This window comes from Periplaneta americana, chromosome 8, assembly GCF_040183065.1.
Source record: "Periplaneta americana isolate PAMFEO1 chromosome 8, P.americana_PAMFEO1_priV1, whole genome shotgun sequence".
Lineage (NCBI taxonomy): Eukaryota > Metazoa > Arthropoda > Insecta > Blattodea > Blattidae > Periplaneta > Periplaneta americana.
In genome coordinates this window covers 176,837,726-176,981,904 of record NC_091124.1, presented here as the reverse complement: position 1 = coordinate 176,981,904, position 144,179 = coordinate 176,837,726, and the positions used below count along the sequence as shown (strand labels likewise).

General features: G+C 36.3%; 2 protein-coding genes across 2 annotated transcripts in view; both read left to right on the top strand.

Annotated features, from left to right (window-relative positions):
- Positions 1-25,917: 25,917 nt before the first annotated feature.
- LOC138704263 (uncharacterized) lies at positions 25,918-129,543 on the top strand. The gene is made up of 12 exons (XM_069832135.1): positions 25,918-26,652; positions 34,579-34,852; positions 37,133-37,245; positions 41,406-41,627; positions 52,402-52,665; positions 59,109-59,290; positions 99,034-99,556; positions 104,922-105,195; positions 109,277-109,440; positions 115,855-116,133; positions 123,813-124,076; positions 128,645-129,543. Exons 1-12 carry the CDS (start codon positions 26,127-26,129, stop codon positions 128,812-128,814), a joined length of 3,255 nt encoding a protein of 1,084 aa, XP_069688236.1. The 5' UTR covers positions 25,918-26,126; the 3' UTR covers positions 128,815-129,543.
- A 12,997-nt stretch (positions 129,544-142,540) lies between these two features.
- LOC138705267 (cytochrome P450 6j1-like) overlaps positions 142,541-144,179 on the top strand; it is an 80,652-nt gene continuing 79,013 nt past the window's right edge. Inside the window, exon 1 of the mRNA XM_069834102.1 lies at positions 142,541-143,157. Coding sequence (XP_069690203.1) covers positions 142,638-143,157 — 520 coding nt within the window. The 5' untranslated portion in view covers positions 142,541-142,637. The remainder of the gene's footprint in view (positions 143,158-144,179) is intronic.

The following is a 144,179-nucleotide window of genomic DNA, read 5'->3' as shown; positions in this document are numbered from 1 at the left end:
CTCCATAAACTGCAGGTTTATTATGAAATTATTATTAACTGGGGAAGCTAAGCTTTTTAGCTTACATTGACGCTACGCCACTGCTAAACAACCACATGACTCTACATTCATACAAGTCTATTAATGCATTAATAATGTTATTTCTCTGTTTCAGGGTCATCACGTTATTGGCTGCATGGATGCTTTGTATTCTTTGTAAATAATTATTATGTATTTCAATGTTTCAGTACTTTAAATAATGATTAAAAGACAACCTCCCTCCTCAACATATTCATGACCCCATTGTAGCCAATTGGCTTGTCGTCAGCACGACACCTCATCCTGCTCTAGGTTTTTCCGTGGTTTCCCTTGAGTAATAAGACAAATGTCGGGATGAGCCCTAAAAGAAATGAGCCACTGACCACTCCACTTTCCTTCCCCCACTCTTTCTCTCCTACTATCACAAAGAACTTGCTAATTTCTTAGATAACCTATACTATGATAATAAGGGAAAATAATTATACTGTAAGATCACAGGGCTAACGGCTTCGAAGCTGGTTACCTGGTTCTAATGAAGTGCACTGGAAGCAATTTAAAACGTGGGGGCATGAGATAGTTACTCTGCTTGCCATAAAAATTCACTTCATCATATCCCCAAGGTAAAAAAACATAATAACATTCTATAGTTTCAGTCCTGAATTGTTCGTATAACGTGTGTAGCTGAGGTTTTATTCTTCTGGGTGATTTTTCACGTTATACGTTAGTTTCTGCAAATTTTCGGCAAGTGTTTATTATCACTTTTGTGAGTTATGTAGTATATCTTTAGGGATAATTTGTTCTATTGAATTTCGAATCGACTTCTCCACAATTACACAATTTTTTCTACGCGATTCCTAATTGTGATAATCTGCCTTGGACACATCTTTTGTTTAAGTGTACTGCAACCATCATTTATAGCCGGACCATCGGATCTGTGCCCCCGTAAGATATGCGAACTGAACCCTAATTCCTTCTCAGCCTCGGTAATTCATTTCTCTCCCTGCATTCCTATCTCTCTCTTTTCTATCTCTCTCCCTTTCTCTCCCCGATTACTCACAATTTTGACCTTCTTGCGGGACAGTTTACACTATTTGCACTTGCAGTCCAGTGTTGTCAACTCAACATGAATACTGTAGCACGGAGTGGCGAAAGAAATATTATTAAGGAAGTACGTAATAGCATTTTGCGATGAAGAGAAACAAACAGGTCAGTATCTGTTTCCTATAAATCAGGCAACGAAAAGAGCAACTGATATCACAGGTGAGGCTTATTTTATTTCTATTGATTATGTATTAAAATTACTTACTTAACTAATACTAATAATACAACATTTTATGTAATTTATATAGACAGATCAGGACTCCTAATAAAGAAAATCAGGAGAGAGGGAGTCTGTGCAGGAGATGAAAAGCCAGAATCACCAGAGAAGAACAGACCAAGGGAACCTTTAATTATTGTAGATGATATGAACCGATGTATTTTAAGAAGAGAGATACAAGAATTTTATACCGTTCAGAAAGAAGTTTCAACATTGAAGATATTACTGAAGCTTGCGAGAGAAGTAATAATTTCCAAGGTTGGAGACAAAAACTACGGAAAGTGATTCGAGACATGGGATTTAGGTTTAAAAATGTAGAAATACAAGATGTACTTTGGTTGAAAGAAATAATATTGTAGCATGGAGGACCAGTTATTTATGACACCGTTTGACGGAAGTTTGGCAACATCCCTATTCGGCAAGTTTCGTGGCCTGCTGTTTAACGTGGTGGGAGGAAAGCGGGTGGAATGGAGTGAGTACAGGCGTTAGCTTTTCCAAGAACGACGACAGCGCTGAAGGGGCACAGATCCGATGGTCCGACAATATTTTAGTTAAGACATTGGCATTCTTGATATCAATGCTAGGAGCGGTTGCTGGGTAACAGTTCTTTGTGTGTGTGTGTCAAAGGTAATGAGAGAAGCAAATAGGCGAACAGATAAGATACAAAAATATTGATTTTTAGGAACGTAAGTAAATGACTGAAAGACTGATGTGAAATTGTTTTACAGACAGTTTAATGTCCGCGGAATGTTGTACAGTTACCAAACAATTATTATTATTGTTAATGTTCTGTAGTGATATTGGTCATGTTGTGATTTGGTTATGTCTACATCATTTAAGAAACCAATTTTTTTTTTCGAAACAAATAATACTTATTTCTTCTCGGAGAGGAAATTATGCAAGGATTTCTTTTGTGAACTTTGGAAACTCATATATCTTTACTTTTTATTTTCATTTCATTTATAGTATTTCATGGATTTTATACCCGCATTGTAGAAGAAGTCTAAAGTAATACAAATATTATACGTTACATAGTAAGTACATTAATTCAATTTACAAGCGTAAACAATTTATTACTTGAGCAGTAGGTATGAGCGTGGGGAAAATTAGTTAATTTTGTTCTGAACCTCTTCTCTTGGTCCTTCAAAGATCTAATTAGACAGTGCATTAAAGAAGAGACAGCAGAGAGAGAATGGAATACTATAACGACACACTTCTCATTCTATTACTGAACTGTAGCTACTGCAGACGAAGCTAAGTAATATTACAAAATAAATGTGTGCTGTATATCTTGGTTTGTTTCTCATTTCTTACATTCCTTTTCCACAGAAAATAAATGTTTTCCAACCTAGTAAAACAACTTAACGTTGAGAACTTGGCAAGAACTCTGGCAATTGGAACATACTACTACAATTTAAAAAAAAATAGAATTGAGCGCAGTGGGAGTATAGTTGTAAGTATTTCGATATCCATAAAGTAAGTACCTATGTTTCTTTTTGTGGGCGCCGTACCCGTGCGCTCCGCTGCACCCGTTAGAAATAAATAAGTAATTACATAATTAAAATAGGACATTTGATCCAGGGAACATTCGTGTTTGATATAAGGATAAATCGTTTATTATGTTACTTAATTTAAATTGTATTTGCATAATTAAAATGCGATCATTTTGATCCAGAGACCACTCATTTGGTCATAAAAATTATTTTAGGAAATACAGGAAACGAATGTACAGAATAGCCTATCAAGTTTTCTGTGCATAAGATGCTATTTTAATCTTACCTGTCCTCGATTCACTCAGAAGTTACTGTAATAACATTATAGCATTATGTCCATCTAGAGAAACTACACTTTCCAATGGTGAATTAGTAATTAATTATACAAATCGGTTAATTTAGCTTCCGATTCATACAAACACAGAAACATTCTCTGTAGGCTATCTTTCATAGCTTTCGATTGTTGCTGTCCAAGGCCCCTTATAGACGAAGTAATTTATTTTTTAATTCATTACACGGCCTTAGATGGCAGTTATTTTAAGTTTAAAACTCATTTATCTCATTAAATATCAGTCCTATCAAACTTTTTCAAGGAATAAAACTTATCGGAAATTATTTTTAAAGAAACTTTTGTTAAGTAACATTTTTCACAAAAATCAATAATAAGCGAGATATTTCGATTTATTTAATTTAGGCCCCCTTATAACCTCCTTTTAAATAATGTATTTTGAATGCCATATAGCCTAAAATCTAAGTTACAACGAACTTAATTTATATTCCAATTTTCATCGATATCCGTTCAGCCATTATCGCGTGAAAAGGTAACAAACATACAGACAGACATACATACAAACAAAAATTTCGAAAAAGCGATTTTCGGTTTCAGGACGGTTAATTATATATGTTAGGATCAATTATTTTTGGAAAATCGAAAATTACCAGAAACATTTTGGCTACAGATTTATTATTAGCATAGATATATTTAATTAATTTAACTTGCATTTGCACAATTTTAATGTAGCCTATGTTCTTCTCCTGGTTATGAAGGTTAAATGTGCAAAATTTGGCACATATCGGTCAAAGCGTGTAGATTTGTATAGAGAACATACACACCCACCCACATACATACATACATACATACATACATACATACATACATACATACATGCATACATGCATACAGACCCACATTCAATTTTATATATTAAGATAATAATAGTAAATGTTTGTGAAAACAATAATCACGTATGCCAGAACAATGAAATAGTTTGCAGTCACTCAGAATCCAAGCCGTTTTAAAAGCCATGTTTGTACCTTGCTGTGTAATGACTATGAGCAAACTGTAACATTAGCTGTTGAAGGAACTACATTTTTGTTGTATGTAGCCTAACAGTGAGTGCTTCTATTTCGCAGGGAAGGATCCCGAACACCAAATACTACGTGCATCTGTTAAACAGGGGGCCAACTGCAGCGGCCAAAAAGGTAGATGGGGCTTATGTGGATATTATTTATATTCTATTATTATTATTATTATTATTATTATTATTTTGTTCTTCCTGTAGCTGCTCTACCATACAGGGTGATTCACGAGAATTTACCGCCCCTTACGGAGCTTATTTGCGTAGACTTCTGAGCAAAAAATGTCATATAAACTTTGTCCTAATCTCAATATTTTCATAATTACACTAATTTAAAGTTGTTTGTAAAATATCATTATTCTTGAGTTTTAAGGGTAAAAGAATATTAGAGATAAAGAATGAACTATTCAGGGGTATCATTTCTTTATTTAGCTAGTATTCTGAAGCTAAAAATGTGTTGTGAATCCCATAGTTGCTTCGTACAGATTTCTTTTTCGATTTTTAACAACTACAGAATTACATTTTCTTACGCATTTATCACATCAATTGTTACAAATCACGCCGCTCTTGTAAATTCTTCAAGACTGTGCATTAGGATGCGTAATTATCTGCAAAGAATCGACTTCCTAAAGTCGTATGATTTGTAACAATTTTTGTGATAATTTCATAAGAATGATGTCATTTTTAGTTAAAAATTGAAAAACAAAATCTGTGCAAACAACTGGCAACACATTTTTAGCTTGAGAACATTAGCTAATTAAAGAAATTATACTTCTCAATAGTTCATTCTCTATTTGTACTATTCTTTTACCCTTAAAACCGAAGGAAAAATATAGTTCACAAACAACTTCAAATTAGTGTAACTTTTAAAATATTGAGATTAGGACAAATGTTTATATGACATTTTTTGCTTAGAAAGTCTTCGAAAATAAGTTCCTAAGTGACGGTAAATCCTCATGAATCACCCTGTATACTCGTATATCAAACATGGTCATTATATTTTTATTGACTGTACCAGTACAATTATGCAGGCCTGATTCTAATTCATGTCAACAATAATAGTACATTATGCAACGAGCCTATAATGATAGTAATTACCATTATAGGCGAGTTTCATACGACTTTTTATGCTCGACCATATTTCTAACTTGAAATTACCGGTATTCAGATGTATAAATTTTATTTGTATCTGACAAGATCGGAAGTGACCTTGTTCTAGGTCGTGAATTGTGAGATGTGCGCAGACGCGAAAGTATTGATTTTTTCCGAGGAACAATATTGTCATTGACCTTGTGTAGGCCTATTCCCGTTAAACGTGGTATAACTTTGATTATTGAATTCGACATTGAAAAACGAGATGACAAATTGAATTTATTTGAATATTATTTACAATTAACGCTAATTATTATAGTAACAGAACATAACCTTCTGCGACAGTATTGGATTTCAGCCTCCGTGACTTTTCGCTAATTCTCTTTCGATTGCATATCCGAGAATAATCGATATTGCGGTTTTATAACGGTACAAAGCTGACTTCTCATTGGCTAAACACATGCAAGCTGAGTTATCATTGGCTGAAGACCTGTACTTTAATGACTAGGTGTACTTTAATGACATGCATTAAAGGACTGCTACCAGGTGTATAATTAGTACATTTCGGCATGGTCGAGCATAAAATATATTAAATACCGATTTTCGATATAGGCTATAGTGAAGATTAGAAATACTGAATCGAATTTTCAAACCTAATGAAGTTAAGAAAAGAAGACTAACGTACATAACACCATAGAGATTCCAGCTTTGCTTTATGGTAGCAAATTTAGACTCTTCGAAAACAATATTTAACAAAATTAAATATTAAAGGGGAAAAAATCTGGAAAAATGTTGTTACGCCATAAGAGAAATAGATAATAGTCGAATACATCAAATAGAGGATAGGCTTATGTAAAGCTTAGCCCTATTGTTTTGAAATATGAAGCTCTCTAGAGTAAAAGAATGAAACTTATTGTAACCAATTCTTCTAGGAGAAGTGGAAGAAAATTCTATTATTGATAAAAAGATCCTGAAACGTATGAAAATAACAGAATTGATAACAATATCATTATATTCAGGAAGTATTGAAGTACATCAGGCTTTAATAATAATAATAATAATAATAATAATAATAATAATAATAATAATAATAATAATAATAATATTTAGAAAAATTAGTTATTTTGAAAGGACTTCAAGTGAGAAATTTCTGTGTCTATAATATACAAGTCTTGTCTTGTGCAAATAAAGATTTCAGGTATAACTCCCTGTAAAGTTGATTTGAATAATTTCGAGGGAAAAATTGTTCCGGAGCCGGGTATCGAACCCGGGACCTTTGGTTTAACGTACCAACGCTCTACCACTGAGCCAGGGAGTTATACCTGAAATCTTGATTTGCATAATACACGTCACTGTTCGTTAACAGAAAACCACAATTTAAGTCACACGGAGTTAGTGTGCACTCGAAGTTGGTTGCTTGACGGTTGTCAGCCCACTTTGAGGTCTGTGGATATAGAGGGAAAAATTGGATCAGTGTCGGTTAGAGTTCCCGAGTAGCTCAGTGGTAGAGCGTTGGTACGTTAAACCAAAGTTCCCGGGTTCGATACCCGGCTCCGGAACAATTTTCCCTCGAAATTATTCAAGTCTTGTCTTGATTAACAATTTTTCGTTTGTTTCTGGCGCCCTATCAAATGTAGCTCTACTCGTGGATTGTCACGTCTAAAAAGCTTAAAAACTTAGTTCTCACGTTACCTGTTGGCCGCGGTCTGTAACCAGCGAGTTGGAGGATCCAAGTGTTTACGTAAATCAGAGCAATAAAATCTCTTTATTGTGTTTATGTATATATTAGGAAAATACTGTCTTACCGTGTAAAGGCAATGAAAGTTTAAAACAAACACACCTTTCAACCTGAATTTAAAACTTAAGGATATTATGAAGATGAGGAAGGGACTATGTAAGACACGAATAATGTCAGAAGGTCGAGAACCTCAGTGAACATTATAAAGTATTCACTCTTATATTCCTTTGGGTTGCTCTTACAATAAGAAGTAGCTTAATGGTGTTGTGGTAGAGGCTGTACTCACAATCCTGAAGTATACAAAACATACATGCTACCTGTAACTATTGTGTAAAGTTTCATAAAAATCTATTAAATAGGAGGAAAGTTACTAATTTTGTCTAATTGCGCCCCCTATAAGGGGTAGGTCCTCATTATCCTCAAGTCGCCCTGTGCTGCCAATCGTGCTATCATCCAGTGTCACCAATCCTGAAGTCTCCCTGTGCTGCCAATCGTGCTATCAACCTGTGTCACCAATCCTGAAGTCGCCCTGTGCTGCCAATCGTGCTATCAACCTGTGTCACCAATCCTGAAGTCGCCCTGTGCTGCCAATCGTGCTATCATCCAGTGTCACCAATCCTGAAGTCTCTCTGTGCTGCCAATCGTGCTATCAACCTGTGTCACCAATCCCGAAGTAGCCCTGTGCTGCCAATCGTGCTATCAACCTGTGTCACCAATCCTGAAGTCGCCCTGTGCTGCCAATCGTGCTATCAACCTGTGTCACCAATCCTGAAGTCGCCCTGTGCTGCCAATCGTGCTATCAACCTGTGTCACCAATCCTGAAGTCTCCCTGTGCTGCCAATCGTGCTATCATCCAGTGTCACCAATCCTGAAGTCGCCCTGTGCTGCCAATCGTGCTATCAACCTGTGTCACCAATCCCGAAGTCGCCCTGTGCTGCCAATCGTGCTATCAACCTGTGTCACCAATCCTGAAGTCTCCCTGTGCTGCCAATCGTGCTATCATCCAGTGTCACCAATCCTGAAGTCGCCCTGTGCTGCCAATCGTGCTATCAACCTGTGTCACCAATCCCGAAGTCGCCCTGTGCTGCCAATCGTGCTATCAACCTGTGTCGCCAATCCCGAAGTCGCCCTGTGCTGCCAATCGTGCTATCAACCTGTGTCACCAATCCTGAAGTCGCCCTGTGCTGCCAATCGTGCTATCAACCTGTGTCACCAATCCTGAAGTCGCCCTGTGCTGCCAATCGTGCTATCAACCTGTGTCACCAATCCTGAAGTCGCCCTGTGCTGCCAATCGTGCTATCAACCTGTGTCACCAATCCTGAAGTCGCCCTGTGCTGCCAATCGTGCTATCATCCAGTGTCGCCAATCCCGAAGTCTCCCTGTGCTGCCAATCGTGCTATCAACCTGTGTCGCCAATCCCGAAGTCGCCCTGTGCTGCCAATCGTGCTATCAACCTGTGTCACCAATCCTGAAGTCGCCCTGTGCTGCCAATCGTGCTATCAGCCTGTGTCACCAATCCTGAAGTCGCCCTGTGCTGCCAATCGTGCTATCATCCAGTGTCGCCAATCCCGAAGTCTCCCTGTGCTGCCAATCGTGCTATCAACCTGTGTCACCAATCCTGAAGTCGCCCTGTGCTGCCAATCGTGCTATCAACCTGTGTCACCAATCCTGAAGTCTCCCTGTGCTGCCAATCGTGCTATCAACCTGTGTCACCAATCCTGAAGTCGCCCTGTGCTGCCAATCGTGCTATCAACCTGTGTCACCAATCCTGAAGTCACCCTGTGCTGCCAATCGTGCTATCAACCTGTGTCACCAATCCTGAAGTCGCCCTGTGCTACCAATCGTGCTATCAACCTGTGTCACCAATCCTGAAGTCGCCCTGTGCTGCCAATCGTGCTATCATCCAGTGTCACCAATCCTGAAGTCTCCCTGTGCTGCCAATCGTGCTATCATCCAGTGTCACCAATCCTGAAGTCGCCCTGTGCTGCCAATCGTGCTATCAACCTGTGTCACCAATCCTGAAGTCGCCCTGTGCTGCCAATCGTGCTATCAACCTGTGTCACCAATCCTGAAGTCTCCCTGTGCTGCCAATCGTGCTATCAACCTGTGTCACCAATCCTGAAGTCTCCCTGTGCTGCCAATCGTGCTATCATCCAGTGTCACCAATCCTGAAGTCGCCCTGTGCTGCCAATCGTGCTATCAACCTGTGTCACCAATCCTGAAGTCGCCCTGTGCTGCCAATCGTGCTATCGTCCTGTGTCACCAATCCTGAAGTCGCCCTGTGCTGCCAATCGTGCTATCAACCTGTGTCACCAATCCTGAAGTCGCCCTGTGCTGCCAATCGTGCTATCAACCTGTGTCACCAATCCTGATGTCGCCCTGTGCTGCCAATGGTGCTATCGTCCTGTGTCACCAATCCTGAAGTCGCCCTGTGCTGCCAAGTTTTTTCCTAACATGTACACCCACCAGTTTGTAGATATACACTTCTGTGTTCATTAATAAAGTCTGATAAAGTTTTTGTATTGATTTGCAGCATATAATAAATAAAACCCATTGCAAGCCACAATATACTAAAATAATGGGGAGTCTGTGGTAAGTCCAGTTCAAAAAGGATCCGCATATTCGTGTTCGGGTTTCTTGCCTCATGCACATTTTTTAGCTGTTGCTGAACCCATAACCAAATACCACTTGTAAGTTCTGAACATCTTGTTAGTCTGTGCCTAATTGTATCAATATTCCCACATGTTTTGTACTGTGGAGTTGGAACAATGAGACACATGTACTTTCTTCCGTCATAATTAGGCCTATCCCATTAATCAGCGCATATGACTCCCATTTCCAGTTTGATGGTATATGATGTATTTTAAAATATGACCAAATCTTCGACCAGTTCTTATTAGGAAATATACATTATACATTCGGTAACAACCTCACTTTGTCTTGTAAATAGCTGTAGATCAGTTTAGTTGTTATTTGTTCTGGTGCAATATTTGTGTCTTCCAAAAATTTGTTGGCGTCAGTGGTGAGTTTTTTCAAAAACCTAGTCATACTGGGTGCATGCAATGAAGCAACATAGATATGAACAGTAAAGTGTCTATACTGTGGTCAAAGCGTAATATCTATATATATAATTTGAACTGGTAATGGAAATAACGGGAAAACGGCTGAACGGATTTTAATAAATGACCCCTAATTTTGAAGCTTGGAACCCAAAGTTTTTCGGAAAAGTAGTAGTTTCCAGTGAAATGTCAATTTTCCTACATAATTTTTCTATTTTCCAAAATCCATCTGTTGTCAGTTTTGAGAACTAATAGTTTCTCATATTCGAACAAAGCAATAAAATAAACATTATCAAGTAGGATGAAAGAGTAATGGAACGGAGAAAAATTCTCTCCGGCGCCGGGACCTGAACCCGGGTTTTCAGTTCTACGTGCTGTTGCTTTATCCACTAAGCCACACCGGATACAACTCCGACGCCGGTTAGAATCGTCTCAGATTAAGCTCCAACTCTTGGGTTCCCTCTAGTGGCCGCCCTCTGCACTACGTCATAGATGTCTATGAACGCAGGACCGAAGTCCACACATGTGCTGAGGTGCACTCGATATGAGTGACTAGTTGGCCGGGATCCGACGGAATAAGCGCCGTCTTAAATCACGAAGTGATTTACGCATATCATATATATTATTTTAATGTACCGAAGTACATATGATATTTCCATGCAGATATTCTGCGTCATCATACGATGAAAGAGTAATGGAACGGAGAAAAATTCTCTCCGGCGCCGGTACCTGAACCCGGGTTTTCAGTTCTACGTGCTGATGCTTTATCCACTAAGCCACACCGGATACAACTCCGACGCCGGTTAGAATCGTCTCAGATTAAGCTCCAACTCTTGGGTTCCCTCTAGTGGCCGCCCTCTGCACTTCGTCATAGATGTCTATGAACGCAGGACCGAAGTCCACACATGTGCTGAGGTGCACTCGATAGTCACTCATTTCACGTGATAATGGCTGAACGGATTTCTATGAAAATTGGAATATAAATTAAGTTCGTTGTAACTTAGATTTTAGGCTCTATGGCATTCAAAATACATTATTTAAAAGGAGGATTATAAGGGGGCCTGAATTAAATAAATCGAAATATCTCGCTTATTATTGATTTTTGTGAAAAATGTTACATAACAAAAGTTTCTTTAAAAATAATTTCCGATAAGTTTTATTCCTTGAAAAAGTTTGATAGGACTGATATTTAATGAGATAAATGAGTTTTAAAATTAAAATAACTGCCATCTAAGGCCGTGTAATGAATTAAAAAACAAATGACTTCGTCTATAAGGGGCCTTGGACAGCAACAATCGAAAGCTATGAAAGATGGCCTACGGAGAATGTTTCTGCGTTTCTATGAAGTAATATCGGAAGCTAAATTAACCGATTTGTATAATTAATTATTAATTCACCATTGGAAAGTGTAGTTTCTCTAGATGGACATAATGCTATAATGTTATCACAGTAACTTCTGAGTGAATCGAGAACAGGTAAGATTATATTCGTTTCCTGTATTTCCTAAACTAATTTTTATGACCAAATGAGTGGTCTCTGGATCAAAATGATCGCATTTTAATTTTTAATTCAATTTAAATTAAGTAACATAATAAACGATTTATCCTTCTATCAAACACGAATGTTCCCTGGATCAAATGTCCTATTTTAATTATATAATTACTTTATATTTATTTCTAACGGGTGCAGCGGAGCGCACGGGTACGGCTAGTTATATAATAAGCTCCCAAGTCAATATTATAAATTACCAATCAATAGCTTCAAAGCTAGATTTTACAATTGGTTATTAAATAATCCTTTTTATTCTGTTGCTGAGATTTTCAACACAAATTTGTATGAAATTGTATTTTAATAAATACGTTTAATTGCAATTTAGTTAGTTTTCTTTATTTTGCAATTAATTTTATGTGAATTTTCAGAAAAGTCTATATATACCGTATATTCAAAGCAAACTCACACCACCAACTCAACAATAAATAACCAAAACCCAATATTTTGGCAAAAGATTGTCACAATAATCTGCATAAGGATTTACGACAGGTCATGAAACATACACTACGATATACATTGGAAAGATGTACATCACTAAAATATGGAAAGATGAATTAAAATATGTAATACAACATTTTAATTGCAAATCTTCACATGTATAATATAACATGATATATAGTCAGTTCAATTTTATATTTAACCCTATTTCTAGCCTCACAACATTATCTTATTATTAATCCAGCCCACATGTGAAGACTTGCAAACGCATTTCCACTGTACATTATATGTACACTTTTAAATGTTGGCATTAGGGGCACCTATATTTGAATATTAGAATATTAATGTGTTTATAATTATATTATTTTAACAGATTTTATCCCCGTATGCCATTAAACATATATTGTATGTGTAGAGAATGTAGAGAGTAATGATATTGCAAAATTGATTGTTCGTATCTGAAGATGTTGACACTGTTCAACGAAAACGTTTATACGTCTTGTAACTTATAATATAAAGGTTAATACCTAAAACATACACAACAGTAAAGTCAATGACTGAAACAATAAACTTTCAATATAGTTTTCTTTAATTTAAAAGTTTCAAATTATTTCATGTTTTCATTGTATTATTTAAATTTTACTGTTTCTTTTATTAGTGTTTTTTAAAAATGTATTTATATCTTTTTCAATGTATTCTGACGAAGCCTAAAACTGTATGTCTAATGGCCAAATAAATTGAATTGAATTGAATTGAACCTTTTTAGGTTTACACGCGTCATATAGCCTTTTGTAGATTTTATAAGATTAATATATTTTACTGCGGGATACATTAAACTAACAATTGTGTTAACATATTGAAGATATGTGGCAAGAAACAAGGTTAAATCCTAAGAATCCGAACTCTGATGATAATAATTTGAACATCTGTCGTCACCTGACAAAAAGGATCAAATTGCGTGTTTGCGTCTAATTTGTGTCATTATATAACCAAGTTCACAGAATTACTACATGAAACGTGTCAGTCGTAGCATATCTATTAGTGCTAATACGGGCATCTTACTAACAACTCAGGTTACTTAGCAACAAGTGAATGGCATATCACTGTAAAAACGACACATGATCCACAACTTGAAAAACCACGCAAATGTAGTCGTACCTAAAGTACAATGTTCAGAAATGAGAGAAAACCTGATGAAATGAAAGTGAACCATGTTTAAAATTGCAATTTTCAGAATCTCTGGGTAGGATATCAGTTTCACATCAAAAGGTCATTCAAAAGTCACACGACCACAAATATTACAAAAAAATGCAGGCTCTAAATTTATAGAATTCTATAAGAAAATGAACTCACAATTGGACAACAATTACAAGGTAAAACAACAAGACTTATTAGAACTTAAATATATGATAAAAGTATAAAAAAGGTTACTAATAATATTTTTCAAACCAGTTTTATCAAAGTATGAAAAAAAAAAACAAAAAAAAATTCTGCAGTTACCAATTTGGTAACCATAACATTGTTATGGTCTCTCTGACATCTTTAATATTTTTCCTGCATGTAATAAACACTTATTTCTGAAAAGTAGACTACTCTCAGACATGTAGAGTTGTTTATTTTAATACAATTAATTTTTTTATTTGTCCTGTATAAAATATATTAAAATTTACATAATGTTTTGTTACCTAATTTTTCTATTTTCAAAGAAATGGGCATTATTGTAATCTACCTTTTGCACAAATGCATGTTAAATCAGTGTGCAAAATTTCAGAATTCTATCTCTAATGATTGTGGAGTTATGAAATAATATGTGTGAAAAATTTTCAAATTTTTTAAAATTTAATTTAAAGTAAGAAGTGAATTCTAAAAAATATTATTAGTACTTTCTATACTTTTATCAGATATTTAAGTTCTAATAATTTTTATTCAATTGTGAGTTCATTTCCTTATAAAATTTTGGAAATTTAGAACCTGCATTTTCTGACAATATTTGTGGTCGTTCACGCATATATACCCTTAAACTTTAAAGCGTTATACATATTATAATATTTATGGTAAAAAATTGTGTTGCATGGGATTTTTCATTTGTTGCTTTTTGCATTTCGACAGTTACAATTTTGTTGATTAAAATATTAGTAATTTTATTAGTACTGCTACAAGAATTTTGAAGTTTCAAGTACACTTCTTCCTTTTATTCCTTAACAGTGGATTTAACACATGCGATTGCAGAATTTAATATGAAAATGACCCCCAGGTTTCAATTCAACAAGACTTTCATGATTTGAAAACCACTGCATCGTGTGACTTCACTTTGCAATTAATCATAGGCCTATTTCTTCGAAGATAACAATGGACTAACAGAGACTGTTACAATAAAATATGGAGAACGCTACTACAGTATGCTACAGAACTTCGTCAGATCTAGAGTGAAGAATCGCGACCTGGAAAACATAATCTTCATGCAAAATGGCGCACCGCCCTATATTTACATGCTTGCAAAACAATTAATTACACAATTAATTTGGTGATAATGTCATCAATAGACACTTTCAAACTACATATATGGCCTCCATGATCTCCAGATCTTAATTCGGTCGACTTTTGGTTGTGAGTTTACCTTAAAAAAAAAATTTTCGTGGCACATCCAACAACTGAAAAACGCTATCCCGCAATAAATTGGGACCATTCCAAGACATTGTCTGCAAAATGCTGTGCATAAAGTCTAAAAAAAACAATGTTAGTTATTAAACAAGAAATTGCTGGACATATTCCCATTCTTTTGTGAAGTCCAAACCCATTGTTAGTCCAATGCAGTGATTTGTTGTTGCTGCTGTTTTTCTACCTCAAATTGGCCCTACTTATTATAATATTTTATAACGCATTAAAATTTGAAGTGGCTTTCGAATGACCTGATACTTCAGGTTCGTTGATTCAGACCTACCAAATTTACATATTATTTAATTTTTTAATCCGCCACCAACAGAAGCAAGCTACCAATTACAGGTGGCTTACATTGATACATATACAAAATGCATAATAAGAAAAAACAAAACAAACAACACAAACGAAATAAAGAAAATACATACCGGTAATAGATGCCAGAATATAATATTGCAGTTAATACAATGCCAAATTTCAATATAATAATGCAAAATTATTTTAAAACTAGAGTAAAAACATTATAATACATTTCTTCATAATTTAAATATCTAAGGAAATACAATTCTTTTTAATATTGTATGAAATTTTTTAACTGTTAAACTAAAAACTAATTGAGAATCACAGTTTAAAGACAGAGAGTTGTAAGTATTACACATAACAAACAATGGAGAGTTCTTGAAGAAAACAGTTCTAGGAATTAGAATAACAAAAGGTTGCCTATGACGTAATTCTTTTCTTTTTACATTAAACTGAAGGAATTTAAGAAAATCACAGTTATTCAATATACCGTTAACAGTCTTATAGAGTAAAATTTGACATTCATTAATCGTCTAATTTTTTAAGTTTTATAATGAAATTGAAAAAGTAACTGATTATATGAAATTTGCTTGTCATAAGACGACACGTGAGGTTTTTTTTTTAAATATAAATAACGTAAAAATCTTTTGTGCGAGATCGTGCGTATTTGCTTGTTTTCCGCACAGAAATAATACGCAGTAAGTGTGAAATACCACATTCAGTATTCCCAACGTAACACACATAACAATGTCCCTCTTCTTACCGCTTAAGCGCGATATTCATTTTACTGCTTTAGGCTTTTAACATATTATTTTTAGAGACGTTTAACATAGTAATAATTATAAATTGGGAACTTACCACTGCAATTTCACCTAAATTGCAATGTTAATTATTGTTTTTAAATATTTGCAAAAATTAAGTAAAGTCTACTACTCCAAGAAACTTCTTGCATTCCTGATACAAGTAACATTAAGGAAGCCGTGAAAAAATCAACAAGATTCCAGATGCCGATGTTATTACTGCAATATGTTAAATAAATAATATTGTTAAAATATTAAAATGAAAAATAAATCATTACATAACCTTACCGTTTGTTTTAAGTTCGCATTTATAGACTGGGGGAAAAAAAGACAGACGTATATCACGGCCTGCTGGAGTATAATAAACACAGAAAACTTTTATAGCAACAATGTTGAAGAAAGATATTTTGGTGTTCCGAAGTTGCCGTCATTAAACAGAAACCAACATGGAGATTTCATTGCAACTAATTAGAAATTCGTCTTTCAGATATGTAATAAACGATCTTCGCACAAAATAATGTACGATACACAAGCTGTATGTTTGTTTTCATGTTCTCGGAAATTAAAAAAGCTCAACTACGTTTCTCTTTTTCAATCTTTTCCTCGACCATGAAAACGTCAACATACCGCTCTTGTAACGTATATTACTATTCTGTATCCTTTCTATTTGCATCTGATGGGACTGAAACTGAGGTGACCATATTACAGACGCATACTCTAGCTTGCTCCTAACTAGAGTTTTGCATAGAGTATCAATAGTATTTATATTTTTTTATTCTTTTGTATTTCTGATTATAAATCCTAATTTTTATTTAAATGCATCAATTACCAGAGAGCTTGCCTTAAATATTAGCAGATAGCAGCTAGCATGGTGGCTACTACAGTTAAGTTATTTACAGTAAATTAATGTCATCGAAACTGAAGAAAATGTTTTCCCGCTTGAGACCTCTCTCCTCACGTGCACTCCACTCTTATCGGCTAGGCAACACTACATTATTTCACTAGTTATTTAAGGATGCTGTATCAACTGCGAGGTCATGTAAAGTCGGTGGACTTGTTGATATCGAAATGGTATTTTGGAGAGAAGAAAATCCAACTTCAAGAGGGATTTGAATTCAGTTTCGAGTGCAGCCTAAGATTACGAATCCAGCTGGATTACGCCAATGGTCGATCACAGATGTCAGTCAGATGTTAATACTGATCGAAGAACCTGCGAATGCAATCAGTGCACAGTGTTGTGGAAATGAGATATGCCTACACTCTGTAACATCGAATTTTAAATCGTTAGGTATTTGTCGATAAAGTATTCCAGAAGATTTACAGGGAGTTCTCAGATTCTTCTGTACCTGATAGAACAATCAAATCCGTGCAGACAAGTTTAAGGGAAACTCGGCAAATTTGGCAATATGGGAAATTTGGCACTATTCTTGTATTTCTTTTATTGCCAAATTTCCTCCAGAGTTTTAAGAAGTTCAATGACATCTTCATAGAGTGCAACATCTGAGTGTACTTTTAGTTTTCGTTTCATTCGAATCCGCGCATTATAGTGGCAGATATTGTTACTAATAGAAAGAAGTGTTGAATACTTCCTGTTGACGTGGTGGTTGTGTGGATGTGCGTAAACAAAGACGGAAAGAAAGTGTTGTTCATTACGTTTGTTTGTGCATTATATATCAAAATGCTCAGATTCCATATTATAAGGTAAGCCATTTATATAATTAATATTTTCTGTTAACAACTCATCAGGCCTTAGCTCGTTTTATGTTCTTCTTAGCAAAAAATGTCTTCTACAGGGTAGTGTGAATTAGCTATTTTCCTTTATAATGATATATTGCTGTTCTCTTTGAACAAGAATATGTACTCGATGGTAAAATTTAAGAGTAGGGACGTGTGAGGGATTTTTACAGTCTTCAATTCAGCACTGTGTGTGGTGTGTTGCAGATATGCCAAGGGAACGAGGACATTATTCTGAAAAATATTCCAAAGATGATTTGCGGGCTGCGGTTGGGAGTGTTTTGAAAAATAGATGGTCGACTTATTGGGCTTCTAAGAAGTACAATGTACCCTCTAACAACTTAAAGAGGTTTCTGCATGCATCCTCAGGACCCGAAGACGTTGTCATTCCCAAGAAAGGAAGACCCCTAGCTCTAACCGTTGAGGAAGAGCAAAAACAGGTGACATATGTAATCGAAATGCAAGAACTGGGGTTTGGGCCATCGGCAAAAGAAATTGGAAGACAACCCTTCAATATAATTAATAAGAGTGGTCGGAAAAATCCATTCAATTCTTACTTTTTTAATTTTGTTTTGTGTTTATGATGTTTAGTGACTTCTTGTCACTATAAATTAAGTCTTATAAACCTTGCACCACTGTTTTATTTTGAAAAATTTACTTTTTATTCCTATTGCCTAATTACCCCTGTACTATTGCCAATTTATCCTGATGAAGTACCAAATCTGGAAACATGTCATTTGTTATTTATTAGTGTGTTATGTGTAAAGTAATTTAGATTTGTAGAATTTTCTTTCAGAGGTTTATTGGGATTTAATGTTTAAACACATTCCATAATAGAGGAATATTTAATTTCAGAATATGTAACTAGAAACTGTGTCAAAATACAAATATTGCCAAATTATACGAGTCTCCCCTATGTTCTACAAAAATCATCTATATGAGCTATAAATCTCTCGCCAGTGTTCATTTATCTTATCTTTCTCCTTAGGGGGTTTCATAATAGAGCAATTGATTTGAAGTATAGAAGGATCTGCGTCTGCTTTATCCGTTGATGAAATAAAGCAATAGTACTATTGCCATACACCATTAGAGATCTCCATGAGGGAACATCTTTGAAAGCAATCAAATGTAATATGATTTAAAAAAGAGGCGCGCGATAGAGTCGCGGTTAAGGGGTTACATACACCTTCGAGTGTAAAATAAAATGATTTTTCGTTTTTCTTACATTAATTTAACAGCTTTATATCTATGAAATGATTTTAAAGTTATCTACAAAACTGACCAAGCCATGAATTAATAGTACATTATGCAACGAGCCTATAATGAAGATAATTAAGAAGTGAGTATGGATATTTATGAAACGAGCGCAAGCGAGTTTCATAATTTTCATACGAGCTTCTTAATTACCATTATAGGCGAGTTTCATACGACTTTTTATGCTCGACCATATTTCTAACTTGATATTATTAATTTTAATTGTATCTGACCTTCAGCAATGTTCCGTATGTTGTGAGATGTGCGCAGACGCGAAAGTATTGATTTTTTCCGAGGAACAGATGTTCACATTGACCTTGCTAGGCCATAAGAACCTACAGAGATAGCATTGAAATTAAATTAGACATTGAAAAACGAGATGACAAATTGAATTTATTTGAATATTATTTACAATTAACACTAATTATTATAGTAACAGAAAATAACCTTCTGCGACAGTATTGGATTTCCAGCCTCCGTGACTTTTCGCTAATTCTCTTTCGATTGCATATCCGAGAATAATCGATACTTGCGGTTTTATAACGGTAGAAAGCTGACCTGTCATTGGCTGAACAGTTGTAACCTGAGTCGTCATTGGCTGAAAGACCTGACCTTTAAGGAGTAGGTGTAATTTAATGACATGCATTAAAGGTCTGCTACCAGGTGTATAATTACTACATTTCGGCATGGTCGAGCATAAAATATTCTTCCATTCAACTAGCCAGGAATTTAAGTTCATCGCTCATTTCCTCAAAACTATATTTTCCGTATTTTAGAGAAAATATCAGATGAAAGACACCTGGGAAGTACATGGTTTAATGATCGGAGCGAGGGGCACCATCCCACGATCAACTGTAAACACTATCAAAACATTTGGAATCCATGACATCATTTCTAAAATAATTACTTCTAGCATTAAAGGGTCTGTGGCGATTCTGAAAAATCATTTATACGGAATATCATAATCCACCCCCCTCTCTTTCTATCCGTTAGTGTGTGATTGTTACAATATATGTACAAATTTATCATTTCTTAAATTTAAGCTCCTAGTTCACATTTCAATTTGACTCATCTATTTTACTGTAATCGTTATAATTCTTATATGTATGTTATTCTGTGTTTTTGGCAACCCAGGATGCCTGGGCAGACTATTTCTTGGAAATAAATTGTATATATTTTTCACAATATTTAGATAACGGCATTAAATTTGGCATTATTCTTTTTCTTAGCAAGATCAACACATTTGTAGCTCAATATTTATCTCATCTTTAACAAAAATATAAAAAGCATTTTCAATTAAAAATTCTTAAAAACGTAAATAATTAAAGAAAAAGTATTTATTCCTCTTGCAGTGAAAATATTCTGAGCTAGGACTTGTTAATTTGAATGTTACCTTTAAAGTAGAAAGGAACGAAGAAAGAAAGAAAGAAAGAAAGAAAGAAAGAAATGAATTACTGAAAACATTAAACATTTTGAGGGAAATTTTTTAAACAGTTTGGTATAGATCGCAAATAATAATAATAATAATAATAATAATAATAATAATAATAATAATAATAATAATAATAACAATAATAAAATTTCATTTTATGTAGGCATTTTTTTAGATTGAAGAGTAATTTTCAAACACTAAGCATAATGATATAACATTTCACTAAAATAGGGCTTAAGTATATCGTGGCCTTGGATTGAGAAGATTCGAACTAACAAAATTGTCAAAAACGTGTTTTTTTATCATTTTGTAATCACTCTTCATAATACTGTCTAGCTCATAAATACATTTCAGCACCATTTGGTGAAAAATGAACGAACTAGCAATGTGACAGAGTTCTATTTGATGACGACTTTTGAAAATATTTATTTTGACAAAGTTCTAACTGCAAGCTGCACAATTCCAGGAATTTAATTCGTGTTATGCACAGCTAAGCATGATATCATATTTTATTAGTAATTTTAATGTCATATTGATAATATAAGAGTAATGTGTTCAGATTATTGTTAATAGAAAACAAATATCAGTATACCTGTACTTTTTTTTCTATAAGAAACAGTTACCAGAATAATGAAAGTGTGATATCAAAGTTCTGACGATGTGTTCCGTGATGACTACCCTGATGATTACAGTTCTCATACTTCATATGATAATGAAGATTATGAAGAAACAACCCCAAGAACGTAATTATTATATGTAATGAAATGAACCTAACCTCAGCCGTAACATGTGATCTACAATGCAATTTGTGAAGTTCAATAAGCTATTACAAATTAAGACTCTGCATTGAAGAATTTATAATTTTACAGTGAATTTCTTTTCAAAGAATATGATTTCTTTACCATTAAATTGTCTGCTTACCGTTATATGCCTGAAATAAAACAAAATAGAGGTCTAAATGTGAAGAAAAGAGAGTAAAGTTTACCACAAAGTTAATTAAAATTGAAGTGTTTTCTTAATGAAGAGGAAGGAAAGGACAAACAGGCAGCGTTTGAAAAGAAGACTTGTCTTCAGTAATACATTTTCAACATCTCAGCGAATTTCTTCAATTTGGTGACGTACTGTTTCACAGAGTTATAATGCCAACAATAGCATTTCGATGGACAAAAATTTACACAATGAAGAAAGTTTTGCATATATAGGACAGCCAAACAATACGTGTGATGATTTTTTTATTCAAGCCCTTCATTTTCCACTTAGCCATTTTTTTTTCACGTGTTATAACATTTACAAATCCCCATTACTTGAAATATACATTTTTTTATTCGTCAATAATAAATTTGATGACTAACTTCACTTCCAAGAAACTACTTCTTAAAACAACATTTTTAATTGTGTAATTATTTGTTTAATTTAAAAATATATTATAAACAACATAAAATATATAAATACATTTATGCTCGACCATGCCGAAATGTAGTAATTATACACCTGGTAGCAGATCTTTAATGCACGTCATTAAAGTACACCTACTCATTAAAGGTCAGGTCTTTCAGCCAATGACGACTCAGGTTACAACTGTTCAGCCAATGACAGATCAGCTTTCTACCGTTATAAAACCGCAAGTATCGATTATTCTCGGATATGCAATCGAAAGAGAATTAGCGAAAAGTCACGGAGGCTGGAAATCCAATACTGTCGAAGAAGGTTATTTTCTGTTACTATAATAATTAGTGTTAATTGTAAATAATATTCAAATAAATTCAATTTGTCATCTCGTTTTTCAATGTCTAATTTAATTTCAATGCTATCTCTGTAGGTTCTTATGGCCTAGCAAGGTCAATGTGGACATCTGTTCCTCGGAAAAAATCAATACTTTCGCGTCTGCGCACATCTCACAACATACGGGACATTGCTAAAAAATTAATAATATGAAGTTAGAAATATGGTCGAGCATAAAAAGTCGTATGAAACTCGCCTATAATGGTAATTAAGAAGCTCGTATGAAAATTATGAAACTCGCTTGCGCTCGTTTCATAAATATCCTTACTCGCTTCTTAATTACCTTCATTATAGGCTCGTTGCATAATGTACTATTAAATAATACAAGCGAAATTGAAATTATAATAGGCCTAATAACAAAGAAATATATATGTAACTATTACAGTAATTTCAGAAATATCCAAGAAAATACACTAAAAAAGAAGATACGGAAAGTATAGTCTAATCTGCATTCATGGAAATGCAACAGGCTATTCGAAGGAGACACCCTCCATATGTAACATCAAGTAAGATTGGCCTTTCATGAAGACTGTTATAACAGAGATCTGATTGTTTTCACGAAATATAATTTTAATTTCTGTAATTTATTTAATGCCAATTGTTATTTAATTATAAATTAAAAGAGAACAGTTTTTTTCAAAGTTTAAATGTTTTATGTAATGAACAATACATGTTTTAAGTAATGAATAAAAATAGTTTGACAAAGTTCTGTCAGAACTTAGAACCTTGTCTGACCCTGAAAATTCATTATGGAAGACCATACTTCTAACTGCAAAATTAAATATTGTAAATGAAATAAATAAGTAGTCAAAATAGGCTATGAAAGTATGTAATTATAAGTTTAATGCTTTAAGATGCCATACGTAACATTTCATAAGTATAAGAAACTAAATGTTCATCTATACTAATAATAAATCTGTAGCCGAAATTTTTCTGGTAATTTTCGATTTTCCAAAAATAATTGGTCCTAACATATATAACTAACCGCCCTGAAACCGAAAATCGCTTTTTTGAAATTTTTGTTTGTATGTCTGTCTGTCTGTCTGAATGTTTGTTACCTTTTCACGCGATAATGGTTGAACCGATTTATATGAAAATTGGAATATAAATTAAGTTCGTTGTAACTTAGAATTTAGGCTATATGTAATTCAAAATATTTCATTTAAAAGGGGGGTTATAAGGAGGTTTGAATTAAATAAATCGAAATATCTCCCTTATTATTAATTTTCATGAAAAATACACTCAGGGACAAATAAAACCGGACACTTTAATATTTGTTGGTATTTTGCAAAACATTATCTTCTCATACAATATTGTGGTAGCCATCTGTTGTTATGGAGACGTGTATACATTGTTGATTTTTTTTTGTTTGATAAACAAGCCATTACAACCAAATACTCCAATTTTGCTTTCGGAGTCTCAGCTATAACAATTTTGTCTCGACCATTTTGTGCTTCATCATCGTTATCATTCGTTATTTCTTTATTTTTACATTTTCTGAGTTTAAGTGGGGTTGTAACATTTGTCTTAAAAAAAGATGCGACCTGAAGATGTGGCTCGAGCTGCAGCCCTTTACGATGATGGACGCAGTGTACGTTACATTGCAAATGTTATGAATATGGCTAGAAGCACAACCCATGATACCATAAAACGGTATAGAGAGACCCTAGAATATACCAGAAGACCAGGTTCGAGTCGTCCAAGAGCTACAAATCCAAATGAAGACATGTATATGGTGTTGAGAGTTCTTAGGGAGCGCAACCTGCCAGCTACTAGTGTAGCCCAGCAATTTGTTAACATGCATGGACGCCCAATTTCGGCCTAAACAGTTAGAAGGAGGTTGAAAGCAAGTGGACTGATATCAAGTAGACCTGCAACTGGTCCCAGACTTCTCAGGATGCATCGAGTTGAACGACTGCGTTTTGCAAATCATCACAGGGATTGGAGAAATGGACAGTGGAGCTGTGTTCTGTTCACCGATGAGTCCCGTTTCAATCTGTGCTCACCTGATGGACGTGAAAGTGTTTCGAGAAGGAGGGGAGAACGATTTTCACAGTGTTGCATTTCCGAAAATGTGCCGTATGGAGGTGGTGGAGTGATGGTTTGGGCAGGCGTGTGTACGGATGCTCGTACAGAGTTGGCTTTTGTTGAAAATGGAAGACTAACAGCTGATAGGTATATAAATGAATGTTTGGCTGATCATGTTGTGCCATTTGGCCAATTTGTAGGCGATAATTTTGTTTTAATGCATGATAATGCACGGCCGCATTTTGCCCATGCGGTCGGAGATTATCTCCAAGAAGTGGGAATCCATGTTCTTCCATGGCCAGCAAGGAGTCCAGACATGAACCCAATTAAATACGTGTGGGGAATGCTGGGACGGCGTGTTAAGAATAGACGGCCGAGACCAGAATCGTTACAAGAGTTGAGGCGAGCACTTGGCGAAGAATGGGAATTTATTCCTCAAGAAGACATTGCTAACCAAATTGAGAGCATGCCAAGACGTATGGATGCAGTTATTCAAGCCAGAGGGGGTAATACCCGTTACTAAAAAAAGTTTTTAATGTTTAAGGCGCCATAAAATGAAAAAAACCGTTAGACCAAACGATGCCATAGTTATACGCCCTTTGTAATTTTTTTGTAAATTTTCTCATCAGAGATTTTTTTTTCAAATGTTGTCGTATAAGCTGCTAAATGAAACATTATTTTGTTTAAATGGGTTTTGTTTCATTTTGAAATAATTGGCAACAAAATACAAGCAAATATAGAAGTGTCCGGTTTTTTTTGTCCCTGAGTGTATTACACAACGAAAGTTTCTTTAAAAATAATTTCCGATAAGTTTTTTTCCACGCACAATTTTGATAGGACTGATATTTAATGAGATAAATGAGTTTCAAAATTACAATAACGACACCATCTAAGGCGGTGTAATGAAATAAAAAACAAATGACTTCGTGTATAAGGGGCCTTGGACAACAACAATTGAAAGCTATGAAACATAGCCTACAGAGAATGTTTCTGCGTTTCTATGAAGTAATATCGGAAGCTAAATTAACTGATTTGTATAATTAATTATTAATTCACCATTGGAAAGTGTACTTTCTCTAGATGGACATAATGCTATGATGTTATTACAGTAACGTTTGAGTCAATCGAGGACAGGTAAGATTAAAATAGCTTCTTATGCACAGAAAACTTGATAGGCTATTCTGTACATTCGTTTCCTGTATTTCCTAAAATAATTTTTATGACCAAATGAGTGGTCTCTGGATCAAAATGATCGCATTTTAATTTCTTAATTCAATTTAAATTAAGTAACATAATAAACGATTTATCCTTCTATCAAACGCGAATCTTCCCTGGATCAAATGTCCTATTTTAATTATGTAATTACTTTATATTTATTTCTAACAGGTGCAGCGGAGCGCACGGGTACGGCTAGTATTACAATAAATTGAAACTTTGAAGCTCTGTATCTCAAAAGTATGGAAAAAGCAGTTAGAACCTTGCCAAACCAAGGCCACGATATGGAAGAATTAAATTTATAAAACATATATTTTTAATGGTGGAAGGTGTATGTAATCCCATAAGTCATGAAAAATAAAATAAATAATAGGTAGTTCAATATGGTTGTGTATTGGAATAAACGAAAACAAATTTTGCATAAAATACGACTTACAAAAAGTTTTAATTACTGAAGCTAAATCGTCCTAATTGTTTTTTTTTACAACATTCGAAAATGGTTTTAGGCTTATGTCATTTATGCACACACAGTAGCAAGAGTCTCATTAGGAGGCTTGTCTTCAGAACAATAATTATCCGTAATAAGAACTTTTTAAGTTCCTTCGCATTTCTACTTCATTAATTTTCACTTTGCACGTTCATAGTAAAGAGTTCAGTTCGAGTTGGGTCATTTAGGCGTCAGGAGCTACGTTATCACTACTTATATCACATAATTACAAAAATGATCATCTAGTGTCTAATATGTAAAAGTGGAATAAGTATTTCAGGGAGCAGTAAGACTACCGCTACTTTATACAAAATTTTCTGAAATAAGAGATACGATAACATTAGTAAAAATAATCATTTAGGTTACTCCCAATGATGACGCCGTCACTGGAATCACTGATACTCTACTTCATTGCATCTTGTACAATTTTCTTCGTTGCGTTGTACTTGTATTCCACGAGAAACTTCAACATCTGGAAGAAACGCGGGATCCCATACTTGAAACCTATCCCATTTGTGGGCACTCTTCTTGATCTGGTGTTGCTGAAGTTGGGTATCGGGCACTTTCTGCAGAGGATCTACAACGAGCATGGGGACAAACCTTACGTGGGCATGTTCTCTTTCGACCAGCCCAGTCTGCTGATACGGGACCTCAATCTCGTCAAGAGCATCCTTGTTAAGGACTCTCAGAACTTCATCAACCGTATGCCCGACATCAACGTTGATCTGGACCCCTTGTTCGCCTATACTATATTCACGCTCAAGGATCTGCGTTGGAGGCACGTTAGAGTGAATCTCACGCCCGTCTTCACGTCGGGCAAGATGAAGAAAATGTTCTATTTGGTTGAGAACTGCGGCAGGGAACTCCGTCACCATTTGGATAGAGCTACAGCCAACGGTGAGCACTTTTCTATGTTTTCACTCGTTAAACTGGCGAGCAGTCCGCTATTATACAGGGACATCATTTTATTTTTACTTCAATTTTTATTGTACCTGCGTTTTCTTTATGTACTTGACTCCCACCTATTTCACTAATGTCCTTGCTAACGTCAGTCACACAAACTTACGGCCGCTGTTGCTAGCAGTGAAATAAACAGTACAGAGTACAGTGTGTTTCAGAAATATGTTGCATTTTCTATAGAATAAGAAGCTTATATTATTGAAGTTTATTTTCACACAGGTATGGTGTGTAGCATAATTGAATTTATCTGTGTGGACTGAGCACAAGTGAAGATTAGAGTTACCGAAAGTACGGTACCCTATAATATGGTGCGGTACTTAACAGCATTATTTAAACAAGAGTTTTGTTTTACTGTTTGTAGGTATGAAGGACGATAATGGAAACTGGAATTACAAAATAACCGAATGTGAACAACAGTTTTTCTTTTCTTTTTTTTTCTTAACAATTTCCTGATTATATCATTACGGAATATATTCGTAGAAATGTCATTAATCTGGTAGATAAATTTAGAGCAACAGAGTGTACAGAAAGGAAGAAAAGTGTAAGATGGCCAACAAAGGTGACAGAAGATGCTGTAGAAGATGCTAGAGAAAGGATGCAGCGAGGTCGTAATAAGTCGGTGAAGAAGTTAGCTGTAGAAATTGGGGTTTCTTACGGAAGTGCTCACAAAATTCTCAGGAATAAATTAGGTTAGTAATATGCTGAATAAAGTAGACATTACATAATGTATATAACCGCCTGAAGACTTGAGTTTGTGAAAAAAAAATTGTTACTATTCTACTGTTTTTTGATAAAATACTGTAAAGTAATGACCAAACTGAAAATCATAATACTATATTTCTCTGTAACATAAATGAATACACTAGTTTTCTCTCCTCCTATAGCTAGTAAAATGATTTGTTTACATATTGCACTAGTAACTCCAAACTCCTGTAATGGAAGGGGGGGAACAGTGTTTCCGAGTATAGCCAGGTTAATGTTAAAAATGTTAGTAAAAATAAAGTGATGTCCGTGTAGATCGGTTGTCCTCAGTGGTCTAGTAGGCTATCTATCGTTCTTGCTTCAGACCTATACAGGGTGATTCAGACCACCCGTAAGTCATTTATTTCGGAAACTAGTGCGTTAAAATTTTCGAGACAAAAATATTTTTAACTAAAGCACATGTGAACTTTCACTTGAGCTTGATTTCATCAATTAATCTTAACAGGAAGTAGGGTCAGTGGCGTATCACTTTAAAATTTCAAATGTGAATAGTAGTCAAATATGGTACCATTTGATAGAGCTCTTCAAAACAAACAACTTTCAGAGGAAACGTTTTTATTAATTCCTACTCTTCCAATGAGAAAACGTACGAAAAAGCAATGAGTGATTCGGACCAACGTTAAGTCATTTATTTCGGAAACTAGTGCATTAAAATTTTCGAGACAAAAATATTTATCACTAAAGCACATGTGAACTTTCACTTGAGCTTGATTTCATCAATGAATCTTGACAGGAAGTAGGGTCAGTGGCGTATCACTTTAAAATTTCAAGTGGGAGTCCGGTTAAATTTGGTACTATTTGATAGAGCTCTTCAAAATAAAGAACTTTCATAGGAAACGTTTTTTATTAATTCCTACTCTTTCAATGAGAAAACGTACGAAAAGACAATGCCATCAATATTGAGAAATGTTAAAATACGAAAATGTAAACAAGACAATTAATGTTGACAGATGTTACTGAAAGACTGGACAATGCCATTAATTTTTACAAATGTTCAAACTGTCTGCCGTTCTGAGCAGCAAACATCCGTACTCTTGTTCTAACACTGTCAGTGACTCCTAACACTTCGGCCTGGTCAAGTGACTGGAAGGTCTCTCGTACGTTTTCTCATTGAAAGAGTAGGAATTAATAAAAACGTTTCCTATGAAAGTTGTTCGTTTTGAAGAGCTCTATCAAATAGTACCAAATTTGACCGGACTCTAATTTGAAATTTTAAAGTGATACGCCACTGACCCTACTTCCTGTTGAGATTGATGGATGAAATCAAGCTCAAGTGAAAGTTCACATGTGCTTTAGTTAAAAATATTTTTGACTCGAAAATTTTAATGCACTAGTTTCCGAAATAAATGACTTAGGGCCGATTGTATAAACCATTTAATCTTAGATCAGATTAAATTGATCCTTGTTTCAGCTGAACTTGGAATTTTGTGTTGTATAAAGTCTAATCTTAGATTAATTTGTCTCAAACTAAAGTCAACTTTGACTGAAGAAATTTCTCCGATTAAGTTAGATGATCCAAGTTCAGTTATTTCTTTTCTGTTTGAAATATACGAGTGACAGATTGTGCAAATAAAATATCCATTATTATTAATATTAATAGATATGTTAGGTACATTTATATATATTTCTTTCAATTTCTTGCCTTAATATACAAACATTCTTATATTTTAAAAGGCTCTATCGTGTTCAGCAGTATCAAATAACATAACCTATAATTATATTATGTTTATAACAACCATTAATTATTAATGGATATGATAGGTACATTCATAAATATTCAACTAACTGTATTACTAAACGAAAATTGTCGTTTTATAAAGCTTTATTATGCTTGGCAATATCAAACACCATAACATGATAACAACTTGGAGAACAGTCAACCTTCTTCTTATTGTCCGCCGTTATTTACATTGCACAAAAAAACCAGTGTCTCCAACAGAGTGTATTACGGAAAGTCGCCAAAAAGTAGTTATAAAGTCGCTAGATTTCTCAGTATCAACAAAGAAAGATTAAATTTTGTGAATATGGGTTGCTAAAAAGTTCACTAAATCCCTATTTAAGCAATATAAAAGTTAAAAGAAATTATTGTTGAAAAAGAGTTAAAATCGCTAGATTGGCAACACTGAACAAACCTGTATAACATGGTCCGCGCATTACGTATTTCACCTGTTTATGCGATGTTGCCATATCCTTTTCACGTGAACTTAGATTGCATTTGAACCAAGGTAATTTGATCGCAGAAAAGTTTTATACAATAGAAGAAGTGTCTGAACTCGGTTCACTTTTCGATCTTCGATCAAAGTTGATCTTTAGTCAGGGAATTTTATACAATCGGGCCTTGAAGGTGGTCCGAATCACCCATTGCTTTTTTTTACGTTTTCTCACTGAAAAAGTAGGAATTAATAAAAACGTTTCCTCTGAAAATTGTTTGTTTTGAAGAGCTCTATTAAATGGTACCTTATTTGACCACTACGCCCATTTGAAATTTTAAAGTGATACGTCACTGACCCTACTCCCTGTTAAGATTCATTGATGAAATCAAGCTCAAGTGAAAGTTCACATGTGCTTTAGTAATAAATATTTTTGTCTCGAAAATTTTAATGCACTACTTTCCGAAATAAATGACTGTTACGTGTGGTCTGAATCACCCTGTATATTGAAACTCGGCCTTAAGAAAAGAATCTTAGAAGAAAAATACCTAGATATTTCTTAATTTCTATTTCTTTCTCTGTTATCTTACTTTGTTATTAATTTCCATGTTTCATGCTTTTACTCTATGTACAAGGGTTGATCATTAAGTAAGGTTAACTCGGTAATAGTTTCTTGCATGCTAGAGGAAATTAATTTTTTTGCGTGTGAACACACTGTTGGTAATTTTAGGTTGAGTTTATGGAGACTGGAACAAGAAACACAGCTGAAAGGTAGGCTACTGCGCATCATTATAGACGATTAAATCGTCACTTATCTGACGAAGTGACGTAAGCGCCAAAACCAAAAATTTGGAGATACTTCGCCAGCACACTTCGTTGGACCATATCTATATTCTGACGAACTGGCGTACATCTATCTCTAATGGTTACTTGGCAGTGAACATCGTGTTATCGTCGTAAACGCCATTGCTCTTTCATTCTTTTTCAGACGAACTGGCGTATCAGACTCGCAAGTCGCTTACGTCTCTTCGTTAGGTATTACCATTTAAAAAATTGGTCGTTACGTCTATGTGTGCAGGGTATTGCTAGGCTCCCTATAATCCATGGATTGCCACGTGATGCCAACAATGAACATTTATTTATAAATTCGAGCAAACAAACTATTTCAACATTATTAAGCTGTCTGGAGTATGAAATTGGCACAAAAAGGAACAGATTGATTGGACTACAGTCAGAGAAGTCAGAGTGACCAAAGACGACCCTAACTGCGTTTTTGTAAAAACCAGTCATTTGGACGAACATTATGAGCAGCTATCTCTGAAATCACGGAATATTTCTGAAATTTTGAAGCTTCCTCTGCCTCTTCTTAATGTCACCTCTTCAAAGATTTCGGTTGAGAAGTACAACGATTTGCAGCAGCTATGCAAAGGGTCAACACCAATAATAAGAGATGTTGTTTATAAAACGTTCTACAAGGAACTCCCACATTAATTCTAGGGTACAATAATTATTATTAACCCATGAACATTTTCAATACTTGTTTGTGTTTCTTAAAATTGCTTGTAAACAAATAAATACATTAAATAATTTCAAGGGAAAAATTGTTCCGGGGCCGGGTATCGATCCCGGGACCTCTGTTGAACGTACCAGCGCTCTGCCAACTGAGCTACCCGGGAACTCCACCCGACACCGACTCAACTTTTCCCTTTATATCCACATAACTCGCGTGGGCTGACGAAACGCCAGAGACCCAGATCGAGTGCACACAATCTCTGTGTGGCTTGGAATTGTGGTTTTCTGTTAACGTACACAGTAACGTATAGATTATGCAAATCTAATCTTTCAGGTAAAGCTCCCTGTAAAGCCGATTTGAATAATTTCAAGGGAAAAATTGTTCCGGGGCTGGGTATCGATCCCGGGACCTCTGTTGAACGTACCAGCGCTCTGCCAACTGAGCTACCCGGGAACCCCACCCGACACCGTCTCAACTTTTCCCTTTATATCCACATCGAGTGCACACAATCTCTGTGATTGTGTGCACTCGATGTGGGTCTCTGGCGTTTCGTCAGCCCACGCGAGTTATGTGGATATAAAGGGAAAAGTTGAGACGGTGTCGGGTGGAGTTCCCGGGTAGCTCAGTTGGCAGAGCGCTGGTACGTTCAACAGAGGTCCCGGGATCGATACCCGGCCCCGGAACAATTTTTCCCTTGAAATTATTTAAATCGGCTTTACAGGGAGCTTTACCTGAAATATTAGTTTTGCAAATAAATAGGCCTACATTATTCATTAATTTTATGTAATTTAAAAAAATTCTTAATTTTGCTTTATTAAAATAAGTTTATAATCTTCTTTATTTCCTAGACTTTCAAATAATTATAATGTATAATAAAAATAAAAAATAAATAAAATTAGTAAAAAAATAAATAAAGAATAATACAACTCAAAGAATAGCATAAATTAGTATTATACGATCAGACATGTGTATGGCGTAAGTCCTTCCTATTATGAGTGAAATCTTTCGAACAGACGTATCTCCAATTAGGGCCTTCTTGGCCTATAAGGTATCAAAATTTTAGAGTTTGCCATTAGTCCTTATTAAGAGAAACAATAAACGGACTGAATCAATGTATTATCTTTGACGTGTCAATTTATTACTTTCAGTTGTAGGTCCGCATATAAATACACTTTTCTTTCAACTGCTCTCCTGTAAAATTACACATTTGTCGCTTACGCCACTTCGTCTTTTTAGCGACGAAATGAGGCAATTTGCAAGAAGAGCCCTATCTTCTATCCATAAATTTTAAACTTCTTCACGAAAATTATTCCAAACCTGACATTGCATAGCGAATACAGGGCGTTTTGCAGTAAGTTACTTTCGCTCGAATACTAAAACTTACATACCAAGAGCCTAGATCATATATGTAACAGATAACTCCTCGCTACGTTAAAATCGGCAGCACTTTGAAGAGAACAACCGCCAGGATCGCCACCCGTCCGCCGTAAACGAACAGGAGATGGCAGAACAGTCGCTAATGCAATTCAAATGGGAATTATGACGTGACTCCTTGTGTAACAACTAGATGGCAGTGTAGAAAACCTGACAAAAGTTGTTAACCTCAAAGCCTATAAGCCCGACATATCTGTTACATATATGATCTAGGCCAAGAGTAAAGACGTCTCACGCAATCCAAGACACTTCATAAATCCTCTGTCACATTTTGTGTTGTGTTTTCTGAGATTTTTTATCGTGTTATATAGAACTACATACTACAGATTTGTATATGCGTTTAAGTACATGCATGATATAGGACGAATAGACTGCAGAGAAACCGATAAAAGCAATACGACTCTCGACTGAGCCGCTCGCAGTCTGAAATTAAAATGTTCAGTGCACTTTTTTTATAAAAATAAAAATGCAAACTTTAACAGTTTCAAGAGGTCCTGACTAGACCACCTCCATTATCCCACCGTTTTGACTTACGTTAACAAGAGAAAAAATGCGTATAATACTGAGCATGACATCTCCATTATTTCACTGCTTCAATTTATGTTAACAGGAGGTGTAATACTGAGCATGACATCTCCATTATTTCACTGCTTTAATATATGTTAACAGGAGGTGTAATACTGAGCATGACATCTCCATTATTTCACTGCTTTAATTTATGTTAACAGGAGGTGTAATACTGAGCATGACATCTCCATTATTTCACTGCTTTAATATATGTTAACAGGAGGTGTAATACTGAGCATGACATCTCCATTATTTCACTGCTTTAATTTATGTTAACAGGAGGTGTAATACTGAGCATGACATCTCCATTATTCCACTGCTTTAATTTATGTTAACAGGAGGTGTAATACTGAGCATGACATCTCCATTATTTCACTGCTTTAATTTATGTTAACAGGAGGTGTAATACTGAGCATGGCATCTCCATTATTTCACTGCTTTAATTTATATTAACAGGAGGTGTAATTCGTGTAATACTGAGCATGACATCTCCATTATTTCACTGCTTTAATTTATGTTAACAGGAGGTGTAATACTGAGCATGACATCTCCATTATTTCACTGCTTTAATTTATGTTAACAGGAGATGTAATACTGAGCATGACATCTCCATTATTTCACTGCTTTAATTTATGTTAACAGGAGGTGTAATACTGAGGATGACATCTCCATTATTTCACTGCTTTAATTTATGTTAACAGGAGATGTAATACTGAGCATGGCATCTCCATTATTTCACTGCTTTAATTTATGTTAACAGGAGGTGTAATACTGAGCATGACATCTCCATTATTTCACTGCTTTAATTTATGTTAACAGGAGGTGTAATACTGAGGATGACATCTCCATTATTTCACTGCTTTAATTTATGTTAACAGGAGGTGTAATACTGAGCATGACATCTCCATTATTTCACTGCTTCAATTTATGTTAACAGGAGGTATAATACGTGTAATACTGAGCATGACATCTCCATTATTCCACTGCTTTAATTTATGTCAACAGGAGGTGTAATACGTGTAACAATGAGCATGACATCTCCAGTATTTCACTGATTTAATTTCTGTGGTGTTTGGGTAAAGGGAGATAAGTCATAAAAATGAGTTCGGGCATAAATTAAAATTAAACTTGGAACCCTTATTACAAATAATTTTCTACACAAATAAAACATATCAACTGCTTGTATTCTTTGATTTTTGCACACCCACTTGTATAATTTAACTTGTGTGTTAATCTGGGGAACAAAATCCACCTGGACAAAAAAATGACTTATACCCCTTTACCCGAGCACTACAGATTTATGTTAACAGGAGGTGTAATACGTGTAATACTGAGCATGACATCTCCAGTATTTCACTGCTTTAATTTATGTTAACAGGAGGTGTAATACTGAGCATGACATCTCCATTATTTCACTGCTTTAACTTATGTTAACAGGAGATGTAGTGTCAGTAAAGGACACAATGGCCAGGTATACGACGGACGTGATAGCATCCTGTGCGTTTGGCATCGAGAGCAATTCACTTAAGAATCCAGAAGCCGAGTTCCGGCGATACCTGAGACGAATTTTCGAGTTCTCGTTTCGCAAGGGCCTGGCGTCAGTGACGGCATTCTTTTCGCCAGCAGTGCAAAACTTCTTCAAGCTATACATCCTCGACGGAGAAACAACCGACTTCATCAGAAAGACTGTTTGGAGTACGGTGGAGTACAGGTGAGAAAGAACGGGATTTGATGGAGTACATATAAGATTTACCGGGAGAGTGAGCCTTCTACTATTTGCCACTCCATCTTAGAAATCTGCGTTTGATTCCACCATGAACTTCTGGATCCCAGTTAAGAATTATCCTCAACCCATTTTGGGCGTCTCCAGCCTCATAATAAACGGGCACACGAGTGAATTATGGTTCTTTATTTAACTGTCTGAAGACAGGCTGGAAACTGTGACACCAGTAAGACATTACTCATGAGGCAACTAAGCCAGGAGATAATGGAATAAGGCGTCCAGTTCTTTTCTCCCTTCATTTTATATATCCCTGACTAGTAACACATTTCCCTAATCAGACTTCAGATGTATACAAACTTTTGTCTATCCTCTGACACATGCCGTATCGTCAAGAGAAATGTACTGCCTGATAATAGATGCACAGATACGGAATTAAAATTTGGATCGAGGCTTGATGAGAGTAAACCTGTATGTAGGCAACAATTTCACAGGATTGTCTACAAGTAGCATATATACAGGGGCTCTTGTTTGCTTCACATGCGCAGTGTGTTGTAAGCTAAACTTAAGGGAGCTCCAAATTTTATTTCCGTTTCTGTACATAGGCCTATCAGCCAGAACCTCAGTGAGATGGGATTTTAGTTAAGGGGGAGGTACACCAGCAAAAATTGAGTAAATTCATTTTTTTATATCTCAGCTACTATAAAAGCTAAATGATCAAAACGTATCATGCTTAATTCATATATCTACATTACACTTTATAAAACACTATTCAGAATATTTTTTTTATAGCCGCAAAGCACTTACATGATAAAATGTACAATTAATTAAATATCTGCACGATTCTTTTACTGGAATGATTTAAAGATCTACATCAACAACATAAACTAGGATCTTTTACCTCTTCCTTCAAGAAATATTTGTTTTCTCAATCGTTACATTCAATATTAGATTTTCTATAATTTTTACTAAGAAAAAAAATCCTGAAGAAATGGGTAAACGATTCTAGAGTATATTGTGAATGGGTTCATCAGGTAATCACATGCGGATTAATCCTGAGCCAGAATGACTCGCTTGTTAGCATCGGACCACCTATCATCTGTCGAACTGGAACAATCGTCGCATATAGGATGCATAATTGGTCACTGTGAGCCTAAGCGTATAGATCAGCCTTTTTCAAACTGTGTGCCGCGAGAAATTGAAAATATAAAGGTTTCCGTATCAAAAATTGGAAAAGTAAAAGTGAAAAGATTAGTAAAGAAAAGTGAGTCCACAAGAGTCAACGTACAGCAAATGCGACACAAGTCTGCATTCAGTAAGTACAGTGTATGTGTGAAAGTGGCAGAGAAGAGAATACCTGACGAGCAGCCAAGGTTGCCAGATCAGTAAAGTCAGAACATTGTACATACAGTAGAGCGTCTCGTTTAGGCACAGTGAAAACGTAAACAACGTGCAGGTAACGTGTGGGGGAGGACGAGCCGTACGATAAACACGAGGGATGCACAAAGTTTTAGTTACAACATTTATGGCGGAGCATTAATTGAAATTATATTTCTCCCCCACACGTTTCCTGCACTTTGTTTATGTTTTCACTGTGCCTAAACGAGACGCTCTACTGTACCTTAAAAATTATCGTAATTTACTTGTTTCTATAAAAAAAAATTACCCCTTCCCGGTTAGAAACCACTCGTTTAGATTACACGAGTGTGCAGCTGGATTTTAAATTACAAATTAGTGTGCAGCATGTTGGAAAAGGTTGAAAAATGCTGATATTGATCTATCTCGGGTCCGACCCTCGAAAAGCCGTCAGCCACTGCCGCCTATGGTTTCACATATGCGAACCTTCAGCAATGGATATAGGCTATTGTGAAGTGATAGGAATTTCATTTGAATACCAATAGGACATAATTCATAATAAAGTATTGCATAGATAGATCATCATCATCATTATCTATCTCAAGGAATGGGTCTTAGACTCGTTTAATTCTCACTCTCCTAGGAATTATAAACAAACACCAGTAGTGAGACATTCTAATTATGGAACAAGACCACTTCTTACAAAAGAACTTCGCCGGAAATCGAAACACGGCCTGCTAGTTATGTGGTTGGAATAAGCAACAAACCAAAATGAGGTATTGCATTAATAACAGAACTATTAAATTTACAAGTGCATATTCGTATAATAGTACAGAGAAGTATCATTTTAATATGTAGCTTGAATGTAATTTTTATGAGAATAAAAATAAACAACGTCTTTTCCTTCATTCACAGAGAGAAACACGGAGTTGTCCGCAAAGATTTTCTGGACTGTATGATCGAGTTGAGAAATAAGGGAAGGAGTGAAGTTTCCAATGGTTCAGTATCTGAAAACGATTCCAACATCAGTAAGTTTGATAAAAATACAAGCGCAATAAGTAAGGTATGTGATGCAAATATGGCCAATGCAGATAATATGACCACATTACTGTTCTACAGCTAATTGATATGATAAGCAAAAGTTAGTGCCAGTATGTCGAACCACGTGTTAGGAAGGTAGGCTACATAATCAAGGAGATTAGTTGATAATAGCAAAACTGCTTCCACAGGCTTTCTTTATTTGATTTGTGACAACGGATTAAGGCGGTGCTATTGGTAAGTTTGTCTTATACAGGGACATCATTTTATTTTCACTAACATTTTTAATATTAACCTGTCTATTTCTTTGGATTAAAGGTCTAGAACCGGAAACATCGCTTGCTACCCCTTCCAGGACTGGAGTTCGATGATACTGGCGTAAAATACAAATCACTTTACTAGGTATAGGAGGGAAGAAAAATAGTTCATCCATTTATGTAAATTAGGAAATATCGCAATTTTGAGTTTGATAATTTTCATTAGATTTTTGTTTAATCAAAATACAGTACTGTACTTAGTGTTTTTACTCACGAATTGAGCTTTCCATTCGGACGTATTAATTATGCAGTGTATATTGTACTGTTACAGCACATTAGCGTACAATATAGAGAATGAAGTTAAATTGAAAAATAATCATAATACGGATATTTAAACACATTTTTTAAAATGGTGGCCGTTCATTTCGATACAGGCTTCAGTTCTAATATGCATATTATCGCACTATAGACTATTGTACCTAATCCCAATTACCAGTTTCGTCCTTCGTAACTAGTAACTCATGTTGAAATAATTCTATACCTACTCTGTAAAAGAGTATCTTACGTACTGTACTGTAAATTCAATCTTCACTTCTGCCCGATCCGAAAAGATAAAATTACTCAGACATACTATCTACTGTCCGTTGAAGTGGTGTTGTCGCAGCATCGTAGAAAGGGGGGGAGGGAAATCACGTGACAGTTAATTACTTAACGAGACCCTTTTACTTAATTTGTTTTAAACAGTTGTATAATATTACGTAGACGTCCAATTCCTAACAGAAATTAATGTTTTGAGAGAAGAGCTAAGACATCCCAGCTACTAGACTTTACGGAGGGGCGAATAGAAGCAGGTGGAGGAAACCAGGATGCGACATAGGCAAACGGACGACAGTACCTGTGCGAAAATATTATTCAATATTGAAAGCTCTTTCGTCACTGGAAAACGTGAACATAATTCTGGAAAGTACTATACTCACTAACTCAGTACTTCATACGCGGCCTTGGCTCTGTGTGGAGAACGATTGTAAGTTTGCTAGTAGAGGGGGTGGGAGTGAAGTACACTAAAAAACTCGGATACAATAAAAATTGAAGTAAACATAAAATGATTTTCCTCTATTTTCTTTCAAGCAGTCAGTAATAATTATAGTTTCTATATAACATTTTACAACTAGTTCAATGTTCGTTACAGACATCCAATGCTTATTTAAAATGCATTCATATTGCACTCAAAAATAGCTGATTTTCAGGAGGTGCTGGTAATATGATCACATGGATATGCGGCTATATGGAATTTGTGGTGTGTACTGTACGTTCAAATAGTAAGAATAAAACTTGAATAATTTCGAGGGAAAAATTGTTCCGGGGCCGGGTATCGAACCTGGGACTTTTGGTTTAACGTACCAACGCTCTACCAACTGAGCTACCCAGGAACTCTACCAGACACCGATCCAATTTTTCCCTCTATTTCCACAGACCTCAAAGTGGGCTGACAAGCGTCAAGCTACCAACATTGAGTGCACACTAGGTTCGATACCCGGCCCCGGAACAATTTTTCCCTCGAAATTATTCAAATCAACTTTACAGGGAGTTATACCTGAAAGCTTGATTTGCATAATATACGTCACTGTTCGTTAACAGAAAACACAATTTAAGCCACACAGAGCTAGTGTGCACTCAATGTTGGTACTTGACGGTTGTCAGCCCACTTTGAGATCTGCGGATATAGAGGGAAAAATTGGATCGGTGTCTGGTAGAGTTCCTGGATAGCTCAGTTGGTAGAGCGTTGGTACGTTAAACCAAAGGTCCCAGGTTCGATACCCGGCCCCGGAACAATTTTTCCCTCGAAATTATTCAAATCAACTTTACAGGGAGTTATACCTGAAAGCTTGATTTGCAAGAATAAAACGTTACTAAAACCAATATCCAGTATAATTAATGAACTATATATTCACAAAAAGCAAAATAAACACATTCAACCAAAAACAAAAACAAACCTTTAAGTTATAACCATGTTTTTATTGTATTATCTAATCAAATTGGTATTGTAATTTATATTATAAAAAGTAATACCGGTAATAATAATAATAATAATAATAATAATAATAATAATAATAATAACAGGTTAATACTTGTAAATGAATGAATGAATGAGTGAATGAATGAATGAATGAATGAATTAATGAATGGATGAATGAATGAATGATACTAGGCCTGATAGACCATAGAGGGCCAAAGCCAACCAGTTGACTAGTGGCCTCAAGTCCATACGCCTCAGCAAGGTTAACGACCATCCAATCAGTACATGGGTAGTGTGTGGTTAGCACGATGATTCCCTCGGTTCGCGGAAACGGAGTTCGCTACTTATTGTAGCTCCCCAAATTTATCACGGTGCTGGGTAGACATTTGTTTCATACAATGACAGAAATTTCAAGAGAAAATTTCTTCCCTCACGAGGACTCCAACCAGCGCTTATTCCATAATGCGAGTTCACTCACGATGTCTCAGGCCACGACGCTACGGCGCAAGTTTTATTAAAATTTACAGATTGAATATTTAATTTTTGTAAATTGCAATTTTATTTTTTATTGAAATTACTAAAAGAAGTAGCTTTGAAATTGAAACTATTTTTGGCAAAAGTAAAATGAAAATTACGTGCAGTCAATTGACTGACTTACTAGTCAGGGTAACTATTTACGTATCTCTTCCTAATTTTATTTCAAGTGACAGGTAGAAAATAGAAAGACGTAGCATTTTGAAATATATATATATATATATATATATATATATATATATAGTAATATATATATATATATAGTAAAAATATGATAAAGAAATAATTATAAAGTGACTGAAAAAATATCTTTTATAGGTAAAAATTACACCAGTTACTGTAATAGTAATATGCGTTACAAGAGCGGTATGTTGAAGTTTTCATATTCGAGGAAAAGTATGAAAAAGCGAAACGCAGTTGAGCTTTTTTAATTTCCGAGAATTGAAAGAAAACATACCGCTCGTGTATCGTACATTATTTTGTGCGAAGATCGTTTATTACATACCTGAAAGAGGAATTTCTAATTAGTTGCAATGAAATCTCCATCTTGGTTTCTGTTCAATGACGGCAAATTTGCAAAACAAAAATATCTATCTTCAACATTGTTGCTTTAAAATGTTTTCTGTGTTTACTATACTCCAGCAGGCCGTGATATACCTCTGTCTTTTTTTCCCCCCAGTCTATAAATGCGAACTTAAAACAAACGGTTTCCTTAATGTTACATGCATCACGAATGCAGTAACTTTAGTGGAGTGTAGAGTTTACTTAATTTTTGCAAATATTTAAAAACAATAATTAACAGTGCAATTTAGGTGAAATTGCAGTGGTAAGTTTCCAATTTATAATTATTACTATATTGAACGTCTCTAAAAATAATATGTTAAAAGCCTAAAGCAGTAAAATCAATATGTCACTTAAGCGGTAAGAAGAGGGAAATTGTTATTTGTGTTAGGTTGGGAATACTGAATGTGGAATTTTAGACTTACCGCGGATTGGTTTTGTGCGGAAACCAAGCAAATACGCACGATCTCGCACAAATATATTATGATGAGTCATACCATAAGCCTACTAAACTTAATTGGGCTATATAATACAACCACAACTAATCAATTATTCTCATACCTATTGTTAGAGTCTTTTACATTACATGAAGTAGGCCTACGTTGTTATTTCTTGACAGCATAAGAAGTGTCACAAGAGATGGGCAACCAAAAGGTAAGGCAGGCCCACGGCGTATGTAAGAATAGGAATCTTTGAAGCTGGCGCGCAATCACGAACCTTATCGTAGAGAAGTGACCACTGCAGTAGTATTGGCAGACTGACATCCCTGTCTTTGCTTCAGAAATAGAGGGGGATCTCTTCGTGGCCCAGGCCTTCGCATTCCTGGCGGCGGGCTTCGAGACCTCGTCCACCACGATGGTCTTCGCGCTGTACGAGTTGGCCCTGCAGCCCGACCTGCAGCACAGACTGAGGACAGAGATCTCCCTGGTGTTGAGCCAGCATCAGGGCCAACTCACATACGAAGCCATTCAACAGATGACGTACCTCGACATGGTGGTCAGTGGTAAGTTGGATCACAATAGTTACAGTCCGGGTCACCGTTTTTGGCGTGTGAAAAAAGTAATGCGAACGTTAAGTGCGAGTGTTTTACATTTGCCGCAGTTAGTCTGAAAACTGTGTTTGACAATTGGCTGATGCGACGTGTATAGGAAGTGGTACCATTCTCAGCTGCACTAGCAACATGCTCACAAACTGGGCACTATATATCTAGGACACACGCCAAAAACGTTGGCGCCAGCAGTATCGGGAGTAACACATGTATATTGTATAAATTACTGTTGTCCACAGAAATCTTTCACTTTATTGAATTTCGTCTGAATCTGAATGAGGGGGAAATGGGAGGAAAAATATTAAAAGGTACGCAAAAATGTGTCCTTGCAAAGAACATCGGGGCTGAGAAAAATTTCATATGTCAGCTCCAAGCCTGTTGGCCACTCGTCTCACTACGAGTTCCGCCGTTCCACTGAAGGAACTCTAGAAAATGTTGAAGGGGAAGCCGAAAATGTACGTAACCTAATAGCTACCACATAAAAGGAGGGAGGGGTTAGGGGCAGCATCGGGAGAAGAAACGCCGATTATGTAAGCTTGCACATTTAAAGGAACGATTACCGAAAAGCAATGGTGGCGTTGCTGTCTGTTTTGACTTGTGTATGTAGGCACGCCAAGGGAGCGGGAGGTGCGAGCCGATGGAAGTACTGTCTCTTCTAAGAAGATGGGCAGATGAGGACATCGCTATGGAAATAAAGAACGTAGCGAGAGAAAAATTCGAAGCTAATTAAACGCACAACATATGTTTACGAATGAAATAATAATACCGTGCGATACAAGACACGTATTCACATGCAGTGGAACAAACTAGAGTCGTAATGTAACTATCACAACGCAAGACTGATTCTATCGATGTTATTTCTCTTTCGACTCTACTCTTTAATATCATTCAAGCTATCTCGTGACCCTTCCTGTCGCCCGCTCTTCCTTATCGCATTGTTTGATTCGCATTCCTTCCGTCGGCGTCGGTAATCCCCTGCTTGCGAGACCTTCGCAGTGCGAGTGGAAGACTAGTACACTCGCCCGTGTACCAAGGGTAATATGCGAAAGCCAAGCCAAGATTCCTATCTCGAAGACGTCTGTTTGGAAAAATAAAAAGCCAAAATGTTATGGGGAGTGGGATGTAGGTCCTTGGCCCATTTCTTTTAGGGCTCATCCCGACATATATCTAGCGCATTAGGAAAACCACAAGAAAATCTTAGGCAGGACGATTTTCTCAATTCAGGAGACTAGCTAATTGGCTCTTTGTTAAGTCAACTGAAGTATGACTCGATTGACGAAGAGGGATTAATTGAAAAGGGCAGATGTGATAATCAGAGACCGGAACTTTGGCAGAATGCCTTTTTAAATGTGTTAAATCTATTTTCATTTTGAAAGTAAAGCTGTACGAATAATAATAATAATAATAATAATAATAATAATAATAATAATAATTTATTTATTTATTTAATCTGGCAGAGCTAAGGCCAGTAGGCCTTCTCTTCCGCCCAGCCAAACTCTAATTCTAATTAAATACATTTGCTTACATAGTTATTACATTAGTATTAGTATTAGTATTTATTTATTTAACCTGGTAGAGATAAGACCGTCAGGCCTTCTCTGCCCCTCTACCAGGAGATTCCAACTACAATATCAAGAATAAAATTACAATTAGTATTAAATTTACCATTACAATTACAAATAATATTACAATTAGTATTAAATTTACAATTACAATAAAATCAAAGTACGAAAAGATTACCTGAATAATTAAAGCTAGATAATTTATCATAGAGAAACAAAGAATATTTTATATTTACTGAATTACAAATTAAATGTAGAATAACAAAATTGTATAGTGATGAAATTATTGAATATTGAAATATTTTGTGACAGATTAAAGAAACTATTTACAAGTAATAATTACTGACCAAGTGCCTAGTAAGTTTTCGTTTGAATTCATTAATACATTAATATCTAGATCATAAAACAATATGAAAGTAAATAATGAACATTGGATAACTAATGTTAGTGTGACAATAATAAACACTGGTAAGAAATAGTTATAATAATAATAATAATAATATTAATAATATTAATAATAATAATAATATTAATAATAATAATAATATTAATAATAATAATATTAGTAGGGTAATAATAATAATAATATTAGTAGGGTAATAATAATAATAATAATATTAGTAGGGTAATAATAATAATAATAATAATAATAATAATAATAACGAGATAATTTAGATATTTATCTGTGATATATATAACCATTAAACATTGAGAAACCTGAAACAGCTATTATTGTTGACAATAATTGTTAGAAAAATATCTCGTTAGCCTATTCTTAAATTGATTTGATGTCTGACAGTCCCTGACATTACTCGGTAGGGAATTCCAAAGTCGAGGAACAGCCACAGTGAAAGAAGATGAATATGAGGATGTTCGGTGGGAGGGAATGGATAATATTGAGGAGTGTTGTGATAGTGTGTCTAGGTTATGATGGGTGGATAAATTTTGAAAACGAGACGCAAGATAGACAGGAGTGGAGAAATGCAATATGTGAAAGAGAAGGGAAAGACAGTGGATTTTCCTACGATCTTCTAGACGGAGCCAGGACAACATTTCGAGGGATGGTGTTACGTGATCAGCCCGGCGAATATTGCAGACGAAACGGACGCACATATTATGAACACGTTGTAGTCTCTTCGCCAAAGTAACGCTTAGGTCAGTAAGCAGAATATCACCTTTGTGATTGAAACGTCACAGTTTTATGTTGCCATTTTCTGCCTTTTTTATATATAAATGTCAAATTTACAAAATAAATTATTTTTTTGTGCTTTATTTGATCATTTATCTATTATTTATTAATTTAGTATTAAAAATTGCATACAGGTATATTTTAATTTACTTCTATAACCGCTACAATGAAAGTGACTTCACCGAATGTATATTATCGTCTTTCAATCAGTTCATATTCTCTCTGGAACAATGAGTGCTGCCGTGCAAAAATGTATAAAAGTAGGCGTTTTAATTATCGCTTGTGTTTATTTGACAAGGCAACAATGAGTGCGGGTCTAACGTTATTTTTCTTTCACTTTTCATTGCGACGTTGTAGCTAGCTAAATATTTCATATCGCAACATATCAGTACAACCAAACACAAAAATGTACTTTCCAAGGCTACTGGAAAGAAGATTTCTTTGCGTCCAACAGTAATTGCAACATCGAGTCGAAAATCTCAATTTGCATTCGACTTATGTAAAGCTTTTCTTGCTGCCGAAATCCTTTTGCAGAAAGTGCAAGGTTGTGAGTCTAGTGCAAGGTTTTTGTAATTGCCTTTTATTGCGTATTTCAGCTATTTATAATGCCCTTTTGCCTGTCTATTTTAGCTATTCATGATGCCTTTTAGCCTGGCTATTTTAATGATTCATAATACCTAAACTTATAGTCTCTGGTGATTATTAATATAACGGTTTGAGTTAAGAACAAGGTCATTTCAGTAATGGTTGCGGTATTCTAGCGGCTTCATAAGGAGAGGAGTAATTCCTAAACCTGTTAAGTATGGCCGACGTGCAAAGTGTCATCCCTAACCCCCCTAGCCACCGTTACCTAATCTAACATAACCTAAACTAAACTTATGAATGACGCCGGTCTTTCTATACTCTTACATTACATTTATAAAGAACTGGTCATTCATCCCCAAACAGTGTCTGTCCTAATAGCTGTTCGGGTATTCGCTTAGTACTAGTTTTCGACTGCATTTCAAGATTTCTCTTAGCTCTGTAAAGACTATGTTTGTGTTTATGTTAAGTAAAACAGTGCATTCCTTCTGTTACTAATGATTATAGAGCTCGGATTTCATTACTCTACCCCAGGCATGTCAATTGATGCCCACAGGAGCAAGCGCGCGCTTTAGAGTCCGGGCGAGCCAGAGCGCTTTACAGCGGAAAGGAAAGAGACAGACGAAAGAGGTGGTATATGCCGCTTGATCGAGCTATATTCAGGGATGGACAGCACTGATTCAATGGATAAAGGGAAGAGAACTTATTAAAACTGTATCCATAGATTTGCCTAAGAAGTATAAGTGCATTATAAGAATGTAAGTTTTAATTTTAATGCTCATTTTTCACAAGTTTGATATTTTTATTCAAAAGAAATATTTTCTCAACTTTTCGTATAGAAAAGTGAAATTTTCAGGTATAGGCCTATTTATTTAGTAGCCTTACAGAATGTTTTCGTAACTCTAATATACCGTATATACGTATTACTGAAGATAGTGTATTGAAAATTTTGAAAATATTCGCATGGAAATTGTTTGTAAGGAAATGAATTAACAAAGCAACTACTGTTACATCATAAGCAAAAGATACGTGCCCATGTGTTGTAAAAATGTCAGCTCTACAGCTTCAGCACATTTCGAGAAAATAATTTAATATTCTGATGATAGGAAGTTGCTCACAAATATCACCTTAAAAGCATAATGCAATAAGAGTTTGTTATGTAATATTAGTTACACTTAAAACAGATACAGTACCTAGGTAACTTTGCTTTGTACTGTAATATTGTTTTGATTAGTTTATTGGTTACTTTTGTAAGGCTAAAGATACCATCAATATAAATTCCAACTTATCATGTCATAATCTCTTTCTTTGGAATATCACTTTCTTTATGAATGACGTGTTTCATCCACTTAATACAGTATAATATTATACCACTATGGAATTTAAGTGAATATTCCTTCTTAACTCTCTATTATGTTATTATGATTTAAAACACAAGTGCAATATTAAGAAATCAGTGTTAGTACTTTTGTTTTACAGACAATATAGATAATATTAAACAGAAAGAAGCCATATAAAAATAACGACATAAAATTTCACGTTCCGTTTGAAGTCTGTGCAACACTGTTTTCTTAATCCAATAGGTTGCTTATTCATATACACAACCCTTCCTCTTTCCATACTTAGCGCTTGCTTTGACATCACTGCTCTACCCGCTACTATTAGCTGCATATAAAATATATTGAAACTTGAAAAAAATATAAACATAACACATTCGCAATCAGTTTATGAGGTAGACCTATTGCTCGCTCCCTTATAGGTACAGTCAGGCGAAGAACCTTGTATGGCAATCAAAACTCAGCTTTATTTTGTGATAAATTTAATATTATTTTGCAGAAATTTCACGTACAACTTAACAGACAAAACCTAATAGTTTTTTAAAAGGTCGAAAAATATATAAATACACTTGAATGCATAGCAAAATTAGTAGGCGCACGTAATTAGTTCACTGACTTAAATAAAAATACTAAATAAATACAGAAATTAGATAATACACTTTTGTGTATAACAAAACAATAGTATTGAGTAGAATATTGGCAAATGTGACTATTCACCTTCGTTCTACCCCACCCACCTTCTATTTCTCCTTAAGCTCTAAACGTTCTTCGAAGGGTTGCTTCCGAAACAATTTTCACTCCTCCCTACGTAGCATAACCGAAAATATCTAAAGGCTCGTCTCCACTAATAAACACTTACCAACAACGTGTTAAATGTTAAACTGTTTACTGTTAACATCCCAACATGTTGATTGAACAATGCTAATTTCATTTAACACTTTGTCCACACTGTTAAACACGTTAAACTTGACTTTCTTTGCGCAGTTCAACATAAACAGTCTATGAGATTTTAATGTAGGTAGTGTCTTATTTTAAAACCTTGGACAATGGACTCAGATGATAATTTTGCTTTTGTAATTGCCTCTATTGCTTGTTACGAGGCCTTGAAAATGAAGAAAATGAGGATGTGGGTGCGGCAATATCTTAGTAAAAGTCACTATGCAGAAGACATTCTAAACGAGTTTAAAGTTCAAGATCGATTTGGATTCAAAACCTTTCTGAGAATATATATTATTATAATGTACCGAAGTACATATGATATTTCCATGCAGATATTCTGCGTCATAATACGATGAAAGAGTAATGGAACGGAGAAAAATTCTCTCCGGCGCCGGGATTTCAACCCGGGTTTTCAGCTCTACGTGCTGACGCTTTATCCACTAAGCCACACCGGATTCCACCCCGGCGTCGGAAGAATCGTCTCAGTTTTAAGTTCCAACTGTTGGGTTCCCTCTAGTAGCCGCCCTCTGCACTACGTCCGGTGTGGCTTAGTGGATAAAGCGTCAGCACGTAGAGCTGAAAACCCGGGTTCAAATCCCGGCGCCGGAGAGAATTTTTCTCCGTTCCATTACTCTTTCATCTTTCTGAGAATGTCAGAACACGATTTTAATAATACAGTGCCGCAAAAAATATTTCCTGTCATATCAAAGGAAGACACACAATTAAGAGCAGCCATTTCACCTCATTTAAAAAAATTACAGCGCAATTGATTGACTATCATAGGAGCTACGACATGATAAATGTTAAAGGAGTGGCTAATATCGTGTGATTCTTTCCGAACTTTTACGAATGTTAACATACGTCACCAAATACGACCATTACTGACGTCAACATAGCATTAACTTTTAGCGAACCACGAGAATACGAAAACTCTCTATTGTATTCTCGAGAACAGTTAAATAATAATTCCAGTTCTCTAAAACAGTCGGCCTTCTTTGGTTTGTCTCTGTATTATTTTGCAGCCATATCCCACAAACAAGGCTTTTCCATCAGTGCATTAATCAATTTTATTTTAACGATATTTTCTTTCGTCCACTCCACTACTTCGAACAACTTACAGCCAATACCAAGGATCGTATAAAGAGGTGCTCCTAGTTATGCGCCACAAAATCGAAAGTTAATGGCTATGGAAACTGTACGAAATTTGCCGAATTGTACCGATATTTCACGAGCAAATGAACTGATTTGACATGTTTTCCACTGCTGCTGGAAAACACGCCAACATGTTAACATACTCAGTTAACATGTTAAGTCAATTGAGACTTGAAATGTCCATATACATGTTAAATTCAACATGTTATATTTATCATGTTTCTGTTAAATGTTTAATAGTGGAGAAGAGCCTTAACGTTGAAATATATGCTATTGTTTATATATAAAACATCTTTGTATCTTCATTTATTTTAATCTTTGTGCGCAACAATCTAATTATTTCATTATACGACACATATGAACACCTTATTTCAGCCTGGGCATGAAGGGGAAGAGAAAGGAAAGAGAGCAGGGGCGTAGCGTCCATGGATGTGGGAGATGTGTTACATACCCTGCAATTTCCTTCAAGGTGACTCTGAATTATGAATTATAATATTGTAACATATAATCGTTTTCGGACCGATCAAGTTTTCCCTGAATGTCTGATTTTGAATTCGCACTATGTTTTAATCACCTTCAACAGAAGGCGCGACCATTAGTAAGAATTATACTGTATGGGCACGGCCCGCTTGATGTTTAAAAACACTTCGCAACGTCTCAACGACATCTGTCGTCAGCCCGAGGAAACTCGTGCGGTGAGCATGCTCGTAGACTCCATGGATGTACAGCGTTGTAATACATATTATCGTATACAGTAGTCATGCTTGTGTTGTAATATTATTTCCAGTGACTTATAAAGAATGATGAGTGAGTTATTTGTTCCAAAATGTTACTCTTTTCATTTGTGAACACTGAAGACTGTTTTGAAAGCTTAATTGTTTAGTGTTGAAATAAATTATTTAGGTTAAGATCGTTGTGTTACACGCTTATGGGCTCAAGATATGTACGCTGACAATATACATCCTAGAGGTCACGCAGTGAGTGAAAGGGAAATTGTTTTGTGTTCATTGTCGCAATGCATCAAATATGGAAACAAATTGTTGTATAATCGACAAGTTGAAGGTAAAGAGCTTCCAGACTTTAACGTTCTGTGAAAAAGAAGACGTAATTAAAGCAGGCCCTTCAAAACCAGTACTGAAAATCACTACGAACATAAAAAGTGTGTAAGACATTTTAATGTAAAGATTTATGAAAGTGAGTCGCGGCTGTGCGGTTCTTACAACTTTAAACAAACTGTTTTACTGGTCTTGTCTTCTCTTTCCTAATGAAAAGTCCGTTTGAAATATCAATGGCTATGAAGATTTAAATAATATTTATAAGGCAGCCAAGAAACATAACTATTTTTGTAACCATATAATATTTGAAAAAACGACTAAAAATGTTGGGGGAAACTCCAAGGAGAGCCACCGGCGTAACTCGGTCGGCTAAGGTGCTTGCTTGCCGATCCAAAGTTGCAATCGGGCGTGGGTTCGATTCCCGCTTGCGCTGATTACCTGGTTGGGATTTTTCCGAGGTTTTCCCCAACCGTAAGGTAAATGTCAGGCAATCTACGGCGAATCCTCGGCCTCATCTCGCCAAATATCATTTCACTATCACCAACTTCATCAACCCTAAATAACCTCGTAGTTGCTACAGCGTCGTTATATAACCAAGTAAAAAAAAACTCCAAGGATAATAAACGTGAGTTTATTAATTTTATATTTTACTGCATAGTCCTAAACTAAGTTTATTAAAACACTTTTCAGTGTGTCTATTATTTGTCGATGTTTTACTAGGTACGTAATATACTTGTAAATTTGTATTAGCAAGGAAGATATATGCAGTGTTTATACTACATGATACAATTGTATTCGGTATATACGCTATTCTGGATACAGATATGGGAAATTCCATTTTCAAACTATATTAACTGGGTTACATACCCCAGTCTGAAAACCAGGCTACGCCACTGAAAGAGAGAAACCCCCGCCTATATCTTTTTCGCTTACATCGCCTTAGAACAGGCCTGCACAAGGTTTGTGCTCCGAGCCGGCTCACAGCTCATGAGCGGAATGCAGATATTAGCTGCGCTCTGTATAGGCCTAAGGGTGGACTGGAAGAAGGGGTGATCTCGTACAAAATATACACAAAAGGAAGTACTATTACGAGTGTTTATGAAATGAATTCCCGTTCAGTGTTACAAAACTATCTTGGACTATTATTAATTAATAAAGAAATATTTTATTTCACAGAAATTCTATAGCTACTTAAATGTACAATATCATGTTGTTATATTTTTATTTATCAGTACATCAAAACGGGGTTTTATGCTGTTGGCAGCTGAAAGGAACAGTAACCTACTGATCGTAATGAAACATCAGTTACAGATGTTCGATGTCTGCCTTTATTAAAGTTGATTATAGAAAACAGTTGCTCACATATATAAATGTTGAGCCAAACATAGCAATCATTTCATAGCCAGCCTGTGTAGTCGTGGATATTATTGCTAATGTTTAGTCTTGTAAAACTCAACCAGGCTAGTAGTATTATTCAAACGATCTTTAGCTCTTAGGTCACATTGAAGATCAATAAGTTCGAGCTGCAAATCGTTAAATGTTAAATGTTATGTTCCGTCTTTAAGATTCCTTCATACTGTACTGTAGCAGTAGGTAAGCAACGTGAAACAGTTACTGAGAATAGGCCTACACACTGCACTCCACTAGATAGCTGGGTGGTCGTTTCCCTCTCCTCTACCTATAGCAAGTCTTTCTGACGTATATCTTCCTCTCCGTTTCTCGTGTTTGTGTAGGTATGCCTTAGAATCAAACGCAGAGTAAGACGCATCAGTGGTGGATTTTAGGCGCCCAGCGAGAGCCGAAAGTTCGTAAAAGCTATAATGCCTGTCTTATACAATCCGTCACTGAGCATAATTTACCTTCCTGTCTGTTAGTATCCGAACAAAACATTACTGTTTCAGCCGGGGAAGGTGAAGTGGGAAGTTAACAGGTAGACTGCAGTGACTCGATTGAGGTATTAGTGACCAGGCCTACCGCATTTGTATATAATCATACGAAAGATATATATAACTGAGCAGATTGAAGACGGAAATTGAATACAATAAAAATCTATTAGGTATTTTGTAATTAATTGCATGGTTAATTAGAAAATTAGGCTGGAAAATTCTGCGTAGTTTGACAACAGCGTGTCGCCGGCTCACGTACGAAAGCACACGCGCACTCGGTCTGAATAGCAGCGTTCTGTCTCTTAGTAACTGCGATAAGGTTGTCAGACTTCCTAATGGCAGGATGTAACGATACGTGTTAGGCCTAAATTTTTTATTTAATTTGCAAGAAAACCTTCTATTTTATTAAAATATCTACAAAGGTATAAATCAGCAATCATCAGCACAATGCGGGCTAGCGTCTCTTACCAGCGGATATGACATTGCACTAGCGTGCATCTGTGGCTCCTGACGGGTATGCTGTCTCCCTATACCTTCTGCACGACGGAGCATATTTTGTTACACTCCTTGCACTTTACCCATTTCAGCGAGTGCTGACGACCACTGGTATAAATCATTCCTTATCATTTTCTCTAATGATAAGAATAAGACTCAAAATCATGGGGATAGTTATGGAGTAAAGAGTGTTGAATATTTAGGAGATTTTTTTATGACAAGTGAGAAGAATATTAATTTGGGACTAATATGGTTTAAGAATTTTATTGTATGTACTCTACCCAAGGAATAACTGCACAGTTTTATTACTTCTACTCAGTAGCCTACATACAGTGCCTACATTTACTACAGCCGTCCTCAGAACTGTAACTTTCTAAATTAATAATTAATTACATTTTGGGTAGTTTCGGTTCATACTAATATAAAAGTAAAACTTCAGTTGAAACAGTGTTTGCATATTATTAAATGTAGCCATTGATACTGTATCTACGAAATGAAATTTGAAATATTTCGGTATTCCTTATTTTTGCAGAGACTCTTCGCAAATATCCAATTCTTCCATTCCTGGATCGAAAATGCCTCAAAGACTACGAACTGCCGTCGCCGTCCGGGAAGGGAACGGTAACCCTGCCAGCAGGGACCGGAGTCTTTATCCCGATAATGGCAATACAGAATGACCCGAAGTACTTTCCAGATCCAGAGATATTCGACCCGGAGCGCTTCACGGAAGAGAAGAAGAAGAGACGTCCCAGCTACACCTACCTTCCGTTCGGAGAAGGACCCCGCATCTGCCTCGGTGAGACAGAAATCTCGTCACAGATATAGTCTGGCAGGCGAGCGCCAGCTCTGAAACCACGCCGTATGAGGAAGTGGGGAGCGGGAGGACGTGACTCAGCAAGTACAGTCTAGAGTTCCACGCCGCATTCCTGCCGCGGTTTCAGAGCTGGCGCTAGACAAATAGCTTCACATGTAATACTGATGACAGACTACAGTACTAATCGCGATCAGGCCCGATCGCGATTACCGAAAATCTGATGACACAATATGTCACGCTTGGTCCCGTCTGGTCAAAAGCTGAATTACCATAGAGGAAAAAATTTTCTCTATGTACAGCTGTCAAAAAAAAAAGTGGCCGCACTCGTGAACAGCGAATATTTTCAAAGTCCACTTCGGGTCGCGGCGATGTTACACGATGCATGTGCTTGTACAAGCAGTTCCGGAACTATGAAAGTATTCCGTATCTGCACCTCGTAGACCAGCGGTAGAGTGCTTGTTTAATGATTCGAAGGTTGTGGGTTCGGGCCTTCTTCAAGTTTTCATTTTATTTTTTAATCTTTCTTTAGCGATGTAAATGATATTCAAATTATCATTTATATCCAGTTATCGTTCTTTATGGATATCACGTTATTTATATTTTGTTATCGTTCTTTAGAGATATGAATAAAATTCAGGTCATCATTTGTATTCTGTTATCGTATTATAACGATATGAATAATAATTATTATTGTATTTCCAATGGGGGTTAGCCCTATTTTACATATGTATGCTAGGGCTATAGTTTTATACACAAAAAAGATAAGCATAAAGAGAAATGGAAAAGAAAATTAAATTATCTTACGCGATGTAAACAAAACATAAACAATCCGTAAATTAGGCATTGCGATTGCAAAAGAAATATCAGGTATCAATTTGTAACATACAAAAACATTAACAACACACATACGTAACACTTCTATAACACAAAGATGCAGCTTTCCGTACCATAAATAATAAATTAATACACAAGAGTCACACAAACACAATCAAACTATAATTACGACATTGCGACGACATCAAGCATCCCATAACTGACTCACATACATAACAAATCAAGCATCCGTTACAACACATACACTTCAACATAGTAACCACACTTTTAAAAGTTACAAATTTGGCTCCAAGAAGAATAAATAGGACACTGTTACTAATTACTATTCTTCTACAATTTCTTAAATACTTACTTACTTACTTACAAATGGCTTTTAAGGAACCCGAAGGTTCATTGCCGCCCTCACATAAGCCCGCCAGCGGTCCCTATCCTGTGCAAGATTAATCCAGTCTCTATCATCATACCCCACCTCCCTCAAATCCATTTTAATATTATCCTCCCATCTACGTCTCGGCCTCCCTAAAGGTCTTTTTCCCTCCGGTCTCCCAACTAACACTCTATATGCATTTCTGGATTCGCCCATACGTGCTACATGCCCTGCCCATCTCAAACGTCTGGATTTCAAGTTCCTAATTATGTCAGGTGAAGAATACAATGCGTGCAGTTCTGTGTTGTGTAACTTTCTCCATTCTCCTGTAACTTCATCCCGCTTAGCCCCAAATATTTTCCTAAGCACCTTATTCTCAAACACCCTTAACCTATGTTCCTCTCTCAGAGTGAGAGTATTTCTTAAATACATCTGTAATAAATCTGTGAAATTCCGATATGAATAATATTCGCGTTTTTTATATTGTTATCGTTCTTTAGCGATTTAAATAATATTCAAGTTATCATTTATATTCTGTTATCGTTCTTTAGTGATACTGTATAAATAATATTCAAGTTATTTATATTGTAATCGTTCTTTAGCGATATAAATAACATAAATTTAATATTAGGTTTGGAAAAATCCAGTTGCATAATACTGGTATTAGTTTTTCTTTTTGTATTATTACATTATACTATCTTGAACCACAATAAAATGAAAAGGAGTAACGAGGAATTGAACCTGAGACGTTGACATCTAAATTCCGACGTTCGTCCGCTGAGCTACGAGGGCAAAAGTGTGGAAATATTTTCGGAAAAATTGGCCCAATCACACTCTAAGATCTTCTGATGATTCGTAGAAGCTAGTCCAGGATGCGGGGGGCAAAGGCTAATTGAGATTTCCCGGTCTCTGACCGGGTCAAACATCCTGATAGAATTAATATTTAACCCTTGCCGTGACTTTCGGTGAAGTCCGGAGGGCCCAATTAGTCAAATCCACTCTCCTCATCTCCACGCTTGGGCCCCTTGGAATTTTATAAGATGCGAAAGAGATAGTGGTGTGCGGAAAGCAACGGGATGTTACCGCATTTAGGCCTATCCTTCCCAAGAAAATTGCAAACATGAACAAAGGAAGCTTTTAATAGAAGAAGAAGGATCTTCTGCGGACCTCTGGAAAAAGAACTAAGGAAGAGACTAGTGAAGTGCTTTGTGTGGAGTGTGGCATTGTATGGGGAAAGAACATGGACATTACGACGAAATGAAGAGAAACGAATTGAAGCATTTGAAATGTGGATGTGGAGAAGAACGGTGCGTGTAAAGTGGACAGACAGAATAAGAAATAAAATTGTGTTTGAAAAAGTGAGTGAAGAAAGAATGATGCTGAAACTGATTAGAAAGAGAAAAAGGAATTGGTTGGGTCTCTGGTTGAAAAGAATAATAGACAACATTAGGATATGTGGATCATATGCGGAGACTAAGAGGAAGGCAGAAAATAGGAAAGATTGGAGATTGCTGGGTTTGCAATGTAAGACCTGCCCATGGACAGAACATTTATGTGTGTATGTTCAGAATGCCTGGAATATCGTGTCTCAGAACAGTCGCTATTTGCAAAGACTAGTCAATTCCATGCCCACTCGACTGCAAGATGATCGAGATAAGAGGAAGATAGACTAAATATTGAATTGTGGTTTTTTGTTTTGTTTTTTGAACGCTTAATTGTTTGAATGTTTTAAGGCCGACGCCAGTAAATTTGTTTTTGTTTATGCCACGAAAGATATTTTATTGAGAATAAAATCTTTTTTCTTTCCATTTGCAGCCACAATATCATAATGATAATGATAAAGTCATGGCATAATATATTAATGAACCTGATGTTAATTACTAAAATAATCATAAAAAAGAAAGGAGCCATTATGTCTAGTTTGTCTCTCTCAAAAACAGAACAAAAAAGGACATAAAAAGCACGAGGTTGTAGTCGAACGCAGGACCTCATGAATAAGAGGCCTGAACGCTACCATTATGCTATCGAATAACACACAGTATACTTCAATTATAACTGTAGATATCAGGCAACGTGGTCCAACAACATGTAACATCGCCTGTCTCCGAATTGTAGCGAAGATACCCGAAGGGAACTTTGATTCAGGAGAGCGGCCACTTTTTCTTTTGACAGCTGTACATACGTATATGTTTGTTTCCCTCCTGGACAACACCTAAAGTTCATACTTTTTTATGTTTGTTCATTGTTTTTTTTTTCTTTTGTTGTTTCTTGCAGCTTGATATGGGAATTTATTTGTTAAAATTGTTATATGCTTTACAATGTAAACTGATACAATTTATATCATTATTATTTATATTATTTTGAAAAGAGATTCTATAACCTATAAAATTTATATTATTTTGTAATAAAACATATTTTTAAAATCAACCGTAACCTCAACGATAGCGTCGTAATGGAGACTAAAATTGAAAATCTGAAAAGAAACCAGTTCCAGTTTGTAATCCATTATTTATTGAAATGAAACATTTTTAGCAGTCTTCTATTGCTATATATATGAATAAATCGTCTGTCATTTGTTAATATATTTCTTTTTATTTTTCTCACATCTGCATTAAATTTCTCCACTACGTCTAACAGTAGCCAAATTCATTTTCTAGCCATTCATTTTCGTTTCTGTTTCATATAATACAATGGAAGGGGTAAAAAAATTGAACAGCAGAAGCTATCACGACTTCCTAAATAATATAAATCAAGGTGATTCGAAACCAAAGATTACTAAAATGTTACTTTCGTCCACTGGGCCGTGCCTCAGCGCGATTATCTTGTTCTGGAAACAGGATTTAGCTCCTGATCGCGATCGGGACGGTGACACACTACAAACCGGATCGCGATTAGTGACTGTAGTCTGTCACCAGTATAAGGAAGATTTTGAGTTTAGCAACACTGTGTTAAGACTTAATTTTTCTGACGTTAAGGAACACCTAGGTTTCTTGCGCCTAAAAGATAATTCCCTAACGTCTGAGAAATTTCAAACATCTGAAATCAGTGCATCAACCTGGGTTAAAAACGCAGTAACCATAGGTTACGAAACCATTATTTAACAGTAACCGTGGTTAAAATGTAATTTTTGTGCACCATTCATAATCACCGGTTACTTAAAATGGTTGTAAAACCCATACCTGTTAACGTAATTCTCAATTACTCGCTGAATTTCTTGGTTTGGATTGAATTCTCTGTTCTACCACTGTACCACTGCATTCTGTTAAATATAATTGTATACAATTTTTTTTATGTAAGTTTTCATCGAAATCATCAGTTGTCTCTTTGTAATAATCTTCTTTTTCTTCTTCTTCTTCCCTTCAAGTATTTGGCCAAATGGCCTGTTACGATCTCACAGTTGAATTTTCAATCCAGCGCTTCTTTGGACGACCGAGAGATCTCTTCCCGTTTGGACGATAGTGGAGCATGACTTCTGGGATTCTATCTCTATGCATGCGATGCAGATGGTTTATCAAGTTGTTCTGATAATGTTTTACGTGATTAATTACAGATTCAAGTTGTAATTCTTCCATTACATCTTCATTGCGTTTGTGATCCCATTTCGTATATCCCGCTGTATATCTCATAAATTTCATTTCATTAGCCGTTATTCTGCTTTCGTCTTTCTTCCTCAATGTCCATGCCTCACTGCCGTAACAAAGTACAGGTCTCGCCAAGGTCTTGTATAGGCGAATTCTAGTATGGCTCTGTACTAGGGAAGGTTCATAATGTTCTATAACCTATCCTATCCAAATCCCATCCTCAACCTGCTTCTACAGATGAGGCTCTGGGGTTAGAGTATTGGCGGTATAACCACAACATTATATACAGAGGAAATGCTGTATAGGTGGGAACCCCACCAATTCTACCCATTCGGGCCGACAAACCGTTGGGCAGTAATTTCATAACTGCTTTCAAATCTCACAATAAGCCTCGAATGTAATAATTAGACTTCGTGGAATTGCCACGAGAATCGTAAGGTTTACTACGCTCGCGGTATAGACTGTATGAGAAGGGGGCGTGCAACGGATGGAGTATGCCTCTGATGTAAACACTGAGCAATATACTGCGGTTACAATAAAACCTGTATCCTGCATTCAAGAAATGTAATGAATGATCATTGAAGAAGGAAATGTCTAAACATGTAAATACACTATTATTTTGTAGTGAGACATATTAACTCTTAAAATTTAATGTAATATACTCACATCATCTTTGAATATGTGCATTGCAGTGAATAGTTACATACATTTTGAGCGACTGCAAAGTAAACTCCTCCGATCGTCACTCAAACAGTTTTTATTCTGGGAAATGTACGTTCAACAATACGAGAACGGAAAGTCACTACTTTTTAGTACACCAACTTTAGACGTCTTGTCGTAATCTGATAGTACATCATTTATAATACGAAGTTGTGAATAGGCAGAATTTTTAGCAATAACATTTCTCGACTTACATTTCACTTTTTTCTGAAATTAGTGAATTGTTATTTTAGATAACGGTTTGTGATACTTTACACAATATTAAGGGCGTCTGAGAGTTGTAGTTTGAACAATTCCAGCAGGGTGATGCTTTTGGACACGATTTTAAAATTAGAATCAATGAACAGAATATCTTCCAATAGCTGTTCAGAAGGCAATGATTTTACAGCTGCAACAGCGGAACTGTCTGTGCTATCCAATGTATCAATTACCTCCATTATTTTGCCGTAATGTTCTGCATAATTAACAGCATTCAACCACGTTCCCCAACGGGTCAAGACTGGCTGCGGGGGTAAGGGTATTCCAGGGGCAATTATTTGGAACAGCAACACTCTCATTGTAGTATGTTTGATTGAATTCTTGTCTGCACTGAACAAATGTTAAGCTTTGACTATTCTAACCACAGTAATGCAAAAACAAGTGCTTACATAGGTATACATTGGCTGTAGCTGCTCTATTTGAACCGGTCACAACTCTTAACATGAACTGCTTATACTACAAGACCGGGCGGTCGCTCACCTCTTCTATACTACCGTACATCGGCAAACTGATTGCATGCTGCGTATGGCAATTCAACGAAGTCTAGTGATAATCTTCGTTGTTTAAATAATGAATAGGCGATTGCATTTCGCTGCACAGCTAATTCAATTTACTGACGTCCACAGCTCATGGACTAATTCTAGTTTTACTCGACTGTTTCGCAGGAATGCGGTTTGCTTTGATATCCACCAAGACGGGCCTGATCCATGTTCTATCCCACTACGAGGTGGCACCCTGCAAGGACACCCCTGTGCCACTAGTGTTCGACAACAAGTCTTTCCTCCTTGCTCCGAGGGACGAGTTGCCTCTGTCCTTCACCAGGCGCAGATCTGACGTCACGTCTGGATAGAATTAATTATCTTAGCTCTTTAAACATGTAATATACATGTTGTAGACAGTTGCAATAAACGTGCACTTTACTATTTTAATGTGTTTATAAATTACTATAGACTTGACCAACCACAACAAACATGACCAAGAAAACAGTGCAGGCAAAGACGATAGCTTGACAATAACTTTAAGAAATACTTCATCAACCATGTTACTTTAATTCATGTAAGAGTACAAGTTTAAACAAAACAAAAAACTCTTTCTCTTACATTATTCCAGTCGTTATCAGACTTAAAACTTTATTTCTCACTGAACCGCAATTAACATGACAGCAAGTTAAATATTACAATACAGAAAAAAAAGAAAGCAAGTTACAGCGACTTATGTGTAATAAAAGAATATGGTGATAGCGTTAGACATTTGTTTCACTTATGCTTTCAAACCCATGTATTGTGGGTCCCTATCACCACGGCATGGCGCGTCCTCAGGTTGCGGATCGAGGAGACGGCCTCCAGATATGGAGGGTAGCTGTGAATGTATTGAATAAGCAGTCGTGGACAGCCGATTAGGGGTGGTCCTCCAGCTTGGGGGTTGGGCGAAGGGCTAACAATCCATCACCCTAAAAAACAGCTTGTTACGAAACCTTCAAATGAGCCTCGAAATGGGACTGATTCTCTGGCACGACCACAGCAGTTAAGAGAGAAGTTTTATATGATATTCTTATTGAATTTGGTATTCCCAAAAAACTAGTTCGATTAATTAAAATGTGTCTCAGTGAAACGTGCAGCAGAGTCCGTATAGGTCAGTTTCTATCAGATGCGTTTCCAATTCACTGCGGGCTAAAGCAAGGAGATGCACTATCACCTTTACTATTTAACTTTGCTCTACAGTATGCCATTAGGAAAGTCCAGGATAACAGAGAGGGTTTGGAATTGAACGGGTTACATCAGCTGCTTGTCTATGCGGATGACGTGAATATGTTAGGAGAAAATCCACAAACTATTAGGGGAAAACACGGGAATTTTACTTGAAGCAAGTAAAGAGATAGGTTTGGAAGTAAATCCCGAAAAGAGAAAGTATATGATTATGTCTCGTGACCAAAATATTGTACGAAATGGAAATATAAAAATAGGAAATTTATCCTTTGAAGAGGTGGAAAAATTCAAATATCTTGGAGCAACAGTAACAAATATAAATGATACTCGGGAGGTAATTAAACACAGAATAAATATGGGAAATGCCTGTTATTATTCGGTTGAGAAGCTTTTATCATCCAGTCTGCTGTCAAAAAATCTGAAAGTTAGAATTTATAAAACAGTTATATTACCGGTTGTTCTGTATGGTTGTGAAACTTGGACTCTCACTTTGAGAGAGGAACATAGATTGTGTTTGAGAATAAGGTGCTTAGGAAAATATTTGGGGCTAAGACGGATGAAGTTACAGGAGAATGGAGAAAGTTACACAACGCAGAACTGCACGCATTGTATTCTTCACCTGACATAATTAGGAACATTAAATCCAGACGTTTGAGATGGGCAGGGTATGTAGCACGTATGGGCGAATCCAGAAATGCATATAGTGTGTTAGCTGGGACGCCGGAGGGAAAAAGACCTTTGGGGAGGCCGAGACGTAGATGGGAGGATAATATTATAATGGATTTGAGGGAGGTGGGATATGATGATAGAGACTGGATTAATCTTGCACAGGATAGGGACCAATGGCGGACTGATGTGAGGACAGCAATGAACCTGCGGGTTTCTTAAAAGCCAGTAAGTAAGTAAGTGAGTAAGTAAGTAAGCAAGTAAGTAAGTAAGTAATTAAGTATGAATATTTAAACACATTTTTGAAAAGGTGGCCGTTCATTTCGATACAGGCTTCAGTTCTTTTGTGCATATTATCGCATTATAGACTATTGTACCTAATTCCAATTAACAGTTTCGTCCTTCGTAGGCCTACTAGAAACTCATGTTGAAATAATTCTGTACCCACTGTATAAAAGAGTACCTTACGTACTGTAAATTCAGTCTTCATTTCTGCCCGATCCGAAAAGATAAAATTACTCTGACATGCTATCTACTGTCCATCCAGGTGGTTTTGTCGCAGGATCTTAGAAAGAGGAAAAAGCACGTGACAGTTAATTACTTAACGAGGCCCTTTTATTTAAGTTATTTTAAACAGTTGTATAATATTACGTATACGTCCAATTCTTAACAGAAAGTAATGTTTTCAGAAAAGAGCTAAGACAGTCCAGCCACTAACCTTTACAGAGGGGCGAGCAAAAGCGGGTGAGGGAAACCGGGATGCGACGTAGGCAAACGGACAACAGTACCTGTGCGAAAATATAATTCAATATTGAAAGCTCTTTCGTCACTGGAAAACGTGAACATATTTCTGGAACGTACTACACTCATTAACTTAGTACTATTTACTATGACCGTAAGGCGACTTTGACTGCATACGCGGTCTTGGTTCTGTGTGAGTACGATTGGAAGTTTACTAGTAGAGGGTGTGGGACTGAAGTACATTCAAAAACTCAGGTACAATAAAAATTGAAGTAAAAATAAAATTATGTACCGGTAAAAAAATAAGCTTATAATTTAATGGCGATAAATACAAATGGCAAGGTGTGATTTATTATCGACCTTCATTATACGTTAAATTACATCAAAAAGTTGGAAAATGAACATCAGATTCATTTTCTGTCAAACCTTCTGCACTTAATTCAACATTAACTTTCTATTACACAAGTTTACAACTTACCAAAACAGTAGGCAATAAACAATCTTCAAAGAAACTTTTCATCATGTACACTGCAGATCGTTTCAATCAATGGTGACACTTCCGTATGTAAATAGCAGGGGCGTATTTTGCGGGCTACCGGGGCTACCGGCGGTAGCCCAAGGAAATTACAAAAGAAAAAGTTTATAATATAACATAATTTAATAATTTTGTATTATTAGTTTTACCATAGTAATTAAAATTAAAGTAATTGTTAGATATATTTTGTGTAATAATAGGGTCAGCGGTAGCCCAAACCCTTTAACCAGTATACGCCACTGGTAAATAGCTATATTATTTTCGTATTTCCCGATCACCACAGTTACGCAAGTCTGAGATACACGATCGGTATTACGAAATGATTGCCATACTGAAATAAATGATCTTGGATTTGGAACAGTTGGTGCTGAAAATCTTTCATTATACAGGGGTTGTGATTACACGAATTGTATTTAGTTTCACCATAAATTAAAATCCTATGTAAATGGTCTTCATTTGTAAACTTCGGCATTTTCAGATGATTTACACACTGCTGAAAAGGTACACCTTGTATTGACGATTTTTGTTTTGAATTCCTCACTCATGAACCTTCCCCCACCCTAAACTTTACTGCAGTATCACCAAACCTCCTTACTCGAACGTAATCACAAATATTTATTTACTTTCGTCTCTATTCATTTGATTTGTGATACAACCGACTATAAGATCGCAAAAATCCAAAGGAAAAAGTTGTTCCACTTCAACTCCTCAATCTAGCTTTGTGAAAATCAGGCCCATATTCATAAACATTGTCACGTAATGTTTAGAAATGCTATGGTCAAGTATTATGCTAATAAAATTCTATTTAAAAACATATTTTTTCAAGAAAACCCCAAGTCTAAAATATATTTTTACTAGTGGCTTGTGCAGCAAATGCTGCTGCAAACTAAGTTCGTTAAACGCTCAAATAAAAATTTTTCAGATTTATTTTCAATGAAGAATACTTGTCTTTTTGATAGTTATTTGCTTCCATAATAATGAAACATACTCCCTCTGAATGGATTTTTTTAGGCCAAATACTTTCTCTTGAACCTATCCAACTTCAGTTTTTGAGTTTCAACGCTAAAACGCAAGTACCAATGTCAGGACGATAGCAGTAGCTATTTCAGGTCATTGTGGATTGTAGGTAAAAGTTAAAAAAAAAGTCAGGTTTGCTAAGCTTTCGAACAATAGCATTTTCGTATAGCTGCTGCATGTAGAACTTGAAATGTAGAGCTTAAAATCATTTTATCCTACTAAGAGATCTTGCTGAAATGATCTGGAGACTACAAAATTTTCTAGGCCTCTTATTTTATCAGTAAGTAATACCTTTTGATCTTTCCTTAGGAACTGTAATTTTTGCGCTCTGTCGAGCCAATACTGAAGACAATGACACATATCAATATCTACACTACACCGCCATTAAGTATATGAAAAAGACCCAACCCCACCGGGCTAATAAGTATAAAAATATTTGATTTTTAATAACAATATTATTATCTTACTTCAGTTTTGTAGTTATATATAGCAGCCACTCAGTAAATTATAGAAATGAAGATCTAAATTAAGATATTCTCTACATTTACTTACATAACCTCAAAACGTTTCACTTTCATGTCATCAATATTATGTACAATTAATGAAAAATAGATGCATCATGATATTAACTATGCTAATATTTAATTTCTAATGATAATAATGTCATCAAACCACCTCAAGTTTCGTAGATTTGAATATCCAATACACAGCTGTACTCAGAAAATTATTATACACTGCAGAATCAGTTTTTAATAACAAATTGAATTGAGCTCTAAATATGTCGGCAATCCTGCAGGTCATGGCCTTCGTGTAATAGCCCATTGTTTATTGTAGTGTATGTTTTGTTCTGAAATTCAATCAAGTCGGCCGTGATTGGATAAAATTAGTTCTCAAAACTGACAACAGATGGATTTTGGAAAATAGGAAAATTATGTAGGAAAATTGACATTTCACTGAAAACTACTACTTTTCCGAAAAACTTTGGATTCCAAGCTTCAAAATGAGGGGCCATTTATTAAAATCCGTTCAGCCGTTTTCCCGTAATTTCCATTACCAGTTCAAATTATATTCACCTCAAGGAATTCGTAATTAAAATCTGCACAAATATTATACCCACGTGTGTGTATGTATCTAATTAATTAAGATTTTTTGCATAATATTGTTTTACAGATTATCAGATGCGAGCGTTTGTCTCCAATGTCTAGCCTATGTTATTTTAGCAGAAACACTTTGGAAGTATCCAGTTCTTCCCTTCCTGGAGAAACGTAATTCTTTTTCGGTTATCTGCCAAACAGTTTGTACTGTGAAAAGCTGCGCTCTACGTCGCATAACGTGATAGGAGCAAAAAGAAAAAACCTAACATCAATGAAGTCTCTAAGAGACAGTCCTTTATTCTCGGGTGATTCTATGTCCACTAATTTGTTGTTTATGTTACACAATGTTCCATACCATTATTTTGACACAAAATTGATTTCCAGTTCTGTTTCACACGTTCAGTAACCGGTGTACTTGATGTCTCATTAATTCTGTGTGTCATTTCCTCAACTAATTTGAGGGCTTCCGGCATCTCTTGCGCTGACTTTTCTAACAGTGTAATAGTTTCAGACACAGTTTGAAAATAGATTTGTATAAAAACCAAATTATTCGTCAGAACCTTCAAATCCAGAGCGTTTTCCTTCGCGTATTTGTTGGCATTCATTCTACAGTACCCCCACCCACTGTACGCTTTACCACTGTACCCAATACGCCGTTATGCGGATCTAGCACTGAACTGTTCTATTGGGTCTGAAGTCTGGAAGCCTGGTAATAACCAATGTATTTAGTTGGACATTAAGTAACGTAAGTACTATTGTAGTAAACGATGATGAAGATATGATGATGATGATGATGATGATGATAATAATAATAATAATAATAATAATAATAATAATAATAATAATAATAATAATAATAATAATAATAATAGTCACCTAACCTGTTAATAAAGCGTCGTAAAATAACCTACTAAAATTAAAAAAATAGTCGACCTGGTTCGCGAGTTGATATTGCGCTGGCATTCTATGCCCAAGGTTGCGGGTTCGATCCCGGTCCAGGTCGATGGCATTTAAGTGTGCTTAAATGCAACAGGCTCATGTCAGTAGATTTACTGGCATGTAAAAGAACTCCTGCGAGACAAAATTCCGGCACATCCGGCAACGCTGATATAAACTCTGCAGTTGCGAGTGTCATTAAATAAAACATAAAATTTAACTTAATAATAATAATAATAATAATAATAATAATAATAATAATAATAATAACAAAAAGCATAGTGTCATTTTATTATTTACACACACTTCGCATCTGTTTCTGAAGGAAATGTTGTTGATGTTGTTGTTGTTGATGATGTTGTTGTTTAGTCAACTGTCCGAAGAGAGGCCTATATTTTATTTAGACAAACGTTACCGAATAAGAATTAGTCATCTCAGGTGTATTTTTAATGCACAGATCTTTATGAACAGGTCCTATTTTTATGTAATCTATACTAATAATAAATCTGTAGCCGAAATTTTTCTGGTAATTTTCGATTTTCCAAACATAATTGGTCCTAACATATATAATTAACCACCCTGAAACCGAAAATCGCATTTTTGAAATTTTTGTTTGTATGTCTGTCTGTATGTTTGTTACCTTTTCACGCGATAATGGCTGAACCGATTTATATGAAAATTGGAATATAAATTAAGTTCGTTGTAACTTAGATTTTAGGCTATATGGCATTCAAAATACTTTATTTAAAAGGGAGGGTTATAAGGGGGCCTGAATTAAATAAATCGAAATATCTCGCTAATTATTGATTTTTGTGAAAAATGTTACATAACAAAAGTTTCTTTAAAAATGATTTCCGATAAGTTTTACTCTTTACAAAAGTTTGATAGGGCTGATATTTCATGAGATAAATGAGTTTTAAAATTAAAATAACGCCATCTAAGACGGTGCAATGAATTAAGAACAAATGACTTCGTCTATAAGGGGCCTTGGACAACAACAATCGAAACAGGGGCCTTGGAAATCAACAATCGAAAGTTATTAAACATAGCTTACAGAGAATGTATGAAGTAGTATCAGAAGCTAAATTAACCGATTTGTATAATTAATTATTATTTCGCCATTGGAAAGTGTAGTTTCTCTAGAGGGACATATTGCCATAATGTTATTACAGTAACGTCTGAGTAAATCGAGGACAGGTAAGATTAAAATAGCTTCTTATGCACAGAAAATTTGGTAGGCTATTTTGTACATTCGTTTTCTATATTTCTTAAAATAATATTTATGTACACTCATTTTAATCTCAGAGAATTAACGAACAACGTGAGTGTATTGATTTAGTATGCAGTAATAGTACGTTAGCTTAGCAATCCATTATTTTATAATCCAAATTTTAACTATGCTCAATTGAATCCTGTTAAAATACATAAAATATATGTGTAATAAATGCAATGCAAAAAAAATTGGGTAATGAGCGAAGCAGATTATCTTGCGCTGTTGTAAAAGTTGTTCCCTGGATCAAACGTCCTATTTTAATTATGTAGTTACTTTATATTTATTTCTAACAGGTACAGCGGAGCGCACGGGTACGGCTAGTCTGATATATGTTTCTATAGTGAAATTGAGGACCGTTTTTGCAAAACTTGCTAACTGAAAAAAAAAAAAAAAAAAAATAAATAAATTTTACAGGAGAGACAAAAGTAAGCAAGTTTTGCTGTAACTCTCACCTATAGCAGAAAGCAATTTTCGAAAAAACGATCACACTTTGACACACTACAATGAAGAGAAATAACCCAATTTTACTAAGACGCTTTGAACATCATCTAGAGGCATGCCTTATGTTAACGAATCTATCAAAATCTCAATTTTGCAAATTTTGCAGTTAGCAAGTTTTGCAAAAAAGGTCCTCAATTATTAAAAAAATTCAGCAATTCTACGGAAATACTATTACAGTAAATAACTCCAAGAAACTAAGTCAGAACAAAACCATAATCAACAAAAAGAAAAATTTATGTTTTAAACTGCCAAAACAAATATATATGTTAAACAAACTACACAAGATGTCACAAGATTCGATACACAGTATATACATTAGAAAGATAATTACAATATTATAACAATTAAACCTAATTTAACAGACTCCACGTACAGTAAAATAAAATTTCAGGACATCATGTATTTGTGCAGACAAACAATTCTTCCTTATCCAACTAAATTTGCTCAGAATTCTGTTCATCTAGCTGTTCCTTCTCCTACTGCTCCAATCACATTCAGTAGTTACAGGATATGGTTGTCTACTTGCTTCTCATCCTCTAACAAGGTATTGCACTCTTTATGCTTTTTCGCTTTTGGCTGTCTCCCTCGTTCTAACCTATTTCTTAATGAGCACTGCCCTATTATGCTCTGCCGCTTTATATTGTCTTTCTCTTTCTGGTATATCTCGCGGTGAGCATTGCCCTATTATGCTCCGCCGCTTTATCTTGTCTTTCTCTTTCTGGTATATCTCGCGCTGAGCATTGCCCTATTATGCTCCGCCGCTTTATCTTGTCTTTCTCTTTCTGGTATATCTCGCGCTGAGCATTGCCCTATTATGCTACGCCGCTTTTTATTGACTTTCTCTTTCTGGTATATCTCGCGCTGAGCATTGCCCTATTATGCTCCGCCGTTTTTTATTGTCTTTCTCTTTCTGGTATATCTCGCGCTGAGCATTGCCCTATTATGCTCCGCCGCTTTATCTTGTCTTTCTCTTTCTGGTATATCTCGCGTTGAGCATTGCCCTATTATGCTCCGCCGCTTTATCTTGTCTTTCTCTTTCTGGTATATCTCGCGCTGAGCATTGCCCTATTATGCTCCGCCGCTTTATATTGTCTTTCTCTTTCTGGTATATCTCGCGCTGAGCATTGCCCTATTATGCTCCGCCGCTTTATATTGTCTTTCTCTTTCTGGTATATCTCGCGCTGAGCATTGCCCTATTATGCTCCGCCGCTTTATCTTGTCTTTCTCTTTCTGGTATATCTCGCGCTGAGCATTGCCCTATTATGCTCCGCCGCTTTATATTGTCTTTCTCTTTCTGGTATATCTCGCGCTGAGCATTGCCCTATTATGCTCCGCCGCTTTATCTTGTCTTTCTCTTTCTGGTATATCTCGCGCTGAGCATTGCCCTATTATGCTCCGCCGCTTTATCTTGTCTTTCTCATTCTGGTATATCTCGCGCTGAGCATTGCCCTATTATGCTCCGCCGCTTCATCTTGTCTTTCTCTTTCTGGTATATCTCGCGCTGAGCATTGCCCTATTATGCTCCGCCGCTTTATCTTGTCTTTCTCTTTCTGGTATATCTCGCGCTGAGCATTGCCCTATTATGCTCCGCCGCTTTATCTTGTCTTTCTCTTTCTGGTATATCTCGCGCTGAGCATTGCCCTATTATGCTCCGCCGCTTTATCTTGTCTATCTCTTTCTGGTATCTCTCGCGCTGAGCATTGCCCTATCATGCTCCGCCGCTTTATCTTGTCTTTCTCTTTCTGGTATATCTCGCGCTGAGCATTGCCCTATTATGCTCCGCCGCTTTATATTGTCTCTCTTTCTGGTATATATCGCGCTGAGCATTGCCCTATTATGCTCCGCCGCTTTTTATTGTCTTTCTCTTTCTGGTATATCTCGCGCTGAGCATTGCCCTATTATGCTCCGCCGCTTTTTATTGTCTCTCTCTTTCTGGTATATCTCGAGCTGAGCATTGCCCTATTATGCTCCGCCGCTTCATCTTGTCTTTCTCTTTCTGGTATATCTCGCGTTGAGCATTGCCCTATTATGCTCCGCGCTTTATCTTGTCTTTCTCTTTCTGGTATATCTCGCGCTGAGCACTGCCCTATTATGCTCCGCCGCTTTATCTTGTCTTTCTCTTTCTGGTATATCTCGCGCTGAGCATTGCCCTATTATGCTCCGCCGCTTTATCTTGTCTTTCTCTTTCTGGTATATCTCGCGCTGAGCATTGCCCTATTATGCTCCGCCGCTTTATCTTGTCTTTCTCTTTCTGGTATATCTCGCGCTGAGCATTGCCCTATTATGCTCCGCCGCTTTATCTTGTCTTTCTCTTTCTGGAATCTCTCGCGCTGAGCATTGCCCTATTATGCTCCGCCGCTTTATCTTGTCTTTCTCTTTCTGGTATATCTCGCGCTGAGCATTGCCCTATTATGCTCCGCCGCTTTATATTGTCTCTCTTTCTGGTATATATCGCGCTGAGCATTGCCCTATTATGCTCCGCCGCTTTTTATTGTCTTTCTCTTTCTGGTATATCTCGCGCTGAGCATTGCCCTATTATGCTCCGCCGCTTTTTATTGTCTCTCTCTTTCTGGTATATCTCGCGCTGAGCATTGCCCTATTATGCTCCGCCGCTTCATCTTGTCTTTCTCTTTCTGGTATATCTCGCGCTGAGCATTGCCCTATTATGCTCCGCGCTTTATCTTGTCTTTCTCTTTCTGGTATATCTCGCGCTGAGCACTGCCCTATTATGCTCCGCCGCTTTATATTGTCTTTCTCTTTCTGGTATATCTCGCGTTGAGCATTGCCCTATTATGCTCCGCCGCTTTATATTGTCTTTCTCTTTCTGGTATATCTCGCGCTGAGCACTGCCCAATTATGCTCTGCCGCTTTATATTGTCTTTCTCTTTCTGGTATATCTCACGCTGAGCATTGCCCTATTATGCTCCGCCGCTTTATATTGTCTTTCTCTTTCTGGAATATCTCGCGCTGAGCATTGCCCTATTATGCTCCGCCGCTTTATATTGTCTTTCTCTTTCTTGTATATCTCGCGCTGAGCATTGCCCTATTATGCTCCGCCGCTTTTTATTGTCTTTCTCTTTCCGGTATATCTCGCGCTGAGCATTGCCCTATTATGCTCCGCCGCTTTTTATTGTCTTTCTCTTTCTGGTATATATCGCGCTGAGCATTGCCCTATTATGCTCCGCCGCTTTTTATTGTCTTTCTCTTTCTGGTATATCTCGCGCTGAGCATTGCACTATTATGCTCCGCCGCTTTTTATTGTCTTTCTCTTTCTGGTATATCTCGCGCTGAGCATTGCCCTATTATGCTCCGCCGCTTTTTATTGTCTTTCTCTTTCTGGTATATCTCGCGTTGAGCATTGCCCTATTATGCTCCGCCGCTTTATCTTGTCTTTCTCTTTCTGGTATATCTCGCGCTGAGCATTGCCCTATTATGCTCCGCCGCTTTATATTGTCTTTCTCTTTCTGGTATATCTCGCGCTGAGCATTGCCCTATTATGCTCCGCCGCTTTATATTGTCTTTCTCTTTCTGGTATATCTCGCGCTGAGCATTGCCCTATTATGCTCCGCCGCTTTATCTTGTCTTTCTCTTTCTGGTATATCTCGCGCTGAGCATTGCCCTATTATGCTCCGCCGCTTTATATTGTCTTTCTCTTTCTGGTATATCTCGCGCTGAGCATTGCCCTATTATGCTCCGCCGCTTTATCTTGTCTTTCTCTTTCTGGTATATCTCGCGCTGAGCATTGCCCTATTATGCTCCGCCGCTTTATCTTGTCTTTCTCTTTCTGGTATATCTCGCGCTGAGCATTGCCCTATTATGCTCCGCCGCTTCATCTTGTCTTTCTCTTTCTGGTATATCTCGCGCTGAGCATTGCCCTATTATGCTCCGCCGCTTTATCTTGTCTTTCTCTTTCTGGTATATCTCGCGCTGAGCATTGCCCTATTATGCTCCGCCGCTTTATCTTGTCTTTCTCTTTCTGGTATATCTCGCGCTGAGCATTGCCCTATTATGCTCCGCCGCTTTATCTTGTCTATCTCTTTCTGGTATCTCTCGCGCTGAGCATTGCCCTATTATGCTCCGCCGCTTTATCTTGTCTTTCTCTTTCTGGTATATCTCGCGCTGAGCATTGCCCTATTATGCTCCGCCGCTTTATATTGTCTCTCTTTCTGGTATATATCGCGCTGAGCATTGCCCTATTATGCTCCGCCGCTTTTTATTGTCTTTCTCTTTCTGGTATATCTCGCGCTGAGCATTGCCCTATTATGCTCCGCCGCTTTTTATTGTCTCTCTCTTTCTGGTATATCTCGAGCTGAGCATTGCCCTATTATGCTCCGCCGCTTCATCTTGTCTTTCTCTTTCTGGTATATCTCGCGTTGAGCATTGCCCTATTATGCTCCGCGCTTTATCTTGTCTTTCTCTTTCTGGTATATCTCGCGCTGAGCACTGCCCTATTATGCTCCGCCGCTTTATCTTGTCTTTCTCTTTCTGGTATATCTCGCGCTGAGCATTGCCCTATTATGCTCCGCCGCTTTATCTTGTCTTTCTCTTTCTGGTATATCTCGCGCTGAGCATTGCCCTATTATGCTCCGCCGCTTTATCTTGTCTTTCTCTTTCTGGTATATCTCGCGCTGAGCATTGCCCTATTATGCTCCGCCGCTTTATCTTGTCTTTCTCTTTCTGGAATCTCTCGCGCTGAGCATTGCCCTATTATGCTCCGCCGCTTTATCTTGTCTTTCTCTTTCTGGTATATCTCGCGCTGAGCATTGCCCTATTATGCTCCGCCGCTTTATATTGTCTCTCTTTCTGGTATATATCGCGCTGAGCATTGCCCTATTATGCTCCGCCGCTTTTTATTGTCTTTCTCTTTCTGGTATATCTCGCGCTGAGCATTGCCCTATTATGCTCCGCCGCTTTTTATTGTCTCTCTCTTTCTGGTATATCTCGCGCTGAGCATTGCCCTATTATGCTCCGCCGCTTCATCTTGTCTTTCTCTTTCTGGTATATCTCGCGCTGAGCATTGCCCTATTATGCTCCGCGCTTTATCTTGTCTTTCTCTTTCTGGTATATCTCGCGCTGAGCACTGCCCTATTATGCTCCGCCGCTTTATATTGTCTTTCTCTTTCTGGTATATCTCGCGTTGAGCATTGCCCTATTATGCTCCGCCGCTTTATATTGTCTTTCTCTTTCTGGTATATCTCGCGCTGAGCACTGCCCAATTATGCTCTGCCGCTTTATATTGTCTTTCTCTTTCTGGTATATCTCACGCTGAGCATTGCCCTATTATGCTCCGCCGCTTTATATTGTCTTTCTCTTTCTGGAATATCTCGCGCTGAGCATTGCCCTATTATGCTCCGCCGCTTTATATTGTCTTTCTCTTTCTTGTATATCTCGCGCTGAGCATTGCCCTATTATGCTCCGCCGCTTTTTATTGTCTTTCTCTTTCCGGTATATCTCGCGCTGAGCATTGCCCTATTATGCTCCGCCGCTTTTTATTGTCTTTCTCTTTCTGGTATATATCGCGCTGAGCATTGCCCTATTATGCTCCGCCGCTTTTTATTGTCTTTCTCTTTCTGGTATATCTCGCGCTGAGCATTGCACTATTATGCTCCGCCGCTTTTTATTGTCTTTCTCTTTCTGGTATATCTCGCGCTGAGCATTGCCCTATTATGCTCCGCCGCTTTTTATTGTCTTTCTCTTTCTGGTATATCTCGCGGTGAGCATTGCCCTATTATGCTCCGCCGCTTTATCTTGTCTTTCTCTTTCTGGTATATATCGCGCTGAGCATTGCCCTATTGTGCTCCGCCGCTTTATCTTGTCTTTCTCTTTCTGGTATATCTAGCGCTGAGCATTGCCCTATTATGCTCCGCCGCTTTATCTTGTCTTTCTATTTCTGGTACATCTCGCGCTGAGCATTGCCCTATTATGCTCCGCCGCTTTATCTTGTCTTTCTCTTTCTGGTATATCTCGCGCTGAGCATTGCCCTATTATGCTCCGCCGCTTTTTATTGTCTCTCTCTTTCTGGTATATCTCGCGCTGAGCATTGCCCTATTATGCTCCGCCGCTTCATCTTGTCTTTCTCTTTCTGGTATATCTCGCGCTGAGCATTGCCCTATTATGCTCCGCCGCTTTATCTTGTCTTTCTCTTTCTGGTATATCTCGCGCTGAGCATTGCCCTATTATGCTCCGCCGCTTTTTATTGTCTCTCTCTTTCTGGTATATCTCGCGCTGAGCATTGCCCTATTATGCTCCGCCGCTTCATCTTGTCTTCTCTTTCTGGTATATCTCGCGCTGAGCATTGCCCTATTATGCTCCGCGCTTTATCTTGTCTTTCTCTTTCTGGTATATCTCGCGCTGAGCACTGCCCTATTATGCTCCGCCGCTTTATATTGTCTTTCTCTTTCTGGTATATCTCGCGTTGAGCATTGCCCTATTATGCTCCGCCGCTTTATATTGTCTTTCTCTTTCTGGTATATCTCGCGCTGAGCACTGCCCTATTATGCTCCGCCGCTTTATATTGTCTTTCTCCTTCTGGTATATCTCGCGCTGAGCATTGCCCTATTATGCCCCGCCGCTTTATATTGTCTTTCTCTTTCTGGAATATCTCGCGCTGAGCATTGCCCTATTATGCTCCGCCGCTTTATATTGTCTTTCTCTTTCTGGTATATCTCGCGCTGAGCATAGCCCTATTATGCTCCGCCGCTTTATCTTGTCTATCTCTTTGTGGTATATCTCGCGCTGAGCATTGCCCTATTATGCTCCGCCGCTTTATATTGTCTTTCTCTTTCTGGTATATCTCGCGCTGAGCATTGCCCTATTATGCTCCGCCGCTTTATCTTATCTTTCTCTTTTTGGTATATCTCGCGCTGAGCATTGCCCTATTATGCTCCGCCGCTTTATCTTGTCTTTCTCTTTCTGGTATATCTCGCGCTGAGCATTGCCCTATTATGCTCCGCCGCTTTATCTTGTCTTTCTCTTTCTGGTATATCTCGCGCTGAGCATTGCCCTATTATGCTCCGCCGCTTTATATTGTCTTTCTCTTTCTGGTATATCTCGCGCAGAGCATTGCCCTATTATGCTCCGCCGCTTTATATTGTCTTTCTCTTTCTGGTATATCTCGCGCCGAGCATTGCCCTATTATGCTCCGCCGCTGTATATTGTCTTTCTCTTTCTGGTATATCTCGCGGTGAGCACTGCCCTGTTATGCTCCGCCGCTTTATATTGTCTTTCTCTTTCTGGTATATCTCGCGCTGAGCACTGCCCTATTATGCTCCGCCACTTTATATTGTCTTTCTCTTTCTGGTATATCTCGCGCTGAGCATTGCCCTATTATGCTCCGCCGCTTTATATTGTCTTTCTCTTTCTGGTATATCTCGCGCTGAGTACTGCCCTATTATGCTCCGCCGCTTTATATTGTCTTTCTCTTTCTGGTATATCTCGCGTTGAGCATTGCCCTATTATGCTCCGCCGCTTTATATTGTCTTTCTCTTTCTGGTATATCTCGCGTTGAGCATTGCCCTATTATGCTCCGCCGCTTTATATTGTCTTTCTCTTTCTGGTATATCTCGCGCTGAGCATTGCCCTATTATGCTCCGCCGCTTTATATTGTCTTTCTCTTTCTGGTATATCTCGCGCTGAGCATTGCCCTATTATGCTCCGCCGCTTTTTATTGTCTTTCTCTTTCTGGTATATCTCGCGCTGAGCATTGCCCTATTATGCTCCGCCGCTTTATCTTGTCTTTCTCTTTCTGGTATATCTCGCGCTGAGCATTGCCCTATTATGCTCCGCTGCTTTTTATTGTCTATCTCTTTCTGGTATATATCGCGCTGAGCATTGTTCTATTATGCTCCGCCGTTTTTTATTGTCTTTCTTTCTGGTATATCTCGCGCTGAGCATTGCCCTATTATGCTCCGAAGCTTTATCTTGTCTTTCTCTTTCTGGTATATCTCGCGCTGAGCATTGCCCTATTATGCTCCGCCGCTTTATCTTGTCTTTCTCTTTCTGGTATATCTCGCGCTGAGCATTGCCCTATTATGCTCCGCCGCTTTATATTGTCTTTCTCTTTCTGGTATATCTCGCGCTGAGCATTGCCCTATTATGCTCCGCCGCTTTATCTTGTCTTTCTCTTTCTGGTATATCTCGCGCTGAGCATTGCCCTATTATGCTCCGCCGCTTTATATTGTCTTTCTCTTTCTGGAATATCTCGCGCTGAGCATTGCCCTATTATGCTCCGCCGCTTTATATTGTCTTTCTCTTTCTGGTATATCTCGCGCTGAGCATTGCCCTATTATGCTCCGCCGCTTTATATTGTCTTTCTCTTTCTGGTATATCTCGCGCAGAGCATTGCCCTATTATGCTCCGCCGCTTTATATTGTCTTTCTCTTTCTGGTATATCTCGCGCTGAGCACTGCCCTATTATGCTCCGCCGCTTTATCTTGTGTTTCTCCTTCCGGTGTATCTCGTGCTGAGCTTTCCCTATTATGCTCCGCCGCTTTATATTGTCTTTCTCTTTCTGGTATATCTCGCGCTGAGCACTGCCCTATTATGCTCCGCCGCTTTATCTTGTGTTTCTCCTTCCGGTGTATCTCGTGCTGAGCTTTCCCTATTATGTTCCGCCGCTTTATATTTTCTTTCTCTTTCTGGTATATCTCGCGCTGAGCATTGCCCTATTATGCTCCGCCGCTTTATCTTGTGTTTCTCCTTCCGGTGTATCTCGTGCTGAGTTTTCCCTATTATGCTCCGCCGCTTTATCTTGTCTTTCTCCTTCCGGTGTATCTCGTGCTGAGATTTCCCTATTATGCTCCGCCGCTTTATCTTGTGTTTCTCCTTCCGGTGTATCTCGTGCTGAGCTTTCCCTATTATGCTCCGCCGCTTTATCTTGTCTTTCTCCTTCCGGTGTATCTCGTGCTGAGCTTTCCCTATTATGCTCCGCCGCTTTATCTTGTGTTTCTCCTTCCGGTGTATCTCGTGCTGAGCTTTCCCTATTATGCTCCGCCGCTTTATCTTGTCTTTCTCTTTCTGGTATATCTCGCCCTGAGCATTGCCCTTTTATGCTCCGCCGCTTTATATTGTCTTTCTCTTTCTGGTATATCTCGCGCTGAGCATTGCCCTATTATGCTCCGCCGCTTTATATTGTCTTTCTCCTTCTGGTCTATCTCGTGCTGAGCTTTCCCTATTATGCCCCGCTCTTTATCTTGTCTTTCTCCTTCTTGTCTATAATTTGCTTTTCATGGCCCCCTTTATTCTCCGCCGCTTTTCCTTGTTTTCCTCCTACCGGTATATTTCTTGCTGAGCTTTGCCGCCTTTATGCTCCGCCGCTTTTCGTTTTCTACCTCCTTCTGATGGTTCTCTTGCTGAGCATTGCCCATTTTATCCTCCGCCGCTTTCAGCTCTGCTAATGGTACTGCGATTGCCACCTTTGTGCTACTGCGCTTTTTGTTGTACACATTCTTCTGTTCTTTCTGTTACAGAACATTGCCCCCTTTTTGCCCCTCCCTTTTTTGGTTTCTACTTGCTTCTGTCGCTTCACTTTCTGATCATTATGATCTTGCTATTCCAAAGCTTTCGCTTCTCTACGTGCTTCTGTTATTCACCCCTCTCTTTCACGCTGAAATATACTTCTTTGCTTGCTTTTGTTCGTCCACTCTCTCATCCCCTGCTTAAATTTGCACCTTTGCTGATGCTTCTACTCTTCTTTCACATTATTTTTATTTTCCTGCTCCACATCTTGCTTTTCTTTATCTGCTTCCCCTTTTCTTCTGATTATTTATCTTCTAGTGCTTCACTTTATGATCATGGTGATCTTTCTATTTCAAAGTTTTCGCTTCTGCTATTCACCAATCTCATTCCCCGCTTAAATATAGGCTACTTCTTTGCTTGCTTTTGTTATTCCACTCTCTAATCCCCTGCTTACATTTGCACCTTTGCTGATGCTTCTACTCTTCTTTTACATTATTTTTATTTTCCTGCTCCAAATCTTGCTTAGCTTTATCTACTCCTCCTTTTCTTCTAATTATCTCAGCTTCCCTTCTTTCACTGCTTAAGTAATCCATGAAAACCATTTCATTTAGACTTAGAATAAGCTAACTTGAGAAGAGTATGAGATCAGTATGTTTCTTCAGCAACAGCTCTTCCCACTATAAAATAAGAACAAAAAAAAAATCAAAGATACTTATGACCCATATTAGTTCCTTAAATACCACGTATAACATTAAAAAATCTTTGATCACATTTTATATCAAATAAAGGCGGACAGCTAAAAAGGTTAACTTGCGATCAGACTGTAAGAAAATATTAGCGATTGTTTGCGAATTTATAATTAACACTTCGAGTAACTAAGAGGGTTGATGACTGGATATTAAGAAGTCTGTTAAGTAACAAAGAGACAAGCCGCAGAAAACAGAGCTTCCTCGTGCGGCTAGTAATGTGATATACATTCTGCATATATATAGGAGAAGTTAGGGTCTAAATGAAATAAAATGAGACATAATTTTTCTTAGTGAACTGTGCCAGGTACATAGATTTATTTATTATTTAGAAGTAACTTTAAAGCGATATTAGCACTTACAACCTTTTCTATGTCTAGTTTTCAGATACACTTTCACAAGAACCATAGTACTCGGCTATTGAAATATTAATTATATTAGGTAAACTTGTACCAACTTATTCCCGATTACATTTTATAAATTTTTTTAATTAAAAAACCGAATTTCTTTGTTGACTTAAGTCCCTTATCAAAGAATGAAGAGACCCGAAGACAAAGGATCAACTGAACTTCAGCAATGTTACTGTCCTTCTTCCACTTCAGATCGAGAATCCTGAGGATTTAAGAAAATGATTTACTTATCGGCACGAAGCGTCTATGAAATTTTGTAGGTAATTTGAGAGGTGAGAATAGGAATAGTCTAAAGCAACATTTTTAACAAAGACACTTTGTGTGGGAGTAAATTTCTTACACGTAATATGTGGAAGCTATTAGTATAATATTACAAAGATTATTTAAGAAATAACTTAAGTATACGCTGAATAAATTATGAACCTACCGCACCTAATCCTTTAATACGCCCTCTTATGAAATACTGTCTTCTTGGCTTAGAATTATAATAATCTCGGACCATCGTGTAGTTCTTCGAAATAAATTTTTTTGATGAATTCTATTCTACTCTCATTCAGCACAGTTTCTTTTCCCTTACTTGTAATACACAGGAGAAGGTATAGATATCTTCATTTTATAAGGACGCTATGAAGTAGGCCTAATTCACCTGTTACAACAGAGAACAATAAATAGAATGTTGTAGTGCTGGCGTAAAAATGCATCAATTACACATCTGAGTATCACTGGTTACAATGCAAGTTTTACCGAGGATTGCATATGACACGAAGTTTGCATTGAGCATTTATACGCGTAGGTTTGATACTATTTTTAATGCTACCATAATATTAAAACATAGACCTACATGTAGATAATATTATAATATTTCGTTTGAAATCCCACATTGCTAGACGACGCGTATAGACGTGCATATTTTAGTTTGACCAGATAATTTTTATTTAGTCTAAGCCAAATCGTTAGCAAACAAGTTAACAAAACTGTTGTTTTTGCTTCAAGTTTCTTTGAAGTTTACGAAAAATACCGCAAATTATTATGGATAGTTATCTGACAAGTAGTAAATTATCGGTAGGTAACTGTCACATTACGATATAGTATTACGGGGACATCATTTTATTTTTACTTCAATTTTTATTGTACCTGAGTTTTTGAATGTACTTCACACCCACCCCTTCTATTAATGAAGTTCCAACTGTCCGCCACACAGAACTAAGGTCGCATATAGTAAACAGCACTGAGTTAGTGAATATAGTACGTTCCAGATATATCTTCGCGTTTTCCAGTGACGAAAGAGCTTTCAATATTGAATCATTTTCGCACAGGTACTGTCAGTTTGCCTACGTCGCATCCCGATTTCCCCCACCTGCTTCTGCTCGCCCCTCTTTAAAAGCTGGGCTGTCTTAGCTCTTTTCTGAAAACATTAATTTCTGTTAGGAATTGGACGTTTACGTAATATTATGCAACTGTTTAAAATAAGTTAAGTAAAAGGGCCTCGTTAAGTAATTAACTGTCACGTGATTTCCCCTCTTACTACAATCCTGCAGCATAACCACTTGGACGGACAGTAGATAGCATGTCTGAGTAATTTTATCTGTGCGGGTCAGGCAGAAGTGAAGATTGAATTTACAGTATGTAAGGTACTCTTTTATAGAGTAGGTACAGAATTATTTCAACATGAGTTACTAGTACGAAGGACGAAACTGGTAATTGGAATTAGATGCAATAGTCTATAGTGCGATAATATGCACAAAAAAACTGAAGCCTGTATCTAAATGAACGGCCACCAATTTCAAAAATGTGTTTAAATATCCACATTATGATTATTTTTCAATTTCACGTCTTTCTCTATATTGCTGTAGACAATATAATATACACTGCACAATGAATACGTTCGCGTGAATAACTCAGTTCGTGAGTAAAAACACTTATTCTTAATACAGTACTGTATTTTTATTAAACAAAAACCTAATGAAAATTATCGAACTCAAAATCGCGATATTTCCTAGTTTACGTAAATGGATGAACTACTTTTCTTCCCTCCTAATCCTAGTAGAGTGATTTGTTTGTGTTTTACGCCAGTATCATCGAACTACAGTCGTGGAAGGGTGTAGCAAACTGTGTTTCCGGTTCTCTAAAGGTATAGCCGGGTTAATATTAAAAATGTTAGTAAAAATAAAATGATGTCCCTGTATAATGTAATTCAATAGTGTATTTATATTTTAGTAGAGGGTCAAAGTTTAGTGAAGCGGTAATTACAATAGACATCTGAATTACATTATATAAAAATGTTTCTAATTTTGTGGATAAAAATCATTTGAAATAGCCAAATGGTTCACTAAATAGGTTGCAGTTTGTCATCGTAATCTTGTACTGGCCAACTGAAGTTACTGAATTCCACTAAATTATAGTAAAGTAAAATAAACAATATTGAAGGAAAAAGTTCAGTAGTTCTCTAGGGTTATTTTTACATTAAATCGTCTTCGATGGTATCGTGGTTGTCATTATGGCCTTCGAAACCGACATTTGCAGGTTCAAGTCCAGAATAGAGCGATAAAATCCTCTGCATAACTTCCTTAGGGAGGAAAGTAAAGCTGGGACTCCGGTATCGTAGATTTACGGCACGCTAAGAAACCTGACCGTGAGAGAGGTCTCCAGGAATAGTTCGTCGTTCATATCCATGTGGAAATTTCTACTGTGCGAAATCGGCCAGTATCAGTGACATAAGTGTGCGTGAGATTGTCCTGGCTCTCTCCTGAGCCCTACTGTACTGCACTGTTTCTCAAATGGGGTAAGTCTGCACAGCATTTAATAGGGATCCCGGAACATAATAATAATAATAATAATAATAATAATAATAATAATAATGATAATAATAATAATGATAATAATAATAATAATAATAATAATAATAATTATAATAATAATAAACAGTAATAATAGTTTCTGTCCCGCGCCGTGGCGTCGTGGTCTAAGGCATCCTGCCTGGGACTCGCGTTACGGAATGCGCGCTGGTTCGAGTCCTCGTGGGAGAAGAAATTTTCTCATGAAATTTCGGCCAGTGTATGGGACCGGTGCCCACCCAGCGTCGTGATGCACTTGGGGAGCTACGATAGGTAGCGAAATCCGATTGCGAATGCCAGCTATAACGGCTGGGGGAATCATCGTGCTAACCACACGATACCTCCATTCTGGTTGGATGATCGTCCACCTCTGCTTCGACATGTGGGCGTGAGGCCAGCAGCCGGCTGGTCGATCTAGGCCCTTCACGGGCTGTAGCGCCACGGATTATTATTAATAATAATAGTTTTTAAACGATTTTTGTATGAAATAAAAATAACTTATAAATGGTTTCTTCTTAAATATTACTCTGTTCTACGTTCAGCTGCAATCTTTCCCACCCTTTTGGATTAGTGCGGCACCGTGGAATTAGATGTAGATTGTAGAACATGGTAGTATGGAATTTGATTTATTTAAAAACAATACAACCATCTAAATGTGACCTGCTCAGAACGATAAGTTGGGGAGATTAAAAAAGATGCATCCCGCAACACACATATGTATCGTGCGTGAACGGTGGAAGGCGATTTCAAGAAGGAACCGAATCAGCGGCGAGTTACGGTATAGTGTTTTGCTGATTAGAGTTTACGTATCTAGTTACTAAGGCGACCATAAATAGAACAAAGATATACTATGAAACATTTCATTGCATTAGTTCTGAGATATTAAATGTTGATAGGTTGTTCGAAAATAAAACTTATTTAGTGTCTTGAACTAAGTTACAAACCTTTATGAAATGAGTAAGCATAAGCATAGGTACTTTTAAAATATTATTTACAAAAACAAAAACCTATCATTTTAAATTTTTAAATGCCTGCATGAAAATAATACACCCGAAATTTAATCTCTAGTATAAACTCCTAAACTCTTAACCTAAACAAAACAAACAAATTTATAATGTATATGAACCGCTCACTAACTTGTAAACATATTAACATTATTAATAATTATAACCATATGGTAATTAGCCTAATGTTAAATAGTTTTTAAAAATGAAAATGTTTAACGGTCCAAAGTGTCATTTTCATTTTCAGTTTTTTTTACTGTTTACTGTAATTTTGTTTCCTTTTCATTGTCATGTTTTCTTCTTCAATTCCTTTCGCGCATCTTCTATGACTAGAAATTGTGGATTCAAAAACAAGTGTTATGTCGTTACATCAATACGCAAGAAAGTATTTGCAGCTTACCTTCTAATTGTGAATATCTAGAATGATCCGCCGTGTAATGTCGCCCTATATTAGTTTTCCACATTCCACTTATAATTTTAGAACAAATAAGGCATTGGCTGTTGTCCTCATGCTCGTGACTAAAACAACGTTTCTTCCCACTCGGAAATAAATTTCCTTTATTTTGAACACTGGAACAGAAGAACACACCTTCGATACACACATTGCTAACAACAGTAAGCTAAATGCCACCACTGTCTGGAGTAGCCTACTCACCCTCCACTGTGCGGAGAGGTGGAAGGTGGAAGGTACTACATCAGTATTACGTAGTATAACACTTTCTCTTCTTTCTAGCGGTTGGAGTTAATATTCCACTTTTGAACGCCTGTGATCCAAATGAATTAGTATTATTAGATCATTAGGAGCCTGTTCAGAATTGTAGGTGTGGAGTATCTTGTAATCTATTTTGATTGAGTGTTTATTTAAAGACACTTTATCAATTGAAATGTCCACGGAAAGAACATTCCAATTCATTTTTCGTCAATTTTACAGGACAGTATTTAACTTTAATACACTGATAAGACATCATTGATTTACGTATAATTTACTTTTAAATTACCATGTTATAATGCAGGTTTTTTTGACATTCCGATTTACAGGAAAGATGGTACACTTTTTGAGCTATCAGATGGGAGCAAAAAACAAAAATAAAGAAAACGTGATTTAGCTTTGCATTCCGTGGATCCTTCAATTGCTATGGTTGCGCCTAAAGTTGCCGGTACCCTGCATTTGCGATTAATGGGTTGAGGGGGAAAAAAAAAAAAAAAAAAAAAAAAAAAAAAAAAAAAAAAAAAAAAAAAAAAAAACTGAACAAGGTAATTCGTCCCAATCAGGATTTGAACCCGGGCCTCCTCATTTCATGATTAGACATGCTACCCATTACTGCTCTGCGGTGGACTTCTTATATTGTGAATTGATCATTATAAAATAATAAAACAATATAATATTTAATTTAAAGGGTGCAATTATTAATATTATTATTATTATTATTATTATTATTATTATTATTATTATTTAAAATGTGTATTATATTATTATTTTATTCTAATTATTTTCAGTATAATAAAAATTTATTATTATAATTATTATTATTATTATTATTATTATTATTATTATTATTATTATTATTACTATTTCGTTCGCGGCGATTCATTAAGGGAGGAGATGGTTGAAACTCGAGGAAAAATCAATTTTCGACTTTTGCAGAATAAAATAGTCAGTGGACTTTCATTTCTGTGTTGACAAATTTTATGAAAATTTTTGTTCTCAGATTGTTGATCGAAAAGCAGAAATGTAAAGGTCCACAATAACTATGAATTGTAAAGTTTGGTTGAAGAAAATATCATCATATATATGTGTCCATATCATATATATTTTTACCAGTGCCACCAGGTTGTCTTTTGACATTTCCGGTCTCTCCTGGCAATGGCTTCTTTGTAACCCACTTCTGAGGCTGGGGCGCCTGGAAGGCGGAGTTACGCTGCCCCGAGGATATTATGACAGGATGATTATTAAGTGTCAGGATAGATCTTAAACCTAAGTCTAAACTAATTTGCAGGTCATGGACGAACACAGGAACATTTCACTTTAAGGAAAAATTCCTGTGTGCTAAGCGGGAATCGAACCCGGGACCTCGTGAAATGTAATCAGAAGCTCTGGCTACTAGTCCATGAGGCTGATCTCATAAAATATATTATCCGGATAATAAATAACTTTTGTGCGAGATCGTGCGTATTTGCTTGTTTTCCGCACAGAACCAATACGCGGTAAGTGTGAAATACCACATTCAGTATTCCCAACGTAACACACATAACAATTTCCCTCTTCTTACCGCTTAAGCGCCACATTCATTTTAATGCTTTAGGCATTTAACATATTATTTTTAGAGACGTTTAACATGGTAATAATTATAAATTGGAAACTTACCACTGCAATTTCACCTAAATTGCAATGTTAATTATTGTTTTTAAATATTTGCAAAAATTAAGTAAAATCTACTACTCCACGAAACTTATTGCATTCCTGATACAAGTAACATTAAGGAAGCCGTGAAAAAATCAACAAGATTACAGATGCCGATTTTATTACTGCAATATGTTATATACAGTAAATAATATAGTTAAAATATTAAAATGAAAAATAAATCATTACAAATAACCTTACCGTTTGTTTTAAGTTCGCATTTATAGACTGGGGGGAAAAAAAGACAGACGTATATCACGGCCTGCTGGAGTATAGTAAACACAGAAAACATTTTACAGCAACAATGTTGAAGAAAGATATTTTGGTTTTCCGAAGTTGCCGTCATTAAACAGAAACCAACATGGAGATTTCATTACAACTAATTAGAAATTCATCTTTCAGGTATGTAATAAACGATCTTCGCACAAAATAATGTACGATACACGAGCGTCAACATACCGCTCTTGCAACGTATATTACTATTTAACTGAGTTTCAGTTCATTTATGCGGGTATAATCTAAAGTCAAGTTATAGCCGTTCTGTAGCATTAAATATATTTCAAATATGTATATTTAATTTTGACCTGTAACTTGTATTTTGTGGTAGTACTAGATGCATTTTGAGAAAGTAAAAATTAAAAAAAAATATATATTAAATAATTAAAAAAGTAGCCTACTAAACTGGTACTAATTGGGAAATTAATAATAATTAGAAACAAGAGGTTTGTTTATAGAAAAAATTCAAATTCGTAAATAAATCAGATTACAAAATGGAAGTTTCAGGTCTCCCGGTTGAGAATTACTGTTCTACTCTATAGTATATTACGCCAGGGACCGCACTAAAGTAAATTACTGAAAAAGGAGGCCTCATCATCAAAAGAGTGCAGAAACACTTTACTACCGGCCCTACCACACTATTTTCTCCCTTTCAAGATTCTCTTAACAAGAATGGAGTGAGACAAGTATGTAACAGGCTTAGAGCTCACATAGATTCTTCATAACAATCCAAATTACTTTCCAGGGACGCGCAATGGCGTACCATTTAATTGTTTCTCCTTCCATTTTCTGCAATCGTCATCTACCATATCATAATATATTTAACGGCCGATTGTAAATTCCACTGATAAAATGAGTAGCCTAATTGCACTACAAATAAAATTGAATTTATCCTGAAAATGCGCAGCACTGATTGGCCGACGAGATAAACATCGAAATCACACTGAAGCGATCAAATAGGAGCGAAAGAACCAAATAGACGTTTCATATAAGTACCATAAAACTCTACCAAATTTCATGGCTTTCCATGAAACATACACAATTTAAATATTTAAATTAATGCATAAGAAAAAAAAATTGGCAATTACGCTAAAATGCCAGCTCTACTCATTAACAAAACGATCCATGTTTCGATGCACGAAAATCATACCAATACTTACTTCGATGTATCATATTTTTAAATTACGCTTAATTTGATCAAAGTCACTGATTTTTCTTAGAATGACGCAATATATTTTGCTTACCTCAGATGCTACAGACACAGAGTTCAATAGGAATGGTTACAGGTACGTCTTTTCTGCATTTTTTTTTTTCAGAAACTGAGAATTTTAGTTCTCAACGCTTGATCTCTGTTACTATCTTTAACGATATTCACAACTTCACACGCTGAAACAACGATAAAGAAATTAAACTTGTAATATCCGTGTGTTATCAAGAAAGTATTCCATTCATTTCCCTCTCTCACTGAGTTTTTAACAATATATGATGGCGATCTCTCGTCGGATGTCTTTGTAAATATAATCAAAATAATGATTAATTAACATTAACATTCAAGGAACATCTTCCTTTCTGGAATGAAAGAATAACTGGCAGAAGAATCCAACATTGTGACAAAAATAGTTTGTCCTTCAAAGAAGAAGTGGAGCTTTGAGAATTATTTCGTGGTTACCTATGAAGTGATGACATGGTTGAAACTCTAGAAAACCTTGATTTTGGTTTGTCTCAGAATAAGAGTCTATGAAATTTCATATAGAGTTACGCATATATTGGCTAATTTTATGAATACAATAGCTATCAAAATTCATGCCTTATCTATATTTTAAAAATACAAACAGGTCCTCGTGAAGAAAAATCTACATTTTCAAGTCATTTTTGTACACTTTAATTTTTTGCACGTTTTGGTGCAAGCAGGTCATTCCAATACACAACATCTATGTGTCACATTTTGAATTAAGCTTAATTTTATCATGTTCTCTAATTTTTCTCAGGATGATGAAATATCCTTTGCTTACCTTTACAGACACAGAGTTCAATAGAAATGGTTACAGTTACGTCTATTCTGCAGTTTTTTTTAACTCACAATTTTAGCTCTCAATACTTGACCTCTGATGGTATCTTTAATGCTATTGACAACTTCACACACTGAAACAACGATATGGAAATTAAACTTGTAATATCCGTGTGTTATCAAGTAAGTATTCCATTCATTTCCCACTCTCAGTGAGATTTCAACAACATATGATGGCGATCTCTCGTCGTATGTCATTGTAAATATAATCAAAATAATGATTAATGAACATCAACATTCAAGGAACATCTTTCTTTCTAGAACGGAAAGACTAACTGGCAGAAGAATCCATCATTGTGACAAAAAAATTGTTTGTCCTTCAAAGAAGAAGAGGAGGTGTGAGAATTATTTCGTGGTCACACATGAAGAGATGACATGGTAGAAACTCCAGAAAATCTTCATTTTGATTTGTTTCAGAGTAAGAGTCTATGAAATGTCATATAGAGCTACGTATATATTGGCTAATGTTATGAATAGAATACCTATCAATAATCACGCCTTAGCTACCCAGTATATTTTACAATTACAAACAGGTTCTCGTGATGAAAAATCGACATTTTAAAGTCGTTTTTGAACACCTTAAATGTTGAATAATTTCGAGGGAAAAATTGTTCCGGAGCCGGGTATCGAACCCGGGACCTTTGGTTTAACGTACCAACGCTCTACCACTGAGCTACCCGGGAACTCTAACCGACACCGATCCAATTTTTCCCTCTATATCCACAGACCTCAAAGTGGGCTGACAACCGTCAAGCAACCAACTTCGAGTGCACACTAACTCCGTGTGACTTAAATTGTGGTTTTCTGTTAACGAACAGTGACGTGTATTATGCAAATCAAGATTTCAGGTATAACTCAGGTATAGTTCCCGGGTAGCTCAGTGGTAGAGCGTTGGTACGTTAAACCAAAGGTCCCGGGTTCGATACCCGGCTCCGAAACAATTTTTCCCTCGAAATTATTCAAATCAACTTTACAGGGAGTTATACCTGAAATCTTGATTTGCACCTTAAATGTTTGCATGTTTTGGTGCACGAAGGTCATGCCAATACACACATCTATGTGCCATATTTTGAATTAAGCTTAATTTTATCATGTTCTCTAATTTTATTCAGGATAATGAAATATCTTATGCTTACCTTTACAGACACAAAGTTCAATAGGAATGGTTACAGGTATTTCTTCTCTGCATTTTTCTTTTTTTTCACAAACTCACAATTTTTGTTCTCAAACAATTGATCTCGGTTACTATCTTTAACGCTATTCACAACTTCACACGCTGAAACAACGATAAAGAAATTAAACTTGTAATATCCGTGCGTTATCAAGTAAGTATTCCATTCATTCCCACTCTCAGTGAGATTTTAACAACATATGATGGCGATCTCTCGTCGGATGTCATTGTAAATATAATCAAAATAATGATTAATTAACATTAACATTCAAGGAACATCTTCCATTCCGGAATGGAAAAACAAAGTTTGTCCTCCATAGAAGAAGAGGAGCTGTAAGAATTATTTCGCGGCTACCCATGAAGAGATGACATGATTGAAATTCTATAAAAACTTCGTTTTGGTTCATATAGAGCTAGGTATATATTGGACAATTTTATGAATACAATACCGATCAAAATTCACGGCTTAGCTATATTTTACAATTACAAACAGGTTCTCGTGATGGAAAATTGACATTTTAAAGTCACTTTTGCACACTTTAATTTTTTGCATGCTTGGTACACAAAGGTCATACCAATACACACATTTACGTACCACATTTTGAATTAGGGGAGAGTCGGGTAGTATCGGACATCGGGTAATATCAGACAGTGCGTTTCCTTCATCTACCACCATGTGGTAGTACCTGAATGACATGGTTACGTTTCTCTATGCGACATCACAGGAACGTAACCATGTCAATCAGGTACTATTATCGTGTGGTAGATGAAAGAAGCTCACTGTCCGATATTACCCGATGTCCGATACTACCCGACTCTCCCATAAGCTTAATTTTATCATGTTTACTCATTTTTCTCATGATGATTAAATATCTTTTGCTTACCTTTACAGACACAGAGTTCAATAGGAATGGTTACAGGTACGTCTTTTCTGGATTTTTTTTCAGAAACTGAGAATTTTACTTCTCAACACTTGACCTCTGTTACTATCTTTAACCCTATTCACAACTTCACACACTGAAACAATGATAAAGGAATTAAACTTGTAAATCAAAATAATGATTAATTAATATTAGCATTCTAGGAACATCTTCCTTTCTGGAAAGGAAAGAATAACTGGCAGAAGAATCCATCATTGTGACAAAAAAGTTTGTCCTTCAAAGAAAAAGAGCATCTGTGAGAATTATTTAGTGGGTACCCATGAAGAGATGACATGGTTGAAACTCTATAAAATCTTCATTTTCGATTATTTCAGAATAATAATCAATGAAATTTTATGTAGACCTACGTATATAGTGGACAATTTTATGAAAATAATACCTATCAAGATTCAAGGCTTAGCTATAAATGATGGCGATCTCTCACCGGATATCGTTGTAAATAAAAATATATAAGTAATTATGATTAACATTTAGGAAATATATTCCTTTCTGGAACGGAAAAAGAGTCCATTCTTGGTGACAAAAGTAGTTCGTCCGTCAAAGAAGAAGAGGAGCTGTGAGAATTATTTTCTGATTCTTGATTAAAAATCGTGCTTCCTACTAAGAGCCTGTTGCAGATTTTGTTGTATGCATGACCCATCAATTCCAATGTTTCTCGAATTGCAATAAAAGTCATTTACTGTACTTGAACATACACGTGAGGATGTGCATTTCCTACGTTGGTTTTCCTGAAGAACGAAATATTGGCTATAAGTAAACTTAACGTGAATTCAGTCTTGGGCCTGGAGTATCTAGAATTTAGCCAGACATTGCAAAAGTAACAGCTCAAGCAGGAAATCTAAAAACCTGGCGTCATTTTTCACAGCAAAGGCATGCTACAACGTAAATAAGTTTGTATTTATGTATTTTCAAGTTATCCTGGCATGAAAAAGTAATTTTACGTAATTGGAATAAACAAATATCTCTGTTGTTTACAAAGTAAAATTCAAAATGATAATACCAGGATCAAATTCTGGAGAGTATATAAAAAGAAAAAAACATACAAAATTCACAAAATACATACTTTTTAGACTAACACAAACAACAGAATAAGATAGCCTATTTAACAAGTACAATATTTAAATAGTATAATAATAAAGTTAATAACAATAATACTAGTAATAATCAAAATAATTTCATATAATAATGTCAGAGAGAAGAAAATATGATGTTGAGAATGGAGATGGATTATTATTATTATTATTATTATTATTATTTTATTGGCTTATTTTACGACACTGTATCAGAATCTAGGTTATTTAGCGTCTGAATGAAAGGAATGTGATAATGCCGGTGAAATGAGTCCGAGGTCCAACACCGAAAGTTACCCAGCATTTGCTCAAATTGGGTTGAGAGAAAACCCCGGAAAAAACCTCAACCAGGTAACTTGCCCCGATCGGGATTTGAACCCGGGGCACCTGGTTTCGCGTCCAGACGCGCTGACCGTTACTCCATAGGTGTGGACTATTATTATTATTATTATTATTATTATTATTATTATTAAAAGATTTTGGGATGGAAATTTCAGCACAAAAATCAAAAGTAATGGCATTTTTAGGACAAGACCCAGTGAGAAGTAAGATAATACACAATAACCAATGCCTCGAACAAGTGCAAAATTTCAATTATCTGGGTTGTGAAATATCTTATCAAAATGAAAAAGATGTGAACAAGAAAATTACCAAATTTACACAAATTCTAGGAATAATAAACAATACATTAAAAGCTAAATTAGTACAAAAATCTACAAGAATAAAAATATATAATACACTAGCATTACCCACCCTTCTATACGGAAGCGAGATTTGGACATTAAAGAAAAAAGACATGAACAGAATCAAAGCAACGGAAATGAAATTTTTCAGGAGAACAGCAGGATATACTCTTTTAGACCGAAAAAGGAATGAAGAAATTTTAGAACAATTAGAAGTAGAGTCAGTAGAAGAAAAAATCACCAGATACAAATTCAATTGGCTAGATCATGTAAGAAGAATGGAAAATTCAAGAATCCCAAAAATTATGATGCAATATAAACCTAGAGGACATCGTCGACCAGGAAGACCGTTAAGAAGACTGCTAGATGGGGCCGAAACAGGTCTACAGAGGCCTAATTCGTGAAGGATGATGATGATTATTATTATTATTATTATTATTATTTTATTGGGTTATTTTACGACGCTGTATCAGAATCTAGGTTATTTAGCGTCTGAATGAAAGGAAGGTGATAATGCCGGTGAAATGAGTCCGGGGTCCAGCACCGAAAGTTACCCAGCATTTACTCCTATTGGGTTGAGAGAAAACCCCGGAAAAAAACCTCAACCAGGTAACTTGCCCCGATCGGGATTCGAACCCGGGGCACCTGGTTTCGCGGCCAGTCGCGCTGACCGTTACTCCACAGTTGTGGACTATTATTATTATTATTATTATTATTATTATTATTATTATTATTATTATTATTATTATTAGCGCCATTAGCATCAAATCATATTATTATAGTAACAAAAATTTAACATTGAGAGAAATAATATTAATCACTTAAGGAACAAATAAACTTGCTTTACAGTACATGACACATAATATAAACTAGGGAACTCTGCCTATGACTATTACAGTCTTGAATTGAAAATTTCATTACTACAAGAAGCCAATTCTGGCTGAAGTTTTATTATCGAATTATACAGACGTAGGCCATAATTTGTACTACAGATATGTAGTAAACAATTCGATGTGAAGACTTAAGGTTCAATTAAAGTGATAATTTTAGCCATAACCATAACGAAAAATATGCCTTTACTAAATACTTTTGCGTTTGTAAAGTAGGCTTTTATTCAACATTACTTTATTCCACTAGTGAGATAAAGACTTTACCTCACAGTTTGAACTTTATCTCACAGTTCATTAGTATTCTATTCAACTATTACTCAAGAACTTACTAGATGTCACTGCATCTACTTCTTTATTACCATTTCTTAAATATCCATACACTCAATGTCTACTCTATCTACTACGTCGTAATTAATTTGTGCACTGCATTCATATCTAATATGTTTTTTTTAATTTGTAATAATTTACCTTTTGGGAGGCGAGGAGACTTGAACCTACGAAGTTGCGTTTATAGGATTTTATAACTCTTATAACAACACGCGTTAGCCAACTGAGCTAAACAGACACGATGATTAATTACGTTATAATATACCTCTTAAGTTTACAGAAGTAAAATTTGAAATTATTTTAATTAATTAGTCCCGTGAACACTTCTAAATAATCCCTGGGACTTCAAAAAGACGAAAATACACAATTAAAATGAAAAAATATATATTAAAATTATATAATTAATTATAATTTGTTATTTATCCAACGCCTTAGATACCATTCTTCGCTAATCAAGGCCTCCTAAATCATAACCTATCTACTGTAGTACTCGTATCGATTCTAAAATCCATGCCATGATACGTGATTATATGAGAACTTATTTTCAACGTGTATTATTTTCTTTATGAAACAGAATTTTTCGTTATGGTCATGGATAAAATTACGTATGGTACTTGTGAGCGTGATCTTTATTGCGCTCGTGTAATTTAAGCACGAGGCTGATGCCTCGTGCTTAAATCTTTCCACTCACGCAATAAAGATGCACTTACTTGACAAGTACCATAAATCACTATTATTTCATGGGTTTTAAGCTACAAATTAATTACATTTTCATTACAGATATTTCATTGAAGAGTATTTATAAATTTAGTTAATACTAAAAATATTAAATTGGGAATGTATCAAGTTTGTTGAAAAAAATTGGGCAAATCACAAAATTAATCAGGAACACGCGCAACTTATTCCTGAGTTCGTTGTGCGCAAGAAAGTGGCTTCTATTCAGAGGTCTTAAGAATTTATACCCCTTTAGAGAGGCAGATCACTGTGAACCAAACCGTAACCCGTCTCCATCTACGCACAATTATGAAATGTACCCTACATAAGCGATTCACATATTTGCGGGTAGGCGAATCTATCAGGAGGCGGAGTCTAAAAACAAATCTGCCGTTGAAGTTGTTGCTCGCAGAGAGAACAAACTATCAGGTATAAAAATAATACAATGTAAAATAATCACAAAGATTATTTTCTCACCCTTCTATACGTATCAATATAGCTTTAAGAGAAATAGGCCTACAACTAGCACCGGTCTGTTCTTTTCAGAACGTGTTGGTAATTTGCTGAATTGAGTTCACAAGCGGTGGCTTATATATGTTTATTTTATATTGTTTTTATTTAAGTTTACTTAATTATTAGTCTACTTACTTTATTAGTACTTAACATTGCAACAACGAAATGAATATACTGATATGAACACCTCATCCATGCAATGAATTTTGAAAACATGTAGCTGCTATATTTCATTTTGAAAATAGTTTCCATAGTAACATTAGAACAATGCATTTAGGTCACAATGATAGGGAGTGTCAATGCTGAGTTTGTTGTGTATTCCCTTACAGTTACAATGTAATATTATTTTGTGCGAGATCGTGCGTATTTGCTTGTTTTCCGCACAGAACCAATACGCGGTAAGTGTGAAATACCACATTCAGTATTCCCAACGTAACACACATAACAATTTCCCTCTTCTTACCGCTTAAGCGCGACATTCATTTTACTGCTTTAGGCTTTTAACATATTATTTTTAAAGACGTTTAACATAGTAATAATTATAAATTGGAAACTTTCACCTAAATTGCAATGTTAATTATTGTTTTTAAATATCTGCAAAAATGAAGTAAAGTCTACTACTCCACTAAACTTATTGCATTCCTGATACAAGTAACAATAAGGAAGCCGTGAAAAAATCAACGAGATTCCAGATGCCGATGTTATTACTGCAATATGTTATATAAATAATATTGTTAAAATATTAAAAATAAATCATTACATAACCTTACCGTTTGTTTTAAGTTCGCATTTATAGACTGGGGGGAAAAAAAGACAGACGTATATCACGGCCTGCTGGAGTATAGTAAACACAGAAAACATTTTACAGCAACAATGTTGAAGAAAGATATTTTGGTGTTCCGAAGTTGGCGTCACTAAAACAGAAACCAACATGGAGATGTCATTGCAACTAATTAGAAATTCGTCTTTCAGGTATGTAATAAACGATCTTCGCACAAAATAATGTACGATACACGAGCGGTATGTTTGTTTTCATGTTCTCGGAAATTAAAAAAGCTCAACTACGTTTCGCTTTTTCAATCTTTTTCTCAAACATGAAAACGTCAACATATCGCTCTTGTAACGTATATTACTATATCGTAATTTTAAAAAAATAGGCTAGTTGCATTGTGAATGGACACAATCACTGGCAATCTTCCTATCAATTGGCAAGGCGCAAGAAATTCAAAGCAACCCTGTAGCTTACAGATGCGGCTAATCACAGGAATACATTCCCCAAAGTACGCATGCGCGGCCCGGCGTGGAAGTATATGAATTCGCCCTCCAGCTGACAACTGGTAAGTGTCTGCGTAACGCAAAATATTAGCTGATTTATTATTCTAATTTCAGAAAATTAAATTGTGAATGGAATGATAAATAGCCAAGATATTGCGGTGTGGGGACAAAACAAAGCCACTTAAATGTCGAATATGAATGGGAATTATGTAAAAATGTACCGAGAATCAATTAAAATAAAAAAATGATAGCCATAATAAAAAATTTATTATGTGTAGTATTTTATTCATTCATTCATTCATTCATTCATTCATTCATTCATGCATACAGCCACAGTGTTCTGTCCAAGGGCAGGTATTTCAGTGCAAACCCAGCATTCTCCATGTTTCCAATTTTCTGCGTTTCTCTTAATCACCGCAGTTTGATTTTAATTTGTATACTTTACTTTACATTTAAATTTCTTAACAATGGTATTTTTAAGTTGGTTATTTAATGACGCTGTATCAACTACTCTGTTATTAAGTGTCGACGGGACTGGTGATATCGAGATGATATTTGGCAATATGAGAGCGAGAATTCGCCATAGATTATCTGACACTCGCCTCACAGTTGGGGAAATCCTCGGAAAAACCCCAACTAATTAATCAGAACAAGCGGGGATCAACCCCATGACCGAACGCAGCTTCGCATCGGCAGGTATGCACCTTAGCCGCCTGAGCTACGTCGGTGACTAACAATGGTATTAAAAAATATTTAACATAACATACTTATACTCTGAGGTTCTGGCTTATACAGGGACATCATTTTATTTTTACTTCAATTTTTATTGTACCCGAGTTTTTGAGTGTACTTCACTCCCACCCCTTCACTAATGAAGTTCAACCGTCCTCCACACAGATCCAAGACCGCACATACAGTCATAGTAGCCTTACGGTCACAGTAAACAGTACGTTCTAAAAATATGTTCGCGTTTTCCAGTGACGAAAGAGCTTTCAATATTGAATCATTTTCGCACAGGTACTGTCGTCCATTTGCCTACGTCGTATCTCGGTTTCCCCCACCAGCTTTTATTAGCCAGCTAGTGGCTGGGCTGTCTTAGCTCTTTTCTGAGAACATTAATTTCTGTTAGGAATTGGACGTCTACGTAATATTATACCCATACAACTGTTTAAAATAACTTAAATAAAAGGGCCTCGTTAAGTAATTAACTGTCACGTGATTTCCTCCCTTTCTACGATCCTACGACATAACCACTTGGACGGACAGTAGATAGCATGTCTGAGTAATTTTATCTTTTCGGATCGGGCAGAAGTGAAGATTGAATTTACAGTACGTAAAGTACTCTTTTATAGAGTAGGCACAGAATTATTCCAATATGAGTTACTAGGACGAAGAACGAAACTGGTAATTGGGATTAGGTACAACAGTCTATAGTGCGATAATATGCACATTAGAACTGAAGCCTGTATCGAAATGAACGGCCACCATTTTCAAAAATGTGTTTAAATATCCATATTACGATTATTTTTCAATTTAACTTCATTCTTTAAATTGTACGCTAATGTGCTGTAGACAGTATACTATACACTGCATAATGATTACGTCCACATGGACAGCTCAGTTAGTGAGTAAAAACACTCATTGTTAATACTGTACTGTAATTTGATTAAACGAAAACCTAATGAAAATGATCAAATTCAAAAGCGCAATATTTTCGAGTTTACGTAAATGGATGAACTACTTTTCTTCCCTCCTATACCAGTTAAGTGATTTGTTTGCATATTACGCCATTATCATCGAACTCCAGTCGTGGAACGGGGTAGCAAACGGCGTTGATCCAGAGGTATAGGCAAGTTAATATTAAAAATGTTAGTAAGAATAAAATGATGTCCCTGTATGTACATCTATTATCAGGGAGTACATCTCACTTGACGGTATGTGTCAGAGGAAGAACAATTATTTGTACACATCTGAAGTCTGATTAGAGTAATATGTTAACCTATGCGGTGTATGAAATGGAGGGGGAAAGCAACCCTACACCTTTATCTCCTGGCTTAGTTGTTTTATAAGTGATGAATTGTTGATATGACTTGTGAGGTTGGTTATTTAACGACGCTGTATCAAATATGAGGTTATTTAGCGTCGATGGGATTGGTGACTGCGATATGATGTTTCACGACATGAGATCGAAGATTCGCCATAGATTACTTGACATTCGGCTTACGGTTGTGGAAATCCTCGGAAAAACCCAACCAGGTAATCAGCCCAAGCGGTAATCGAACCCGCGCCCGAGTGTAACTCCGGATCGACAGGCAAGCACCTTAGCCGATTGAGCTACGTCGGTGGCTATATTTCATTATTAAATGCATTTTTTTTATATATATACATAAGTAGACAGTGGATGCGGGATGACTTAAGGAAAAGTGAAGTTGTTTCGTATCGGAGTATATGGCACGTGCCGCGCCGTCCGTCTTTTGTGTACCTGGCGAGTACAGCAGCGTACAGAACGAAGGAACCCCGGTCCACATTGCAACGCAATGTGTGCAGTTGTGTTATACTGCTCAAGTATTTAGTACGAGTTGAATAGTGTAGTGCTGATCCATTCATAATGTAGAAGTCAAAACGTTAAATTCGCTCAGAGATACGAAATGCAATTAAGAAGTATGAGAGTGACATTTTATGTAAACGAAGACAATATCGTGGGTAATGTATGTAAAATTGAAATAAAAACCAGAACAACTCAGGCTATAGAGAAACATTGCAACAGTACATCGCACAGGAAATGCGTTGAAATGAAATCTGAGGAACCATCATCATCATCATCATCATCATCATCATCATCATCATCATTTAGTTGTGCGGGTCTAACGACACGTGCAACATGATGCTCAGTGCAAATATTCCTCTAAAGAAATTGAGTGATCCCCATTGTAGAGGTTTTGTTCAGAAATTCTCTCAATACAAAAACTGTTTAACCGATAGGCGAAGACGATTCAGCTTCGACAACTTACGAGAATATATCGTCGTTTACTGCAACGCTGGTAATTGCATCAATGATGACGAGGACTGAACCTTGCAAGGTACGTATTACAGTACTACAGTACGTTATTTTTCTTTTTCTTCTGACTGTACGGAGATACAGTAGCATGTTGACGTCGTCTATTTACGTTTAAAAGCTATTGAGCTAATGGCTAATGTAACATATAGTAAATGTGCACCTACATTCAACATCCCGCATCCATTGTCTATGCATAAGTTTATTATTTGACCGTATTACAACTTTGTTTCCATAAAATACCGAAATTTCTAAATTTACATTTCGAGCAATGCAAATAGTTAATACGAAAATACACTCAGGGACAAAAAAAAACCGGACACTTTAATATTTGTTGGTATTTTGCAAAACATTATCTTCTCATACAATATTATGGTAGCCATCTGTTGTTATGGAGACGTGTATACATTGTTAATTATTTTTTGTTTTATAAACAAGCCATTACGACCAAATATTCCAATTTTGCTTTCGGAGTCTCAGCTATAACAATTTTGTCTCAACCATTTTGTGCTTCATTATCGTTATCATTCGTTATTTCTTTATTTTTACATTTTCTGAGTTTAAGTGGGGTGGTAACATTTGTCTTAAAACAAGATGCGACCTGAAGATGTGGCTCGAGCTGCAGCCCTTTACGATGATGGACGCAGTGTACGTTACATTGCAAATGTTATGAATATGGCTCGAAGCACAACCCATGATGCCATAAAACGGTATAGAGAGACCCTATAATATACCAGAAGGCCAGGTTCGGGTCGTCCAAGAGCTACAAATCCAAATGAAGACAGGTATATGGTGTTGAGAGTTCTTAGGGAGCGCAACCTGCCAGCTACTAGTGTAGCCCAGCAATTGTTTAACATGCGTGGACGCCCAATTTCGGCCAAAAACAGTTAGAAGAGGTTGAAAGCAAGTGGACTGATATCAAGTAGACCTGCAACTGGTCCCAAACTTCTCAGGATGCATCGAGTTGAACGACTGCGTTTTGCAAATGATCACAGGGATTGGAGAAATGGACAGTGGAGCTGTATTCTGTTCACCGATGAGTCCCGTTTCAACCTGTGCTCACCTGATGGACGTGAGAGAGTTTGGAGAAGGAGGGGAGAACGATTTTCACAGTGTTGCATTTCCGAAAATGTGCCGTATGGAGGTGGTGGAGTGATGGTTTGGGCAGAAGTGTGTACGGATGCTCGTACAGAGTTGGTTTTTGTTGAAAATGGAAGACTAACAGCTGATAGGTATATAAATGAATGTTTGGCTGATCATGTTGTGCCATTTGGCCAATTTGTAGGCGATAATTTTGTTTTAATGCATGATAATGCACAGCCGTATATTGCCCATGCGGTCGGAGATTATCTCCAAGAAGTGGGAATCCATGTTCTTCCATGGCCAGCAAAGAGTCCAGACATGAACCCAATTGAACACGTGTGGGACATGCTGGGACGGCGTGTTAAGAATAGACGACCGAGCCAGAATCGTTACAAGAGTTGAGGCGAGCACTTGGCGAAGAATGGGAACTTATTCCTCAAGAAGACATTGCTAACCAAATTGAGAGCATGCCATGACGTATGGATGCAGTTATTCAAGTCAGAGGGGGTAATACCCGTTACTAAAAAGAGTTTTTAATGTTTAAGGCACCATAAAATGAAAAAAACAGTTAGACCAAACGATGCCATAGTTATACGCCCTTTGTATTTTTTTTTTTAATTTTCTCATCAGAGATTTTTTTTTTAAATGTTGTCGTATAAGGTGCTAAATGAAACATTATTTTGTTTAAATGGGTTTTGTTTCATTTTGAAATAATTGGCAACAAAATACAAGCAAATATAGAAGTGTCCGTTTTTTTGTCCCTGAGTGTATTTTCCTAATGTCCTTCACGAGTTGCAATTACGTAGATTATTATGAACCACCTAATGAGACGTATATGCTTAATTACAGTTCCACTTGCTTTAATGATACCTTTGCATGATGCTGTCTTGCAAAATACGTAATGTTCTTAATTTCCAAACTACATACGGTATATTATGACTGAAATACTAAATGGTGTAACATTGCATACACATATGTGGCACTTAAGGGAGAATTGCACATCCAGAAGAGCTTCAAGGCAAATTTGTGAATTAATAGTGTTTGGATATTTTAAAGACGGTGGATGTAGTATGTATGGTAATAGTTTAAGTCCCTGGAGAAATAGTTTTTAAATTACATATACTTTAAGTTTATGATTTAATAATTTTAATCGTAATTGTGAAATCTGTGAAGTCCGTTCTGGGATACGTAATTCCCCTTGCCGATAGCGATGAATTTTGAATCCTTAGCAATGTATCTTGCGATTGTTTTCGTGTTCGTGTTCGCAGCGTCGTACTTTTACTTTACTAGACATTTCAACTTCTGGAAAAATCTCGGCTTTCCGTATGAAAAACCTATACCTTTCGCTGGCAATATGAGAGACCTGGTGCTGCAGAGGTGTTGTTTAGGGGAGGCCCTGCGGCTCTTGTACGCCAGGCACTGGGACAAGCCCTACGTGGGCTTCTTCTCGTTCGATCAGCCGAATCTACTGGTCCGTGATCTAAATCTCGTGAAGCGCATTCTAGTCAGTGACGCTCAGTACTTCTCCGATCGTATCCTCGCCATAGAGGAGAACTGCGACCCCATCTTCGGCAAGTCCTTGCCAAACCTCAAGGGAAAGAGATGGCGGCACGTACGGACCCACCTGACGCCCGCCTTCACGTCGGCCAAGATCAAGAAGATGCTCTACCTGGTGGATGACTGCAGCAGGGAGCTGGTGCACTGTCTGGACAGGGAGACTGGAGGAGGTGAGTACCGCGCCCAGGGGCGTACGAGCTATTCCATCTCAAATCGACCGAAATATAGAGAAAATTGACCTTGCAATTTTTAAATACAATGAAACTTTTTCTGTCCGTAGGCAACTGTTATATAATACTTTGTGCAAAGTTTGGAGCATCAGAACTTAATAGTGTTTAAATTAATAATATTTAAATTTATCGTATTTTTCATAAAATTAGCAACTTTAAACTGTTGTGGCTCCGAAACCCTTTCACCCAATGATCAAAATCATGGTTTATTTTGATGCTGAGAAGTTAAAGTTTATATTAAGTATTAAATTACATAATTCTGATTGTTGTCTTATACAGTGTAAATGTCCGATTATTAAAGAGTCCTCTGAAGTTAAGTATTTAGGCATAATTTTCGATAATAATTTAAAATGGAACCAACACATTAATTACCTTTGTAATAAATTACGTAAAATAGTATATTATTTTGTTTTATTGAGGAATTACTTGTCAATAAGTTTATTACGTACAATATATTTAACTTTATTTCAATCGGTAATTATGTATGGAATTATAGGATGGGGTAGCTCATTTAAATCCAATTTTAATCCACTTTATTTATTACAGAAGAAAATAATTAAAATATGTCTTCATAAACCTATTGATTTTCCATCTCAAAATTTGTTTCTAGACTTTAATGTACTTCACGTAAGACAAATTTATTATATTGTATTAATAAAATTCATACGGTACATAAAAATGGAAATAATTTTGAATTTTATTCTCATAGTTATGAAACAAAAGGTATGAATTCTTTAAGATTGTTCGAACCAAAATGCAACACTGTTACAGTATTTAATTATAGTAGTAATTTAGGCCCAAGAATATATAACAAATTTATATTTAAATGCCCTAATCTTGTCAATTCGAATAGTTCTAGTATTAAATTTAAAAAGTTAGTTATGGATTTGATAAAAATTAAAAAATTGTAAATTTAAATTTATATACTATAATTGAAAATTGTATTGTATAATTATTAATTGAAATTCAGGAATCCGCCCCTGAGCACGAGTTCTACTCTTTCAGGGGCGAGCTAAAGTTTCTCTCTATATTTCATATTTTATGTTACAATTATTAGCAAAATAATAAATAAATAAATAAATAAATAAATAAATAAATAAATAAAAATATTGACATGTAAACAGTTTTTCTTACTTTTTATGGAAATGGAGAAATTTAAATTGTTCTTCATTAAGACGCCTTTGGCCACGAAAAAAATTTTTAAAATATATGGTTAGATTCCGCATTGAAAGTACAAATAAACATATTTTTTGCTGGTGCATCGTTGATAAGAAAGTATTGAAAATATCAAATAAAGAAAATAAATAGTACGCGCGTGAACTAACCAGCTGACTGTAGGTAGTCGAGACAAGCAAGGCCAGGAGACAAACACGTGATGTGTCGTCTAGCAGTCATGGCTGGGCTAGCTTTATCACAAGTTTTCATAAACACAGGAGTAAAATGACGCCCAACGCTCGCTTATCTTCAGCTCTCGGCCAGTGCGTGCGGTACTGCCCCGTTCAAGTCTAGGCGTGTGAAAATAATTTATTTAATACCGTCGAAACTTACTGCCGTACAACTAAGCAAACAATGCCGAATTCCTCTTAATAATGCAAGGTTTTTTCTCAATATTTGTTTACATTTTTACAACTGATCAGAAAGCCTGAAAGTAAGTAAAATCAGATTATCTGTCTCTCTGTACACAATAAAAATAAGGATTACTTCTTATCATAACCTACCAAATGTCAGCTTCAAAATGAGCTCTCGTTCAATGTTCTACAGTAAATGATTCCAGAGTTCTGAGCGCCGAAAGAGGCTTGTTCTTCTAAAATACGCTAAATTTGTCGCTCAACAATACGAAAACCGTTTGACTTTCGATAGCATATTTTTGCAAATGCACTCTCCTCAGCACGTTTTATAAATAGGGAAAAAAATTAGAGTGTAAAAAAATGCGAGGTTTTTCACTGATCGATTTCATATGGAATAGCCCGCACGCAAGAGACGTTACCGGGTTTGAATCCCGCCCTGAACTTTTTGAAAAAAAAATACATATTCAGATCTGAGTATTTTTTTATCCATAATCGTTTTCTCTTCTCAAATTTTTCACGATGAGAGTAACAAAATCTACATCGACATAAGGCACAGTCCTCCTACCCCTCCTCAAATATAATCCCTGTACTTGGTGCTGTGGAACGTTCGAATTATAACAAAACTATCTTTATTGGAGAGACCTACCGCCTAGTACCGACCTTGTAATAAAATGAAACTGACACAATATGGAATTTAACTTGTGAAACATATTTAAATGGTTGTTTCCACAGTTCTGCAGTGCAGATGTTAAATTATGTGCACTGTATATTTTAAGCTCATTTTAAGATTGAGTTCTGATTTTATTATGAAATGTTCGTTTAACGTTTTATGCATTTCACAGTTCATATTTTTAATATAAACTTCAAATGAGCCGTTCAGAGCAGAAGTGGTGTAAGTCAAAAATGGTTAATGAGGTTTAAAGTAAAAATTCTGTAAAATAAAGCGCAAAGTAGCAATTGATATGTCCTTCATGCTATCCACTGACTACTAATAGTTTAAATAAATCGAATATTAATTGCTATTTTGGGCTGTATTTTACAGAATGTTTACTTTAACCCTCATTACCCATTTTTTACTTACACCACTTCTGCTCTGAACGTCTCATATTATCGTTCCCGGTCCTTTGATATGTATAAGCGACCGCAAAGCTCAATTTTACGATTTTTTTTAGCAAAAAGTCGGGTAGTGATTCTCGAGTGGTTAGTAAGAATTTGACAGTAGTAAATTTAATTAAAACACGACATTTAACATTTAATTTTTTAAGATGACATGTATATATTTAGCCTGAAGAGTTACTTCCTTGGTTTGAATTGTAAATTATTTAAAAATAGCGTGTAAGAGGGCGTTAGACTATAAATGTTTAGTTTAAATGTAGTTCTGTTTATAAGTATGTATAAGGGTGTAATTATCTGTCTTATTTGAACTGTTGTATCAGTGAAGCGAGGTGAGTCAGTGAAGTTATGGTTTTACAGTGCAGTGAACAGTTCCGATCAGTGATAATTTATAGCGTCAATGAAATGTGTTTTATAGTGTCAGTGAAATGTGTGCTAAAGTGTCAGTGAAATGCGTCATAGTGCCACTACAGTGAGTGAGATGAGAGTAAAGTGAAAGACTATTGAAACTTATGTAGGGTCTATACATAATTATGTAGGTTGTAATGTAAAATTAGGTATTTTATTTATATTTCATTATTATTGTGTTAAATTATATTGTGTATTCTTATTGTATTGTATATAAAATTGTATTGTGTATTGTATAATTGTATTGTTTATTGTAAATTTATTGTGTATTGCTTATCATTTTATTGTGTATTGTTTATATTGTGTATACCACTGCCACCGGGTGCTTGCCCACTTGCAGTGTGAATAAATACATACATACATACATACATACATACATACATACATACATACATACATACATACATACATAAAGGCAGTTTGATCAAAGACATTATTACTTGGCAAGGTCTTTGGGTTTGATATGCGATTATGTTACATAAATTTGAACATCTGACTTTCTATTAATTGTTTAATTTCATTCACAAAATACAAATTTTATAGGCTAGAATTATAGGTTAAGTTACCTGTGGGAGGAGGACCAATGTCAACTGTGCCTTATTTCGACCGTTACTTACAATCAGTGCTACACGAAAGCATTTTTATAGCTCGACAGACGCATTCTCGCTGTGGTGTGTAACGGAACTAAAGCTGCATCTATACAGTTCAATATTCCAATCGCGTATGCGTGCAATCTGGGAAGAGTATTGAAAGAATCAAGTTAAAAAGGTATGTTCAATTAAGATGCATGAAGATTTTGTGTCTACATGATGCGCCGTTTTGAACGTCGTCTTCACTGCGTAATTATATTAATTAATATTAAATACCAATCTTGCCTTCATTGTTTTAAAGTTGACAGAAAAGTTTAACCGTGTAGTTGCATCTTAATGTATTCATGATCATCAATTTACGGGGAAACAGTTGGCGACAACGACTAAACAAAAGAACGACCATGCGATAAATTGATAGCGATAAATCTAGCTGCAAAAATTATCGCAAAGTGTGACTGTGTTTGGTTGGAATTCAAAATTCTATTATACTTCATTGGTCGAAAATGGAATGACGTCATATAAACGAAATAGTCATTGTAAATTTTATGTTATATTATTGACTAAGACCACACCGTACACGAGCCTGGCTTTTACGGTAGTGGCTAGAAACATTTTTGTTTTATAAATTTTATTTATACTCACCAGCTAGTTAGTTAAATAAATAAATTAAATATTAAACTTAGATTATAAAAAAAAAACATGCATTTTGAATGGAATTATCCCTGAAAGGCCAAAATATGCAAATATGCATGGAAAAAGAATATATATTTCGAATCACTAAGCCATGAAACGGATATTTACAAAGTTTGAGACCTGTAGCAAGCTTACATAAAAACATGAATTTGCATAGAAATCCTGTCTCTACTTATATTACTATGATATACCAAAGTACATACATATGGTATTTTCGTGCAGAAATTTTGCATTACCATATGGTGAAGAATGGGTATCAATAAACGTATAAATTCTGCAATTTATTTCCAATGAAATTCTATATGAAATACCTACTTTATATTTAAAAAATGATTTATTTGAAGTTTAACTCATCAGAAATTCCTTCCATCAACTTGTACACAATTTCTATACCCGAGCTATCGTAAATAATTAACTGGATAGTAAGTCTGTGTAAATTGATTACTTTATGTAGGGTCTATGATTGATTGGCTTGGCTTTTCAAGGGTCAGGGCCGGAATTCTTAGGCTTATTTTGGTCCATTGTGCGACCTACATGTGCGATGACTGTCCAAGTCCGATAGGTGAGCTGGGAGGCGTTCGTGAATCCTATGCTGACAGAATCAGATCCCATCATCAGACGAGTAACCTGTTAAACCTCAAGGCCTGGAACCCAAACCTTCCTATAGCAGCATCGAAAACGGCACTACCACAAAGTCTTCAACCCAGCCTATTTTTAACTATTGCAGATTACAGATGAAATGATGAAGAGGTGGAGAATGTTGGTGAAATGATAGGCGAAAACGGGAGTACCCCGATAAAATCCATCTGCAACGTCTGCTTTGTCCACCACAAATTCCACCACGATCTGGGCGGGGATCGAACCGGGGCCGCCTGGATGGAAGACCAAAGTCTAGCGTTGAGCCATAGACACGCATTGTTATTTATTTTCCAGGAGAAGTGGTGCAGGTAAAAGAAGTGATGGCGCGCTACACGACGGACGTCATAGCTACTTGCGCCTTCGGCATCGAGAGCAATTCGCTCAAGTACCCCAACGCCGAGTTCAGGACGTACCTGCGCCGCATATTCGACTACTCACTGCGCAAGGGGCTGTTCTCCGTCACCGCCTTCTCCGCGCCTGCGCTGCAGAACCTGCTCAAGCTCAGGATGGTGGACGAAGAGACCAGCGAGTTTCTGAGGAAAGCCACATGGAGCACGGTGGCTCACAGGTGGGGAACATGAACGTTTCCTAACAGTGATGAATTCGAGGAGTAGGGTGGAGAGAGGAAAATTTCCCTTCATTAAATCCTCCCGTAATAATTATAATGATCTACAGTGAGGTAACCACTTGTTCAAAAGAGGTTTGATTTCCTTTGTTTCCATTACTGATAAAATATGAAAAATTACGATGTTTCAGAGATTAATTCAGCTAAGTCTACTAGTGTAAACAGAAGTTACAAGGGTATTATATTCAAAGGTTGCTTATAACATGACTAAATTCACGTGAAAGACCCCCTTTTGACAACAGTAATACTGATGACTAGACTTCGTTGAATTGCCACAAGCAGCATGCTATCAGGTTGCCGATGTGCGGTAGTATAGAAGAGGTGAGCGACCGCCCGGTCTCGTAGTATAAGCAGTTCATGTTAAGAGTTGTGACCGGTTCAAATAGATAGAGCAGCTACAGCTAATGTATACCTATGTAAGCACATGTTTCTGCATTACTGTGTTGGAATAGTCAAAGCTTAACATTTGTTCAGCGCAGACAAGAATTCAATCAAACATACTACAATGAGAGTGTTGCTGTTCCAAACAATTGCCCCTGGAAAACCCTTACCCCCGCAGCCAGTCTTGACCCGTTGGAAAACGTGGTTGGATGCTGTTAATTATTATGCAGACGGAAAAATAATGGAGGTAATTGATGGATTGAATAGCACAGACAGTTCCGCTGTTGCAGCTGTAAAATCATTGCTTCGGAACAACTATTGGAAGATATTCTGTTCATTTATTCTAATTTTAAAATCGTGTCCAAAAGCATCACCCTGTTAGAATCGTCTAAACTACAACTCTCAGAAGCCCTTAATATAGTGTATAAAGTATCACAAACTCTTATCCAAAATAACAATTCACTAAATTCATAAAAAGTGAAATGTAAGTTGAGAAACATTATTGCTAAAAATTCTGCCTATTCACAACTTCGTATTATAAATGATGTACTATCAGGTCACGACAAGTCGTCTGTAGTTGGTGTACTAAAAAGTAGTGACTTTCCGTTCTTCAAATATGCACCTATTACATCGTTTGATGTTGAATGTACATTTTCCCAATATAAAAACTGTTTGAGTGACCATCGGAGGAGGTTCACTTTGCAGTCGCTCAAAATGTACGTAACTCTTATCTGCAATGCACATATTCAAGGATGATGTGAGTATATTACATTAAATTTTAAGAGTTAATATATCTCACTATAAAATAATTGTGTATTTACATGTTTAGACATTTCCTACTTCAATGATGATTCATTATATTTCTTGAATGCAGGATACAGGTTTTATTGTAACCGCAGTATACTGCTCAGTGTTTACATCAGAGGCATACTCCATCCGTTGCACGTACCCTTCTCATACAGTCTATACTGCGTGCGTAGTAAACCTTACGATTCTCGTGGCAATTCCACCAAGTCTACTGATGACAGACTACAGTCACTAATCGCGATTATCGACCTAATCTCGATCGGGTTTGTAGTGTGTCACCGTCTCGATCGCGATCAGGAGCTAAATCCTGTTCCCAGAACAAGATAATCGCGCTAAGGCACGGTCCAGTGGACGAAAGTAACATTTTAGTAATTTCATGAATTTACCATTAGAGTCTAAGTGCAATATGACTATAGGTACCCCGAGGGAACTTAGTATTAATATTTCATACTTATTTACTTACTTCCTTGCTTTTAAGGAACCCGAAGGTTCATTGCCGCCCTCACATAAGCCCGCCATTGGTCCCTATCCTGAGCAAGATTAATCCACTCTCTACCATCATATCCCACCTCCCTCAAATCAATTTTAATATTATCTTCCCATCTACGTCTCGGCCTTCGTAAAGGTCTTTTTCCCTCCGGCCTCCCAACTAACATTCTATATGCATTTCTGAATTCGCTCATGCGTGCTACATGCCCTGCCCCTCTCAAACGTCTGGATTTAATGTTCCTAATATGTCAGGTGAATTAATATTTCATATAATTGCTAATTAATTTTTATAACAACATTTAATTGACCTTTGTGAGAAGTTTCAGAGCAATCTGACAATAACTGTTGTGCAATGAGCTTTTTTTATTTAAGAAACTGCTTCAAATTTTAAAGTCGAGAGAACAGCATTAAAAAAACATTTCTCTCAACTCATCCACACACTGTATGAATCTCGGGGGTTTAAGGCTTTGTAGTATATATTACATTTAACGTACAATTGTAAATAATACAGGAAATGAAAGAGCAATTCAAACAGTTTTGTACGCGCATGCACCGTTTCCTCTGTCTGCGCGTTGAACGAGTGAGAGAGTCTTTCACGCGCAGCCCCAAGAAATCTGTTCGGAAGGCAGTCGTGAATTAGCCATTCCAGCGACGTGTATGGAAGTACGCGATTGGTTAAACGACGTTGTACCCGACCGCTGGATTGGCCGAAAGGGGCCGAATGACAGAGCTTGTTTCGCATGGCCTCCACGTTCACCAGATTTTACGCCATGCGATTTTTACCTTTGGGGATTCATAAAGGATCGTGTGTATGTACCTCCGCTGCCAGCTGACCTACCAGACTTAAGACAGAGGATTGAAGCAGTTGTTGCAACATTACTCCAGACTACTGATCAAGGTTAGGGAAGAACTCGCTTATGATTCGATATGTGCCGTGTGAGGAATAGTGCTCACATTGAGCACTTTTAGCAAAACTGTTTGAGTTGCTCTTTCATTTGGTGTATTATTTATAATTGTATGTTAAAAGTAATAAATACTAAGGTAGGTGTCCCTGATATGGCCATGCTAAGGTTTGAGAATTTTTCTAGCCGCCATTTTGAAAAAAATGTAAACCACTTTTTTCTTACTCGTTCTCAGTCAAATGGACTTTCTTAAAACAATTTCCCATAAAAATAGCTTTAATTGTCCAAAAAGTCCCAAATTCCAAAAGTCTACCTAGTGGCCATATCAGGAACATGTGCACATGATATGGCCACCCTTGTTCCATGTTCTGCAAATCGTGATTGTTTTCAGATTGATAGCGCAGCTGTGTTAAAATTAAATAATTTTGATGTAATATGAATAAAAATGACAATTATATTTTTTATAATTCAAAAGTCCAGTCAAAACAGGTTTTTCCATAAAAAAATTAAGTTGTTTTCCTTAAAATACAAAATTTTTGCGTAATCCCAGCTTTAAGGCATGTAAATTTGTCAGGTGAAAAAATAAAAGTAAAATGAACTTGATATGGCCATGGTGCATTTGATATGGCTATATCAGGAGTAGGTAAGCTTTCACGAAAATCGTTTGATTATGGATAACTCGTAAAAGATACGCCATCAACTACAACACCAGTCAACAGAACATTTAAAACTGAATGGAGTATGATGGTTTTCATGAAACAAGTCTTTGAAAAACATGCATAAAACAAATGAGACTTACCAGAGAAAAATAAGAAGAGGTCACATGAAAACCGCAAAACAGGCATCTGACGCCATATTGCTCAACCTGACTGGATGGAAAACGATCAAGTGACATACCAGGATGCCCTTTCACTGGATGCTGCTGCAATTTAGCGGATTTTTTGGTTAACTAACTCAATAGGGGGGGGTGGCCATATCAGGAACATGACCATAACAGGAGCACCCACCTTACAAAGCCTTAAAACCCAGATACTTATTTTGAAACACCCGGTATATAATGCTCACATGACACAGTTTTAAGGGCTGTCAAATAGGAAATGGAAGCATATTATGAAACTATAAGGCTAAATATAATTACGAATATAAAAAAACAAAACAAGTGTATTTTTTTAATTTTTCATCATTATTTCAGCAAAGTTTCCTCTTAAGGGTTCTTGCTAATTGTTAATTCCTAGTAATAGTTCATTATCATTAGAACCGGAACGAGGCAACTCAAGAAGACAAATTATTATTCCTGAATGATAAAGATGGTGATTATGATAATAATGATCTTCAATTGTTTCATATTATAATTTATTGTCTTCTGATGATGTCACTCACAATGAATATGTTGACAATAATAATGATTGTGGCTATGCATAAGATGTATTTTCACCATTCGCCAGGAAAGACCTCGTCCGTTCTCCATACTTTCACTTTTTCAGGGAGAAGAACGGATTGTTTCGCAACGACTTCCTCGATTGTTTGATGGAACTAAGGAATAAAGGAAAGAACGATGTTAAAGATGAAACGAAAACTGGAAACATTTCGGCGAGCAACAACCAATTCGGTAAGATGCATTCCTTGTGTACATATGCGCATATTCTATCATTTTTTCCTCAATTTCTTTACACATACCTAGTACATTCCTCTGTACTCCTGAATTCTTCTATTATGTATCTAGAAAGTAATTTCTTAAATTATCCTTAAATTTAAATATTACTAGTGGCTTGTGCAGCAAATGCTGCAAACTAAGTTCATTAGACGTTCAAATAAACATTTTTCAGATTTATTTTCAATGAAGAATACCAGACATTTTGAAAGTTATTTGCTTCCATAATAATGAAAGATACTCTCTCTCGAGCCAATACTGAAGAGAACCACGCATATAAATATTAACACCACGCCGCCATTAAATATATGAAAAAGACCCAACCCCACTTGATTAATAACTATAAAAATATTTGATTTTTAATAATATTATTATCTTACGCAAGTTTTACACCTTTCAGTAACATATACCATATATACTATAGCCGCCACTGAGTAAAATATAGAAATCAAAATTTAAATTTAAGTTATTATCTACATCTACTTATATAACCCCAAAACGTTTCACTTTCATATCATCAATATAGCATTAATATGTATAAAATTAATGAAAAATAGTCACGTCATGGCATTAACTACAATAATATTTCATTTCTAATGGTAATAATGTCATCAAACCACCTCAAGTTTTGTAGTTTTTAATATCCAATACACAGCTGTACCCAGAAAATTACACACCACAGAATCGAACCTGTAAATTATTTTTAGTAAGTTAACTTTTTAATAGCCAACTTAATTTGAGCTCTAAATATGTCAGCATTCTTGCAGATCATGGCCTTCGTGTAATATTGTTTACTGTAGTGTGTTTTCGTTTTATTCTGAAATGCAATTAGCTAGTTCTTGACGACACATGGATTTTGGAAAAGAGGAAAATTATGTTGAAAAATTGACATTTCACTGAAAACTAATATTTTTATGAAAAACTTTGAGTTCCAAGCTTCAAAATTAGGGGTCATTTATTAAAATCCGTTCAGCCGTTTTCCCGTAATTTCTATTACTAGTTCAGATTATATATAATGTTTCACATTCCAGAGAATAAAATATGGGCGTTTCATAAGATCTAATAGATTATAAGCCATCAGAACCTCTATATCCCTGTGTATTTCATAATGTTTAATTATTTGTGTAATTAATTAAAATGAACTTAATTTGCTGTCCAATAATGAGAAAATTAATTATTTTCAGCATCCAAAACATATTTTAATTAAAGCAACATGATTCAATGCAGAACATTTATGCAAATATTTCGTTGTACAGTGTCATTCGAGAAGTGTGAAATAACTGATTGTACAGGACAGTTTTTAGAAATCAGTACTCAGTTTTCTGTATCATAGATAAATGGGAATTAAATGGTTTTACGGTATTTATTACAAAGTACGAGTATAAAATATATTGCTTATTTCTTTCTCTGCCTCTAATTTATTTTTGCTTGGTTGCTTGCTTGCTTAACTAGCTAGCGAGTACAAATTACATTTATAAAACAAAAATGTTTCTAGCCACTACCGTAAGAGCCAGGCTCGTGTACGGTGTAGTCTTAGTCAATAATATAACACAAAATTTACAAGGACAGTTTACTAAATACAGTAAGTAACGTAATTCAAACCAATAAATACAACACAAGAGCAAGAATAAAGAAGAAAGAGAAAACGAGAGAAAAATACACATTTAATATCAATTGACAATCCGACAGAAGCCAGTGATATTCAATAAAAACAAGAATATAGTCGACAGAAATAAAAGCTAAAAAAAATACATTTGTTAATATTATATATCATGGATAATTTTACAAATTTCTTTTTTAAAAGCTTCAATTTTAAAATATTTCAAATTTGGAAAATGGTTTGTAATTTTATTATAAAGTCTTGGGCCGAAAGTAGCACCATATTTAAGAGCTGCACTTCTATGACATTTAGGTTCAGTTAATGGGAAAGTAGACTTTTGTCTTCGAGTACGATATTCATGTCGATTACATTTATGTTTTATTTGATTTCTGTGGTAGTAAGTTAGTAAACTATATTTATAAATTTCTTCAATAGGCAATACATTAAAATCTGCATAAATTAAATTTGTTGGGTAATCCATATTTTTTGTCTGACAAATTTTTATTAATCTTCTGTGTAATAAAATTAATGGATTAAGTACAGATGATGCTAATCCACCCCAATTTATTATACCATATTGTATCAATGATTGTACCAAAGCAAAAAATATTATTCTCAATGCTTCCTTAGTGATAAAATTTCGAAGTATTATGAATTTATAAATTGTCTTTCTTATACTTGTACACATGAAATCAATTTGTTTATCCCAACGTAAATGCTGATCTATAATAATTCCTAAATATTTAACTTGTGTGGAAGGTGTTAGATCTGGGCAATTACAATAATTATTTGTTATGCAAATCAAGATTTCAGGTATAACTCCCTGTAAAGTTGATTTGAATAATTTCGAGGGAAAAATTGTTCCGGAGCCGGGTATCGAACCCGGGACCTTTGGTTTAACGTACCAACGCTCTACCACTGAGCTACCCGGGAACTCTAACCGACACCGATCCAATTCTTCCCTCTATATCCACAGACCTCAAAGTGGGCTGACAACCATCAAGCAACCAACTTCGAGTGCACACTAACTCTGTGTGACTTAAATTGTGGTTTTCTGTTAACGAACAGTGACGTGTATTATGCAAATCAAGATTTCAGGTATAACTCCCTGTAAAGTTGATTTGAATAATTTCGAGGGAAAAATTGTTCCGGAGCCGGGTATCGAACCCGGGACCTTTGGTTTAACGTACCAACGCTCTACCACTGAGCTACCCGGGAACTCTAACCGACACCGATCCAATTCTTCCCTCTATATCCACAGACCTCAAAGTGGGCTGACAACCATCAAGCAACCAACTTCGAGTGCACACTAACTCTGTGTGACTTAAATTGTGGTTTTCTGTTAACGAACAGTGACGTGTATTATGCAAATCAAGGTTTCAGGTATAACTCCCTGTAAAGTTGATTTGAATAATTTCGAGGGAAAAATTGTTCCGGAGCCGGGTATCGAACCCGGGACCTTTGGTTTAACGTACCAACGCTCTACCACTGAGCTACCCGGGAACTCTAACCGACACCGATCCAATTCTTCCCTCTATATCCACAGTCCTCAAAGTGGGCTGACAACCGTCAAGCAACCAACTTCGAGTGCACACTAACTCTGTGTGACTTAAATTGTGGTTTTCTGTTAACGAACAGTGACGTGTATTATGCAAATCAAGATTTCAGGTATAACTCCCTGTAAAGTTGAGTTGAATAATTTAAGTCACACAGAGTTAGTGTGCACTCGAAGTTGGTTGCTTGACGGTTGTCAGCCCACTTTGAGGTCTGTGGATATAGAGGGAAGAATTGGATCGGTGTCGGTTAGAGTTCCCGGGTAGCTCAGTGGTAGAGCGTTGGTACGTTAAACCAAAGGTCCCGGGTTCGATACCCGGCTCCGGAATAATTTTTCCCTCGAAATTATTCAACTCAACTTTACAGGGAGTTATACCTGAAATCTTGATTTGCATAATACACGTCACTGTTCGTTAACAGAAAACCACAATTTAAGTCACACAGAGTTAGTGTGCACTCGAAGTTGGTTGCTTGACGGTTGTCAGCCCACTTTGAGGACTGTGGATATAGAGGGAAAAATTGGATCGGTGTCGGTTAGAGTTCCCGGGTAGCTCAGTGGTAGAGCGTTGGTACGTTAAACCAAAGGTCCCGGGTTCGATACCCGGCTCCGGAACAATTTTTCCCTCGAAATTATTCAAATTATTTGTTAATTCAATACATGAAATATTACTATTACTCGTTGTTAAAGAAAATGGAATATAGGTAGTTTTGTTAGTATTTAAGGACAGGAGATTAGAGTCAAGCCAATTTTTCACTACTTTAATTCCATTGCTAGCATTTAAATTAATGTTATCCCAATTTATTTTTTCATTTCCTTCTTCATGTTTTTCTCTTTTCTTTTCTTTTCTTTTCGACCATCAACACTACAACGTCTATAAACAAAACATTTTATCTGTAACTTGGCCTCTGGTAGTATTCGTTTAACTGAGATGGAGAACAGATCGTTTCGTCATGGTAAACAGATATTCATTAAGGGAACGTATTTACATATACAACACGTACATAAAGAATAGAAAATCGTGTGCTTCAACGAGGCGAAAATTCAGACGTAAATTTCCTGAAAGGTCATTAACCTCTAAAAAAAAACAATATTAAGGTTATGTAATAGATTCAAGAAACAGGTTCTGTGAATGACAGGAAAAGACGACAAAAGCGCCGTGTACTTACGGAGGTAAAACCGGATGGAATTTGTGTGGCATTAGAGCGTAGCCACGCAAGTCTCTGAGATGTTCAGCAGAGCAGACAGGGATATATAAAGCATCAGCGGGAGTGGCAACAAAAATATTGAAACTAAAATCATACAGAAATCCATCATGTCATGAATTACAGCCCCAAGATTATAACTGCAGGCTTAATTTTTGTAATTAGGTGTTAGAACAAGTAAATAATGAATTTGATCCCGGATCGATTTTTTTATAATGAGGCTTGATTTCATCTGCATGGCCAAGCGGCACCACAGACTGACAGATTTGATCTTCAGAGAACCAGATATTGTGCATGAGCTCTATTGTAATGGCTCATTCACAATGAAAATTAAACATAACGTAAGTAGAATATACATAGAGAGTTATATGGCATTAACACTGATTGTCATTGTCCAGTAATGATCGGAAAATCACAGTTAAGCTTTGAGCTCTAAGCATTTCAAACTTTCAATTCCTTCTCCTGCAAAATGTATTCCAAATGACATCCATCATTCTTGCAGTGGACTCTTCATATAGAGTGTTAGTTGGGAGACCGGAGGGAAATAGACCTTTGGGGAGGCCGAGACGTAGATGGGAGGATAATATTAAAATGGATTTGAGGGATGTGGGATATGATGATAGGGAGTGGATTAATCTTGCACAGGATAGGGACCGATGGCGGGCTTATGTGAGGGCGGCAATGAACCTTCGGGTTTCTTAAAAGCCGTAAGCAAGTATGAATACTGATATGTAAAATCAGCGTAATGGATAACTGGTGAATGTAAACAGCCACGTAAGGTCACATTCTCTCTACCTTGCAGTGTGGGAGGCCCGTAGGGAGAGGGAACAAGCAGTGGCTTCTTTACATTCTCCAACTATCCACTGCGCTGGCTGTACGAACAGGAAGGTGGTATGCCAACGAATACTGAAAACGTATAATTTCGTGAAGAAGATTTGCAGCATAGCATTACTTTCTTTTGATGTTTCATATAATGAGAGAAATCTTGTGGTCTATGAAAATCGGCCCATGGATAAATATATAATAGGATGCGAAACTGCGGTCAGCACCATCTGGCGGCGGGGGCTGAAATAAGATGATTAGCGCCCAACCTCGTAGGTGGTGAACATTAGAACTACGTGTTGGGTACATTACCCAGAGTTCTTTATTTATCCGTTCGAGATATTGCTCGAAGAGACAAGATGGCAGACAGAAACTTGCTAATAAGTGAACATAAAGTGATACTACGTGTGTGTATAAGCAGTGTATGTTAAACAGTTGTAAAAATAGTGTTGTTGAATGTATTGTAAAGTAATAGTAATATAATAAATTTAACTATCTAAGTAGTTCTTGCAGTCCACACCTGTGGAGTAACGGTCAGCGCGTCTGGCTGCGAAACCAGGTGGCCCGGGTTCGAATCCCGGTCGGGGCAAGTTACCTGGTTGAGGTTTTTTCCGGGGTTTTCCCTCAACCCAATACGAGCAAATGCTGGGTAACTTTCGGTGCTGGACCCCGGACTCACTTCACCGGCATTATCACCTTCATATCATTCAGACGCTAAATGACCTAGATGTTGATACAGCGTCGTAAAATAACCCAATAAAAAAAAGTTCTTGCAGATTTTTCAATTGCGCTGTACAATAAATACCCAAAGAATACAATCCCAATTATCAAACCTTTTGCTTTATTTTTTGTCTCTGGTTATATTTTAATTGGGTAGTGTAAAATAGATCGTCTCTTTTATCTTCCTGTTGGCTCCGGTAAGAATTTTCAGTAGAAGATGCTGTGAGGAATAACAATGTAAATGTTTTATTTTAAATTGGGTTAGTTTTGAATATCGATGAGGGTGGGAGGGAATACTTTCTGCACAGTTTAACATTTTCGTCACCAGGTGCGCTGCTAAATGCATAGAGTAATTAGTTACTCTTTTCGCTACTTGGTGCGCTGCTAGATGTAATAACGCCCCTCCTCCCAACAGGTGGCAGCAAGATCAATTTCTACAACAGCGCCTCTAGTATGTGTTACGGGAAACTCAGTAAGTTTCGCATCATATTATATATTCATCCATGCTCGGCCTGTATTCTGTTATGCAGAAATAGAAGGCGACGACTTTGTGGCGCAGGCCTTCATATTTCTCGTCGCGGGCTTCGAGACCTCGTCCACTACGATGAGTTACACCCTGTACGAGCTAGCCCTGCAGCCGGACCTGCAGCACAGGCTGAGGACAGAGATCAGGAGCGTGCTGGACCAGCACAAGGGGAGCGTCACGTACGAAGCCATCCAGCAGATGACGTATCTCCACATGGTCGTTTCAGGTTTGTTCCATCTCTCAAAGAAAGTTTTGAGTACATTTCATGTTAAAGGTCTTAAAGAAAAAACGAAAGTCGCTTTCACAAATCATAATCTAGACATCATGACGGCCATCATTGTTTGACCACGTCCACAGATATTTTTCTTTAATCAGTGTCAGTGTTGCCAATTCAGCGGTTTTCCCGCTAAATCTAGCTTTTTGGATAACCGTCTCGCGGTTAAAATTATATTATCCCGCTTAACGGGAATACTAGCAGTTTTTAATCTTTGAAGTTTCTGAAAAGAAAATAAGGTGGGTGCTCCTGTTATGGCCATGTTCCTGATATGGCCACCCCCCTATTGTCAGTTAGTTAACCAAAAAATCCGCTAAATTGCAGCAGCATCCAGTGAAAGGGCATCCTGGTATGTCACTTGATCGTTTTCCATCCAGTCAGGTTGAGCAATATGGCGTCAGTTGCCTGTTTTGCGGTTTTCACGTGACCTCTTCTTATTTTTCTCTGGTAAGTCTCCTTTGTTTTATGCATGTTTTTGAAAGACTTGTTTCATGAAAACCATCGTACTCCATTCAGTTTTTAATGTTCTGTTGATTGGTGTTGTAGTTGATGGCGTATCTTTTACGAGTTGTTCATAATCAAACGATTTTCGTGAGAGCTTACCTGCTACTGATATGGCCATATCAAATGCACCATGGCCATATCAAGTTCATTTTACTTTTATTTTTCACCTGACAAATTTACATGCCTTAAAGCTGGGATTACGCAAAAATTTTATATTTTAAGAAAAACAACTTAATTTTTTTTATGGAAAAACCTGTTTTGGCTGCACTTTTGAATTATAAAAAAGATAATTGTCATTTTTATTCACTTTACATCAAAATTATTTAATTTTAACACAACTGCGCTATCAAACTGAAAACAATCACGATTTGCAGAACATGAAACAAGGGTGGCCATATCATGTGCACATGTTCCTGATATGGCCACTAGGTAGACTTTTGGAGTTTGGGACTTTTTGGACAATTAAAGCTATTTTTATGGGGAAAGGAAATTGTTTTAAGAAAGTCCATTAGACTGAGAACGAGTAAGAAAAAGTGGTTTACATTTTTTTCAAAATGGCGGCTAGAAAAATTCTCAAACCTTACCATGGCCATATCAGGGACACCTACCTTATTCATATTAGCGTTATTGTTGTTTCTGAAAGTTTAATACCGGTCGATTCTAACAATCGGACAGTAAAAAAATGTAAGTCTGGTGGCATTCTAAAAACATCGAATATCTACTGTCTCCGTGCACTAGTACTTCACATGATCAACAAAGACTTTAATAATATTGTAAACTAGCCGTACCCGTGCGCTCCGCTGCACCCGTTAGAAATAAATATAAAGTAATTACATAATTAAAGTAATACATTTGATCCAGAGAACATTCGTGTTTGATAGAAGGATAAATCGTTTAATATGTTACTTAATTTAAATTGCATCCAAATAATTAAAATGCGATCATTTTGGTCCAGAGACACTCATTTGGTGCAATGACAATTCCTTTAACATGTTTCTTAATTTTTATTACATGCAAACATAGTTTAATGAAGATTGACATCATTTAGATTTAATGTGTATATTTTATTTTACTTGTTATAGGTTTACATTGAATTATGGTAATAACTTAATTTTAACCCTTGTTTTCTACGTATTCAGTAAATGGCTCTTGGCCCACTATGGTTCTGAACCCTTCAAATAACTTAAATTAAATTATATAATATTATATTACATATTATATTATATTATATTATATTATATTATATTATATTATATTATATTATATTATATTATATTATATTATATTACATTATACTATATCAGAAGTTACTGTAATAACATTATAGCATTATGTCCATCTAGAGAAACTACATTTTCCAATGATGAAATAATAATTAATTATACAAATCGGTTAATTTAGCTTCCGATATTACTTCATACAAACACAGTAACATTCTCTGTAGGCTATCTTTCATAGCTTTCGATTGTTGCTGTCCAAGGCCCCTTATAGACGAAGTCATTTGTTTTTTATTTCATTACACGGCCTTAGATGGCAGTTATTTTAATTTTAAAACTCATTTATCTCATTAAATATCAGTCCTATCAAAATTTTTCAGGGAATAAAACCTATCGAAAATTATTTTTAAAGAAACTTTTGTTATGTAACGTTTTTCACAAAAATCAATAATAAGCGAGATATTTCGATTTATTTAATTCAGGCCCCCTCATAACCCCCTTTTAAATAATGTATTTTGAATGCCATATAGCCTAAAATCTAAGTTACAACGAACTTAGTTTATATTCGAATTTTCATCGAAATCCGTTCAGCCATTATCGCGTGAAAAGGTAACAAACATACAGACAGACAGACAGACATAAAAAAAATTCAAAAAAGCAATTTTCGGTTTCAGGGTGGTTAATTATATATGTTAGGACCAATTATTTTTGGAAAATCGAAAATTACCAGAAAAATTTCGGCTACAGATTTATTATTAGTATAGATTAGAAATTACATACAGACTAAATTCAATTGCTTAAGGAATATTATTTGTGTAAGACGTGTACCGCACCATGACAGTGTTAACTATTACTCGTTTTATAAATATACCGGTACAATATCGTTGAACCTTTCTCTGTGCTATTTATCCGCAAATAATTGCGATGTGGGGCCTCAAGATCAGCAACGGTTTCGTAAAGAGTGGCTACGTGAAGTGTAACACAAAGACAAACACAATTGAATTCTGGAGCGAAGTAGCCATTTAGAGGGACGCATCTAATATAAATCCTTTTCAAGAATTGCTTGATGTTATTGTTTTCTTGGTCTAATGCTCAAGTGAAGAGAATATTTTTTAATATGATGAATGTCGTGAAGTCTACGAAAACGGATGGGGACAGAATTAATTGATACAATTCTGACAATACGGGCAGGTCTGGAACATGTGAACAAGTGTTGCAAGAATTATCAGGTACCACCAGAGGTTTTGGAGAAAACAGGTACCTTGACAACGTACAAAAATGAAAGTGGACAGGCTAGGAATAACTTACTACACCGGGAACCACACAGTCACACTATTATAGTCCTGCGTTAGAAGGTTCAGATGGGGATGATCCAGAGGAGGTGCTAATTTGAGTGAGTGATTTTTAAATTACATGTTTCTTACCAATACTAATTGCATGCGTATAAAATTGAATGTCTTATATTTTGCCGAAACGAAAGCTTCATTGACCAGCTTCTGCGAAAGTTAAACTTGTGCGCTATACCACTTATTTTTTTATTATTATTATAAAATTGAGTAATAAATACGTATTAAATCTAGAGATTTTTGTTAGAAAATCGCGGGTTTTCGAAAGCCAACTAGCGGGTTTATATGAACAACTGTTGGCAACACTGATCAGTGTCAGTAATCCCTAGAATATCATCGAGAACGCGTAAAACCAGGGCTGATTTAGGTATAGTGCCGCCCTAGTGCTAAAATTTGCCGCCCCCCAACTCCCACAAACAGTTTATGAGCAGCTATTATACAGGTCATGTTTAGCTTAAATTAGTTTTAAATGAAATGTTACAATTTATAAAACAATAAATTACTGGAATCAAAATACATGCATCTTACTTTTGAATTATAAAGATTTCTTTCGCACTTTTTTCATTGAGAAAGCATTTATGTCATAAAAGTCGATCTGATGAAGCACATCAGACTCGATGCAAAGAAACATATTCAAACTTAAGGCCCATTCACAATGAAAATTAAACATAACAGTAACATAAACATTTCTTTGCGGTCAGGTTATGAAATGGGAACATTCACAATGATTCACATAAACACTGACATTAACATTACCGTAAGACCACAGTCTAGTATATACAGTCACGAAGCTTAATACTTACTAAATATGCAAACATAGACAGTTGAAATACGCATCCATAGATAGTTGCTCACACAACGATCGCTACTATCGCCTCATCACACACTCTTTCCCTAGCAGACCATAAAATGTATTGCACTTTCGATAGCGTGTTCTTTTGAAAAAATTAACACTTTCCTTCAACTATTGAAATATGAAATACATAAGGTTTATATATTATTTTCATAAAATATATATTATATTTTATAAACTCACCTTCCTGGATCTTTCGGAAGAAGGATAACTCTAACCTATTTTTCTTACAATTTATAGAACTACAAACGTCTCTTTGCCCCATATTATTATTCAAATTATTGTATTTTAGCCATTTACATTTTTTACAACCGATAACGAACATTTCACAGTTTACATAGCTTTTCACAAAAATGCGAAATACGGCACAATCAATGCTTTTTCGATCTAGACCAGGCCGTAATGTTTGTTCAGGTTTTCTATTTCAGTGTATGGAGCTCAGTGAAATATTATATTATAACTTTATTGCGTATCATTGCTAAGCTTTATTTAGTGTAATGTGTACAGTAAACATAACCTATAATTTCAACATATCTAAATATCCGTGCGGTGCAATTGAAAATTATTGAATCGTGCATAAATCATGAATGTACAAGAATTTCACAATATTTAATCGAAATAAAGGCAGGTATTACACATACGAAAAACGTAATTTACACACCATAAATAATATTACATCTTAACTCGCAAGTGAATTATGTCTTAAGTGTCTCATAATCAGTGCTTTAAATTTTATTAATGGAATTACACTACATTTTAGAGAAACATATGTTACTGTTTATGCAGTCCAACTAATTTATATGGTTGAAACGCCGCCCTTCGTGATCGGGTTAAGCGAGTTACATGGTCTGCCTTACGGCCTGTATTAGATCACGATGGCTGTGGCACAGTCTATTGTTCCTAGTATTCACAGCGCTCCAAGCGGCTAGCAACTATCGCGAGATTTGCAAAAAATCACCCCAAGCTTCGTGACTGTATATAGTAGACTGTGGTAAGACGTTAACGTGAAAGTTTGCAAACTCCAAACTTTCATGCTTTTGCTTACGTGATTTGCAAACAGAACACAATCGTAGAGCGCTGAAGTATACGACAGAATATGAGGAAATGGCGTCGTTGTTATGTTTCTATGGTTACCAAGTATCTTAGCGGTTATGTTTATGTTATCGTGAATGTTCTCGATTTTACCGTAACGTTTACAATTTTTAAGTTAACGCTTTCGTTATGTTTAATTTTCATTGTGAATGAGCCTTATTCACTGTTGAAATAAAATTGATTTGTGAAAGACAGGCTATGATTTATTTTTAAGTAATGGTTTTGTTGGTGGTATAATTATTACGAATATTTCTTACTTTCATAGGAAGTATAAAGTAAACTGAAAAATAAACTCCAACTCTTTGCGGAATAAACCTTTTAATATCAAATCATATTATAGTGTACATGCTGGAAAGCGATTAAATAGTATTGTTGACGATGTATTATAATACAGGAAATAACCGAGAGTTGTGGTTACTATTAATAGCGATAAACATACATCCAATTTGATTTTCAATAACGCATTCTTGTTTATAAAGCAGTTAAAAGTTACAGTTATGGTTTATTTAATGACTGTAACGCTTTTCGTTAAAATATCTATTTATTCCTTGAGCATGAAAAACTTGTGTAAGATGGCACCCCTGCTAAACCATCTTATTTTAGTGTAATAAATGAGATAGTGATAATCACTATCAATCTCCTTAAGAAATTTGTGACGCTTAAGAAAGTGTACAAGAACATAATAATAATAATAATAATAATAATAATAATAATAATAAGACACACTGCTTTACCTTCCTTCTTAACAAAAAAGTACTTGTTTTCCCATTCGTCACTTAAGGGAAAATATTTGAACGGATTAAACTGTGATTCGCTCATGACGAGCCGCCACTCACTGTAGAGTCGTTCTACCTGACTGAGTTTGTTCACAGATTGAGAGCACGAGTTGCCCACCCATGGTATAGGCCATTTGTTATCTCGTGAAGTCAAATGCATGCGTGCGCCGTAGCTCACAGTAAAGGTGCATTTACACGGATCAACTTTTCTTTCAACTTTAAGCATTACAAGAGTGAACGAAACGCATTCAATTGTGCTTGCTTTTATCCACTAAAAATGAGAGTGCATGCAGCAATTGAAAGCTGTCCATCGCTAATGGGTATCTTGTGCGTCTTTCGTTCTATACTAGCATGTAGCGAGCATGTGATTGTTTTATGCGGCCGTGAATAATCTGGACATCTTAAGCTGAAAATGGCGGCAAGTACGTTTAGCTTTATTGAAGATTACTGCAAATACGAGTGCTTATGAAGTGCTCAACCACAATTTTGCGAATCAAGTAGGTATAAATATTCGATTGATATTTAATATTTATTAATTTATATACTCGTATATATGTAGTGAAGATGACTTTCAACACGTGCACCATATAGACCAGAGTGCTGCATTGGAGTTAAATCCCTCGCTTGAACTCGGTCGAATGTCACACCCTCGAGTGAGATAAAATCGGTGGTGATACGCTCGTAATAAATAGAAGCACAAGGTCATCTCACCGACATGTCTTATCTTGTATGGAAGGTGACAGATGAGATACACATATGTTTTGCTCACACGGTAAAAATAAGGCTTTATTTTCTGCGTTTATGACAAACGTTTAATGGAATGTACCAAAACAGTAACATGAAGTTATAAATAAAATAGTATGAAAAACTTCGATATACAGTTATTTTTGCTAATTAATAATTATTCAATATTTGATTTACCACATATATAATATGATAGGTCCATACATAGTGTTCCGCCTATATACTGCGACAATGTAGAAATGTTTTACAAAATATTATTGATATAGCAGTAGATTAATAACAATATTAGTACAGAGATAACGTCATATAAAATATAATAAAACGAATAATCATGCTGCACAACTGTTACAGACGCAAAGATTGATACACTAATTATTAGAGATTATTATTATTACTAGAAAACTTGATACGGTTCTTGCATTATCGTGATTGTGTTCTCCGTTTATAATAATTACATTTACATCCAATAACATCTATCAGATGTGGCAAAAACAAAGGAAGTTTTGTAGTTGTATTATGGAGAGGTTAGTTAAACACTGCAAAGTTTTGAAATGATAAACATCTATGAAGTTACTACACAGTTCATCACTGTAACAAGAACAAATGTCTAACGCTCGGCTTATACCGTTCGAGGATTTATCGCTCGCGACAATTTTACCCATCATGCATGTGCGCTACCTATCGGATTATGCTATGAACTACTTGGCGCTCGAGCGAAAACGTTCGATGCAGACCTCTGATATAGACACAAAATCCGCATGGATCTTACTTGAACGTTCGTTTCCAACTTGATCCTTTCAATATTCTACCCAGATTGCATGCGAAAATTGAACAGAATAGATGCACCTTAAGAACCTTTTGGTGGGGGAGAGGGAGCTAGCTAGATAGCTACAAGTGGAAGCATAGCGAGGCTTCCCAGTGCACTGTTTTCTTTCCCTTACGCGCAGTTAAGTTTCACGAGGTAACGAATGACCTGTATTACTTTACGTAAGCTTTAAGTGCATTCTAGGATAGCGCAAGATATTATTAACGTCATTAAGTCTCTTTCTCTATAACACCTGCAGTATATGTTGATTCCAATGTATTACTTGCTCCACAGAAACGCTGAGGAAGTACCCGGTGCTACCCTTCCTAGACCGGACATGTCTCCGTGACTACAGCGTGCCAGATGCGTCCGGTAAAGGGACCCTGACACTCCCTGCAGGAACGGGTGTGTTCATCCCTCTGTTTGGCATTCACAACGACCCCAAGTATTACCCAGACCCAGAAAGATTCGATCCGGAGCGCTTCACTGAGGAGAACAAGAAATCTCTTCCCAGTTACACCTACATGCCATTCGGAGAGGGTCCTCGTATCTGCATTGGTAAGACAGCACTTATCGAGTGAAACAGTGTTAACATTTAGGGGAAAATTATTTTTTCTGAGAAAAGTATTCATTTGGCAGTAGAATTTTTTCTTGTATTTTAGCCAAGGAATGAGCTATTAAAATCTGAACGTTGGATTAATAATTCCAGTTTTTAAAAAAGGGGATAGAAATAAATGTGAAAACTATAGAGGAATAACTCTTATGAATGTAGGTTATACAATTCTCACAAGAATAATAAATAAAAGACTGCAAATCTTATCTGACGTTTTGATACTGGAAGAACAGAGCGGATTTAGAAAGGTAAGATCGTGCACTGATAATGTATTCACAGTGAAGCAAATAATAGAAAAGCGCCGAGAGTTCAATTTAGAAACACACATGGCTTTTATAGATATTGTGAAAGCATTTGATAAAGTCGACAGGCCAAAACTATTTCAAATATTACAATCTAAAGGCTACCCACAGCACATTATCAGAATGATTAAGAGTTTATATAATGCCTCAAGAATTACGGTAAATACTGGAAAACATTTAACTCGAGAAATTCAAACAAATATAGGCTTAAGACAAGGGTGTAGTTTATCACCGACACTGTTTAATATTTATGCTGACGAAATTGTTCGACAATGGAAAATTTTAGTAGATCCTGGAATTTTAATTGATAGAGGAATAAAAATTAATATTCTGGTATTTGCCGATGATATGATTGTAATACAAGATACTGAAACAAAATTACAAAAATCAGTATATGAACTGAATAAAATATGCCAGAAGCATAACTTTATCATATCAGATACAAAAACAAAAGTAATGGCATTTCAAGGCAAAAATACTGTAAGATCTAAGATTGAACTGGATAATAAAGCAGTAGAACAAGTGACAAATTTTAAGTACTTGGGATGTGATGTGAGTTACAAAAAGGATAATGATATAAAAATCAAATTACAATCATTCCAGACAGTATGTGACACAATTAATAGAACTTTGAATAATAAAAGCAGAAAGGAAACAAAAATGAAATTCTACAATGTAATGGCAGTCCCTACTCTTTTATATGGAAGTGAAAGCTGGGTTACAAGAAAACCTGAAGTTAGTAAAATACAAGCGGCAGAGATGAGATTCTTGCGAAAAGTAAAAGGATGCACGATATTGGATAGAATTAGAAATGAAGATATTAGACAGGAACTAGGAGTATACCCACTTATTGATAAAATAGACAATTACAGACAAGATTGGAAATTACATGTAGAGAGAATGGACGACTACAGACTTCCCAAGAAAGCAATAAATTATAAACCAAAAGGACGAAGAGATCAGGGACGACCGATGAAAAGATGGAGCGACCTTTGAAGCCGGAACGAGCAATTGCCCATACCATGAAGTGAAGAAGAAGAAGAAGAAGAAGAAGAAGAAGACAGTTTTATGACTTCCACTCTGTATACCTACAATTCATTTTCTAATATTCGGGACAATGACGAGGTCGATAAACACGGTTAATCGAAATAATGAATAATACATACAAGGCTCGTCCATATAATAACTTTCCCACTCGTCCCACAGCTAGCAAACCGTATGTTGCGCGAAGCAACTGCGTGTACGTGATGGTATGGTGCCTCACTTGAGAAATAATGCCTCACTGACCTTCAAAGAGCTTATCGTTTTGAGTGACATCATCTTCACAGTCCCCGTTCCTCCCTCACGCAGCTCCTAGGCGTGGACAGGTTTTATATCACCTTCATAAGCAATATCAGTGGTGGCATAATGGCATTATCAAAGCAGTGTGCACGCATTAGAAAACGATTATTTCATATGAAATGGGAGGAAGAGTTTTTTTGCTGTTTAGAAGGGAAGAACATACGATGTATGTTATGCTCGAAAATCCTATTAGGCATTAATAAATTTAATATACAACGACATTACTCCTTATGTCATAAAGAACATGCTGAATTAGAAGGCAAGACAAATTAAATGTTATTTTTCGTACTATTCCGAAGACAATTTATGATCTTAACATTTGCATAGTATACTAAATACGACATTATACCTTAAACACGCTGCATTAAAAGGTACGAAGAATTAAATGTTGTATTATTTCTAAAAGAAATTTATAAAAAAAATATATAAAATGTGCGTAGAAAACGAAATATGATTTTCTGAAATTATTTTAGTTCGAGAACGTGCAAATATATTAAGTAATCTTGATAAACGCCAGAATATTCAAGAAAATAAACGTAGACAACGTGATGGAATATTATTGGCTAGTTACGCAATTTCTCGCCTGCGATTTAAATCAATTCAATGATGGAGAAATAGTAAAGAGGTTTATGATTAAAGCTACCGAATTAATTTGCCAAATTGAATAAAAGTTTTCGAGTCTCTCACGTTAAACAAGCGCTTTCCTAATAATTCGCCACTGACCGCCTTAGCGATTACGATAAGGTGACGCAGGTCACAGCAGTTTATATTTCCCATCTGCAGTCTCCTCTCCTAGTAAACAAACTATTTCAAATCGAGTGCCTCACGTAACCGAAAATTGTGCCCATGTATCGCATAGAGTAATGTCCTGGCATGGCGCATTCGCTAGCGGAACTTCCCGAGTGCTCTCAGTAGCTTCGTTGCATTGGTTGAAGATGGACGTTCCTATTCCAGCTCCCGCCGCATGTGAAGTGTGATCAGCAAAGCTCGGAACTTGGGGACTTGTGTGTCGTGTGCATGAGTAAGGTTACAGGTACAGCGTACACAAAGCTCACGCTGCAAGTGCTCAGGAACAGTCGTGTGTACTAAGAAAGTGGTCACATCGAATGACAGGAAGACGGACGAGGAAACTGTGTCGTGTCGAAGCCAATGACATTCAGATAATTAATTAGAGATAAACGGTCTGTTTGAAAATAAGAAAATACGTATTATTCGAATGGGTATTGTATACGTTTGAAAATATTTCTTAAAATTTAGGTACAGAATTTCGTGGAGGAATTCTGAGGAGATACATTATTTTCTTCGAATGGAGAGTTTATATTTTGTAACTTGTGTCAAACACAAACTAGAGATTGGAAACGGGCATTCATTGAAATACATTGCAGTCCCTTAAATCGGTGGAAAATTTGTCCATAGCCATGGATCAAGTCGTAGTGGAACCTTCCGTAGTAGTGACACAGAAATTGAAAACTATTTTCGAGACAAATTTAGGATATTTATCTTTCTCAGATACGAGATCAGCTAGCAACTACTGAAAATCGAACAGGAAACAGTGACAGTGAAAACATTCAATACTTTATTTCGGCCTAAGACTTTATAATACAATTACAAACCATTTTCCAAATTTGAAATTTTTTAAAATTGAAGCTTTTAAAAAATAAATTTGTAAAATTATCCACGATATAATATAATATTAAGAAATGTATTTTTTTTTACCTTTTACTTCTGTCTACTACATTCTTGTTTTTATTGAATATCACTGGCTTCTGTCGAATTGTCAATTTATATTAAATATGTATTTTTCTCTCTTTTTCTCTTTCTTCTTTATTCTTGCTCTTGTGTTGTATTTATTGGTTCGAATTAAGTTACTTACTGTATTTAGTAAAGTGTCCTTGTAAATTTTATGTTATATTATTCACTAAGACCACACCGTACACGAGCCCGGCTCTTACGGTAGTGGCTAGAAACATTTTTGTTTTATAAATGTAATTTGTATTGAGTAGGTAGTTAGTTAAAATAAATAAAATAAAAAAATTAATTTTGCCCCGTCACTTCATGTGACGTGGAAATAAGTTTCTTTTGTTTCAAATCATGTTTAACTAACAGACGAAGAAGGTATGGGTTCGAAAAATATTCGAATGTATGTAGTCATACACTGTAATAAAGTGTACAGAGCAGAACTGTAAATTTGATGTATTTTGCATGTTTATTTATATATATGCTATAAAATTACTTGTTTCAACCTACCATAATATTATCATTATGTTGTTCCAGCCAGGAACCACTTTTATAGCAGACCTTACAGTACCTCTGTGCTGGAAGCGGGAGTTTGTTGACATTGAAGTCCGGTCGCTTAGCCACGTTCAAAGACACAAGTCCCCAAGTTCCGAGCTTTGGTGATCAGTGATAAAGTTTTTGAATGCACAGGGCATAGCGCCGATTGAAATTGATCGTCAGCTGTGCCAGGTCATGAGCAAGCAGATGATGCGTCGCTGCTGTAGACAATCTTCAGCAGGACGCCAAAATGTGCATGAAGAGGAGCGCAGTGGGAGGCCAACCATCATCACAGACGACCTTGTGGAGCAACGCACCATCTGCTTGCTCATGACGGTTAACTCCATACTCAACGCATCACCTCACTCCACCTATACTCCGTAATTTTTTTTATAGGTCTACTGTTATCTAATTTTAAAAACTTTAATTCCTTAATGCTTGTTTACATATGCGCATATAAGACACCCAATACCTTTTTGCAATAAAAAAGGAGAGAAAATGAAAGTTTAATATGAGAGTGAATGACGAATAGGCAAATCACATCATTAGTTAAAAAAAGTTAAAAAGGGCATAATTTTATTGGACTTTGTCACCAGGGATGCGGTTCGGATTGATGTCGACGAAATGTGGGCTCATCCACGTGCTGTCTCGCTACGAGGTGGCGACCTGCAAGGACACACCCAAGTCCTTGGTTTTCGACTGCAAAGCTTTCCTTCTCTCAACATTGGGAGAGCTGCCGCTTCGCTTCAAAAGAGCCACAATATAACGTCCATTTTATGTAGAAAATCAATACTATACTGTTTTCGCTGTAAGAAAAATCCTAATGTAAACACAAGCACGTGGCTGTCATACCCGTGATTGGCTCCAAGTCAAGTCAAAACACTCACACGACGCAGGAAAATATAGTCCGTATTTGGAAACAATCATCTTGTATTATTTGAAAATAAAAAATTGAATTCTAGTTGTTAAATACAATGAAGCATATAACTTCACTCATATGTAAAACGATATGTAAAAGAAAAGCTACTTTTATATTTTGTTATGTACTATGAACGCGGATGAATACAAACAGTAATACCGAGGTAGTCTGTTCTTATAACAAGCTGGCGTCCCTTGAGCTTGTCGTTCACGTTAGCACATGGTACTGAAGTATGGCTTCTGCATCCTGAGTATGTGTGGTTATTAATTATAAGAGTGGAAACCCTCTCAAAAGCGGAGAAAAAGAAATAGTCTTAAATGTATATAATAAGTTATGTGAGTTTTAATTAGAGTAATTATAAAGTAGATGCTTCCTAAACAAATGAATGCATAGTAGTCAGGTTAGGCCTACTTGACGAGTAACGGGAAAGGTTTAACGTGAAACAGAATGTACAACAGTAGGCGGGAACACGTACTGAGCATTTGTGGCGCCAAACAGCGGCCAATGAAGCCTCACTTCAGTCACGTGCTATTGTTTACATTAGGATTTTTCTTACAGCGAAAAGATTATATGTCTTATATTTCTAACAATAAAGCAAATCACACTTGTGGAGAATTTTTCTCGGAATACTCCCGTTTACCTCTTCCATTCTACCAAAACGCTCCATTTCTCCCTCATTTCATCTGCCATCTGCTATCTTTAAAAATAGGCTGAAATGAAGTCTTGAGGGTAGTACGGATATTCGTACTGATTTAGAATTGAGGGATTTTTAACTCCCGGGTCTGCGGTCAATCACGTCTAGGGGTGGGGCGCACAAGATATGTCCGGCCAGCATATCGTGCCTACGATCGCAGGCTCGCGTCTCGGCCACTGCAGTCAATTGAGCCTGTGGTAAAGGATAGGGAGGGCCCATGTAAAGCAATCAGTGTAATGGTACGCATGGAAGCTGACGGGGTTTCAGTTTACTGCAGTTGGAATGATTTTGCTCCTTTTTTAAGACAACGATGAAAAACATTACAAAAAAGAAATTTATTGTCTTAATCAAATGCAATATACAATTAAAGCATATCAACGTATTTTATATACGACATACAATTTATAACATATTATATCACGTCATGACCATAATACTAGCTGGCCACTATAATGGACACACGGCTCCTAAAGGTTAAGTAGCAGAGACAGGCAAAATGTCTATCAGGCTTGCCCATGGCTGTTTACGTCCGTGAGCGGACTTACGCTTTGTATCGGTCGCCCGCCTGTAACCTTCCCTCTCAAGCAGGCAGGCAGTGTGGTTGCACGTGACTCCCAAGCAGTCCTAAGAGTGACCCGAAAGGACTGTTGGGTTCCGCCGACCTGCGCCAAACTGTGCTGCTTTCAGATGCATGATAAATATCAACCAAGCCATTCAAACCTATGTTACATTGCGATAAAATGTTCAATAGTCTTCCTGAAGACATTAAGAATCATAGCCAAAACCCTGCATTATTTAAGGTAAAACTAAAAAATTACTTAATATCTCACACTTTCTATTCTGTAGATGAATTCTTGACATTTCACGGTACTGTGTAAATATTATAATACTATTAAATGGTAAACATATTACATTGTATAAAATATTATTGTTATTAAGGTATTAATTCTGTACATATTTCATATTTGCATTTTATATGTATTGCATTTTATTGTTAAACGTAAGAATTGGACATGTTCTTTATTCTATGCTATAAAGCAAATGTAAGAATATTATGGAAAGAATAAATCTATTCATCCATCCATCCATCCATCCATCCATCCACCCAGCCATCTATCTATCTATCTATCTATCTATCTATCTATCTATCTATCTATCTATCTATCTATCTATCTATCTATCTATCTATCTATCTATCTATCTATCTATCTATCTATCTATCTATCTATCTATCTATCTATCTATCTATCTATCTATCTATCTATCTATCTATCTATCTATCTATCTATCTATCTATCTATCTATCTATCTATCTATCTATCTATCTATCTATCTATCTATCTATCTATCTATCTATCTATCTATCTATCTATCTATCTATCTATCTATCTATCTATCTATCTATCTATCTATCTATCTATCTATCTATCTATCTATCTATCTATCTATCTATCTATCTATCTATCTATCTATCTATCTATCTATCTATCTATCTATCTATCTATCTATCTATCTATCTATCTATCTATCTATCTATCTATCTATCTATCTATCTATCTATCTATCTATCTATCTATCTATCTATCTATCTATCTATCTATCTATCTATCTATCTATCTATCTATCTATCTATCTATCTATCTATCTATCTATCTATCTATCTATCTATCTATCTATCTATCTATCTATCTATCTATCTATCTATCTATCTATCTATCTATCTATCTATCTATCTATCTATCTATCTATCTATCTATCTATCTATCTATCTATCTATCTATCTATCTATCTATCTATCTATCTATCTATCTATCTATCTATCTATCTATCTATCTATCTATCTATCTATCTATCTATCTATCTATCTATCTATCTATCTATCTATCTATCTATCTATCTATCTATCTATCTATCTATCTATCTATCTATCTATCTATCTATCTATCTATCTATCTATCTATCTATCTATCTATCTATCTATCTATCTATCTATCTATCTATCTATCTATCTATCTATCTATCTATCTATCTATCTATCTATCTATCTATCTATCTATCTATCTATCTATCTATCTATCTATCTATCTATCTATCTATCTATCTATCTATCTATCTATCTATCTATCTATCTATCTATCTATCTATCTATCTATCTATCTATCTATCTATCTATCTATCTATCTATCTATCTATCTATCTATCTATCTATCTATCTATTCTATCTATCTATCTATCTATCTATCTATCTAATCTATTCTCTACTCTGTTCTATTATATTCATCTATCCTATTTAATCCATCTATTCTATGCTATTCTATCTTATTCCACCTATTTATTCTATTCTATTCTATCCTATTCTATCTATCTATTCGATCCTATTATATTCTATCCTGTTCTATCTATCTATTCTATCCTAGTCTATCTACTATATATCTATCTATCTATCTATCTATCTATCTATCTATCTATCTATCTATCTATCTATCTATCTATCTATCTATCTATCTATCTATCTATCTATCTATCTATCTATCTATCTATCTATCTATCTATCTATCTATCTATCTATCTATCTATCTATCTATCTATCTATCTATCTATCTATCTATCTATCTATCTATCTATCTATCTATCTATCTATCTATCTATCTATCTATCTATCTATCTATCTATCTATCTATCTATCTATCTATCTATCTATCTATCTATCTATCTATCTATCTATCTATCTATCTATCTATCTATCTATCTATCTATCTATCTATCTATCTATCTATCTATCTATCTATCTATCTATCTATCTATCTATCTATCTATCTATCTATCTATCTATCTATCTATCTATCTATCTATCTATCTATCTATCTATCTATCTATCTATCTATCTATCTATCTATCTATCTATCTATCTATCTATCTATCTATCTATCTATCTATCTATCTATCTATCTATCTATCTATCTATCTATCTATCTATCTATCTATCTATCTATCTATCTATCTATCTATCTATCTATCTATCTATCTATCTATCTATCTATCTATCTATCTATCTATCTATCTATCTATCTATCTATCTATCTATCTATCTATCTATCTATCTATCTATCTATCTATCTATCTATCTATCTATCTATCTATCTATCTATCTATCTATCTATCTATCTATCTATCTATCTATCTATCTATCTATCTATCTATCTATCTATCTATCTATCTATCTATCTATCTATCTATCTATCTATCTATCTATCTATCTATCTATCTATCTATCTATCTATCTATCTATCTATCTATCTACCTACCTATCTATGTAGAAGCCTACAGATCTAGACAAACTACTGAAAACTTAATTTGTTGTCTTCTGAAACGTACCGTTAATAAAGACAAAGAAAACTATTTCTCCTCAACATAATATCCTTTAAATGCCAACAGTTATTATAAATTACTTGCACTTTCCTTTTCATCGTACTTACTTACTTACTGGCTTTTAAGGAACCCGAAGGTTCATTGCCACCCTCACATAAGCCCACCATTGGTCCCTATTCTGAGCAAGATTAATCCATTCTCTATCATCATATCCCTCCTCCCTCAAATCCATTTTAATATTATCTTCCCATCTACGTCTCGGTCTCCCTAAATGTCTTTTTCCCTCCGGCCTCCCAACTAACACTCTATATGCACTCTTTTCATCGTAGTAATATAAATTTAATACAAATCATTCAACTTTCAGCTTCATAAATAAAAATAAATCTGTCCCTCAGAAGTTAAATAGCAAATCAATATTCTGAAGAACGAATAACTTTTATACATTTTACAGGTATTCATGAGGCTTTTAATTGTTGATAAGGAAAAAGTTAAAATGAAATATTTTTCTATAATAGTTCTTGATATTCATAATAATTGTTACCAATATCTTTTCAACATATTTCCTTCTCTCCTCTCCTCTCCTCTTCTCAACTAGTCACAAGTTACGAAATGTTACTATTTTGTTGAGTCAGATACACTTTGCAGGAATATGAAATGTATAATATTGTCTTATTATTTTATGAATTCTGTAGCGCAATAAATCGTAAAACTGTGTTTCTTTAATCAAGAATTATCTGCCGTGTTGGACCATAAGATAAAGATTTTTTGAAGTGACTAAATAGCCAACGAACTTACATTTCAAACTAGTACTGTTTCATCTTAACCAGCGCAGACTGGCTTCCGTGAATGCAAGTCACTCTACCTTATAATACGAGCAAACAGGCAGGCTTTCTTGGGTCCCGGCTGGACTGAACCTATAAAACCCGGGCTCAATGGGTTCAGTCTTAGCAGTTAACTTGCTTTGTAGCGTCACCGCAACCCAAGCCTGACGGCAAGCAGGTACGGGCGTGAGCCTTGTCTGATTTGCCGGTCCCTATTAAGTAGGTCTATATGAATGGTCGCATCTGTGGCTATAGTGCTAGCGCATCGGCGGCACGGGTTCGATCCTAGTCAGGTCTGGGTGGACTATGTTGTAGAACATGTCTGTCAAACTAGTGCTCCCAAGCGGGTGCTTACTAGTCTCCTGACTGTTTCATGTCCCTTACATTGACTCAACGTAGATATGGGTGCTTGAACGTAAACAGAGCTGTTGTACTAGTAACAGTGGCGGCTGGTACTGTGCATATACTTTGCAGTCCTATTAAGAGACCGGAACTTTGGCAGAATGCCTTTTTAAATGTGTTAAATCTATCTTCATTTTGAAAGTTAATCTGTACGAATTATACCTTTATGATTGAAATGTCACAGTTTTATATTTGCTCTTTTGTGCCTTTTTAAATATAAATGCCTACTGTAATTTACAAAATAAATGCTTTTTTGCCTTTATTGATTATTTATCTATTATTTATTAATGTATTATTAAAAACTGCCTACAGGTATATTTTAATTTATTTCAATAGCTGCTAAAGTAGCCACGTTCAATTAGTAGGCTAGCGATGTCAAAGAGGACGGAAGCTTTGTAATTTCAATAATTTTAATTATGTCGCGCTGTCCATTGTCAAGTCTTTTGAAGGCCGCTCCAATACTCCACGCGGAGTGTATGGACGGAAGCTTTGTAGTTTCAATAATTTTAATTATGTCGCGCTGTCCATTGTCGTCAAGTCTTTTGAAGGCCGCTCCAATACTCCACGCGGAGTGTATGGACGGAAGCTTTGTAGTTTCAATAATTTTAATTATGTCGCGCTGTCCATTGTCAAGTCTTATGAAGGCCGCTCCAATACTCCACGCGGAGTGTATGGACGGAAGCTTTGTAGTTTCAATAATTTTAATTATGTCGCGCTGTCCATTGTCAAGTCTTTTGAAGGCCGCTCCAATACTCCACGCGGAGTGTATGGACGGAAGCTTTGTAGTTTCAATAATTTTAATTATGTCGCGCTGTCCATTGTCAAGTCATATGAAGGCCGCTCCAATACTCCACGCGGAGTGTATGGACGGAAGCTTTGTAGTTTCAATAATTTTAATTATGTCGCTGTCCATTGTCGTCAAGTCTTTTGAAGGCCGCTCCAATACTCCACGCGGAGTGTATGGACGGAAGCTTTGTAGTTTCAATAATTTTAATTATGTCGCGCCGTCCATTGTCGTCAAGTCTTTTGAAGGCCGCTCCAATACTCCACGCGGAGTGTATGGACGGAAGCTTTGTAGTTTCAATAATTTTAATTATGTCGCGCTGTCCATTGTCAAGTCTTATGAAGGCCGCTCCAATACTCCACGCGGAGTGTATGGACGGAAGCTTTGTAGTTTCAATAATTTTAATTATGTCGCTGTCCATTGTCGTCAAGTCTTTTGAAGGCCGCTCCAATACTCCACGCGGAGTGTATGGACGGAAGCTTTGTAGTTTCAATAATTTTAATTATGTCGCGCCGTCCATTGTCGTCAAGTCTTTTGAAGGCCGCTCCAATACTCCACGCGGAGTGTATGGACGGAAGCTTTGTAGTTCCAATAATTTTAATTATGTCGCGCCGTCCATTGTCGTCAAGTCTTTTGAAGGCCGCTCCAATACTCCACGCGGAGTGTATGGACGGAAGCTTTGTAGTTTCAATAATTTTAATTATGTCGCTGTCCATTGTCGTCAAGTCTTTTGAAGGCCGCTCCAATACTCCACGCGGAGTGTATGGACGGAAGCTTTGTAGTTTCAATAATTTTAATTATGTCGCGCTGTCCATTGTCAAGTCTTATGAAGGCCGCTCCAATACTCCACGCGGAGTGTATGGACGGAAGCTTTGTAGTTTCAATAATTTTAATTATGTCGCTGTCCATTGTCGTCAAGTCTTTTGAAGGCCGCTCCAATTCTCCACGCGGAGTGTATGGACGGAAGCTTTGTAGTTTCAATAATTTTAATTATGTCGCGCCGTCCATTGTCGTCAAGTCTTTTGAAGGCCGCTCCAATACTCCACGCGGAGTGTATGGACGGAAGCTTTGTAGTTCCAATAATTTTAATTATGTCGCGCCGTCCATTGTCGTCAAGTCTTTTGAAGGCCGCTCCAATACTCCACGCGGAGTGTATGGACGGAAGCTTTGTAGTTCCAATAATTGTAATTATGTCGCGCTGTCCATTGTCGTCAAGTCTTTTGAAGGCCGCTCCAATACTCCACGCGGAGTGTATGGACGGAAGCTTTGTAGTTTCAATAATTTTAATTATGTCGCGCCGTCCATTGTCGTCAAGTCTTTTGAAGGCCGCTCCAATACTCCACGCGGAGTGTATGGACGGAAGCTTTGTAGTTCCAATAATTGTAATTATGTCGCGCCGTCCATTGTCGTCAAGTCTTTTGAAGGCCGCTCCAATACTCCACGCGGAGTGTATGGACGGAAGCTTTGTAGTTTCAATAATTTTAATTATGTCGCGCCGTCCATTGTCGTCAAGTCTTTTGAAGGCCGCTCCAATACTCCACGCGGAGTGTATGGACGGAAGCTTTGTAGTTTCAATAATTTTAATTATGTCGCGCCGTCCATTGTCGTCAAGTCTTTTGAAGGCCGCTCCAATACTCCACGCGGAGTGTATGGACGGAAGCTTTGTAGTTTCAATAATTTTAATTATGTCACGCTGTCCATTGTCGTCAAGTCTTTTGAAGGCCGCTCCAATACTCCACGCGGAGTGTATGGACGGAAGCTTTGTAGTTTCAATAATTTTAATTATGTCGTGCTGACCATTGTCGTCAAGTCTTTTGAAGGCCGCTCCAATACTCCACGCGGAGTGTATGGACGGAAGCTTTGTAGTTTCAATAATTTTAATTATGTCGTGCTGTCCATTGTCGTCAAGTCTTTTGAAGGCCGCTCCAATACTCCACGCGGAGTGTATGGACGGAAGCTTTGTAGTTTCAATAATTTTAATTATGTCGCGCTGTCCATTGTCAAGTCTTATGAAGGCCGCTCCAATACTCCACGCGGAGTGTATGGACGGAAGCTTTGTAGTTTCAATAATTTTAATTATGTCGCGCTGTCCATTGTCGCCAAGTCTTTTGAAGGCCGCTCCAATACTCCACGCGGAGTGTATGGACGGAAGCTTTGTAGTTTCAATAATTTTAATTATGTCGCGCTGTCCATTGTCGTCAAGTCTTTTGAAGGCCGCTCCAATACTCCACGCGGAGTGTATGGACGGAAGCTTTGTAGTTTCAATAATTTTAATTATGTCGCGCTGTCCATTGTCGTCAAGTCTTTTGAAGGCCGCTCCAATACTCCACGCGGAGTGTATATATAAACCAGAGTTGCAAATTTTAGCAGTGTGTCTTGTTCTATGTTATATTAATATATAGCAGCAACAAACAAGACGTGACAACGTCGCATTTTCATTTTATTATCAGTGCATGCAATAAAGACCTACAAATCTTAAAAGGAAAGCCGCTGCCTAATAATTAAACGAGGCTACTATAATATGAAAGTGACTTCACCGAATGTACATTATTGTCTATCAGTCAGTTCATATTCTCCTTGCAACAATGAGTGCTGCCGTGCAAAAATGTATAACAGTAAGAGTTTTAATTATCGTGTACGCTAGTACACGACTGAAATATCTTAATTTCTGCCATCTTCATTCTATCCTGCTACTCTTTATCAACGTGCAGAATATTGATCTGAGGGACCATACTTTGTGCCAGGAGGTTACAAGACTGAGTATTGCTGGAGTTTTGAAGCGAACGACGTCTAACAAGCGGAAGACTTGACTGGCGGCTCGGGCGATTCTTGTTTCGTCAAGTGGGGTGGAACAAAGCATGGACCACTTTAACAATTACACTAATGTTTACAATTTAAATTATTTACACTATGTACACTATAGTCGCGACGCTGTTATTCCCGGCGTGACTCCTCCTCTTTGCTTACGTCTTAGGAAGTGAAGGCTCCATAAAGTCTAGGTAGGTAGTGTCGTTCGCCATTTTTGTTCTTTCGTTGCCGAGCTACCATACGAGGAATCTATTTGCCACACCGTTAAACATTATCATGTCGTAGCTCCTATGATAATAAATCAAACGCAATGTAATTCAGCAAATAATTGAGCGGCAAATAACGTCTTCGTGTGCTTTCTACGAGCGCTAACGAAAGAGCCAAAGTGGCGGGCGATTATATTAAGTACCTATTTATCGAGCCTTAAGAAATGAATAACGTCTTCCCCAGCGAATCACAAGACGCACACGTTTAAATTTAGCCGACCTCCAACTCGATTAGAGCGACGCGACTATAGAACACGCTTTTTTTTTACTATTTACACTGTAATAAAGAATATAGGTCTACATTGATCAAACATTATTTACATTATTAAGCTTATGCATAGTGTTGTAATGCAAGTTATTTTATTTAATAATATTATAGCCAGTTATTTTGTAAATTGTGTATAATAGTGTAATTAATGTCTGATAAATGTAGGCCTTCATTCTTTATGATAGTGTAATCTTGAAAATAGAGTATTTTAGTATATATAGTGTAAAGAGCTGTCAGACATTAACAACTTTTAAAAACCGATTGTCAGAAAGACTGCTTTTCGTCTCTAGAATATTGTATTTCTTCAAATATTACTTTTGTACAATATTTATTTTTAATATATCAATTTTCATTCATTATGTTAATCATTCCTTCGAGCCATTGTCTTATTTAATATTACATTGTAATTGTTTAACTCCTAGAATTACATATAACTAAACACAACTATATTTTGCCCTTACTATTATTATCATATTTTATAACTACGATATCGTACCATTTACTCTTAAGTACTAAATACGATAACCTATCACTGATAAATTCGAACTTTTTTACTGCTGATTTTATTCTTTTATGAATAAAGAATCCTGTTCCTAATTGGTGATTATCGTTCCCTTCCCCATAATACAACAAGTAATCTCCTATTCGTGTTATGCCGTTCCCATCTAACCTAACCTCCTGTACTCCCACAAAGTCTATTCTATATCTAGCTAGTTCTTTTGCTACTAATGACACCCCTCCTGTTCTATATAGACTTGTAACATTTCAAGTACCAAATCTCAAAACCGTATTCCTTTGCTTTGGTCGTGCCAGAGAATCAGTCCCATTCCAAGGCTTATTTGAAGGTTTAGTAAAAAGCTGTTTTTTACGGTGATGGGTTGTTAGCTTATATTACCGTTATATTACCGATTGTTCTTTATGGTTGTGAAACTTGGATTCTCACTTTGAGGGAGGAACATAGCTTAAGGGTGTTTGAGAATAAAGTGCTTAGAAAAATATTTGGGGCTAAGAGGGATGAAGTTACAAGAGAATGGAGAAAGTTGCACAACGCAGAACTGCATGCATTGTATTCTTCACCTGACATAATTAGGAACATTAAATCCAGACGTTTGATATGGGCAGGGCATGTAGCACGTATGGGCGAATCCAGAAATGCATATAGAGTGTTAGTTGGGAGGCCTGAGGGAAAAATACCTTTGGGGAGGCCGAGACGTAGATGGGAAGATAATATTAAAATGGATTTGAGGGAGGTGGGATATGATGATAGAGACTGGATTAATCTTGCTCAGGTTAGGGACCAATGGCGGGCTTATGTGAGGGCGGGAATGAACCTCCAGGTTCCTTAAAAGCCAGTAAGTAAGTATTATTATCATTAGGCCTATTATTCCATTGTATTCTGTATTGACGTTATTGTTATTTGCTATGTACACTTATTTTTTTACAGTTGAGTGGAAGAGGAGGCCTTATGGCCTTAACTCTGCCAGTACTGTAAAATTAGATCAATATATGGATTAATAATTTAAATTGTAGGAAAGTTCATCATTACTGTAAAATTAGATCAATATATGGATTAATAATTTAAATTGTAGGAAAGTCTATCACTAGCAGTGGCGGCTTCTCAAGGGGGTTGCAGGTTGTACACCCCCCCGTAATGTTCCTAATCTCCCGGCTTTGTTACTATTAAATATATATATATATTTTTGTTTTACAATTTTCATTCATGACTATCTGCAGCTGGCATCTTGTTTTGTACGTCTGCAGGAGCCTTCGAGCCTCTTGGTTTGCAGAGATGTTGAAAACCTATGGAAGGTAGTTTATAGCATGGGGGTTTAACTCAAATTATAAATGTTGGATGCTCATAGATGTTCCTTAGTTTGCCGCGTGTGGTCAGGACAGCGCTGGCTGTATTTCGATCACAGAGTTTGTAAAATTAGCAGTACAAAACTCTTTGGTTTCGAAAGTTCTTCGGTTATAAGTTTTGCCAATATGACAGTTTTAAACAGATATTATTAATATCCATTATTTACAGAATGTGTCAGTTTTATAACATTCGGATTGTTATTACTATTACTATATAGCCAATTTGCATTTTCATTAGAGGACAACGTAGCCATATTAGTCTGCTGTGTATGACCTATTAACCTCATTTGTTTAGTTGATCAATTGTTGGATGATGGCATTCCTATTCTGTTTAAATCTTGTATAAATTATGGAATGGACGAACATGGCTGCTAAAGGAAGAAATTTGAACGGATCGAGTTAATTGAGAAGCTACTGGTGCTTTCCTGCAACAAGAAATAATTCGCAACGTTAAGATGCAAAAACTTTTATTAGTCAAATTTCATAAATTAATTTAATAAAAGAGTTAAATGACGGTGTTAAAGGAGGGAGTGTGTTAATGGTTTTCAGTTTCATGTTCAACCATTATATTTATATTCACATGTTAAAACAAAAATGTGATATAAATATTGTGGTCAAACATGTTTTTTAAACTGATAAACCATTACACACTCCTTTGACGATATGAAAAATACTAGTATGTGTTGGTATAACAGGTATCTGCGGGCTCTAATGTTGGCATAACGGATACCTGTAATACCGATCGGGCCGTGTAACATGGGATGTAGTTCCACATTCTGCCGCTATGTGTAACGAGATGTAGTTTCGATGTTTTGCCGCCAAGTGTCTCGATGTCGCGTCAATAGCGTGTCGAAGGTAATGCATTGAGTTGGGGGTCTTTCTATTTATTTGTCTATGGTTTATAGAGATGTTCGGCTAATGCGGGGACAGGGGGTTAGAGGCGTGGTCTACTGCTTTCCTCATTGAGAACGGTTTGTCGCACTCCCTGACATGGACATCAACGTCAGTGCAGAAGAAACTAAATTCACTGAGAAAGTATCTGTTTCAACTAGACAATTGTCCGAAGTAATAAGCATGAAAAATGTATTCATTCAGCTTGTGCAACGAACAGTCGCATATTTCGCACATTACTTTCTCAATCTACATGCACACAATCGGCACAATACATAAAGGAGCTTGTATGTTGCTTTAAAATTTTAAGAGTTGTCGTTTTAACAATAAGTGCTGCTATCTCCCGACAGCCTACGAAAGCTGCATTTGAATTTTATGAACAAAAACTTTGGACTTGGTACTTGGTAGCATTCTGATGACGATTCTGTGCTCAAATGTTTTTCATGAGGGTAAATCGCAATATAGAGAGCTCCATCCACGACCCCGTCCACTTTTGGACTTTCTGTATAAATAGGTATGCTTGTATTTCGTCATTTTACTTATTAATTGCGTATAAATTAGCTTTATATGTATAGCCCTCAGGTATACACGGTTTTAAACTTTAAAGTAAAGTATGTTTAACTCCTCTTCGATATCTATTGTGCACCACCATATTTTCAAACCACCAGCCGCCACTGATCACTAGAATGCATTTTCAACAGTCTTCGTGGTCTGGTTTTGAATCATGAATAGAACGTCAACTGCAGCACAAACAAGATGCAAGTGTTCCCTCATAGTATCTGTGTCACACGCCAAACATACATCAGGTCAATATAGTCTATGAACAACTGACCTTAGCTGCGTACACCCTGGGACAGAATACAGTTTCTAGTCATCACTTGCAGGATTAAAAATGATTTCTTTTGGATCGTCTTTAAAGTTCTTCTAATTGTTTGAGACAAGTAAAAATGTATTCATTTAAGGTTATTTTTAAACGCCTCGTACATTTCGCTGTGTAATAAAAGTAAACGACTTAACTTGGAAAATAATGACGCCATTTACAGAAATATGCATTAATTACAATGAGTAACGCTTCTAAAATTTTAATTCATAACACATGGCGATTACATTCCACTTTTTTGACATTATGAGTGCTAAAAATGTTCAATGCATTTATGCGACACTAACGAGAATGTGTGTCTTAATGACGCTATTAACGCAAATTACACATCCACGTAAAACGATGATGACCACGAAGTCTGTATTAGCATAATTCGACAAACCATCATGCTAGTTTGCTAATTTGCACTAATTGTTGACAAAATGGAAGTTTCGCGTGCAATATGATTGTATTCTAATGTATCACATTTTAACTTGGTATATATTTATAAGAGGACACAATATCGTCCATACTCAGCGGCTTGTCGAGGAGGGATTAAGTGACGTGAACAAGCTAATCGTACATTTTGGAGTGAAAATTGATCTTGTGAAAAACTGATGCGATTCAGTCAACTTTTCTGCCTTTGTAATGCATCTATACGAGTCTATAATGTTGGACGCAGTCGTCTTTGTTGCATTGTTCGTCGTGGGTCTTTATCTGTACCTCTCACGCAACTTCGGTTTCTGGAAGAAGCATGGTTTCCCGTATGAGAAACCTACAGGGTTTGTGGGTAACGTGAAGGAGTTGGCTTTACTACGAAACTGTCTCGGTGAATCGCTCCAGAAACTATACGAGTTGCACAGTGACAAACCGTTCGTAGGATTCTTCTCTTTTGACAAACCAGGACTGTTAGTACGAGACTTGGAGATAGTGAAGAACATCCTGGTGAAAGATACTCATAACTTCACGGATCACGTCATCTCCATCAGTGATGGGGTTGATACTTTAGCAGGAAGATGCCTTCCCAACCTCAAGGGACAGAAATGGAGATATTACAGAACAAACCTAACAGCCACCTTCACGACTAGCAAGATGAAGAAGATGCTGTGCCTTGTAAACAAGTGCGGAGACGAACTGGTGCAGTACATCAAGAGGGAAATCGCTGATGGTAAGTCAGTCATGTTTTAACAAAACGAACTGTGAGATATTTCAAGCATAAAGATTGTTTTAAAAAAGATTATACTACCACAGTCTACTATATACAGTCGCGAAGCTCAATATGTAGTAAAAATGCAAATATGGGTAGTTGCCCACCACTAGGATCGCTACTATCGCCTCATGCAAATATGGGTAGTTGCCCACCACTAGGATCGCTACTATCGCCTCATCATCACAGATCTCTCCTAGCATATGACAAAATATGTTACACTTTCGTTGTCGTCTTCTTTTGGAAAAATTAACAACTTCCTTCCATTATTGAAATATTAAATGGATAAAGTTCATTTATTATTTTAATGAAGTATATTAAATTCCACCATAAACTCGAAGATGCCTGCAAGAAATAGGTTAATATTATTTTTGTTTGTGCAAAACGAACCGAAATTTACTATAATCGCTTCACTTATTCGAGATTATAGCGATAATCATCATCATCATCATCCTTCACGAATTAGGCCTCTGTAGACCTGTTTCGGCCCCATCTAGCAGTCTTCTTAAAGGTCTTCCTGGTCGACGATGTCCTCTAGGTTTATATTGCATCATAATTTTTGGGATTCTTGAATTTTCCATTCTTCTTACATGATCTAGCCAATTGAATTTGTATCTGGTGATTTTTTCTTCTACTGACTCTACTTCTAATTGTTCTAAAATTTCTTCATTCCTTTTTCGGTCTAAAAGAGTATATCCTGCTGTTCTCCTGAAAAATTTCATTTCCGTTGCTTTGATTTTGTTCATGTCTTTTTTCTTTAATGTCCAAATCTCGCTTCCGTATAAAAGGGAGGGTAATGCTAATGTATTATATATTTTTATTCTTGTAGATTTTTGTACTAATTTAGCTTTTAATGTATTGTTTATTATTCCTAGAATTTGTGTAAATTTGGTAATTTTCTTGTTCACATCTTTTTCATTTTGATAAGATATTTCACAACCCAGATAATTGAAATTTTGCACTTGTTCGAGGCATTGGTTATT

What these genes read in the sequence shown, in the direction of transcription:
- LOC138704263 (XM_069832135.1), top strand. Translation starts at nt 26,127, where the DNA reads ATGATGACGCCGTCACTGGAATCACTGATACTCTACTTCATTGCATCT. An exon ending in CCTCGACATGGTGGTCAGTG is followed by an intron (nt 41,628 to 52,401) that starts GTAAGTTGGATC and finishes TTATTTTTGCAG; the next exon opens with AGACTCTTCGCAAATATCCA. An exon ending in GGGTCCTCGTATCTGCATTG is followed by an intron (nt 124,077 to 128,644) that starts GTAAGACAGCAC and finishes CTTTGTCACCAG; the next exon opens with GGATGCGGTTCGGATTGATG.